The 144,179-nt window shown below is 40.8% G+C and overlaps 1 protein-coding gene across 1 annotated transcript; it reads left to right on the forward strand.

The window, feature by feature from the left end:
* The first annotated feature begins 61,561 nt into the window (after positions 1-61,561).
* BTC (betacellulin) lies at positions 61,562-113,837 on the forward strand. Its single transcript, XM_045997178.1, has 6 exons — positions 61,562-61,903; positions 87,634-87,732; positions 102,654-102,771; positions 107,591-107,737; positions 110,383-110,493; positions 111,905-113,837. Exons 1-5 carry the CDS (start codon positions 61,840-61,842, stop codon positions 110,489-110,491), a joined length of 537 nt encoding a protein of 178 aa, XP_045853134.1. The 5' UTR covers positions 61,562-61,839; the 3' UTR covers positions 110,492-110,493; positions 111,905-113,837.
* Positions 113,838-144,179: the final 30,342 nt, after the last annotated feature.

Genomic DNA, 144,179 nt, shown 5'->3' on the forward strand with positions numbered 1-144,179 from the left:
TTTCATTTATTCTTCTCCTATCCCCCTAACCCCCCATGTTGCATCTCCATGTCCTCATATCAGGGAGATCATATGATAGTTGTCTTTCTCCGATTGACTTATTTCAATAAGCATGATACTCTCAATAGATGCTGAAAAAGCATTTGACAAAGTACAGCATCCCTTCTTGATCAAAACTCTTCAAAGTGTAGGGATAGAGGGCACATACCTCAATATTATCAAAGCCATCTATGTAGTTGTATTTAATTTTAATCAGTTTCAACTTAGATAGCCACATGTGGCTCGTGGTTACTGTAACTGATAGCACAGCTCTAGTCCACTAACTGGTTTTTATTATTTTCATAGTACTTAGCATGAACTGCACTTACCTGTCTAATTTATTTGTTTCCTTGTTAATTGTCTATGTTCTCTTCACTAGGTTGTAAGCTCCTGGAGACTCTCTATCTTCTTCTCAGCTGTATCTTTACGACCTAGAACAGAGTCTGGTATACAGTAAGAACTCCACGTATTTATTGAAAATCTACACAGTGTTATTGTTACACAATGGTGTTGTTACTCATGATTTACAGAAGATCCAGAGCAAAGAGGGAACGTACTTGTGGAAGCTGGCAGGGCTTTGAACTCTAGACTCTCCGATTCAAGCTCAGAATCCTTCCTCTCTACCAACTGGTCACAACTACATTCATGGCCTCACTTCAGACCCCTGACAGCTGAGCCCCAAGGATAAAAGCTGTTTGGCTTGGATTAACACTAAAAGCTAAGTAGTCCCTGATCTGCTTTGGTTGCTAGCATTCTGACCAGAAATCTTTCAGGCCATTGGGTTAAGGCACTGCCCCAGAAATTTAAATGTATATATTATCATTAAGGGATAATATTCTAACCTAGAATTTCCAAGAGTGTTCTTACTAGTTCTGAGATATTATGAATTTCTCTGCTCGAGGGGAGGAAGTGGTTCTAGAAATGTGTTTTTTCTGAAATGTATTTACAACGTTTATGTTAGATAGAAATAAAATGTATATCTGGCCATTCTCATTATTTTGAGATAATATGCTTAGGAAAAAAAATGGGTTAAAGTCCTAAGAAGCAACAGGTAGGAACCCCTGAGGTTTGCCTGTACCCTGATGCAAGCTAAGGGCTTACAAATGAATCTTCATGGTACCACAGATCATCAGTTTATGATTGCTTGCCTGTGTTGTCTGATGCGATAAACTTACAACACATTTGTACTATTATCACGTTTAATTTTGTTAAACACTCATACTATAGAAATGTTTTTTTGGTGTATATCTGTGAGAGAAGCTTTAAACAAAGAACATTGAAACTGGTATAAATACACAAGCTAAATCTTTCAAAGAGAAAGTAAACCATTGGAGCCTCTGCTTTCTTTTAAAAAATATTTTATAACTATATTTATTACTGAAATATAGTTGACATACAAGGTTACATTAGTTTTGGTTGTGCAACATAGTGATTGAACAATTCTAGACATTACTCAGTGCTCACCACCTTAAGTGTAGTCTCTATCTGTCACGATACATAATTACAATGTCATTGACCATATTCTTTATGCTGTACTTTTCATCTCCGTGACTTATTTATTTTATAACTGGAGGTGTCTCAATCACCTTTATCTGTTTCACCCATCCTCCCACACACCTTCCCTCCCCTCTGGCAACTACCAGTTTGTTCTCTATAGTTAAGAGTCTGTTTTGGGGACACCTGGGTGGTTCAGTCAGTTAAGCCTCTGCCTGCAGCTCAGGTCATGATCTCAGGGTCCCTGCTCAGCGGGAAATCTGCTTCTCCCTCTCCTCCCTGCTTATGTTCTCTCTCAAATAAATAAATAAATAAATAAATAAAATCTTAAAAATTTAAAGTCTGTTTTTTTCTTTGTTTGTTTCTTAGGTTCCACATGTGTGTGAAATCATATATTTGTCTGTGTCTGGCGTATTTTACTCAGCAGTATACTCTCTAGCTCCATCCATGCTGTTGCAAATGGCAAGATTTCATTCTTTTTTATGGCTGAGTAGTATTCCATTGTATATATACCTCTACTTTCTTAAAAAAAAAAAAGAGAGAGAGAGAGAAATGTGTTTTACAAGAGAAATGAAGATTTTTTCAATGGCCAAATGCAAGACCAACTGCATATCAAAAAGCCTTAGTTTGATGAACTTATCTTTGATACAATATTTTGATTTACATAGGATGTTCTTGTGAAAACAGAAGAGTTAAGGCTAGGTCTGATACATGCTCAGACAAGGTAATAGCACTTCTAAAATTAAATAACATGTAGCTGTCACAAAATCCCATTTGTTTTAAAAAAATAACAAAACTATAAAACTAATGTTTTAATTTTATTTATATTGTCTTTTCTGTTAAGAACATCAATATTACTTAACATATTTATTATATTTAACATGTTAAATTGTTGATATAAGTTTAATATAAATATAGATAATTTGATATATTTTATTGGGCTTTTGTTCTGTTATAAAGAAATGCATATGAACTAATTTTCCTCATTTCTTAAGGTTTCAAAATAAAGAATACCTTTGACCATTTTTGCCATCCTTTGAATCCTAGTGTACATTCTATTTTACAAACTCCTATTGGTGTTCAGTCAATACATTAAGAGTTTTAAGTTTTGATAGGAAACTTTACTTTAGCACTATGGTGCCCAGTAATTCAGTGGTTCACCTTAGTATTGCTGCTTTCTCTTATTGGGAAACATGACTCTGCCAACCAGCATGAGTCTCTCTGACCGAGAATGGGAGGAAATTAACTAGCAAGCACTGATTATGGGAAACTGGCCTTGGTGGCATTTCCCAGGGGTGCCTAAGATGCTAAATGAGCACATGTGGACACCTGAGGGAGGGCTACAGAGAGAAGTCCGGATCTGGCTTCTGTCCTTAACCCCTTGTGAAGTAGGAAGGAGCACATCCAGGCTTGTGGTTTTGGGGTGCTAGAGTAGAATATATTGCACAAGGTCCTCAGGAGTGTTTTTACAGTTGGGGGCCATCAGTCAAAGTTTTTAGAGTGTGATGGGTGAAGTAAGAAAAACCAAATTCAATAAGGTCAAAGGTTGGGGTGCCCAGGTATCTCAGTCAGTTAAATGTCCAACTCTTGGCTTTGGCTTTTTGGCTCAAGTCATGATCTCAGGGTCCTAGAATGGAGCCCCATGTTGGGCGCTGCACTCAGGGAGGCATCTGTTTGAGATTCTCTCCTTCTCTTTCTCCCCCTCCTTCTGCTCCTCTCCCTGCTTGCTCTCTCTGCCACAAATAAATAAACAAAATCTTTTAAAAAAGGTCAAATGTAAGTTCCCCAAATTGGAGAGAGCCAAAAGTGTGAGGCAATTCAATGTAATGAGAGCAAGGTTAGAAATAAAATAGTTTGAAGCTTGTTGGATAAGTGCACAGGCTTGGGGTGTAATATTTTAACTTGAAATAAAGATGTGGAAGATGGCAGTATTGGAATTTGAACCAACCCCAGGACTTAAATTCTTTCTCTTCTTCTCACTGTAAGGTTCAAATTCTTTCTCTTTTTCCCACTAAAGGAACCTCATGGAGGCTTATTTTCTTTTTGTATTTAATGCTGATAATAGTAGTCTCTATCTTGTAGGACAACCGTGAGGATTAAATGACTATAAAGTCATAAATCTGGGGCACTTGTGTGGCTCAGTCAATTAACTATGTATGCCTTTGGCTCAGGTCATGATCCCAGGCTCCTGGGATCAAGGTCTGCATCGGGTACCTTGCTCAGCGGGGAGCCTGCTTCTCCCTCTCCCTAGGCCTACCACTTCCCTTCCTTGTGCTCTCTCTTTGTATATAAAAAAATAACCTTTCCAACACACGTTGTTTCCTGTCTTGCTAATTTTGGCCATTCTAACTGGTGTAAGGTGATATCTCAATGAGGTTTTAATTTGAATTTCCCTGATGGCTAGTGATGATGAACATTTTTTCATGTGTCTGATAGCCATTTGTATGTCTTCGTTGGAGAAGTGTCTGTTCATATCTTCTGCCCATTTTTTGATATGATTATCTGTTTTGTGTGTGTTGAGTTTGAGGAGTTCTTTATAGACCCTGGATATCAACCTTTTGTCTGTACTGTCATTTGCAAATATCTTCTCCCATTCCGTGGGTTGCCTTTTAGTTTTGTTGACTGTTTCCTTTGCTGTGCAGAAGCTTTTGATCTTGATGAAGTCCCAAAAGTTCATTTTTGCTTTTGTTTCCTTGGCCTTTGGAGACATATCTTGAAAGAAGTTGCTGTGGCTGATATCGAAGAGGTTACTGCCTATGTTCTCCTCTAGGATTCTGATGGATTCCTGTCTCACGTTGAGGTCTTTTATCCATTTCAAGTTTATCTTTGTGTACGGTGTAAGAGAATGGTCGAGTTTCATTCAACGTGTGTTGGAGAGGTTGTGGAGAAAGAGGAACCCTCTTACACTGTTGGTGGGAATGCAAGTTGGTGCAGCCACTCTGGAGAACAGTGTGGAGATTCCTCAAGAAATTAAAAATAGAGCTTCCCTATCACCCTGCAATTGCACTGCTGGGTATTTACCCCAAAGATACAGATGTAGTGAAAAGAAGAGCCATCTGTACCCCAATGTTTATAGCAGCAATGGCCACAGTCGCCAAACTGTGGAAAGAAACAAGATGCCCTTCAACGGATGAATGGATAAGGAAGATGTGGTCCATATACACTATGCAGTATTATGCCTCCATCAGAAAGGATGAATACCCAACTTCTGTAGCAACATGGATGGGACTGGAAGAGATTATGCTGAGCAAACTAAGTCAAGCAGAGAGAGTCAAGTATCATATGGTTTCACTTATTTGTGGAGCATAACAAAGAACATGGAGGACATGGGGAGATGGAGAGGAGAAGGGAGTTGTGGGAAATTGGAAGGGGAGATGAACCACGAGAGACTATGGACTCTGAAAAACAACCTGAGGGTTTTGAAGGGGTGGGGGGTGGGAGGTTGGGGAACCAGGTGGAGGGTAATAGAGAGGGCACATATTGCAAGGAGCACTGGGTGTGGTGCAAAAACAATGAGTACATGAGTACTGTTACGCTGAAAATAAATAAATAAATAAAATCCTTTGGAAAATTTTTAAAAGACACAAATCATTTAGACACACATCTGTATAGGTGGTTCTCCATAAATATGGGCTGTTATTACTTAAACAAGGGAGGTGCTGGGTTGTGAGTATGAACAGAATTGGAAGAACGTAGGATACTACAGTAGTACCCATGTGTTTTGGAATCAGGTTTTAGACAAGTTACTCAACCCTTCTCTTCATTACTAAAACAGAGATCATGCTTCCCATCTTGGTTTGCTGTGTAAGTAAGAGAAGGTCACTAATGCCCGGAAAGACTTAGCACACTGCTGCCGAGAGCATCCCTAAATGAGGGCCTATGGCCCGATTTCATTGGCTGTTGGCTACAGTGTGGGTGGGCTTAAATATAAAGGATTAAATCAACATTTCACAAGTATGGCACAGATCAACATTTGTCAACGCAAGCGTTGTGAATACAGAATACTGTGGCTTGGAAACCTTGATTTTCAAAGTACTTCCTGACAATAAGCCATACGAATGTATCAGATACTTCCGATTGCTAAGGATACTACAGCCTCTGACTATTGGACCTGTCGTCCTACTGCCCCACCTCAATGCCGTCCTCACATTCATTTGGACGGCATTAAAATAACAATAATCACATTATCAAGGTCACATTTAGGGAGGCCTTCCAGAAGTGTTAATAGTTTATTTCAAGTTCCACAAAAAGGCTGATTTTTATTAAAAAATGATCGGTGGAGACATATGGTCTCTTCCTTTTGATGAGTGCTATATTTTGTTTCTATTTATTTTTGGGAGTTCATGACTTAAAAGGACTGAGTTAGTTGGAAAGACATCATATGCAAAAGTGATAAACAGTTTGCTGGAGACAAAAGTCTTTGTGGTGAAGTAAGGGAAAAGAGATGTTACGTCAGACATTAAATTTTAGAACTTTTGCCTCTGTGGAAGGCGCACAGAACTCTACCTTCCTGTACATAAGAAAATAGAAAATTATAAAGGGTGTGCCATTATCATATCAACATTTGGTTGAGGAAATTGTTGATCCTTTGAATGTTTTCAAATATTCAGCTTACGCATCTTTTCTGTTTTTGATTGTTTCTCTAAATCATTGTCTTGACTATTGTCAGTGTCGTGACAGCCTTAGAAATAAATGATCAATTTCTTGTCCGTGTGCCATTGTTTAATGGTTCGGAATCGATTTCTTTAAGGATTAAAAACAAATCAGTTTTAATAAAATATATCTTTTTCCAAAAAACCCTCATGAACAATGTAAATTAAAGTCCTTTTGGGGCTTTGTAATGTGTCAACCTGACTAGAGGCACTATATTTCCCAGAATTTGCTTTCCTTTATGCCTCTGTTCAGGGCGCACAAGGCAGAGTCTTGCATGGACACGGAGGACTGAAGAAAACATCAGCCGTCTTGTAGCTCACAACGCTGAGGCTGATCCTAGGACCCATTAGTGGGGACAGTAGGTGGGCTTGAATTGTCCCATGGCCCTCCAGATCCTCAGATGGCTTCCTAGGCTCCTGAGCTAGTATGTGTGTTTAAACTTGTGGCAAAGGGCTCGGGTTTCCATAGGACACCTTTGCACAAAGATCAGGTGCAAAGGGGTGTGGTCAGTCCAGGATTCCAGCCTGCCCCCGCTCTTTCCCAACTGACATCCATCTTCCATTCTGACTGCCAAGTTAAAGTCTCATAACAAATCTGTGTTGTGTGTGTGTGTGTGTGTGTGTTGTGTAACATTTATATTTATATGGTGAATATATATTTTATATATATATTTTTTCTAGTAAATCGTTACTCTGAAGCCTCACTGAGGCAGTCCTCCCTGACCCACCCCAGGCCCTTCTCCAGAGATGCCCACGCTTACTAATGTGCCGTGCTAGAGTTTTTCCTGTGTGCATAACGAAACATCACAGAGCACACACATAACATGTATCTCACTGTGCCAGGTGCTTCCATATAGTTTAGAAAAAACAATGGCTGTTCAACCGCCTCTCTTCAAATGTCCTTTTATTGGCATCAAGCTATGCTTATGATTTCTCAGTTTTGTTTGCCAAGCTGACAGTGAGGTTAGCAGGTGGTCTAACACAGGTTTTCTATTAGTAACTTAGTTAAAATTTCTCTTCCATTTTTATTCAATGATTTTTGCAACCACGGAACACCAGAGGTCATCTGGATTCATAATGAGCCTTCAAAACTCTCGTGCATCCGTCCTCCTGCTCCTCTCACTTAGTGATGTATAGTACTACTGTTCACCTTCGAGTCTTACATTTCCCAGTCCACATTGTTAGGTCCAGGGTGAACATTCCTAAGTTTAGACCAGGAAAAAGCAGTCATTCTTATGTTTCTCACTTTCTTGGATTTATATTGCTCCCAATTCGGTCAGCCTCAGTGGAAGTCCATGGTTTGGGGGCAAAATAAAGTTACATTAGTGAACATCTAAATTACGTAAAGCATGGTAGTATTGTGGGGGAACTCTTTTCCAGTTTATGATCTAGTTAGGAAGATAGGTACTCCTAAGTAAAGACCTAACTCATAACAGGAGACTTAAGTTGCAGTTCAAAAAATTGGTGAGATGCCACAAGATAGTATGTAACAAATTGCCACATTAGAGCAGAAGATTTGGAGAAGTTGTCTTCAACCGGCTTTGGGCTGGGGGCTGGCAAAGGGAAAGTGACAGAGAATTAGGTGAGACGCTTCTTTCAATCTCTTCAGCTGCTGTTCCTTTCCTCAGACTAACCAAGAGGCACCTGTTGAAAGAGAAGTACATCAAATATTTTTTCCCGTTTCCTATTATTATTATTATTGTTTAGCAAATCAAATTTCTCCTTTTGAATTACGTCTCACCACTGCTCTGTATCCCTCCATAGACTCCTCCTGTCTCCTGGGTCTTTTCTCCATTGTTGAAACTCCAAAAAGCACAAGTTTTAAAATCACTTTTCCTTATATTCAGCAATAGGATATCAATCTGCTTGCTTTCTTCTTATTGTGTTTCCTTCTTTATGATCATTTTTGAGCTTACTATTTATGTCAAAAATAAGTAGATGTATAAAATATGTATTTATGCAAAATACATATATATACATTTTGATTTAATTATTTCTGGATGGTGGCCGTGACAATATTTTTATGTCCTAGGTGACTTTTATGTGCAGGCAGGATTGAGAACCAGTGTCCTAAGCATTCCTTGAGAAAGGTGGACCTGACTAGAATTGGCTGTTTACATACATCTTATCTTATTTCTGCAATTAGAATGTAACGTTGTCAAGGGAAGATCCCAGTCTTGTTCGTCTTTGTGATTAATGTCTGTACTTAGGGAAAAGGGAGCTGCTTGATTAACTCAGGTCGACCATCTATTACCCATGATTCCAAAATCTCAAAGCTCTGAAAATGAAAAAATGTTTCTTAGCTCATTTACGAACAAAATCTGATCTCAACTAAGTTATAGACTATTTATCTCATTTTGTATGGATGTCTGTTTGTCTCACTATAAGGTATTAATGTGTTTGATTATGGGCTGCTACCCCAGACTTTTCTGGGGGGGGGTGTTACATATTTTAATACACACACACACACACACACACACACACACACACACACACTGGGTCTCCAGAAAAATTCTGAATACTGAAATACATCTGACCCCAGGGTTTCAGAGAAGACATTGCAGAACAGTATTTATTGCTGCTCTGTCTGGGGATTGAGATCTTGGGAGGTAGGGTAAAATTTAAAATTGAGGCCAGTGATTATCAGAATTGATAGGCTAACCTGTCCAGCTTTTATTTTTAAAAAAAAATTTTAAAGATTTAATTTATTTATTTGACAGAGAGAGATCACAAGCAGGCAGAGAGACAGGCAGAGAGAGAGAGGGAGAAGCAGACTCCCTGCTGAGCAGAGAGCCCAATGCGGGGCTTGATTCCAGGACCCTGAGATCATGACCCAAGCTGAAGACATACCACCCAGGTGCCCCTGTCCAGCTTTTAAAACCTGGCAGTGCCCTGGTCCTACCCCCAGAGAGTCTGAGACAACTGATCTGGGGTCGGATCTGGGCATCATCTTTTGTAAACTTTCCAGGTTATTCTGTTGTGTAGCCAGAGTTGAGAACCAATGATAGACTAGTAATGCTCAGCTGGGATCTTGCACACCCCTTCCCTTAATCTGAGGTACTTTTCAAATGGCATATAGTTCTTTGGAGATAGGCCTCTGCCTCTTCACACTGCTAACACGAGCCATTGTCCTCCGTGGAGTGTGCTGAAGCCCTTAGATGTATCTGTCTGGATACAACTAATAACTTATACCTGCCTGGATATCTGATTGAGATATCAAAATAGGGGAAGGGAAGTTCTAGATACTGAGGCTGGTTTGGGGAAAGAGGCAAGGACGGGAAAACAGAAAGGACAGACTAGAAAGTAGTTCGGATTGACTGAAGAATAAACCTGGAGGAAGATTTAGGTCTTCAATGTTAGGACTTTGTACGCTTTTTATACGGTCATTAGTATACTTAGATACCTTAAGCTGGCCTTTGCCATATTCATTCTTCACATCTTTTCATTCATTTGGTAGAATTCTGGCAGGAAACGGAGTCCCCTTTTCAGAATGCCTGTAGCAATGCTTTCTGCTTCCATGGTGGTCTCACTGCAAGCGTCACCATTACCAGGTGTGGGATCATGATGAAATGCTGGGAGAATTAACCACAGATGAGGGGCAATTATGGCCTGGAGAGGGTGGGGGAGGTGTCTGTGTTGTGATATAAGGTGCCTCATGCCAAGGAACACAAGAAGCTATCACACATAAGGTTCTCCACGGCATGCTGGCTGCTTTCCACCTTTGCGAGTCTGTGCTCCATGGGGGGAATGTCATTCCTGTGAGCTATATTGGACACCCACCCTGTTTTAATTCATCGTGGCATGTCAGGCCATAAATCATAAGCTTTAAAAACCAGCCTCAATCATGACAAATGAATTGGGTTATGTCATGTACATTAGGAACACAGTCAAGTTATATATATCTTCTGATGGGGTGAAAGAAAAAAAAAAAAAAAAAGAAGACCTGCAAAGATGATACCTCCCTTTTTGGAATCTTCAAACAGTGAATGAATGCTTATCAAAGTGAACAAAAGTGCTTGGCTCAGGGTAAATGTTCAAACATGTTAATTGTTGTCATTGTTCCTGGTATTGCTGTTGCCATTAATAGAGGTGTTGGGGAGGTGGGTAGCCTGGGCTGTAGCCCTTGATGTCTTGGGGATACGACAAAGTGCATTTCTCAAGTGGGATGACAACCTCCCCATAGCTGTCATGTTTCTTCGCTCCAGTTTGCCACGGCATCTCCATCAATTTTCAAATTGGGACCAGCTGCATGGCCAGGCCTCGATTTTGCAGGGATGCCTGTGTATTTAAACTTGAGTTTGGTATTGGTGATTTGAGAAGAATGGATCTGGAAGAGGCACCTCAGTATAGAGGAAAAGGTCCGGGATCAAGAGTAAAAAGAACTGTGTTCTTGTTTGGGTTCTGCTGCAAACTAGAGCTGAAGGCATGAGCAGGTGGCTTTAGGGCCCTAGGCTATTTCCTTATGGTAAATGGAAAAATCAACTAGATGACTGTTGTTATCCTATCTCTAAAGCTATTCGATTATGAGTCCAAAGAAAGCCAAGACTAAACCTAAATGGGAGGCTTAGAGGGTTTGCTACCCGAAGGTCTACCCCAGGGGTTGGCAAGCTGTGGCTTGAGGTACAAATTCAGATTGTCAACTGTTTTTGTAGGAACCAAGAGCTAAGAAAGTTTAATATTTATTTTGTTTTGTTATTTTCTTATTGCTTTAAATGATTATATCTTACATGGTTTATGTAAGTACTTACAATATATCCTCAATTTTTGCCTTTTAGTTGCAAGGCCTAAAATATTAGTGTTTGGCCCAGTACATTTTTCTAACTCCTGCACTATTCACACCCTACATAAGAAGTTAAAATAGAAATTCTTGTAATGACCATTAGGTCCAAAGAGAGGTTCCACTCCATCCTTCTCTTCAGGATGGATGACTATATTGGGTCCTCTGATGAATTAAATCAATTGTTCTCTTTGCTTTTTTTATTAGTGCTTTAAGAGATATTATATTATTTTATTAGAGAAAGGAAATCATTTTTATATGTAGATACCAACCATTCTAAGTCACATGCTTTCTGTTTGACTCTTTAGATTGGCTATGGTCTCAACCTTTTCGTTTCTTTTTTGGCCATCTAAGGAGGATATATATTTTTCTGTTTTCATGATTTACATAACACACTGTCTTTTTCTGGAGAAAGCCAACGCAATCTGTTCTGCCCTGGGATCTTTCAGGCTGGAGATGGGCACCATGTTACTTTCTATTCAGACGAAGGTGAAGGTGAAGGTGAGCATGTGGTGTCCATGGCCCTTTCTCCAGCCTGGCAGGGCTATGTCACCCTAAAGGTGTAGAGGATGACGAGGACTCAGGAAAAAACCAGGATGAGTGGCCAACAGAGCAGGAGAGACAAGCTGGCAGTACTGGGTCCCTGCTTCTTACTATAGTCCTTTCCAGGTACATGAGTCCCAATTTGCCCTTTCATCCAGCTTGGCTCAACATGAGTCTGTCACTTGTGGCTAGAGTTGTTCTTGCCTGGGAAGACCATTCCTTTTTCTCAGAATGTGAACCTTAAAGTCCCAGAATGTGATCTTGTTTGGAAATAGGGTCTTTGCAAATGTGATTATCAAGGATCTCCAGAAGAAATTACCTGGATTTAGGGTGGGCCCTAAATCAATGACTGATGTCCTTATGAGAAGTCCTCTTCTTAGAGGACAGACAGATGCGGGAGAGAAGGAGACCATGTGAAGATGGAGGCTAAGATTAGACTGATGCTGTCACAAACCAACGGACTCTGGAAGCCACCAGAAATTGGGAGAAAGGAGGGATCTGCTGTTAGAGTTCCTGGAGGCTCTGCTAACACCCTGATTTCAGATTTCTGGCTTCCTCAACTACGAGAATAAATTTCTGTTGCTCCAGGTCCCCCAGTTTGTAGTCATTTTACATTGGACCTCCTTGGAAATGAATGCACTCTTCTGGTATCTGGTCAGAGAGAACAAAACATCTCTTGCTTTCCCTAGTATGTGATGCAGGGTCCAGAACTTCCTCTGTGTTACAGCAGCCGTTGAGCTGTCCTGCAATGACAAGCTCGCATCTCTCCCTTTTCCGCCAGATTGTGTCTTCCTAACGATGGAGAGCTTGCATTGTTCTTTGGATCTTCCTGCTCTGCTAGCACAGGGCTTGGTCCATCATTGCTGGCCAATAGAAACGTGTTGCCTAAGTGAATGAAGGAACCAATGAAGATGGCTGTCACTGTGCTAAGCATCAAGGGAGAGACGTATGAATACGAGACTTCTCTGGCAGTTGAAAAGCCAGGATAGAGAGGAAAGACAAACTGGAAGCAGATATTCTGTAGCAGAATTCATGAAAACCACTCTAAGGGTGACAAGAGGAGAGGCCAAGGATGTATTCAATTCATAAAGCTCTCTATGTCTTCTCCTCCCTCTGGACTTGATAGTTCAGTGTCCACTCTGGAACCAGACTGGCTGCCTCCATCAGCCCCACTCTGCCACTCGTGACGCTGTTTGACTCTATCAGCCAGTTTCCTCAAGTGGAACCTGGTTTTAAGGGGTCTTATGTAGGTCAAATGAGATAATACGTGTAAAGTGCTTAGACAGTGCCAAGCACGAAGTAAGTGCTCAGAAACCGTTAGCTGGTGATTACTGCTATTATTCCAGGCCTTTCTCTCTAGGCACTAGTGCTCGTTTCTGCAGAAAGCGTGGCTGTCACCTTAAACATGACACTTCTAAAAGCCTGCATTACCTCCCTCCGCAGACTGGCCTCGCTCACTCTTTACCTTAGAGTGGTTCTCTTCCCAGCCAGCCTTGCTTAAAACTTTAAAGCCATGCGTAACTTCTTGTCAGGTGAATATACCAGCAAATTCTGAGGAAAGTCTTTCCACTTGTCCTCTCCTGCTGGGTCGTCAACATCCTAATTCAACGTAGAGAGTCACCAACAACTCACACAGGACTCAGAGTATCTATACTCCTTAAGGCAGCTATAAATCATGGTTAAAATGTGTGTGTGTGGGGGGGTTGAATACAGGTAGAAACCTGTGAACATTCTATCTATATGAATAGTGCTATTTTCTCTGTAACATGTTCCTGAAAATCCTCAATATTTATTATAAGACTTCATTTAAAATTTTTTTTTGTTTTAGGCAAAGACTATTTTAATTTAAAATTCATGTATTATTTTGCAAGGTGTCAATATATGAGGACCATGTTTTATGTTTCTCTTGCCTCCCCTAAAGTAAATAGTAGTGCTGGGAATATTCTAGAGGATTATTCAGTTATTCTAGGACCAAAACTCTAGGGAATGCCTCTCCATGTCTCTTCACCTTCACCTCCAACACACCAACAAGTCTTGCCCGTTCAGCCTACAAATATGTCACATGGAGTCACACTTTTCCTCCCCACTGCTCCCCTATGGTCCCATCACTGTCATGCCTTGCCTAGACTACTGGAAACATCTGTTAATGGTAGCCCTCCCCACCCATGTCTCTAATGCTCTTCTTCACACAGCATCCAGCAGACTCCTTTTTATGAGTTTTTAATTTTTTAAAATTTACTTTTTTAAAAGATTTTATTTATTTATTTGACAGAGAGAGATCACAAGTAGGCAGAGAGGCAGGCAGAGACAAAGAGAAGGAAGCAGGTTCCCTGCCAAGCAGAGAGCCTGATGCGGGACTTGATCCCAGGATTCTGAGATCATGACCTGAGCCGAAGGCAAGGCTTAACTCATTGAGCCACCCAGCTGCCCCTTAAAATTTATTTTATTTTATTATTTTGTTCAATTAGCCAACATAGAGTACAACATTAATTTTTGATGTAGTGTTCAATGATTCTTTAGTTGTGAGCAGGATTTTTTAAAGCACAAACCTTACAATCCTCCCTATCCCACTTAAAAGACATTTCAACGTGAACTCCCCACAGGGTCTAATGTAATTTCTCTCTGACCTTGTGTCTAAGTATTCTACCGCTGTGTATTCTGCTTTAGTTATTTCACTTAACCTTTTTTTTTGACTCCACAAACATTCAAGCTTGTTTCTGTTGTGTTAGTCACGTTTCTGCTGCAGGAATGCTGTGTCATTCCCCCAACTCCCCAAATCTTGGTGGCTTAAAATGAAAACTTTTTTCTTGCCTTTGGTCTCGTGGATTGGTTGGATAGCCATCCTTCAGGATTTGGGTCAGATTCAGGTATGTTCCATGAGTTTCTCATTCTGAGAGTGGTGGCCACCCAGAGCTGCCACTTTCTGATGACAGATGGCAGGAACACTGAAGACCAAGCCAAACCATACAAGAATGTGCAAAACTTCTGGACAGATGTGATTTTATGACAACCTCTCCCATACCCTTGGGCAAAAAGCAAAATGCATATCCAAACCTACAGTTGGTTGAGGGGAGTAAAGAGCCCAGAGTGTGTGGAGAAGGAAGAAAAACGGCAACAAGTACTACTCTCTAGCTGTCGGCCTCAGGAACTTTGCTGCTGCTACTACTCCTGTCTGGGCTGCTTTTCGACCAGATTTCATATCTTCACTTTATCTAGGTCTTTGTTCAAATATGACCTCAGCCGAGAAACCTTCCTTGATCTCCCCTGAGATAGAGTCTCAGAAACCCAGTCATTCTCTAATACTTCTCCTGCTTTATTTTTTCTTCTTGGCCCTCATCTCCCCCTGAAATGTTATCCTATATTCCTACATCTACCCTTCTCTTCGGTGCACCTGCCGTTCTCCATGAGGGCAGAAGCCTGGTTGATCCCTGTATCTGTATCCCCAGCAGGTGCAATAGTTCATAATAAGTGTTGGTGAAATTAAGCAAATTAAACAATACTAATGATTGCTTTTCTTTTCTTGAAGCAAGATTAATTGAATGAGTAAAATTAAAATCAGAACTTATCATGCCAGGAAGATTATATAATTTTTTCCTTTATGTTTAAAGTGTGTGTATGTGTGCATCATGCACATTTGTGTTTATTTTCTGCTTTTATTGGAAGTTTACTTTAATGAGTTTAAATTTCCATACAGACTTAGATGTCCTAGTTTTAGATATGCCTAATTAATAGAAAATTTGCAATTCTGTAAGTCTTAAAGATATTTCACAGTATTTGTCCTCCTAATCAGCCTTTTCTTCTGATCTCCTCATTTTCCTCAAGTGAGACTTACATGCTTCTAGACAGAGCTTGAGAATTACACTTGACATTTAATTTTCTCTTTTCTTCCTCATTTAATGAATTCCTGGGCATGTAGACTCAACGCGTCAACATCTCTCACACACTGTTCCTTTCTTTTCTATTTGTATTTCTGTCTCTGAGTTTCAGACTTCTCTCCTACTCCAAACAGCAATATCTCAACTGATTTCGCTTATCTCTATCTGTTTTATATGTTATGTGCTAGAACTCGCATGCTAAGGGGAAGTTTTGGTTATATGACTAGTTTATTTAAAAACACTAGTTCCTTCTAGTTGCAGACCATATTAAGAAGAAAAAAAACCTATGTAGAGAATGCAGGTTTGCTGCTAGCTTAACACATGTCTTTCTTCTCTCCCCCTCCAAAAAAAAAAACCAACCAAACAAACAAAAAAACAAAAAAACCTAGAGAATTATTTGCTTTAGATTAAAAGAAAAATCAGTGATCAACTCTTCACAAAAGGCTTTAAGAATTATTTGGTGTTTATCTGATATTCAAATTTAATTGTGTGGCCTGTGTTTTTAGCTCTTAAATCTGGCAACTCTACCTTGGAGGCAAGAGCAAGACATACTTCAAGAAATCTTTAAGGATTAAAAAAAAAAGTGTCCATCATCCACTAGGACTCCAAGTTTGGCTTTCTGAAGTTCTCTGTGGAGTCCTCTGAAATGGGATGTGTCACCCACCATTCTCAGAGGGGGCTGAAGAGGCATCTAATTTGCCTTAACGTCCTGCAAAAATAAATCAGAATGGAAAGAAAAAAAACAAAAAAGAATGCTTTAGGGATGTCTGGGTGGCTCAGTCAGATAAGCACCTGCTTTCAGCTCAGGTCATGATCTCTGGGTCCTGGGATCAAGCCCTGCATCAGATTCCCTGCTCAGTGGGGAGCCCGCTTCTTCCTTTCTCTCTCTGCCACTCCCCCTGCTTGTGGTCTCACTTTCTCTCTGTCAAATAAATAAGTAAGATCTTAGAAAAAAAAGTTTTTAAAAAACAGAATAAAAAGCAAAGGGACAGACATACAAAAAATATACAAATCTATCATAAAATTCTCACCTCAAGGGACCATGATTATTTGATTTCAGAATTATCCATCATGGCCTTAATATTTATCCCACTGAATTATACACATGACAAGTTTTTGTTAATGGACCTCTGAGTAACACGCTGTGGAAATGCTGGTGGGGGCATAGTCGGGTTGGTCTTTTGCCTTATATAGTCAATGCAGATTTAGTAATGCCTCCTGGAAATTCCAAGTTTCCCCTAGAACAAGTAAAATAAGTAAATAAGTAAAAATGGTCTTATGCCGCCACACAGGGTCTTTCTTATCAAATCCTTCCAGAACCGTGGAAATGGAACATTCACATATATCGTTCCCGTTTTGTGCATGGCAGAAGCCCAAGGAGTCAGAGGGGAGCATGGATGTCTGGCTTAATCTAGGCTTCAGAGGGTTTCAGGCACCTGCTTCATGGGCTGTGCAGTGGGTATTCAAAGCATGAGGTGTGTTCTCTGAAGGGAATGGACAGCAGTGACGACGACAACAAAGCCTTCCGTTTACCTGCTGCTGACAAACATGAGCTCATTTGATCCTCATAAAACGCGTGTGAGGTAGGTATTACTTCCTTTTTGCAGAGGAGGGAATTGAATTCAAAATGGGAGAAATACAGTTAAAAAGTCACTGGAATAAAAGCCTATATTATTTTGTAAGGCAAAGCAATTAAGTGACGAACACTAATTTCCTTGAGGCTGACGTAACCTACCCCTATATAATAATGCCAGTGACGCAGCTTCAGGGCCTAGATGGAAGATGTCCAACTTTTTAATTTGCCAATGAGGAGTAACTGAGAAAATTACACTGACCTAATTTTTTTTTTCCGTATGGAGGTTGACATTCAACTCTTGTTTTGGGGGATGCTTTACTCCTTGTCTAATAATGATACTAGTACCCGTTTTTGAGGACCTCCCTGTGCCAGACACTGGCAGGTACTTCATAACAAGTTACCAGAGTAAGTATGAAAGGTAAGTAATACTCATCACTGCTGCATTAAGTGCTTACCCCTTGAGCCAGTATGTTCCATTCCTTCAGCTTCATAGAAATAATTGGTCAAATCTCTTGTTTTCCAAAGTAATCACTATAACACCCAAGTATCAGGAAGCTCGCTTTTGATCATTTGGCCCTCCATTCTCATGGCCCTGCTCCCCTTTCCCACTATCCTTATCTGGTTAAAAGGTCAGTCCAATATTCATAGGCCAGGCAGAGGGAGAAAATTGCCAAGCCTTGTTGATGCACAAGGACCAATGTTTCTGTTCCAAACCCACGGTGCCGACATTGTTCAACTCTGGTCCTGACTGGTCCCATGTGCAGACATCCATTCTGTGGCCAAGCTCTTGTTCACCCAGATGCATGTAGAGCTTGTGTTTTGCCTACGCTTGGTCTAGAGAGCTCTGTTCACACTTTCATAGTTGGCCAGTGTTCCTCATGTTACTGTACCACGTCAAGATGGCTAGATAGCTGATTTGTGGAGGTTTCCAGACCCAACCGTGTACTGTGATTGAATCAGCTTCTCCTATAAAGCCTATGGCCTATGTTCATTCAACCAGGATGGACTCACCTCTCCTTCTTGGTAAGTTGTCCTCACCTCTCTTTGGGGTCTCCACCTGCCAGTAGACCTTGGTCAGAGACACCCTGTGCTATCTGACAGATTGTCCCAACTCAGATTCTTGGGGAGTGTGGTTGTTAATTCCATCTATTCATCTATCACTTACCCATGGAACAAATATCTATCACATACTTATTTGTACATGCCAGACACTGTTCTTATCAATGAACCAAATAAAGTCTGCCTTCATTGACATATTTTGAGGAAGAGTGGAAAATAAATAAAAATTGAATACATAGAATGTTATATACGCTAGGGAGGGTAATAAAGCAAGTGCTGGAGGAAGAGACAGGTACTGGTGGTAGTTGCTATTTTAAATAGAGAGGCCAGTGCAGGACTCAATGAGATGTTTTTTGAAATGCTTAAAAGGGCAGAGTGAGTCAGGAATATAGCTATTCCGGGTGGAGAAGACAGAAAGAACAGAAGCCCTGTAGTATGAATGTGCTCTGTGTGTTCTGGGAGGAGCAAGGAGGCCAGGTGGCTGGAGCAGAGTTGGTTGGAGAGAAATAGAGATGAGATTAAAGGCGTAGTGGGAAGGGAGGAGGGAGCCAGACGGCAGGGCAGCGCAAGAGTTTTAAGGATTTTGGATATTACTCAGGATGAACTGGGAAGCCACTGTGGGGGATCTGGGCATAGAAAGAATATAATCTGACTTAAGTTTTAACAGGGTCACGCTGGATTCTGGTGGGAAATAAACTGCAAGGGAGTATAAATAATTAAAGAAAAAAGACCAGACTTCTTATTAAACCCAGAGGCTGAGTAGGTGCATTTATCTTGGATCTCTCCTGAAATATCACCAAATGAAAGCACATAAGAAAGGAATTATACACTTGTAAGGGGAGAGAGCGAGAGAGTGAGAGACAAAGAGAGAGAAACTTCCTCGGGGGTCATGATCTCCTCTATCTAGTCATCTGTCTATGACGCAGATGGAAGAGAGCTATCAGGCACTCTTCTTTGCAGTGAATGAAGCAGTCCTTCTGCTTTCACCAACTTACATCTTGAGAAAGGGTGGAAAGTAGATTTTTTTAAAAAGTAAATATCGTTCGGACCTTGCAACTTAGCTTCTTGCGGAGGATGCTGGAGACCAGGAAGCCTGTTCCCACCAGAGTACTCCAGAGGGCCTCATGATTTGGGGGAGAGAGTTACCAAAGAAAATCATGGCACCGAGGAGGGAGCAAAGAGGGAGCATTGACTGAATGACTCCATATGGAACAGATGGATCCTGGCACTCCTTTCTTCCTCCCCAAAGGAAAGTATGTGTTTACTCTTCAGAAAAACTGAGACACCAGGGACATGGGTACATGAGAAGGCCGGAGTGAAAACTGGAAATTGACTAAATGTCTCCATGTTACTCCCACAACCCCTTTCCCCCTTGCCCAAAAGCTGCATCCAGAGGCAGGCCTGCAGCTGGTAGTGTGAAGGATTGGTATCGGGAAGAAGCTTCCCTGCAAGCCCAATGGGCCACCCAAAGAATTTATACTGGTGCAATTGAGCATTTGATGAGCACCTCATGAACAGCCAATGTTCCTGAGTGGATGTTGGAGAGAAAAAATTGAGTCAGGCATGTTCCCTGCCCTAGGTTCAATTCTCGTGAGGGAAAAAGGCCCAAACGGCTGAAGAAGATTCTGGGCAATATAAGTGTGGTGAGAGGTACCATGGGGACTCAGAGCAGGGCCTCCCCCAAGCTAGGAGTTCATAGAGGGCATCCTGGCCATGAGAGATAAAGCCTGCGCTTGGCTCTGACTGCTGTTGCAGTGGAAGGTTGGGATACAGAGAATTCCTGGCCTAGGGAGCAGTGTGAACTCAGTGCCAGAAACACAAAGGAGTTTGAAGACCTATTATACGTTCAATATTGGTGTCTTGGCTAGTGTGTATGGGGGGAGGGAAGGAGAAGAGGGAGAACAGGACATGAGATGAGACTCCAGAGGCTGTGCAGGTAAGATGAAGGGAGGCAGTCATGCTGTTTCAGGAGTGAATGGAAAAGCCCGGGAAGGGTTTTCAGAAGAATGACGTGGTCAGATTTTAAGAAGATGGCTCTAGTCTATGCAAATCCTGGGGAGTGGATTTCAACTGGGCAGGATGAGGAGCCAGGATGGATTGGGAGAAACTGCAATTATCTAGATGGAAGCCTGAACCAGGAGAGGTCATACCATCGGGTGAACTTACTGAGTGAGTGGCCATAAGCAGCGGTGTGGTGGCAAGGCCGTGTAGACCTGGCTTCAGACCCAGGCTTTGCCACTTACTACCTGTGTCTATGTGGCCTCGGGCAAGTAGCTAAACCTTTATATAACTCAGTAGACCACTCTTTCTTACTCACTGTCTTGATCACTACCAGCTTCATCCTGCCTTCCTGCTATATTGGTGAAAGTTCTTGCTGTTATTTCATGTTTCCTCCAGATCCTGAACACTGCTCACACCTGTTCTCCAGGCTCACTGACATTCTGTCAGAGTCACATATCTTTCTAACCAAGCCTTCCTTTTCTTTCCTCATAACGATCCTCTGTAATTCAATCCTTAGGACTTCATATTTTAGAGTTGTTTTTTTTTTTTAATGTTACCCTGTAGAATATCTAGTCTCTGTTCTTTAAGTTTTTTTGAAATTGTTGATATGTACTTTTGAGAGCTTCAGCAAGCTGCAACCCTGGACGCACGTACATGGACTCACTCTCTAAATGACTCCCTAGACACCAGCTGTTTTCACATTTCTTCTTCACCACTGGCCAGAAGACTAGACCAGGGTGGGATAGTGTTGGGTTGGAAATGAAAACTCTGAGTGTAGTGAGAAAGATGGGCAAAAGATGTGATTTCAGGGAACACCCAGCCCATCCTCATGATGGGACATGTTGTGCACATGTGTGTGTGTGCTAATGAGTATGTACATGCATTCTCTTCCAAGTGTGTGCATGACCATCTGTGTCAATGTGGGTTAATGTAGAGGTCAATCTCTACGTTGGTCCACATGCTCTCAAATATTAGTACCTGTACATGATATGAATGCTACCTCCTTAGACGTGTCATACTTGTGCAGTGCACAACCTGAACATATGCCTGGAAGGGATGGCTGGTTTTTCAACATACCTAGGTAAGAGTCTTAACAAATAAGCTTTGGGGTATGCTAAGTTTGATACTTAGAAGATCATACCTTAGAAATGAAAACTTACCTAATATGTCTTCTTAGGGATGGCAGATCATGTGGTAGATTAGATCTGGCAGCCTGTAAAAAGAACATAGGGCTCTTTCCCCCTACTTATGTATCTTTGTGGTGTGTATGTTCCCAGTTGTGTTTAGACATTTTCAGAACTGGATAATCCCAGAGACATTTACCCAGAAATAGCTCGCACTTCTGACTTTAAGTCACAGCAATCAGAAAGGGCCTTTCACCCCTACCAAAAAGTATGGCTGATACCCTGAAACCACGGCACTTTGCCCAGCCTCCTTGGCTGAGATCACTCAGTCCTGGGCATAATTGCTCAGTGCATTTCCCTCTGGGCCACTCGCAGGGGCCACACCTCTCAGGTGTAGTCAGTTGCTTCTGAAATGACTGTCACCCTGGAACCATAAAATAGTTAATAACATATACTACCCCATATGCTATTCAAGTCAGTGTGACTTTAATTATTTCTCCCGGGATGAGCTCAAGGGTTCAGAGATTCTCAGAAATTGTGGACTAAGACTGTGACTTAATATGCAGCCAGACAGGGCGTGCTGGATCCCAGTAGGGCTTAGCAGCTGTGGCCCATCCACATCGAAGCAGTGGTGTACACAGACGTCACCATGGCGACCTCCATAACTCAGAGGGTGTGGGAATTTAGGGATTCCCAGGAGAACACTGCAGTTTTTCTTATAAGGCCCCTGTAACGTGGCACTCATAGACTTTCAAATATAAGCTGTACCAATTAAGATTTCTAAAAATCTGGTTCTCTTGTATCCACACACCACAACTATGTGAACTTTAACGGAGAACTTTTGTGCACGAGTGCACGTATGTGTACTTGTTATGGAAATGGATGGGAATTTTACAGGGTTTGTGTTAATGTCTCACAAGTCATAACATAACCCATGTGTTCCAGCTTATTGACATTTCCTAGGATTTTACCAGTTTCTGTGATATTCAATTCATTTCCAAAAGCTCAAAAAATTTTTTTCTCTTTATGTTCTATTACTTCTTTGTAATACTAATCTTGATTTTAGTGTCTAAATTTTAATAATAATTTAATTGATTTATTTAACAAGAATTATCGAATACCCACTCTGTGTAGCATTATGCTTTATGGTTAGACCTCATTTATGAAAAAATGATATGGGAAGAGAATTAATTTCAATTGAAGCTATGATATTTAGGGTTTCTTATGCAGTTTCGTCACTTAAAATCTCTATCTTGAAAAATCAGAGGGTCTGGCTTAGTAACACAGATATGCAGGAACGATGTAAGTCAGTTGGTAAAGTGTTTAAATGGAGAAAATTCTTTTTCCAGTTGACAATAAATTGGTCCTCAGACCCAGATAATCAATTAATTAAAAAACTCATTCATTCATTCAACAGATATTTATTGAATATGCATTCTGGGCAAGTTGGTTCCTGGGCATACAATGATGAATGAAACAATTGGAGACCCGGTTTTCATCAGCTGAAGGTCTAGTGGAGGAGGGAACAATGAATGCATAAAGTAATGTGAATATATAATTGCAACTTGAAAAATACATGCAGGACTTAAATAGGACAATGTGATAAAGAAGAGCTGAATGTCACTGAAATGTACATGCAATATGGAATGCAGTCGCATGTATGATTACGAATATAGTCCACACAGAGACTTCTCTCTGAGGTGGAGAAAAGGGGAAATTTTATATTTGTTATTAGTGCCTGGCTAAGATGATGTTCATCTGTCTTCAGGGCCTGAGGACTTAGTATTTGAATGACATAGGAAGGCGATAAAAGAGGAGGGAATCAATCCGTGGCTTCTTCTAAGACCAAAATGAATTTTATTTTCTCCTCCTGGAAGTGAGAGAAAACCATGGGGATGGAGGGGTTGGTGTTGAAAATGAGTCTAGCTTTATCAAAGATACTGGAGAACCACAGAGTTCGTGTTTTTGCAGGACTGATTCCTAGGTCAAAACAAAACAAGAGAAGTTTTTTTTTTTAAGTTTTTAATTAATTATTTAAAAATTGTTTTCACTTTTTATTTTTTATTTTTTAAATTTAATTTTATATTTTTCAGTGTTCTGAGATTCATTTTTTATGCACCACACCCAGTGCTCCATGCAATACGTGCCCTCCATAATACCCACCACCAGGCTCACTCATCCCGACCCTTCTCCCCTGCAAAACCCTCAGTGTATTTCTTGGGGTTCAGGGTCTCTCATGGTTCGTGTCCCCTTTGATTTCTCTCAACCTTCTACTCTCCATCTCCCAATGTCCTCCGTGTTATTCCTTATGCTCCACAAGTAAGTGAAACCATATGATAATTGACTCTCTCTGCTTGACTTGTTTCACTCAGCATAATCTCTTCCAGTCCTGTCCATGTTGATACAAAAGTTGGGTGTTCATCCTTTCTGATGGAGAAGATGACATTTATCAAATACCCATCATATACCAGGCACTTTTCACGTTAAGTCATTTATGCATGGGTATTGTTTTTATTTGGGAGATTAGGACGCGAGGCATGGGGGATTAAGTAATTTACTCAAATTCTTACAGCCAGTGAGTAAAGAATCTGGAATCCAACTCTTGGACTGCCTGACTTCATAACTTTTTAGTCTACATTATATCTTTTTTTCCTTAACCACCTCTGTGCTTTCTAAGTCACAAATAAGCACAATCCCATTTATAACTTATAAGACCAATTTATATTTATGTCTCTTACATGAAACATTTTATTTACAATTATATTTCTCTATAGTGTAGTAGTAGGTACTATAACAGTTCAACATAACTATTTTAGAGTATCCTTAGAAAACTTAGGCTATACAAGGTAGAGAAAGACTGTGCTCACAGATTAGTCAATCTATATTGTAAATATATCAATTTTCCCAAAATGAACCTATAAATTCAGTATAATTCCAAACATAATACTAGTAGCAGATTTTAAAGGAACTTGAGTAATTCTAAAATTCATGTGGTTGAATAAAGGTTTACAAATAACTAAGAAAAATTAAAGAGCACAGATTCCTCTTCCTAGTTGTATTTTATAACTAGTGTGACGCTTATGCAGGAATAGAGTCCAAAAACAGATCCATCTTTATGTGGATATTTATTATGTGTCGGGGATGGAATCACAAGTCAGGACAAATTGGCTGCCTATACGGAGAGAAATAAACTTGGCTTCCTCACACAGCATTAAAGAAATTGATTCAAGATTTAATTATGAAAGAGAAAGCTACAGGGGCACCTGGCTAGCTCACTCCATAAAGCATGTGACTGTTGATATCGGGGTTGGGAGTTATAGCCCCGCATTGAGTATAATAACTTAAAAAAAAAAGAAGAGAGAAAGCTACAAAATTCTTGTTGCTCTTATGCCAAGTTAAGTGTCCTTAAGTAAGACCTTAGAAGTTCAAACACTACATGTAGTCAAAACAAAACAAAGCAAAGCAAAATAAACAACTACCCCCCAACAAACCCCCAAAAGCAATGAAAAAAAAATAAGCCAGAGGATTTGACTATGTAAAGCAATTTTAAATATTTTTGTGTAACGTAGAACCCCATAGACAACATCTGGGCAACAGATTGGAAGGGAATATTTCCAATATTGATACATATTTAGTATATATAAGAATCTTATGCAGGTGTAAGATGGTATCTCATGACGATTTTGATTTGCAAATCAACCAAAAGGAAGAAACTTTAAAAACAAAAATGGCACAAGTTATGAACAGGTGACCCATTCAGCAGATAAATACATCAGGAAGTGCTCCATCTCACTATTAGTAAGGAAAATGCTAATTGAAAAGCAAAGAAATAACACCTTCCACCTCATAATTTCCTCAAGAATTAGAAAGTTAGATAATATGAAGTGCTGGCAAAGATGTGGAGAAAACACAACTCTCATGCACTGCAGTGGGAACCGACAGCTTGTGGAGAGCAATCTAGCTGTGCTTTGTAAAACTTAATGTGAAAATACCCTCTAACCTGGCAATCTCACATCTGGGCATATACCCCAAAGAAATCACTCCCACAGATCTACAGTTCTACTCCTAGTTACATAGAAAACCAAAACATGTACATGTTTCACCAAAAGATTTACACAAGAATGTTTTTATTGGAATGCCTGGGTGGCTCACTTGGTTAAGCGTCTGCCTTCAGCTCAGGTCATGATCCCAGGGTCCTGGGATCAAGCCCCACGTCCGACTCCCTGCTCAGCAGGAAGTTTGCCTCACCCTCTCCCTGTCCCTCCACTTGCACTCTTTCTTTCTCTCAAATAAATAAATAAAATCTTCAAAAAGTTTTTTAAAAATTAAAAAAGAATATTTGTATAGACAGTATACATAATAACCTAAATAATAAATATACCTGCTGACAGTGAGGATAAATACTACAGTAAGATAAATCATGATACAGTCATACAACAGAATACTGTATAACAATGAGAATAAACTACAACAACAAGGGGGACCTCATCCTTAAACAATATGTTGAGGAAAAGAAGGAAGAATCACAGGAGTATATACAATGTGGTTTGATTTGAAAAGATCCCAAAACAAACAAAATCAATCTATGGTGTTAAAAATCAGGATAGTGGTTACTCTTGCTGGTGGAGAGCAGTGCCTGGAAGGAGGTGGGGCTTTTGGGGGTGCTGGGAAAGTCCCATTTCTTGACGTGGATGCTGGACGTAGGTGTGCTCAGTTTGGAGAATTCATGAGATGTCAGTCTATGATGTGTGTACTTTTCAGTAAGGATGCTGCATGTGAATAAAATTTGTATTAGAAAATAAATATGTGCACAAAGCAACATTATATAATTTTCAAGTATACATATCAGTCTATGTAACCATTGCGTAAAGAATTCGTTTAAAATTCATTTAAAAATACTGAGCTGACAAACTGAGGGTTTTGGAGGGGAAGGGGGTGGGGGGTTGGGTGAGCCTGGTGGTGGGTATTATGGAGGGCACGTATTGCATGGAGCACTGGGTGTGGCGCATAAACAATGAGTTCTGGAACACTGAAAAGAAATAAAGTAAAATAAAATGAAAAAATAAAATAAATAAAAATAATGAGTTGAAATCGTATTATATACAAAATAAACTAATGTTAACATATCATAGGTGGTGAGAGAAATGGACATAGGGGTAAACCTCCTAGTCTCGGACCCCAGAACACAGCAGGAAACAAGAAAAACAGACACCCCCCCCACCCTCAAAGATCCCAGAATCTTGTCAGGAGACAGGCATTTAACAAAAATGTCTAACTAATAATGAGTTAAAATTCTAGTAAATGTTACAGAAAAAGAGAAAGGAATAATTGGGGAGGAGACAAACTATAAAACAGGGCTCCCTTCTTCAGTAGACATGAAGGAGCTAAGTCTACAGAATGGGAGAATAAGATGACTGGGAAATGCGGCCACGCCGTCCCTTATTAATACGGTAAAAGTACCTGATTTGTATGTGAGAGTGGGAGTGAGTTAGGAATCCTGTTCTCAGTAGTCAAACAAGGACAAGATCATCTCCATTTAAATGAGATGGCATTTCTACTCCCATTCTCTCCCAACTCCCGAGAGTGTTACAGACACAGCAGGGCAAGTTATGTGATCACAGGATACCGAAACTTGAGACATCCTTCCACAACTGGGATTTCCATGCCCCTTATTTCATACAATATTTAGATGTCTGCCTGTTGGTTTTACCAATAGGGAAAAATTACCTGATTTGTATTTGAGAGTGGGAGCGAGTTAGGAGAGAATGAGAATAGAAATGCCATCTCATTTAAATGGAGATGATCTCTCCCTTGTTTGACTGCTGAGTCTAATAAACAGAGAAATCTATTTAAATATTGTTGAAGGGACAAATCGGTAAGAAATTAACAGCATTTTCTATTTTCAAACTATGCAATAAGATACAGATTACTAGTCTAAAAGCAGCTGAAAGAGTTAGAAGTTTCCAGGAAATATTAGACATAAGGACTGATTTCAAAGTTAAATTTTTTTTTATCTCCTCTGTGTATGCCTTATGGACTTATGTTATAAAATATACATGGCCTGTGGCTATGATCTCAAAATTGAGCCAGACATGAAGACATGCATGACAACAACTGTTCACCTAGGAATACAGATTTTTTTTAAACTAACTTTTAAAAACATAGAGACTTCATTAAAATAGAGCCCTTGGAAGAATTTTATCTCGGCATCGATGGGTCTAGTTTAGCTGCAACATTAATGGACTGAAAATCCAAAGCCATTACAAATGACTGGTATTACACAAAGTGTGATCTGTGTGAGTAATACTTAATGGACTGTTTCTGGAGAGATCTCATGGGTTGTTAAGCACTGATACAATTAACAGCATTGAAAACAGGTACTTAGCTTTTCCTGTTTAGAAACAGAATTTCTGCCTAGTTTTGCAGGAGTGATCAGTTTAATGTGTACTGAAGCTTCGTAAGGAGAGTGAGTGCGTCGAATGGACCTGGCTTCTACTTAGTTCTATCATTTTGGGCTTGTAGGCAAGTGCATTAAGGTCTCCTCGCGTTGGGGGTGGGGGTATGCTGTTCGGATGGTCTGCTCATTTCAACAGGCACCCTCTTTCCCTAGTGGCTATTATACTTTGAGTTGGCTTCCTCAGTTACTTCTTTTCCAGGGGTGGGTAGCTACCAAATTGAATGAGCCATGCGAATGCTGCTTGATGAACGTGAACCCAGGACAAAGAAGGGACTGTCCTTGGAGGTATTTCATCTTGCCCGCAGCAGAACTTGAGGAAGACATCCTACTCTTAATAGAATGCACCCCCTGATAGAGCCACGGAGAAGGGCCCCCCAGATCTCTCTCTTCAAGAAGGAGTTTGCCTTCCAGCTAAAGGGAGGGTAGGTAGCTGACAGCCTCCAGCTGCAGCCCCTTCAGAATCTACCAAAGCCTTGGAGTTGAGGCCACACTCTTTCCGGGCAGCCCCCGGTCAGTGAGAACCAGAGTGGGGTTCCTTGGACCTTGCCATCTCTGCCCAGTGGGATCAGAATGACTCGTTGGATTGGTGGAGACCTGCATTGCGGTCTGAGGCTCTCCCTGTCCCAATCTGCTTCTTCCTACATTTCCTTTTCCAGGGGACAGGTCAACCTGTGGGTGAAAGGCTTTTCCTGCCCATCCCTGCTTCTTCCTCCCTCTTTTGCCTTTTGCGATGGGTAGTTGGAAAGGGGGGAGGGGGCGGTCCAGGGAGAATAACCTTGCTTTCACCTCAGCTGTGAGAAATAAATTGTCGTTTTTTCTAAGCGAGGTGGCTGATGGCATTTTGTTACTGCAGTCCGAACAGACTGAAACACCTTTTTGAGGGCATTCTCGCCTCTCTGACCTTTCAAATAAGCCTCTTGCATTTCTAAATTTGTCTTAGTGTCTACTGTCTGGAGAACCTAAACTGACATTCCTTTCTAGTGACTAAACAGTATGTCTACTAGATTTCATGGTTTCCTCCATGGGGATCTGCGTCACCACCACACACACACACAGACACACACACACACACACACACACACCAAACAAACAAAACCCCAAATAAAATGCTTTTCCCATCAGGTTCCGTCTTGTTCATCACCTTATTTTTGCAGTTGTCTTGATAATACCCATCTTTGTTTTAATATATTCTCATTACAAGTGACAATTCCCCCAAACTAGAAGTTTTTTTACTTATAATTATTGACTGTTCCTGGTTGGCTTCGGTCTCATGCTAGTGTCATTAAAGACAGTGGCTCTGGGAAGGAGCAGAGAGAAGAGGAGCTGTGGTCCAGGCGGTTGTGCAATCTTGAGGATTTTTGTTTTTGTTTGTTTGTTTTTTTTTTTTTAAGCTCCACCCTGCATGGAGCCCAATGCGGGGCTTGAACTCATGACTCTGAGATCAAGACCTGAGCGGAGGTCAAGAGTCGGACTACTGAGCCACCCAGGCGCCCCCAGTCTTGAGTTCTGATTCCAGCTTTATCACCCACTGTGTGTGAGGCCTTGAAAGAGTTACTGGACATCTTTGAGGCTCAGATTGTATCTTCTGTAAAAGAAGCGTCATATAATTTATAATGTTGTTGGTGAGATCTAAGAGCTCTACACAGTGATGGTCATACTACGAATACAATGACTCTGGGAGGATTTCAGTGCCATGCTGATGTCATCTGGGATGAGCTGTTTTTGATAACATTCAATCATGGCCTTTGTTATAGTTTAACTTGTACTAGAAATTTTTCGAATTTTTCCTATTATATTTCCTCCCTAAATCTTGGGGCCTCTCTCATTTTGGATCTATAACCAAAGAACTTCATTAAGACAAGAAAATGAAAAAGCCCTGATTTGTTTCTTTGTGTGATATTATTATTCTCATTTATTTTTGCAACCTTAACCTGAACAAGTGGAGTCATCAAATAGAGATTTCTTTGCAAAAGTTAAACATTCGCCTGAATAAATATAGGGATTTCGTTAATGGTCAATGAAAAATAGATAAATGTCCCACAGGGGGATAGGCTGATAGAAGACATATTTTTTTGACTTTTTTTTTAAAATTTATTTTCAGCGTAACAGTACTCATTGTTTTTGCACCTCACCCAGTGCTCCATGCAATACGTGCCCTCCCTATTACCCACCACCTGGTTCCCCAACCTCCCACCCCCCGCCCCTTCAAAACCCTCAGGTTGTTTTTCAGAGTCCACAGTCTCTCATGGTTCATCTCCCCTTCCAATTTCCCACAACTCCCTTTTCCTCTTCATCTCCCCATGTCCTCTGTGTTATTCCTTATGCTCCACAAATAAGTGAAACCATATGATAATTGGCTTAGAGACATATTTTCAAGAGTTAAATCTTGTTAGACTTGCTGAATCACTATGTTGTACACCTGAAACCACGGTCACATTGTGTGTCAGCTAAACTTCTATAAGAAAAAATAATAACAATTAAATCTTCCAGAGTGAGAGAAAGAAACACCACCCCAGCATTGAGAACAGGCCTGGCATCCAGCACTAGGTTTGGCTGCTCTCCTGTGAATGATTTCATAGAACACCAGCCTCAGACAAGGCCACTGAGACTGTTATGCATCAAGATAATAAGACCACTTCCTAATCACGGTTGAACACTACAAAATCATAAATATTGTCCAAACCACAAAAACAACCCAACATCCCCCCATCTTGCCTAAGACGAGCGGCTGCTGGATCTTTACCAAACACGATATCAGCTTCGCTCTACTCTCCTCTCAACATAAAATTTATTAAGAGATCCAATCCCAGACACATACCCACTTCCTGACAGAACTCAATCTAAAGCAGAGCCCCATTTCCTTAAGGCCTCCCCAAAAGTACCTCCATATAAACTCTGACTCCTATAATAAGTCCTTCTCGACACTTAGTGAGATGTCTGTGGGGTCCAGTCTTCTGGCTGTGGAGATAATAAACCCAACTTGTTCCAGCACAGATGTGTTCTTGCTGGTCTTCAGCTGGAGGACATCGATCATAGTGCTCTAGGGGGTAAGTTACCAACGAGATTACTGTGTCCCTTGCATCCATTCATTTGTATTCCTTCTATGAACATTTTTAGAGCACCTACTTTGTGCTGGAGCTTCTGGACATTGAGGAATTTGGGATGGATAACGTGCTGCTGGTTGTGAACCCTGTCTCAGCAAGCTGAGAACTACCGTGTACGACAAACCAGCAATATGTCAGCCACTGCACCAGCTGCTGCACACAGACCCCCGGTCCGTCCCCGTGGCCCTCCGAGGTAAGAGCCATTTCAGTCCTATGGATGAGAAAACTCAGGCTTAGAGAGGCTAAGTGAACACTACTAGAAGGAGGCAGAAGCAGGATTTGCATAGCTCTAAAGTCCATGTGCTCTTTCTTTCTAACAGGCTACAGAAAGAGAGGGTTTGCCCGGTGCAATGAGAATAAAGTTACCAGTTAGTAACTATTAGTTTGAGAAAGGGATTCCCAGAACAAAATATCTGGAATGGCGTTTACTTGTATTTTATTTTTTTTTTTAAAGATTTTATTTATTTATTTGACAGAGAGAGATCACAAGTAGGCAGAGAGGCAGGCAGAGAGAGAGAGGGGGAAGCAGACTCCCTGCTGAGCAGAGAGCCTGATGTGGGGCTCGATCCCAGGACCCTGAGATCGAGCCTGATATGGGGCTCGATCCCAGGACCCTGAGATCATGACCTGAGCCAAAGGCAGAAGCTTTATCCCACTGTGCCACCCAGGCGCCCCTACTTGTATTTTAAAATGATAAAGTCATTATCATGACCTCATAGGAAGGTCACTTATAGGTCCTAACACAAAACCTGGTATTCCCTTTGTAAATTAACTTGTGGTCTTTTCAATATGCATAATTATTATGTATAGCTCTGATCGATATATATGCTTGTGTCTTATCAGCCTAACTGTGAAGACAGAGCAGTGGCCAGGCCAGCTACGGAGGTGGTTGTGAGAGTGGTGGACGAACAGGAAAGATGGGCTTGCGGATAGAGAGAAGGACGGGTGCAAGGGCATGCAGAGATGCTCCAAGTTAGGACGCAATCAACTTGAGCCTCGTCAACAACACGGTACATTCTTAAAGCACACCAGACTATGAAAACCTGTTGAATACAGAAAGAGGTGTAATAAAAGCAAAGAGAAGGGACTTGGCCAACAAGGAGATCAGGACAAGAAACGAAGGTGATGTTAATTCTACATCCCTCGGGTAGAGACACTTTTCCCAGGTGAGCTTCACACTATGCTTGAAAAGGGGACAGCTCATCCTACCGTTGTTCTCTCATGGCTTGGATCCAAAGATCCCTTAGGACTGACCCGTCCCCTTGCACTGATCCCAGCTCAGTAAGTCACCTCCCAACTTGTTCTCTGATTGTAAGGAAGCTGAGGGATGGCTATGCATTTCTAGTACTTTGGGTCTGACATCCTGTGTAGATTCAGTCCCTAATCCACTCTCTGTGACACTCATTCCTACATCCAGGGCAATAGTATTTGCCCTGCTTCCCTCGAGGAGCTGCTGTGAGAATCAGATTAGAAACCTGGAACAGCTTCATCAGAGTCCAGGTCATCCCTCTGAAAACATTACAGGGCTTTTTGTTATTCCTTTAGAATGACCCAATTAAAAATGCCCGTTTCCAGAAGTCCCTTAAAGAGTGACCCTAGGGGTGGGAATTTCAGGCACCATGGCAGGGATGATAGAGAGGTTGAGCTCCCAGAAAACGTGCTGTGCACATAACTGCCTCATTTCACTCAAATAAGATTGGGCACATGTAGAATGTAACAAAAATGCTGCCCCGAAACTATCTTTTTTTTTTTTTTTTTGATTGGGAGAGGATTTATGTGTGTTCAGGACTATGAAGTCTTGTATACGACTTGCTGTTGCCACACATCCTCTTTCTGTGTGGCTAATGATAATGATTTCATAACATATTAGTCAGCTCAGGCTGGCATAACGGAACACCGCAGACTGGGTGGCTTAAATGACAGGCACTTATTTTCTCCCAGTTCTGGCAGCAGGGAAGTCCAAGAGCCAGACCCAGCTGACCGGATTTCTAGTAAGGGCCCTCTTTGTGGGCATGTCCTCACATGGAGAGAGGCAGAGAGTGGGGGGAGAGAGAGCACACACGACAGAGCATGAGCTCTTGGGTCTCTTCTCAGAAGAGCGTGAATCCCATCATGCGGGTCCACCCTCATGATCTCATCTGACCCTAATGACCTCCCAAAGGCTGCATCTCCAAATAACACACTGGAGGTTAGGGCTTCAACACGGAAATTTTGCGGGGACACAAACACTCAATCCATAACGCAGAGTCCCACCTCTGATGAAACATCTGAAATTGTAGGCTCTGTTTTACCCAGGCAGAGTGCGGCGTGGTGGGTGTTTTCACAAGTCTGCAGACGTGAATGCACTCTGAGCTTTCTTGTTTCTTATTCTTACATCCAAAGCAAAGCACAGCTTCACAGACTCTGCGGCTGGGCCAGCTTTAGTGTGGGCCTTCTGTGAATATTTCATAAGCCGTCATCCTGCCGTGGATGGTGATAAGACTGTAGGGCGGGAGGTAATAGCATTACTGTCTAACTCAATTCCTGCTTTATTCATGGAATCAGGGCAGGCTTTACCAGCCAGAGAGAAGGCAAAAGGTGAAGAAAAGGCAGGAGAAAACTGAGCCTCTCAAATATCTCCTAGAAATAAAATGGTTATTCTGGCCAAAATACATTCTCTTTAAACGCTGTAACTCTGAGTCAAAAGTCTTAAACTTAGTTTGGATTTTCTTTGTTTGTTTGTTTGTTTTTTATTTTTGAAATTAAAAAAAATTAAAGTACCCAGGACCATTCTGCTCTCTTTTTACTTTTGTTTTTTTAGATTCCACATATAAGTTATATCATATAGGACTTGTCTTTCTCTGTCTGACTTATTTCACTTAGCCTAATGTTTTCAAGGTTTATCTATGTTGTTGCAAATGGCAGGATGTCCTTTCTCATGACTGAATAATATTCCATTGTATGTATATACCACAGCTTCTATAACCATGCATCTGTTGATGAGCGCTTAGATTGTTTCCATATGTTGACTATCATGAATAGTGCTGTAATAGACCTGGGAAAGCACGTCTCCTTTGAGATCTTGTTTTCATTTCCTTTGGGTATAGATTCAGAAGTGGAATTGCTGGTAGATCAATTTTTAATTTTTTGAGGAAACTCCATGTTGTTTACCATTAAATTATGTGGCTAATCTTGATTATAGTAAAGATAACTAGTGATTTTGCTAAAATAAAGGTAAACAAAGAAAAATAATCTTAAAAAATGGACATTAATTATTTACAATGATAAAGTATAGAACTCATGTTCATATATAGTACTAAATATATAAAAATACATAACATTAATTATTTATAAATCAGGTATGTCTATTTTATTACTCAACCATGCACCACTAGGCCACCTGTACTGGGCCACTCTTAACAGAACCCCTGGACTTGTGCAAGTAGCAATTAAACTCAGTTATCCTCAGTCAGATCCAGGGAGGAGCTTCACGTGACTGCTCATTCTCTTGTTAATGAATGCATATTTGTTAAAACGGGAGAATAGAAGGTATTTTTTGAACCGTCTTTTAGCTCAAGTTGTAATTTTACAATATTTAGATATATGGTATGGGGGCTTCCACTTTTATTCTTTCCCTGCACGTAACTATTGTCTGGGGCAGACTAGCAGGACCCTGTTTCTGTCTCTAGAGAACTCCTAGCTCCAATCCTTAATTTTTCTCCAATTACATGCCAGTTCTTCTTCCATCACCATCTATTCCTGTTAGCATCCCTGGTTTTCAGCCAGCCGAAGCCATTCTAACAAGGCTACCACTGGGTTTACTCCTACCACCTCTGGAAGCTTCCACACTCTTCGGTCAGGCAATGCTGGCCCTCTGACCACTGCTGCCTCCTGCAGAGTTGTGAGGTTTCATCTTGGAGGGCCAAGCCAAAGAGAATCATGTTGGGGCTGTGTATGTGTGTGTTCCCGTGCATGCATGTGTGTGGGATGGGGATGGGCATGGGATAAAGGTGTGGATAAAGAAAGGACAATGAAGAGGAAAAGTGGAAATATGATGTACAAGTGTACAAAATGATAATTATGGGTATTTGTAATAAACTTTCAAAAAGAAAACCAGTGATGAGCCCAAGGTTCTGAGGCTAATCACAAGGGTGATCGTGACAAGCATCTATTCATTTGTAGTCATGGGAAGATCACTTTGAGAACTATAGATGGTCAGAATTAGATTTTTTTTAACTTATGTAAAAGAATTAGCTTTAATGAATAAATCAGAATTTTATTTTATTTTTTTTTGGCCAAAGCCTAAATAGATTCATTCAGAGGATATAATATGGCTTTCTGAAAACTTGACCCCTCTTGGCTCTCCTCTGATTACCTCAGGCTAAGCTACTTAATGAGTGAAACACTCTTGATCAATTGGCCAAGCAAATTATGGCCTCATGTGTCCGAATGTTCTTTGATAACAAAAAGATAATAAAAAGAGTTCCAGCACTGGCTCAAGTCTTCAGAAAGGTATCAGTGGGAATAAAGGCAGTTAAAGATGAGAGGAAATTCCAACACCCTCTCCTTAGTAATTGTGGTCCTAGGAGTATGCTTGGGTGACTCAGTTAGTTAAGCCTCTGACTCTTGAGGTTGCCTCAGGTCATGATCTCATGGGTCGTGAGATCCAGCCCCATACTGGGCTCCACAGGGAGTCTGCTTGAAGATTCTCTCCCTCTAGCCCCACCCCATGTACATGCATGTGCTCTCTCGCTCTCTCTCTCTCTTTCTAAAATAAATAAATAGATCTTCAAAAAAATAATAGTAGTCCCAGAATCAGCAGTCTACTTCACAAACAAAGATAGGGAGAAAAAAGATGAGAAAAGAGTTCCCGGGAACAACAGAATCGAGAGACAAGATATAAAGCAAGGGGTTGGGGAAGCTTCGTATGTTGTCACTCTAATGGTTGTGACTCCGTGAAGGGCCAATTAGAATACCAGGGGACACCCTTCCGGATCCTGAGAAAATGCAATAGGATGATTTTGCTGCAAACCATAATTAATTCATCATTTTCGATTCCTGCCTAGGAAGGAGACGTTGTGAGAGTGAATCAAGATCTCTCCTAGTGCATCCTGAGAACCAGAACCGAACACCTGCATCAGAATCATCTGGGCAATTGTAAGGTGGTTGAGTCCTGGGCCTCTCAGGAGACATACTGGAGCAGAAGCTCTGAGATCAGGGCCTGGGGGAATGACATTGAAACAAACGCCACTGCAGGTTCATACGCACAATGAAGTTTGAGAATTACTGGCTTAGAAGATAATAAAGAGTACAGATTTCCTTTTATCCATTGCCCCAGCTTGTGTTTTGACAGGTGAGAAATGAAGTAACATTGAAAGTTTCCAGGGAGAACTCAGAGAATCTTTGTAAAACAAACCCTTACTTTCTTAGCGTGTCACTAATTGAGCCAACTGTTAGTGTGGCAGGAAGGTTGAACGTCCTCACTGACATGACCACATGACCTTACCTGGTAGGGAATTTGAAGAATTACAAATCACAGAACTCTGTTGAGCTCAGAAGAGTGGAAGAGGAGTGAATGTAAATAAAATATGATAAAGTAGTTAGTTAAAATGACATAACGTGCTCTGAATCTATAATGTTTGGATAAGGTAAGGTCAGCTCTTCTCAACAATTCATTGAAGCTGGACCGGGTTGAGCAATGGTTACATAACAGGATATTAAAATAGAAGCATCAGCTAACTATGTGACTTGTGAGAGAGAACATTGATTTGAAATTGAAAAATATAGGTGTCCAAGAATTGACTGACTTTGAACAAAGAGAAAAGAGGATTTGGGGAAGAAGAGGACATTTTGGAGAAAGCTTTTGATGTGCTGTGTCCTACCTTCCTCTAAAGGGAAAGAATGGATGGGGATTCTCCATGCCAGCTGAAAAGCAGGTACCCTGAGGAGGTCATCGAGAGCTCCTTTAGATCGTTGTGAGTTGCTGGCCGTTTGAAGGGTTCACTATGACTATGTGGGAATCCTGCCTGAAGACACAAAGGGCAAAATTGTAGCTGCTGATGAATAGGCTGATGGATCAGTGTCCTGGCATTGGCCTGCCCCCTCGGGGTGGCAGTGCAAGGACACCTGTATGTTTCCTTTTTGTCAGCTGTGGACTGCAGACAGTGTATTCCACACAGTGGAAGTATTGGACTATAATTGTCTCAGTCCCAGAAAAACCCTTGGATGGAGAAACAGGCTCAGCACAGAGAATATAAGGATATAGTCAAAAACCATAGGATCCAGGCAACTAGGTGGGATAAGGACATACTCACAAGAATCAAAGGAACTTCAGAAAGACCACGTGGTAATGTTCCCGAACAACATGTGAATGTGCTCGTCAACGAAGAGGCCAGCTCTAATCATCTGCTGGGTTCTGAAAGTTCTAGGCTAGCTTAGGATAGTGTCAGTCCAATAAGACCTGCTCTACTTCGCTTCCCTTTCTCCCCTCCCACTCTCCTGCACCCCAGCTGCCAACCTCAGAGGCATCAGAGACAGCAGCTGTCTGACTAGGGAGAATACAAGAGAAAGGAAGAAGAAGCCAACCACACTCTCCTTCCCACCTTCAGCCTTGTTCCTGGCAGCAGGATCTGGCTGGGGAGGAGAGCGAATTCTCACCTTTGAATGAGGATCAGATGTCCTGATTCTGAGTTGAGAACTTTCAATTTCAAGTAATCCCATTTTAAAATCTTCGAAGGTGTTTGAAGATATATGTGTGTGTGTGTGTGTGTGTGTGTGTGTGTGTATACACACATATATATATTTTATATATATACACACACCTTATAAATACTTTTATATATATATAAATACATATATAAAAGAATCGTCTGAGTTTTCATCCAGGAACAAGGGAAAATAACAATAATAAAACAGCAACAAATATATAAGGACTGGAAGAGACAAAAAATAAAATTGCTTCATAATTGTATCCCATGAGGTAGTCTTCATCAATGTACCAGTTACACTTGGTGAGTATAGCTCTAGAAGTCACGTGCCTTGGGTGTAATTTGAACTTTTTTTCATTTTTTAAAAAATATTTTATTTATTTATTTGACAGAAAGAGAGGTCACAAGTAGGCAGAGAGGCAGGCAGAGAGAGAGGGAGAATCAGGCTCCTCACTGAGCAGAGAGCCCAATGCGGGGCTCGATCCCAGGACTCTGAGATCATGAACTGATCTGAAGGCAGAGGCTTAAACCACTGAGCCACCCAGGCGCCCTTTTCATTTTTTTAATGGTGTCCTTTTTGCTTGGTTACTCAGGCTAAAAACCTGGAACTAAGGAAGACTCAGGCTCTATGGACCCTGAAGTCTTAGGTGTCCTGTTGAAGGCAAGGACTATAAAATCACAAGGATGAAATTTCCAGGGCCTGTTTCAAATGCCTGGAAAATGTCCTTTCAGGTGAGTGGCCTAGAAGCTTGAATGTCTTTAGCTTCATGGGGTATCAACCTCTTCATAAAAGTCAGCTTTTCTCTCTCCTGTCCCATCATCCGAATTATTAACAAGTCATGTCAGCTCTACTTTTTAAAAAATACATCCCAAATCCCATTCTATCATGATATGTCTCTAACCCTAGGACCCCATACCATCATTTCTCACCTGGACCAGCTTTTTCCTCCTAACTTGTCTTTGGGAGTCCCTTACACATTCAAAAGTCCAAGTGAACTTGTGAAAAGACAAATTAGATTTTCATATCATTTCTCTTCTGCAATGGAATCCTAACAAAATTTGAAGGAAACCCTAAGTCCCATATGGTTCCCATGTCTTATGGGACACTCTGTGATCTGGCCCATGACTGTTTTCTGACTTCATCTTCTATCATTCTCCTGATTACTTATGTTGCTCCTGCCATAGTGGTATGCTTTAATTGTCAGCTTATGGCAGGGCTTGAACTCATGACTCTGAGATTAAGATCTGAGCTGAGATCGAGAGTCAGATGCTCAACTGACTGAGCCACCCATGTGCCATCTGCCATAGTGGCATTCTTTTTTTAAATTATTTTTATTAACAATAATGTATTATTTGCCCCAGGGGTACAGGTTTGTGAATCGTCAGACTTATACACTTCACAGCACTCACCATATCATATACCCTCCCGAATGTCCATATCCCAACCACCCTCTCCATACACCCCCCCCCCAGCAACTATCAGTCTGTTTTGTGAAATTAAGAGTCTCTTATGGTTTGTCTCCCTCCCAATCCCATCTGGTTTCATTTTTTCCTTCCTTACCCCCCAACCTCCCTCCCGACTCTCAAATTTATCATATCAGGGAGATCATATAATAATTGTCTTTCTCTGATTGACTTATTTTGCTCAGCATAATACCTTTTAGTTCAATCCATGTCATTGCAAATGGCAAGATTGCATTTCTTTTGATGGCTGCATAGTATTTCATTGTATCTATATATACCTCATCTTCTTTAGCCACTCATCTGTTGATGGACATCTAGGTTCTTTCCATAGCTTAGCTATCGTGGACATTGCTGCTATAAACATTCTGGTGCATGTGCCCCTTCGGATCACTATATTTATATCTTTGGGTAAATACCCAGTAGTGCAATTGCTGGGTCATAGGGTAGCTCTATCTTCAACTTTCTGAGGAAACTCCATGCTGTTTTCCAGAGTGGTTGCACCAGCTTACACTCCCACCAACAGTGTAGGAGGGTTCCCCTTTCTCTGCATCCTCTCCAACATCTATCGTTTCCTGCCTTGTTAATTTTAGCCATTCTGATTGGTGTGAGGTGGTATCTCATTGTGGTTTTGATTTGTATTTCTCTGATGCCAAGTAATATTGAGCACTTTTTCACATGTCTGTTGGCCATCTGGATGTCTTCATTGCAGAATGTCTGTTCATGTCCTCTGCCCATTTCTTGATTAGATTATTTGTTCTTTGGGTGTTGAGTTTGATAAGTTCTTTATAGATTTTGGATACTAGCCCTTTATCTAGTCATTTGCAAATATCTTCTACCATGCTGTCAGTTGTCTTTCAGCTTTGTTAACTGTTTCCTTTGTTGTCCAAAAGCTTTTGATCTTGATGAAGTCCCAATAGTTCATTTTTGCCCGTGCTTCCCTTGCCTTTGGTGATGTTTCTAGGAAGAAGTTGCTGCAGCTGACATTGAAGACATTGCTGCCTGTGTTCTCCTCAAGGATTTTGATGATTCCCATTTCACATTGAGGTCCTTCATCCATTTGGAGCCTATTTTAATGTGTGGTGCAAGGAAATGGTCCAGTTTCATTCTTCTGCGTGTGGCTGTCCAATTTTCCCAACACCATTTGTTGAAGAGATTGTCTTTTTTCCATTGGACATTCTTTCCTGTTTTGTCGAAGATTAGTTGACCATAGAGTTGAGGGTTCATTTCTGGGCTCTCTATTCTGTTCCACTGATCTATGTGTTTGTTTTTGGCCAGTACCGTATTGTCTTGATGATTGCAGCTTTGTAGTAGAGCCTGAAGTCTGGAATTGTGATGCTACCAACTTTGGTTTTCTTTTTCAACATTGCTCTGGCTAACCAGGGTCTTTTCTTGTTCCATATAATTTTTAGGATTATTTGTTCCATTTCTTTGAAAAAAGTTGATTGTATTTTGATAGATATTGCATTAAATGTGTAGATTGCTTTAGGTAGCACAGACATTTTCACAACATTTGTTCTTCTAATCCATGAGCATGGAACATTTTTCTATTTCTTTGTGTCTTCCTCAATTTTTTTCATAAATACTTTATAGTTTTCTGAATACAGATTCTTTGCCACTTTGGTTAGTTTTATTCTTGATATGTTATGGGTTTGGGTGCAATTGTAAATGGGATAGACTCCTTAATTTCTCTTTCTTCTGTCTTGCTGTCGGTGTATAGAGATGTAATTGATTTTATATCCTGACACTTTGCTGAAGTTCTGTATGAGTTCTACCTGTTTTGGAGTGGAGTCTTTTGGGTTTTCCATATAAAGTATCATATCATCTGCAAAGCACGAGAGTTTGACTTCTTTGCTGATCTGACTCCTTTTTATTTCTTTTTGTTTTCTGATTGCTGAGGGTAGGACTTCTAGTATTATGTTGAATAGCAGTGATGATAGTGGACATCCCTGCCATGTTCCTGAACTTAGGGGAAAGTTATCAGCTTTTCTCCAGTAAAAATGATATTTGCTGTGGGTTTTTCATAGATGGCTTTGGTGATAATGAGGTACATACTCTCTATCCCTACAGTTTGAAGAGTTTTGATCAAGAAAGGCTGCTGTACTTTGTCAAATGCTTTTTTGTGCATCTATTGAGAGTATCATATGGTTCTTGTTCTTTCTTTTATTAATGTATTGTATCACATTGGTTGACTTGTGGATGTTGAACCAAGCTTGTAGCCCAGGAATAAATCCCACTTGGTCATGGTGAATAATCCTTTTAATGTACTGTTGAATCCCATTGGCTGGTATTTTTTTTTTTTTTTTAGATTTTATTTATTTATTTGACAGACAGAGAGCACAGGTAGGCAGAGAGGCAGGCAGAGAGAGAGGAAGGAAAGCAGGCTCCCTGCTGAGCAGAGAGCCCGATGCGGGGCTCGATCCCAGGACCCTGGGACCATGACCTGAGCCGAAGGCAGAGGCTTTAACCCACTGAGCCACCCAGGCGCCCCCATTGGCTGGTATTTTGGTGAGAATTTTCACATGTATTCATCAAGGATATTGGTCTGTAATTCTCCTTTTTAGTGGGGTCTTTGTCTGGTTTTGGGATCAAGGTAATGTTGGCCTCAGAAAATGGGTTTGGAAGTTTTCCTTCCATTTCTGTTTTTTGGAACAGTTTGAGGAGAATAAGTATTAATTATTCTTTAACTGTTTGGTCAAATTCCCCTGAGAAGCAATCTGGCCCTAGGCTCTTGTTTGTTAAGAGATTTTTGATGACTGCTTCAATCTCCTTACTGGCTATGGGTCTGTTCATGTTTTCTATTTCGTCCTGGTTCAGTTTTGGTAGTTTATATGTCTTTAGAAATGCATCCATTTCTTCCGGATTGTCACATTTGCTGGTGTATATTTGCTCATAATATGTGCTTATAATTGTTTGTATTTCTTTCGTGTTTTTTGTGCATAGTGGCATTCTCATTCCTCATCACACCAAGCCATTCCCACTCCAGGGCCTTTGCATTTGCTGTTCCCTCTGTCTGAAATATCCTTCTCTTATTTTGTCTTCTAGTTTGTATTTCAGATTTCACCTCCTTAAAGATGTCTACCCTGAGCACCTTATCTAAAAAAAGCCCAAACACACACCCGCACACATATGCATGCACACACTACATGTACATGCTACAACCTAATTTCAATCTCTACTTCCTAATCCTGCTTTAATTTCTTTGCAGCATACAACATGGTTTATGAGTGCATTAATTGCTTCAGGTTCACTGTGAATCTCCCTTACTCCCCTATGAGGCAAATACTTCATCTCACTTAATGCTGCATTTACACTTGACTAGAATTATGTTTCTGCACATAGAGAATGCTCAGACATATATGGGAAATTAATGAATACAAGTATTAAATATATTCTGAGATGGAGACTTTCTATGAATGCAGAAGACGTCTTTTCCAGATATATGTTCTGGGGAAATTCCACTGCAACAAGAGCGTCCTCTAATTCTTCCCTCTTAAATTAGAGGCATCAAGAGGTTAATGTGGAGAGAGAATGGATCTTAGGGTTCCACCCACAAAGATTCAAAAATGAGTGAAACTCAGCCCCCCCTTTTTTAAACAGAGCCCCCCCCCCTTTTAAATATTCTAAATAGGTATAGATTCTTCTTCCAAAAAGTCCAAGTCCTCTGGAGCCTTCTCAGGCCCATGATAGAATTTGTCTCGAGCCTCTGGTCAGAGTATAACTTATTGTTCCTCCAGATCTAAAGGATGCCCTAAATCGAAGACTGCTTTGCCTACATCTTCCTGAACCCACCTTATGACAACTGGTCATGCACAAAGTTGCTAGAAAGATCATGTGACCACAGAAGGATGAGCCTCTGTCCTGCTGCTGTTAGGGGCTGAGACATCCAAGTGCAGTCAGCAAGGGAGCCACATTTATTGAGTGAGTACTGGGTGTAGCAAAGGGGAAGAATGTTGAATTCTGTGATTTTTCCCTGTGACGATTCACCATGTTCACATAGAGACACTCCCATATCACAGCATCTACATTCTTGATGAACTAGCCAAAGACCTATGCATGCCAAGGAAATACATGAAAAAGGGGACCAGAATAAGATTGTACTAGCCTGGGTTCTTCAGAGAAACAGAACCAGTGGTATTTATTTTAAGGACTTGGCTGGCACATGCAATTGTGGAAGCCAAGAAATCTCATCGTCTGATGTCTGCAAGCTAGAGAACCAGGAGAGCCAGTGGTGTGGTTCCAGTTTGAGTGCAGGAGAAGAATGATGTCCTGGCTCAAAAACAGTCAAGCGGAGAGCAAATTCTCCCCTAGTCCTCCATTTAGGCCTCCAGTGGGTTGGATGAGGTCCACCCACAGTAGGGAGGGCAATCTGCTTTACTCAGTCTACCAATTCCAATGTTAATCCTATGCAGAAATACCCATACAGACACACCCAGAAAAACATTTGACCAAGTTTCTGAGGACCCTGTGGTGCAGTAAAGTTGACACATGAAATTCACCATCACAAAAAATTGAGGTGGAGATTTCTGGAGGAAAATTTCGAAAGGGGTTTTGAAAGAGGAGAGACTTTTCCGAAGAGAAGTGATGGGAGGATTCTCTCTGTCTTTAATGTTGTGTGTGAATTCCTTCCATGGGAAGTCTTCCCTAATCCTTATCATGGCTAATAGGCCCACTTCCTGCCCAGTGCTTCTTCTGTAACTTATTTATAGCTTTTCTGTATACTGCTAAGTGCACCATTTTGCTGTTGCACCCTTATATGGCTCCACGCACCATTTAAACTGGGAGGGTTTTGCAGTCTTTCTAGATAATACACAGTGTATGGCACATAGCAAGTACTCAGTGTATACCACAGAAGTGCTGGTCAACAAGTCAGGACCAGAGATTACAGGTGTAGATGTGTAGCCAGGGTAGAGATAAGGAATGGCATCCTAGCCACTCCATCTGCTTTATGTGCCTCAGGATGTATGTCTGGGTTTGAATCAGGGCTTGGGCCTTTATCAGTGGGTTAGACGAATTACTTAACTCTCTGTGCTTCACTTTCCTCACCTGAAAGATAGAGAAGAATCATGGTATCTGCCTTTATAGGGCTGTGTGACTTCATACATGAATGAGTTAATAATACGTGAAAAGTAATGTGTGGCTGGAAGATAGTAAAAATTTAATTGATTTCAGCCACCATGGTTATTCTTGTTATTGTCACTTTTATTCTATTCATCTACTTGACCAAAAAACCATTGACTTACTTTTCTGTTCTTTAATCACAGTCTACATTTGGAGAGCAGAGTCTTATTTAATATGCTATTCCAAAGCCTTGCAATGTACCAGGCACATAGTGGGTACTTTCCTCCTGACTGTTGAATGAATTAATTAAATGGATGTGAATATGAAGAAGTACCGGGGAAGAGGGCAGAGGATTCTCCTGGTCTGTTTATGCTGCAAATGTGTGTTTTGCTGGAAAGCGTGGGCTGGAGGAAGCCGAGCTGGGCCTAGAGTGGGTTATAATATGCTCAGCAAGATAAATTGAGAGCGTGGACCACATTTTGGAGAGAACTTTTGGTGGCAGCCCTGTGGGTTTTCCTTATTCCCTGTCTCTTCGCCTGCAATTTGAAGTTTAACCGACCTTCATGCACAAAATCCTAGTAATGAATTCAACTCATCTTTGAACAGAAGGTGATAAAAGTAATACTGCGCTTCGGGAAAGTAGGGGAATTAATGAAGTAATTAACCTTAGTCAGCATGTTATGTGACCCTGACCCAAGGAACAGATAACAAAACAGGGAAAAATGCCTGAGCCGTAAGACGGTTTATGATCAGTGAGAAAAGGGAAGGATATTTGAAAGCCACAGTGAAAGGGCAGCAGCAGAAAAATTTTATGGGGCTAGGGCTCAGGGATTGCCTCCACTGAAAGGTTGTGGGTTGAAATTTAGGCTAATGGTGTATGGAGCATTGCAAGGGCGATTTTGATGGAGGGAAAGTAGTGCTTTTTCTTTTCTTTTCTTCTTTCTTTCTCCTTTACTCTCTCTCTTTGGTTTCTTGGTTTGAGGTTCCTGCCTCAGCATTTTCTTTAGCTTCCACTATTGGAAGATTCTTGGAGTCATCCCCTCCTATGTGATTGCCCATCTCTGGCCCCCACACTTTAAGAGAAACACCCTGGGGTTGACGCAATTCAGGAAAACTCTAGAGATCCAGGGTCCTATGGAACGCTTCCTTACCCTCATGCTTCCATCAGAGCTATGAAGGCTGTAGCCTAGGTCTCTGTGTGCTCCTGGTTGAACCCCTGCCTTCCATCCATGTTCAGTACTCTTTGCCTCACCTCCCTTATCTTCCTTAGAAGCATCAGCTCTAGTCTGGAGTTCAAAGCACAGAGGCAGAACAAGCTGACCTGGAGGTGCTTTACTTTCTAACCCGCCCTCCACTATTAGATGGATTAGAACAAGCAGAATCCAATGGACATTTTCCCCTCCTTCCTATGAACATACAACCATCCATGTTGAGTATCTGTGACCTGCATGACTTGGTTAGCACTGTGCAAAACGTTGGGTAAATGAATAGTTTCCCTGCCCTCATGTCGCCTGTAATGTGGTAAAGGATGAGAGCTATGGAAACAAATGAAGCCAATATGTGACTGCTGCTGAGATAAAACTCTCAGGATAGACTAGATGCACAAAGGGGAGGAAGGAATATGTTTGGCCAGGAATTGGAAAGTCAAGAGAAGCTTCACAGTTGAGGGGCCCATCATGAAAGGTGGGAGATATTTTCTGGGAGAAAAGGGAGCACAGGCATTCGGGGCAGCCGCAGGTGTTCAGTTGGGAAGCCACAGGTGTTCAGCTGGGCAGCCACAGGTGTTCAGTCGGGGAGCCGCAGATGTTCAGTCGGGCAGCCACAGGTGTTCAGCCGGGCAGCCACAGGTGTTCAGCTGTACGACCGGGACACTGTAGATAGGGCAAGTACTGCAATCTGTCAGAGAGCCAGAGAGCAGGGCTGGAGGAATGGGGATGGGCTGGATGGTCAGAGCCTTTTGTGTTGGCTAAGAAGTCTGGACTGACCTCTGGCAACAGGGAAATCCTGAAGGGTATTCAGCAGGGTCGTAATGTGCCTACTCATTCTTCAGTCACAGTTTCATAAGATGCATGTGTTTTGAATGTGTCACACGCCAGGCACTTTTCCAGGCATTCGTGGCACATCAATAAACTGTGTGGTCCAAGATTTGCAGGAACTGGAGGAAATGAGGCAGATTGGAGGCGGGAGTTGGGGAAATGGGGAGAAGGTGTCAAGGGCAGAAGGAACTCTAGTTCACCGGCCCCACTCAAGTTGGGAGGAGGCCAGGCATGTGTCAAGAATCTGGGAGGCCTGAGGGGCTGGAGTTAAGGAAACTAGGAGTAGAGTAGGTGGAGGGAAGGTCATGGGCTCTGCAGGACCTTATTGACACTCTAAGGAGTTAGGTTTCTGTTGTAGTGAGATGAGCAGCCATTAGGGAGAGAATGAGAGAGAGGGTTGGAGGAGAGAGAGAGAGGGAAGAAGAGTGAGCTCACACAAGCATGAGCAAGAGTGAGCAGAGGGTGACATGATCCAACTCAAAATTCAAAGGGATCATTCAGCCCCTGAGTAAGCACAGACTGTGGTGTAGGGTCCAGAGAGGAGCAGGAAGAACAGCAAAGAGGCTGTTGGGATAATCTAGACAAGCAATGGCAGTGGGTTGGACCAGAAGGGTAACAGTGAAAGAGATGACAAGTGCTAGATTCTGGATAGATCCAGATTTTTATCATAGGATTACCAGTTTTATAGTGTAGAGGATAAAATTTTACATGGGCTTAACATGTTTTGAATGCTTATTATGTGCCAGATACCAGTCTGAACCCTTCCCATGTATTGACTCATTTATTTTCCACAGCCAACCCAATGAAAGAGGAGTCATTATTATTCTCCACTTTCCATGTGAGGGAACCGCAGCTGAGAAATAATAGTGGGGTTGAGAAAATCAGATTATTCCAGGCACAGATGATAAGGGTTGGAGTTAATGTTGTAGAGTTGGAAATGAAGCAGGAAATCAGGCTATGAAGTGGTGGGGGAGAGAAGATACTATTTCCCATCTTTTTATTTTATTTCTTTCTTCCTGAGCAGGACATCGCATAAGTGACCATCAAGATGGTACTGACAGCTTGAATCTCTTCTCTGGACAAAAGACTTTTGGAAATGTTTTCTCTGTAAAGCCGTGAGAGACGCTTATTGTTTGCAGAACTATCACATTGATTCATGGGAAACGTACTTTCGATGGCAATAAAGCAGACAGTGGAAAGTAACTGCAGAGTGTAAATATATCTTTACACCGGGAGAGATGATGGAAATGATAAAATTGAGAAGGTTGAGGGAAGGTTTTTGTAGTAAGTGTTTCAATTTCTTTCCCATGATGTTTTCTGCTAAGCGAATTTCTAAGGAAGGGGTCTAATTTCTTTCTTGTGCCTGAGATGATAGGCAATGACAATTTGCAAGTCTGGATTGACTTGAAATGGGTCTTATTAATGAACTTGTCAGCATGAAGCTGGCAGAAGGAGAGAGTCTGCCAGATTATGTTTTGGATTCAGTAGAAAAAGACCTTGATTCTAGCTCTAATGCTGAGGTTTGCTTTATAAAACTTCCTCATGCCTTATTTATAAAACAAAGACCACAAGGGACAACAGTAGGAATGGATGCTTCCAAGGCTTTTTTAGGGTGAAAAAGATGCTAAATAAATGAAAAGTACATAATGAAAAACAAAAATCTCCTCCTAGGAACTTTTGAAGGGAGAGAGTTAAAGTTATTTACTCACTCGAGGGGATTTTTCTGCTGCATTTACCATCTTGACAGTTTGCCCAAAGAAAGGGATATGGCAGTTAGAAGTTATTAAGATTTACAAACGTCATTTGTCATCACAGCTGGAGACTCAGTAACAGCTTTTCAGTCTAGACTGCATTTCAAGTCTTGCCCTTCGTCTTCTCTGGGCATCGGCTGTAGTAACAAAGCCTCCTTCCTTTAGATTTCTTTGACTGTGTTTTAGTGCAATCCACGTTCCTACTGCTGCATTAAATCTCCATACTTATACTCCAGATAGCTTAAAGATGGTGATTTGGGCTGTATCGAAATGTAAGCTATGTAACTCACATTAAAATGCTTGGGTAATTGACATTATCTTGGACTTGTTGATAGGCTAAGAAAGCAGAAATTGTTTGGTTGTTGTCACTGCTGAGACCAAATAGACCATGATTTGTAAGAAATATATCTTAGTATTTATTTTGGTATTTCTATGGGATCAAGTAAGCATATAAATATTATGGGTCATAAACCCAAAGTACTCGTTTTAAATTAAATCACAATTTGAAGATAGTCTAGAATATGGGGAAGTCTTAGCCATTTATATGCTAATTTGCTTTTTAAAATTATTTTTTTTAATGTCTAGTTTCATGGCAGATATAAGCAGAAATGGTTTCTTAATGACCATCTGGTCATTTTAAGCCGTGTTTAAAATGACATATTGTGGGGCGCCTGGGTGGCTCAGTGGTTTAAGCCTCTGCCTTCAGCTCAGGTCATGATCTCAGGGTCCTGGGATCGAGTCCCGCATCGGGCTCTCTGCTCAGCGGGGAACCTGCTTCCCTCTCACTCTCTCTGCCTGCCTCTCTGCCTACTTGTGATCTCTCTCTGTCAAATAAATAAACAAAATCTTTAAAAAAAAAAAAATGACATATTGTATTTGCGTTTCATGGCTAAAAAAGGCTGTTTAAGGTCATCTCGTCTTGGAATCTCAGCACCTCCAGGTTAGGAGTGAGATGAGATTATTTGAATTTCCTTTTCAATACACAGCATGAGCATTTCCAGTGCCAAGAAACTCATTATTTCCCAGAGGAATCTATTCTCTCATTAGAACTTTCGACAGACCTTCTTTCCATTGAATCCAAATTCATCTGACTCTAACCCTTGGGTCCTTGTTGCAACCACTGGGACTGAGCAGTATGAATATAATTTATTTTCTATGTGACAACTCTTCAAATATCTATCACACAGGCTACCTTCCCCACCTCCCTCCTTGCCTCTGTCCTCTCTGCTTAAGGCTAAACAGCCCGGAAAAAAACTATTATTTATGAAACCGGGGCAAGAATCCTCACAAGTCTGGTTATGTTTAGCAACTTATCATCGAGGTGATATACATTCTTCCCTTTTGGGATCACTAAAATATATTTCCTTATCTTTGGCCTTATGGAACTGATTTCACATAAATGGCTAATAGCTTGTCCTCTCCTCTCCCCGACTCCTGTTTCTTGGAATATAATTCTTATGAATCAAAACTCTTGAATTCATCAAAGGATTGGGGAACTCTTTTAAAATCTCTATATTGGCTATGGTGTTTGTTCCTTTTTGCATTTTATTTTATTGTGGTAAGGACACAACATGATATTTACCCTCTCAACAAAATTTCAAGCGTACAGTTTGCTATTGTTGGCTGTAGGTACAATGTAGTACAACCGGTGCCTAGAGCTTATTGATCACGATAACTGAAGTTTTATGCTGGTTGATTAGTAACTCCTCATTTTCCCCTCAGCCTGGCCCCTGGAAATCACCACTCCCCCCAACTCAGTTCTGTGTACTTGGCTATTTTAGATACTTCCTATAAATGGAATCGTGCGGTATTTGTCTTTCTGTGACTGGCTTAGTTCCCTTAGCATTATGTCCTCAAGGTGTATACATGTTGTTACATACTACAGAAACTCACACCTGTCAGGATGGCTATTACTTGAAAAACAAAAGACAATTATTGTTACTGAGGATATGGAAACATTGAAACCCTTGCACACTGTCGGTGGAATGTAAAATGTAGCAAGTATAGAAAATGATATGGGAGTTCCTCAGAAAACTAAGAATAAAACTACTATATGATCCTGCAATACCACTTCTGAGTATTGATCCAAAAAAATTGAGATCAGGACCTCGAAGAGATGTAGCACTCATATCTATCTTCACTGAATTTCAATTCACAATAGCCAGGATGTGGGAAGAAACTAGATGTCCATCAACTGAAGAATGGGCAAAGAAAATGTGGTGTATACACATACCTTTAAAAAGAAGGAAATTCTGCACTGATCTCAGACTTTGATACTTCTTCAAATACCCTCTCTACCTCTTTTGTTCTCCTTGGCAGAAAAATTAAATCACAAAGAAAGTACAAACTGTTAAAAATGTGCATGTGTTTATGGTGAGCATAGCATAATGTGTGGACCTGCCGAATCACTACTTTGTACACCTGAACTAATGTAGCATTGATACACAATCTTTTAAAAGCTTTACAAAATGTGAGTGTGTATGTGTCCGTGTGTGTGTGTGTGTGTGCGTGTGTAATGTGTGGTGTACCATTGGCACAGAGCAACCGGTCACGCTCCCATTCGCTATTTTCATTATTAACATAATTAGGGGAAATTTTCCATGGTTGGTCCCGAGTCTTTTGTCTTTTTTTTTTTTTAAAGATTTTAAAAATGTATTTGACAGAGAGTGAGAGAGCACAAGCAGGCAGATAGAGGGAGAGGGAGAAGCAGACTCCCTGCTAATCAGGGAGCCCGATGTGGGACTCGATCCCAGAACCCTGGGATGCTTAACCAACTGAGCCACCCAGGTGCCCCCCAAGTCATTTTCATATATTTCAGCCTCTTCAGATTCTGTTGTCACAGGTCTTAACTGGACTTGGCTATGTGACTTTCCTTCCAGTTTTTACAGACTTCTTAATTGAAATTATTAATAATTACATAATTGGTGCCATGTTTTTTGAGAGCTTTTAACTCTTTTAAAGGGTTCACTCTTTTAGCTTCTCAAGCCTTATAAATATGACTGTTTGTCCGTGATATGCCTTTGAAAGCCTGTCTTCTTTCAATTGGGGCTACATAGATGATGCTCGTCTTTCTCTGTGTGGCCATAGCAAATGTTAGGTTTGCACAGTTGATTTCTCCCATGTTTTATTTTGTTTCAACTTTACAACCGATTTCACCTTGTGAGTTAGAATTACATACAAAGCAGCAATTCCCCCTGTCTCTTCCTCTGTATTTTGAAGACATACAATTTTTCGGGAAGTCAAGTGGAGAACTCATTAGATACGCTGTTGTTTCCACATGAGACCTCCAGCAGGTAGCTGGAGGACCGAGCTCACCCACCACTACTATTTGAGCTGTTAAGGTCATAGTCAATGATTTACTCTTCTGGGTCATTGGAGCTGAAGAGTGTGCTCAGGGTTCAAAATCTGAACATACCATAGCATTGCTCCGCCGCAAATCAGCTATGTGACTTGAGGAAACTTACTTCTGTGTTTTCATTTCCTTATCAGAAATGAGAATGAAAATAATGTATAATACACAGTATATTTGGTGAGCACTTAGAAAATTAGTGCCCCCGTGTACCCGAATGTTTATAGCAGCAATGTCTACAATAGTCAAACTATGGAAAGAACCTAGATGTCCATCAACAGATGAATGGATAAAGAAGAGGTGGTATATATACACAATGGAATACTATGCAGCCATCAAAAGAAATGAAATCTTGCCATTTGCGACGACGTGGATGGAACTAGAGGGTATCATGCTTAGTGAAATAAGTCAATTGGAGAAAGACAACTATCATATGATCTCCCTGATATGAGGACGTGGAGATGCAACATGGGGGGTTAGGGGGATAGGAGAAGAATAAATGAAACAAGATGGGATTGGGAGGGAGACAAACCATAAATGACTCTTAATCTCACAAAACAAATTGGGGGTTGCTGGGGGGAGGTGGGATTGGGAGAGGGGGAGGGGGTTATGGACATTGGGGAGGGTATGTGTTATCGTGAGTGCTGTGAAGTGTGTAAACCTGGTGATTCACAGACCTGTACCCCTGGGGATAAAAATACATTATATGTTTATATAAAAAAAAAGAAAGGATAAATACCCAACTTTTGTAGCAACATGGACGAGACTGGAAGTGATTATGCTGAGTGAAATAAGTCAAGCAGAGAGAGTCAAGTATCATATGGTCTCACTTATTTGTGGAGCATAACAAATGACATGGAGGACATTGGGAGATGGAGAGGAGAAGGAAGTTGAGGGAAACTGGAAGGGGAGGCGAACCATAAGAGACTATGGACTCTGAAAAACAACCTGAGGGTTTTGAAGGGGCGGGGGTGGGAGGTTGGGGGAAACAGGTGGAGGGTAATAGGGAGGGCACGTATTGCATGGAGCACTGGGTGTTGTGCAAAAACAATGAATACTGTTACGCTGAAAAAAAAAAAAGACAAGAGAAAAAAAAGAAAAACAAGAAAGTAAGTGCCCCTAAAATGTTTAGAATAGTCCTGGTGCACAATAAGCATCACTGAGTGTTCACTGTTCCTATTATTCCAGCCGAGGGATGAGGCATTTCTGTACCTTTAACTGAAAAAAAAAAAAAATTTTTTTTTTTCCTCTCCTACCTATGAAGGGGAACTATGGAATGACCAGGGATGACAGGAACATTTGTCTTGTCCAGAATGAGTGTACCATAGCTGGGTAAAAAGAGATGCTCCATGCGGCAGAATACCCTCATATCAGATGTGTTTATCTGGGTAATCCCAGCACTTCCTCACATCCTGTCTGGTACAAGGTAAGCTTTCAGTATCTATTTGAGGAACTGGATGAGAGGAGTGAAAAGGTTTTTGGGGACAATTTTGCCATTACATGGATTAGGAAAATTTTCTCAATCTGTCCAATTGTTTGCAAGATATTCTCACAGTAATGTTAACTTGTATTCCTCCATCTCTCCTTTCCTTACTGTTAATGCTTTCCACCATGTTTCAGAAGCTCAGCTTTTTTTTTTAAGATTTTATTTATTTATTTGACAGAGAGAGATCACAAGTAGGCAGAGAGGCAGGCAGAGAGAGAGAGAGGAGGAAGCAGGCTCCCTGCCAAGCAGAGAACCTGATGCGGGACTCGATCCCAAGACCCTGAGATCATGACATGAGCCGAAGGCAGAGGCTTAACACACTGAGCCACCAAAGTGCCCAGAAGCTCAGCTTTTAGGACCTGAGATTCCCACAGAGGCATATATCTTGATCTTTTCTTCTAAAAAAACCTACTTCCTTTTAATATCCCATACCAGTAATTGCACCAAATCTTGGGATAACGTAGAAGCAATCTGGAGTATCATCATCTTAGTTAATATTAAGTATTTAACAATGTGACAACCACCATGCCGTATGCCTTCTATGAAATCTCCCATCTAAGCCTCATAGGAACTTTATGAATAGGTTCTGCTATAATTTTCAACTTAAAGATGGAAAACTTCGGGTTTGGAAAAGTTAAATTATTAGCCCAAAGTCACATGGTTGATAAGGCACTGTGCTAAGATTTGAACCAAAGTTGTATCCTTTTTTAAGATTTAAATTTCAAGACTGCAGTATTCCTCACTTTAACTTTATAAACTACTTTTTTTTTTTTTTTGCTAATAACATCAGCACATATAAGACATTGTGGTCTAAAAACTCTTCTAAATTATTTTCTTCACAGAATTTATAGTGGTGGGTTAAGGGTTGGTCTCTTACATTCATCTCTAGGGGCTGCTCTGTACATCCCTCTGTACTACGTTCTGAAGAAGGAACGTTGAGGTGAGTCAAATATATGGGGTCCCTCAACATTCACAAGGGAGCCGCCATGCTAAGAGGTGAAGATTTGAGATTGAGGAGCAAGGGGTCAGTGGTGTTGTTTCCTTCATGGTACTATGTACTAGTTTGGAGAAGACTTGGACTTATAAGACCAAGATATGGTACAGAGTAAAGGAGATGGAGAGCTGAGGGCAACTTTGCCCTATTTCTGGGGGAAATGGCTTTCTTGGTCCTGGGCTTGGTCTCCTTACTTCCTCTTAAAAACTGTCTGGTAAGATTCAAAGACAGGATCAGGATGTGACCTAGAGAAAATGTATGAAAGAGACAGTTACATCTATCATCCTTTAGTTTCACTATGCTCGGTTCTTAGTAAGCTCCCCAGGACAATCTGCTAACAGAGTAACCAAATGATGAATCAATTATTGTACCAATTCAGTTGGCCAGGAATTTGCTGACATTTGATATATTTTCCTTTGTTTCCACATTTAAATTTTTATAGTACCTGTCTTTTTCTTGAGAACTAATCTAGAAGTTGGAAGGCATAATAAATTTTCTAGACTTTTTTTTACAGCTTTTTCAGAAACTTTGCTTCCCCATTAGTCATTGAGATTATTCCTGGAAGGTCCTCTGAATTTTAGTTACCTGGATTTGGAAGATCTCAAACCCAGATTCATTGAGCTTTACAGAGCCCTACCTTTTTTTTTGCTGTAGTCTATAAAGTTGGTCTAAGATTTCTAAGAAATTTAAATACTTTTCCACTGGGGCTGCAGTGGTAGGATGTCATACCTTCAGTGCAGACCTCCCACATTCAGGCTCAGGTGAAGAAGGAAAGTTGATCAAGGGCCTACAAGATTCCATTGTCTGGAAGTAGGGCACCACCCTCAGAATACAAGGATGTAGTTACCAGTATTATGTCCCCTCTGACTTTATTTTACCTCCACAGCTTGCGAACGAAAAGGGAGGCCTGATCTTATGTTGAAAAAAGTCTGGAGTTCTGAACCATAGCCCCTGAGAGGCCTATTTATGTCACATGCCATCCCCGTGTCCAGAAGCAAGTCATTTAACTTACTTTAGCCTTAGTGTTGTTGTTTTTTTTTTTTTTTTAATCTTTAAGGTGGGAGAGGTAACACCTTGTAGGGTTATGATGAAAATTAAATGAGAAAATATAACAATAGATACTTTGCATATCATCCACGCAGAGGAGGCTTTATAACATCAGTCGCAGATACTCACACTGTTATCTTAATCAGGCTCATCTTAATCAGGTTTTACCTGAGTGAATAGTGGGCAGAGGTGAAAGGCCTGTTCTCCCCAGGTTCATCTCTACCCCAGCTAGAGTGTGGAGTTACTTGGGTTTGCATTTTCAGTGAAATCCTGTAGATCTTTCTGCTAATGGAGGACTGGAAGAAAGTGTACCATACACTTTCTTTTTTGACCCTACAGGTCAAAGTGCGCCATAAACAAAATGAAGAAGGGTGAGCAAAGATTGTCTCGACTCTCCCTCCCTTGAGCTTTTACTGGGATCTTTCTCCCTTCTCTCCTTCCTTTGTCACAGAGAGCTGACCTAATTTTTGAGACTAACATCCCAACTAGTAGTCTTTAATGATGCTTTATGTAGCAATCAGAAATTACTTGTCCCATCTCACCTTTTGTACGGAATTAGTTCATTGAAACTAAGGTGGTGATAAATGGTATTAATGCCTCAATGCGTTAGCTTTATCAGGGAACAACTTTGAACATTTTATCAGCCTCTCCAGCAATTTTATTCACTGGAGAACATAATTTTAGTGAAGGCGAATTTTAGCAAACCATTTGAGTGCTCAGTTGGGGAGCCCTGAAATCACAAAGCTGAGTCACCAGAGGATCTCTTGAAGGAGTGCTGCCCAGACTAGAGGGTAAACTGAGTTTATGATTTTGAGTCCGGGGTGCCTGGGTGGCACCCTCTGTCCAACTCTTGGTTTCCTGTGATCTCAGGGTACAGAGATCAAGCCCCGCATCAGGCTCTATGCTCAGCGGGGAGTCTGCTTCAGATTCTCTCTCTCCCTCTGCTCTCTCTCTTTCAAACACATAAATGAATCTTTAAGTAAAATAAAATAAAATAAAAACCTCCTTAAAAATAATTTTGAGTCCAAAAATGCCATGTTTTATCTAAAGTATATTGTCATTGATAAGATGCACCATTATTTTAGGACAATTAAGGAGAATTCTTTTAACTAAAAAAATTTAAACTATGACCAATGCTTTCTTATTACTTAGAATTTTAATTTTACCCTAGTTTAAAGAGATATGTTAGTTTTATTTAGACATGGATTCTTAGTATACGTGATATATATATATATATATATATATACATAGTTGTTACTATATATATTAGATTATGTATACATAAAAGGGAACAAGTAATAAGTGAAATAAATTGTTTAATATATTTCTGAGACTTTGTTTTGAAAATTATATTTATTTATTTCACAGAGATCACAAGTAGGCAGAGAGGCAGGCAGAGAGAGAGAGGAGGAAGCAGGATCCCTGCTGAGCAGAGAGCCTGATGTGGGGCTCGATCCCAGCACCCTGAAATATGACCTGGGCTGAAGGCAGAGGCTTTAACCCACTGAGCCACCCAGGCACGCCCCTGAGACTCTTTTAGTTCCAAGTCCTACTGTTCCTAATCACTCTCAACTTTGAAATCATTGGTATTTTTGTCTTTCCACACCTTATTTTCCTTTCTGCCTTTAAAAGGGTTGGGGATGTCGTATTACTTAAAAGGATGTTCCCTTTGGTCTACAGGATTTTCTTCCAAGACTTTGAGACTATGCACAAGCCATGGCAACTTCCCCATAGCCGTGGCCTGACAGCAGCCCAGATCCAGCCCGATGTCAATGATGGGAAGACATTAAAAAACTATGCCGCTTAGGACTGATAAATTCTAAATTCATAATGATTTTTAGGGGTAAATGTTTACATTTTAAATATGCATTTTTTTCAGTCCATGAAGTTAAATGAGAAATAATCACAGTATTTCATGCTTGTGTCTAACTTTATTTTGTCAAAGAAGGGACACCTGGGTGGCTCAGTGGGTTAAAGCCTCTGCCTTCGGCTCAGGTCCTGATCCCAGGGTCCTGGGATCGAGCCCCACATCAGGCTCTCTGCTCAGCGGGGAGCCTGCTTCCCCCTCTCTCTGCCTGCCTCTCTGACTACTTGTGATCTCTATCTACCAAATAAATAAATAAAATCTTTAAAAAAATAAAAAATACATTGTCAAAGCATTTTCATACATGTTATCTGATTAAAATTTCAGCCTAGAACCAAGGTTAACAAGAGTATCATTTTCTCTGATGGTAAATAATGTCTTACAAAACAACAAATCAATGTGATATGGATTCACACATGTATTCTCTCATTAGAAGAGATAATAAAAACTTTCAATATACCAGGAACAGAAGACAAAAATTGCAGAATATTTTGTATGCATGAAATATTTCCTAAGTCACTTGTGAACATTTTATATGAGTTTTAACAGTTTATTCTTCTAAAGACTTTTTTATTTATTTGGGAAAGAGTGAGAGGGAGACCATGGGTGGGGGAAAGGGTAGAGGGGGGAAAGGGTAGAGGGAAAGAGAGAAGCTGGCTCCCCACTGAGCACGGAGTTAGACTTAACATGGGGCTCCATCCTGGGACTATGAGAAATATAAAAGCAATTTAAAGCCATCATTAAAAGAACACACATGGTTATATCTGAAAAAACTTAAACTCCAAGGATTATTATGAAGTTAGGACATAACTGAATTGTTTGTGGGAATCAGAAGAGCCACTAAATTATATTGAGATTAAAAACAAATACCCTGATATTTTACCTTAAAATGAAGGATAGATGAGAAACTTTCATGGCACAAGGATAGATATCACCTTCTATACTAATCCACCCCTTGAAAATACCATTCCGCTTCCATGAAAGATCTTTTTAAAAAATTATTTCAGACTTAATTCTCCTCTCCTTCCCAGTTTCGCTGCTTCTGACTTCGTACTCTCTCCTTTTGCTTTCCTAAGGGGTTGGAGGAAGAGAAGGGAATGAGCATCTAAAGCCTGGAAGATCCATATTCTACTTACTTTTTTATACGCTCATTGAACATTAATTTGTTCGACTTAAAAGATTAATTTATTTTTCTGGACTTTGGAAAACTAGAGAGTTCATTTACTTAAACCTTCAAAACAGTACTTTCTGTTTACTGTTTAACAAATTATCACACCCTGGGTCATCTTGGTCTCTAAATAGAGTTGAAAGAGAGAGGAGGGATGAAAAGGAGGGAGAAGAAGGTCAGAAGAGTCTAAGGGAATATGAAGAGGCAGATAGTGCCCAAATCTCCTGAACTTTAGGCTCAGTGTTTCTTTCCCATCAGGGCTTTTCTGGGTGCTGTTTCCTTCCATCCACTACAACTCTTAGTACGAGAGGGGTAGTGAAGGAAACCAGTTCCTACTTTCTATGTACCTATAAATGGGTTTTAATAGCAATAGGACAGCTGTTTGCACTGAACAATTTCTAATATGTGAGATTTTTGCCTTAGAGAGATATATCTTTGGGAGCCGTAAACACTGCAAATCATTACCATCACATTTTATCGATGAGGACACTGGGCTCAGACAGATGAGTCATTGTGATCCATGCGTTTGGTGGCCCAGCCACAATCTGAACAGAATGAACAGACTCCCAAACCAGTTGTACGTAATATTCCACTTCTGTTGTCTTACCTGGAGGAGTGTCTGGGACCATGGAGGAGGGGGTGAAGCCATGATGGTAGGTTTATAGGGTTGGGATATCTAGGGCCTTGCCATATTAGAGCATTAAAATTGTGCCACTTAGGTGTTTGCCTACTTAGCCTACACTAGGCCAACATAAAAGCCCAGATTTTTTAAAAAATCAGAAGTTATCTTTTTGGCGTATATATGAATATATGGCATATATATGGGTAAAGGAAACAATCACTATGATGAGCTAAAACTAATAGGTGTAACATCGTAGAGAAGATTATAGCTTAGATTCATTGGATTTGTATTAAGCTGCCACTGAAAAAATACAGCAAGTCAAACACATTGAGGCATACATATTAAACAACAAAAAAGGATCCTTCGGAAAGGTGGGTGGGGGACGGATGAAATAAGTGATAGGGTTTAAGCGTACACTCGTCATGATGGGCACAGGGTGATGTATGGAAGTGTCCAATCACTCTACGGTACGCCTGAAACTAATAGAAGCCTGTATGTTATCTACACTGGAATAAAAATAATAAACTTAATTTTAAAAAGGATCCCTGAAAGACTGAAGAAGAAGGTTTAATAAAAAAGATAAGGGGGAAAAAACAAAAACAAAAACAATAATCCCCTCCTCCCAGAAAAACTAGATTGTAAAACGAAATCATCCGAACACAGCTTTCAGGAAGAGATTTTTCACTGGTTTTCCTTAGAGACCAGTTCAGGGATTTCAAGTGGAATATTTGAAAGCTCTCTACATACATCGTGCTTTTAATTTTTAATAATCTACAATGCAAAATATTATCATCATTCCAAAATATTATTTTTTAAAATTTCTTTAAAAAGATTTTATTTATTTATTTGAGAAAGAGAAAGCACAAATGACGGGGGCGGGGGGAGAAGTAGAGGGAGAAGGGGAAGCAGGCTCCCTGCTAAGCAGGAAGCCCCATGTGGGACTTGATCCCAGGATGCTGGGATCATGACCTGAGTGGAAGGCAGGTGCTTAACCCCCTGAGCCACCCAGGCACCCCTAAATATTATGTTTTAAAGAGCTTTTCACCCTTCCTGTCTCTTTTCCTTCACTCACTCTTAGGGAATTAAAGAATATTAATGACTACTAGGAAGCCTTCCTGTGCTACTGAGTGCCTTAAAGCAACAGGTTGGAGAACGCAGGCTGACCTTGAGTGAATACATTCCGAAATTTTCCCTTCTACCACATGTGTGTCTGCTTATGTGTTGTGTCCCAGAAATAACCACAGACTTATATTGTCCTGTCCAGAGGCGGGGAGGCGTGTTCCAGCTGGAGGCCGCTCTGTGTGGGAGGAGATGCATGTTGCAAAGACCTTCCAAAGGAATCCACTCACGCTTCATACCAGATTTGGGAGGGCTGGTTTTACCTGCCTAAAGCTGGCACATGCAAGACGCCTTCAAGCAATCCCTTGTCTGGGGAGAGTGGGGATACCAGTCCTCCCTTGTGACTTTGGTGCAGTTTCGACCCACTCTTTCCTTAGTAACAGCTCAGCTTAAAATCTAAAACCTTGAGACACACCCCAGTTCCCCGAATGAGGCCACAGAAAGGTCAGACTCTCCCAAAGTTTGTAGTTGGATCACAGATTTACCTTCCTCCGTGAGTGAATGAATTGAGAGAGAGAAAGAGAGATGAGGAAGAGGAGGAGGAAGAAGAAAGGAAAAAAGGGAGAGGGGGTAGGTAGAAAGGAAGGGAGGATAAAGGAAGTGGCTTGACCTCGAGACTCCAATGCCAGGAAATTGGGAAGCCATATTCTCCAGAATACATATTTTATTTCTGGCATTCAATAAAGCCCCTAGGAAAGGCTATTAATTTATCTCTATATTAAATTACACTCGTTCATACTCTAGTGGCCTAAAAAAGTTAATTTGCTATTTGAATGGCGTGAATGATGAACATTTACATCAAGTCCGGGCACTTTACAATATACCCAACAAACATTTAGACTTACTTACTTATTCATTTATTGTCTAGGTGTGCTTTATTTTTTATTAGTATCCGTGGGAAAAGAAGATAGTTATGTTCTGCTGCGGAGAGCAAGACAGCTCCTTGATAGGGTACCATCTCAGAGAGAAAGATGCTTTAGCATAGGGCACCAGAGGGAGGAAAGAATATCAGAAAAGAAAAGGGAGAGAAGGGGGGATGATGTCAAATCTCTTGCCTTCTCTGCACTTGCCCTTTTTATTTGGAATGTAGTAACCCTCTATCCCACAACCTTAGATTTCTCTAAACCCCATGCCTACCATATCGATGTTTTATGAGCTGTCATGTGAGGGCTAGAGCGGGACTCGGGAAATTAACAGCTGATTTTTATTCTCCTGGATGTATCAGTTGCCTGGGGCACTAAAATAATATGAATTGGTTTTGAAATGAAATGTCACTTGTGGAAGAAAAGTGCATCATAATTTGTTTAATTTAAACAATGGGGAGGAAGGGACAGACATTTGAACTGCATTTCATATATTAATGAATGTTTATTGGACTTTTGGATACTATAGAAATACAAGTCTGGACTGGGGGACGGGGGCGCGATCACATAGTGATCTTGCAAGAGGAATATGGACCAGCATGAAAACAGCTGTGCCCTTTAGTTATTTTAGAGGCAGATTATATTAATCACATAAGGTAACATTGGATGTTGCTTCTCATCTTTGAAAGCTGTGAGGGTGCCCTTGTGTTCCAGAAAATGCTTGGTGCAGAACCCTTGGATCCCACCTCTCCATAAAGAGGAGGTGCTATGAAGGAGAGAGAGTGCTTGGCAAGCCACAGGCCAAACACATTCTCCTTATTTTTATAGATCCAATGTAGTACAAGAATTTATGAAATAAAGGAGAAGGCAATGAATCAAGGAGTAAATGGGTACATAAGAAAACAAATGAAATTGCTAACGTAGCTCTTGGGGAGCTCAACTCCCAGATATGCAACAAATGATGTAGATAAAGGAAAGACTTGTAGGTTGTCAAAGCCCTAAGGTTAATCACACTGAATGTTGGCTCCGGTCCCTCGCAGACACCAACAGTTGGTTGAAATAATGGAAGCTAGAGTTCAAGGCACGCGTGGGACTTGAGGCTCCCCCAGCGCCTTGCAGGAGCTTGGAGGAGCTTAGAGCCCAAAGCACCGCTCGCAGGCCCGGCCCCTAACCACCCTCGGGGGTATTCCCTCCGCTACCTAAGTACCTGGCTCAGTCCCCAAAGGGGAGGGAAGCGGAGAGGCAGGTGGGACCCAGCAGGGGGAGCGGGTGAGCTGGCCCGAGGGCAGCTCGAGCACGTCCTCGAGTGTGGGTGTGGGTGTGGGGCAACTTGGGTGGGAGCAGCGTGGAGGCTACCCCGACCGAGTCCCGCGCCTCGAGGCTGGGGTGTGTGCAGGAAGAGCGAGGATAAATAGGAGGCTCCCTCCGCCCGGGCTGCACTCCCGGAGCCGCCCGCGCCCCGGGTGTTGCCTGCCCAGGCCCGGGTGCCGGGCAGAGAAGTAGTTTCGTTTCCGGCTGGCCCGAGAGAGTAGTTTCCAGGCCCGCCCTCGGGGCGCCCGTGGCCGGGGAAGGGGCGCAGGAGGAGGCAGGGGACTCGTCCAGGGGCAGCCCGGCCCCGCAGCGTGGGGTTGATGGACCGGGCCGCCCCGGGCAGCGGCGCCGGCCCCCTGCCACTGCTCCTGGCCCTCGCCCTGGGTAAGTGGCGCGCCGCACGTCGGAGCCCCCGCAGGACAGTCGGCCGCGGAGTGGCAGGGAGCGCGGACCTGGGAGCGCGGACCTGCTCCGCGCGCACGTCTGGGCCCCCGGGGCGCGCTGGGGGCTGTCAGGGCCCAGGCGGAGCTTTCTGACCCCCTGGGCGAGCGCGAGGTGCAGGTGTCGGCTCTTGGCACCTATAGGGCTGCACCTGTTGGGGCTGCCCGAGGGCGGGCGGGATCCCGCGGCCCCGCTGCTGGCTCAGGTGCCCGCGAGTGAGGGGGTGGCAGCCGAGCCCGCCGACGGAGGAGGGGCAGGGGAGCCCGGACGGAGAAGGACAGCGGGGGGAGGCAGAAGGGAGGGAACCCGGTGGCTGAAGATGGGGCCCGGGAGTGCGGAGGACGGTGGAGAGCAGTTGGCGGGTGTGTGTGGGCCTTGGGTGTGCGAGAGATGGGGGGGAGGCAGGAATGGATTAAGACCCCCCCCGCCCTTATGAGGACAGTGGGGAGGAGCCGGAGGAGAGTGGAAGGCAACTCCTGAGACCTTCGTCCCGGGCTGCTGAGAGGGCAAGGGAAATGGCCTATTTTACGGGGCGCAAGATCTAAGCAATGCGGAGATGTTTTACTTGGAACTTCTTCCTTCCTGTTTTAGGATGACGTAGGGAGAGAAAACTTTCCTTGACTGAGAAAAAGTACACTTGGGCTGTTCGGTTCGGGAGCTCTGGGTGCGGCCCGGCCCGAGGGCGGAGTGGGGGGCTGGAGGAGCAGGACGCCTGGACCCGCTAGAGGCTCGCCTGCTTCCTCGGGAGGCGGTGTTGGCAGAGCGCACGGGACCGCAGGTGCTGGGGACAGGTCCTGCAGCTGGATGTGGGGAGGGACCAAGGAAGGCATGCAGGTGGGCAAATCCTACCACGTCAAGACATGCCTTCTACATCATGATCATTTTGAGGCAGGGAGGGGAAGGGAGAAGCAATATTTTGTAGTTTTAGCTGGGCTGAGGGTAGGGGCCCCTGGGCTTGAGGCGTTGATGTGGGAGCAGGGGAGTCTCCACAGCTTTAAGTGTCTCCATGATACCACCTCTACCTTCAAGCCTGGGAACGACTGGATTTCTCCCGTGTTTGGGAACGAGCTGACACCTGTGTGGACACTTTCATCTGGCTTTGGGCCTTGGAGTAGAAGCGGTGGCTAAATGTGTCATGACCTTGGTTGGAAGTGGATCTGACTTAGGGCCCTGATTACAGAGAAGGGACTGATTGAAGGAACCCAGCAGAGAAAGAAGTGAGTGACAACTAGTAGGGGCATCACGTGGAGTCCAAAAAAGAGTCATACGTATACGGAGAGAGCCTTAGGTCCAGAGACAGTGCTGATGTTCTGGGCTACATTACTGGGAGGAAGCAGCCGTTTTCTTCCTCCACCTTGTCTGGATTTTCCAACAAAGTATTGATTGAAAATCTCTAGTCAGCAAGATGTTAGAGTATATGGGGATAGGGCTGGGAAGAGGGCTCAAGAGGTTCCTAGACGTGAGGCCTGCCTGAAGGATGTTATGCTGAAGTCCCCCTGGGTGGCTCAGTAGGTTAAGCGTTTTCCCTTGGCTCAGGTCATGATCTGGGTGGGGGGAGGGAAGTCCTGAGGTGGAGCCCTGTGTCAGGCTCCCTGCTCAGCGGGGAGTCTGCTTCTGCAGTTCCCCTCCACTCCTGCTCTATCTCTCTCACCCAAATGAATTAAATCTTAAAAAAAAAAAAAGATGTTATTCTGAATTTGGGAATGCAAGACTAACCAATATGAAACGGTAAGAGAAACATTCATTAAAACCAGACAGAGAAGGGCCAGCTCACCAGGGAGGATGGAGCAGCAGGAAAGTTGCATGAAAGACACGAGGGGTGCCTTGACACTTGGGTAGGATTTGAAATAGGCAGGAGAGGCCAAGGATACAGGGTGCGGTGTGGGGCAAGGGGATGGAGCTGGGGGCCAGAGGACCTGATTGTCTCAGATATAATCCATGGACTAAGAATAATTAAGGCCTAGATAAGAGCACTGTGGCAGCAGAAATGTCACAGTAGATGTGATGATTCCAGGTTGATAGATCTTTCCCCTTTACTATCACGTACTGCTTTATGTTTTTCTCTAACCGTGTCACAAGGCAGAAAGGAAAAGACAAAAAAAACTCCAACCCAATTTTATTGCACACTCAGGGTAACCTGATTGGGCAACTGCCCTGTTGAATGTTTGGCTTAGAGAACTGAATTCAGTCTCCAGATGCCCTAAGAGCCCCACTGCAGGCAAAATCCCGAAGGATGTAATCCGTTGGCATCCGTGGTACCATAAAGTGTTTCTATTTCTCTCACACATGCTTGACTTTTCAGTCTCATTCCTGAGTTAAATCACAGGTTAAATGTTATTTACTTTTTGAAGAAAATGTGAGCAACATACAGTGTGATACACTAATGTGTGTGTGCGTGTGTGTATGTTTGTGTGTGTGACAGGGGAGGGGTGCAGTGGGAGAGGGGAGGGCCTTGAGATCAGGCATGCAACAGACAGGAGACCTGGTTCCAGCTCTGCCATTCTGTGACTGAGATGTCCATAAATGACAACTTTCTGGACATTGTTTTTCTCCTTTGTAAAATGAAGGAGCTTCTTTAGATGAGCCTAAGGCCCTTAGCAACTTGACATTGTACTCATCTTTAAATAACATTTCCACTGGGAAGTTCAACAGAAATTTTTGAACACTACATAACTTTCATTTACTTTGTAATGGGATCTTTGTTTCATGCAGAATTTATCATAATAGAGAGAACCACGGATGCCTATTTCTTTGAGAAATATGGTAATCACACAATAACTTTGGGGCCCCTGGGTGGCTCAGCTGGTTAGGCACCCAACTTTTGATTTCAGCTCAGGTCATGATCTCACTGTTGTGGGATCTAGCCCAGCTTCCTGTTCCAGGTTCAGCAGGGAATCTGCTTGAGATTTTCTCTCCCTTGCCCTCTGCCCCTCCCCCAGGTCCTGTCCACTTGCCTGTTTTTTTTTCTCTCTCTCTCTTTAGGGGCACCTGGGTGGCTCAGTCAGCTAAGCATCTGCATTCTGCTCAGGCTATGATCCTGGGGTCCTGGATCCAGCCCAGCGTCAGGCTCTCTGCTCAGCAGGGAGTCTGCTTCTCTCTCCGCCTCTGCCTCTCCCCTCTGCTCCTGCTCTATCTAATGAATAAATAAAATCTTAAACAAATAAAATAAGCAAATAAATCTCTGAAAAAGGCAATAATTTTGCTTAGAGTATCTTTTTTTTCTATCTCAAAGAAATCAGATTATCTTTTTGGATTGTGTATTAAATTTCTCCCTCTCACCCAGTGGGAGTATAAACTAAAATGGAAATCATAACCAGTGAAAAGGGTAAAAAAAGTGCTACCTTTTAAAAAATGAGTGAGTTTTAAGACTAAAAATCTATTCCCCTCCTCATTAAAATGGAAAACATTAATATTTGTGGGTTGGTTTAAGTTCTGCCTGAGAATATGAGTGTGATCATACTATGGATCTAGCTTCCAAGTCACCAAGCAGGTTGGTGATGGCAAGTAAAATTCCCACCGTACAAATGAAGTAACTGAACCCCCAAAAGCTGAACAATTTTAGGCTTTGCCTCTCCGGTTATACTTCTGGCTTAGAAGAACGTTAGGAGTGTTTTTTCCCTCTTCAAAAATCCCAGGTTTTGCACTTAAGCAGCTGTTACAAATTGATTTTCGCTTTTGCTCCGTTCTCAGTTGTTGTGTGGAAATTCCCAAATAATCCTGGAAGATCCCACCATTTGCAAGCATGCCTTGTTACACCCAGTTGAAGGTGCCCCTGCATGCTTTGGTCTGCCCATATCTGTGCTGAAGTCAAAGGCCCTGAGGACAGACAGTCCCCATGTCTGTCCCAGGGTCTCTGCAGACGCTGCTCACTCTAGTGCCTGGGTGCTCGTGAGTCCTTAGAGAGCCCAGTGCAAGAAACTTATCTTGTTTTTTTCTCACCCTTTTATTGTAGTCGGCTTATGCTGGGACACAGACATGACGGTCACGAGGAGGACAGTCGGGGGACAGTCAGAGGGACAGAAAACACGCTCTACCTTTAATCAGCTCTCTGAACCATGGAGCATGCTTGTAAACTCTCCATTAGGATTAGCAACTTCCAGGAGGATCCAGACAAGCCAGGGTCCAGGCTGCATGCAGTTAAGCCTAAGCCATGATCTTGAAACCCTTCCAAAATTACCATGACAGATCCCTGGATCCACAAAGAATTTGTGGGTGGGTTGGGGGAGTAGCTGGGGTCAGGAGGGCACCAAAGTAAAATGTAAGAAGAAAGCAATCTGATTAAAATGGGTATGCATTGTAATGCTATTATTAGCTAGCCTTCCCAGACATATTTTTATCTTAAGGAAGGAAATTTGGTAGCTTAAATGAATCTCTAATTGTTAAATTTAAAGAAATGAGAGGGATTTTTTTTTTAGAAGGTTGGAGAGAGAAGGTGTATTTAATCTTAATTCAGATCACTTAGGGAATAACCTACTTTAATTATCAGCGAGGTAAATTCCAATAGCCATGGAGTACTTTTCTTCATTCTTTACTTTTTTTCGAGGATATGTGGTATGATATTTACTTGACTGAGAGAGTAAAGGCACGGATTCTAAAATGGTGACAAAAGTGTAACCAAACTATAGCAATGTTTGTGTTCAGCCTTTTTTAGTTTAAAAGTGCCTGAGTTGATAGTATAACAGGATGAGTTATTAATTTAATATTTCCCTCACTGCAAAGTCTTGGATTTATTCATTCATTTAGCCTTATTTAGTATTTTGGCTGGGGGATGCACAAAGAGTGCCTGGCACATAGTAGGACCTTAAAACCCATTAGTTAATTGACTGAATGAATGTAAATTTTTGACAGTATCCAGTCATTAAAAAAACAGCAGATTGGGTAAAGAAAACAGTTCTATTTCTTGCTGGCAAAACATGCACACAATTCAGAGATGTAGAGAGACCTGTTTTTTCATCTTTTTTCACTTGGGACTTGCTTCCAGCAATGCTGGAGATCCTTTCACCAAAGGACTTTCGTTTTCCAAGTAGTAAGTTTACTTCTGTTTCTTATGTCCTGTATGGGGGATTCTGAGTGCTCCTAGTCTCTCAGTGTTTGCTTCAAGGGCACATCTCGTCAGTCAGAATAGGGGCTTTTAAAATAAATGTCTAATGGGTGCAGGAAGGGCATTCTCCAACAGGTCATTAAAAAATGACCTTTGAATTCTGTAAGGTATGAGGTAATTTGCTGACTTATTTGGTTATAAGTTTTTCTCTCTCTCTCTTTTTTAAGCCATTCTTCTTTCTTTTTTTAAAATTTAAATGCAATTAAAAAAAATTTAAATGCAATTAATTAACATATAAATGTATTATTAGTTTCAGAGATAGAGGCCAGTGATTCATCAGTCTTATATAATACTCAGTGCTCATTACCTCACATGCCCTTCTTAATGATGATTATAACTTTTTCTGATACACACGTTTCAGTATTAAGTGGAATAAAACCTATGGTGGATCCTATAGAAGTTGAGACAGATTTGGCTGTCGAGGCTGACTGCAGTCTGACATGTTAGTGTTGAGGAATCCCTAACTAATCTAACATTATATGTAAATACTTCATAGTCATCAATGGTCTGGGTTTTTTGATGGTTAGACTGAAGCACGTGATGCTTTGACCCATGTCCCCCTGCCCTGGGGTGAGTCACATGGTCTAGGTCTTTCCAGAGTAGGAGAGGACAGCTTCCTTCTGCCTCCTACTCCTGAAGCCTAGTATGACTGTCAAGAAATTGTCATCAGGGCTGAATGAGGCACCTGTAGGAGATGGAGACTTGACTTTTTCATGACCACCTCCCCACTGGGATGTCATTCTAAGTCTCTGAAACTTGACTGCTCCCATCTCCTGGGGTGACTGACACAAGATGTTGCTAATGACACAAGCAGATGCCTGCTTGACCTTTTCTATGGAATCTCAACATAACCTTTACATTTGGGGGACATTTACAGTTGAAAAAAACATTTTCATATCATCATTTCATTGATCTTTACACACAAAATCATAAGAGAGCAGTTCTGTCGTGTGCATGCCAGGTACTGTTCTAAGAACCTGATAACTCATTGTATCCATATAACACTATCTATAGAACACGCAGGTTATACATTATTATCATTCCCACTTATACAGGAGGATATGAAGCACAAAGGCATTAAATAACTCATCTAAGGTTCTGGTTTTATGAGCATGAGCTCTGAGGATGAGGCCATAAAGCCTGGAACGTAGTAGATAAATAAGTGTTGTAGAATGAGGTAGACAAGAGGAGACGGGTCACTGCAGTGCAGTGCAATGACATATCATGGCATCGAAGAGTGACCCACTTCTTCTGACTTATTGAAAAAGCACTGAAGTTCTTCCTAGCTATTCCCACCAGCGTTGCTTTCCCTGGGGATGGCCTATATATCTGTGGCATCCCCAGCTCTGGATATGCCTTAGGTTCCTGGATTCCTGGTTCTTCATCCCAGCCAGGAAACCTGCTTTCTTATATCCTAAGCACAGGCTATCCCAACCAATAGTGAACAGTGGGTGGGATGATGTTCCTGACGGACAATGGCTAAACAGCATATCCTGAGGCGGTATGATGCTGTGGTCAAGAGTGTAGACTCTGAGCTAGGCTATGTCTATTCATGACCCTCTTGGTGCTGTGACTTACTAACTCCTTGATCGTGGGCAAATCTCTTAAACCCCTTTGGCCTCAGTCTCTTCATCTGTAAAAGCCCGTAGAAATAGAACCAAGGCTATTGTATGGACTAGATTAGTTATAGCACAAAGCACTTAAAATGTTCCTGGAACATGGTAAGTTCTGGATAAACATGAGCTATTATAGTAGATAACAGGAAAGTACAGAAGAAATCACTAATTGTAATCAGTATATTTTTAAAACTGTGGATATTTTGATTCTGGGTACTTTCTTAATATAATTAGGGTCTATCAATTGATAGAAAAACTTTCTCTTGCCTTTATTTCTCAAATTCCTGCTCCCACTAGTTATAAAAGAGGAAATAGATAAAAATTCTCAAAAGAGTTCTATTTGACTGGTTTTGTTAGAAAGGAACAAATGTAAAAAATAATTCTGCAAAAGCAAAATGCATATCTGCTTTCTAAAAATGTCTCTATAGATTCTTCCTCATCTTCCAATTTTGATCCTAGTTTTATGCAGTGAAAAGCTCTGTAGCATTTGCCTGGCATTGACACCCAAGACCAACATCTTAAGGTTGGACCAGACACAAAAGTCAGCCTGCACTAGCAGAGAAAAATAAAATATTTAGGAGATAATTTTAATGTTTTAGGCAATCTCATCAAAATGGGGTTTATCTCATTTATTTGAGTTAAATAAATAATTATCTTAATTAAAAAGAAATAAATCTTTCACTGTGGAAGAATGAATGATGACACACTGTCAAAATTTGTTTCTAAAAATCAGAAAAATGGAAAAATAAACTGAAATTGTTTTTAGAGAGTTTTCTTATGACAAAATAATGGTTTTTTTTTTCAGATTGTAAAGAGCAGACAGCCATGCATAAAGGTTGTTGTTCCATAATATTGTTTTGTAACATCAAGAAAGTTATTTCATCTCGTTGTGCTGCACTGTCTCATCTAGAGAATGGTATCAATGATAATATTGCCTATCTTTGGTGACACAGGATTGTTTTGAGGATAAAATGAGATAATTCAGGAAAAGATTTTAGCAGAATAATTGGCTAATAAATGTTCAATATATTATTAATATTCTCAACTTTGTAACTATGTAGATAATTAAAATTATTTCATAGGCATTGACTAAATGGAGAAACAGAATGATTGCATTCCTTACACCAGTTAGAGTGTTGGTGTTTGTGCTTTGAGCAAAGGAAGTTGCTGTAATATTCACCACTGGAAGCAAAGGGATAAAAGCAGGAACTTGCTCCCTCATAACCATGCTTTCAGTAATGCCTTTAACTGCTTCATTAGAATATAAGTTCCACGATGGCAGAGATTTTTGTCTGATTTATTTACAGCTGTATTCCCAGGGCCTAGAACAGTGCTCCTACATGATAAGTGCTCACTAAATATTTGTCCAATAAATGAATCTGAGTGTACGTAGCATTGGCGTCCTCCTAGACCAGTAGCTTCTCATAGTCAGTCAGAAAGATCATGATGTAAACTTTGCATACAGGCGCACACACACACTAGCTTCCATAATCAAATGAAAGAACACTCGTGTTTCCCAGTAACTCTTTATACTCCATCTTTAATGTCTGAATTTGCAAAAAATGACTATTTTAGGCAGTTCTTCACTTTGATGTTAGCTATACCTGGTTTTACTGAGTAGGTTGACTTGATAGAATGAAATTTGTTCCTGAAATTTAGGTATTGACTGCCACCACCAGCAAACCATGCACTTATCCAAACACAAGCCTCCTTCACTCATGGTATAGTCTTGGGGGTGGGCTGTTGGTAAGTAGTCTTTGTTTTTAAACATGTAATAATAAGGAAGACATATCTAAAATTGTTTGCTATTTTAAAGTTTGTCTAATACTATTATAAAGTGTGTCTAATACTGTTTTAGCATTAAGGAGAATTGTCTAAGTATGTCATTGTCTTTCCAAAAAGAATTTGCATTATATTGGACATAATGTTTATCAGAAATGAAACATTGTATAGTAGTTGAATACCTAACAGTTTAAATTACATAGTAAAAACTAAATATGACCTCAGAAGGAGAAGTTATGGGCTGGAGTGATTGGAGGGAAAAAACCATCAAGGAAATGGGGATTTGAGTTAGTTTTTCCATGAGGGTGGTGAAAACAATGAGAGAAAGATTAGAAGGTGGACAAGTTAATGATGACCTTTCCTTGGTGTGTGTGGCAGAGAGTGAGCAGACTCACATGCCTAGAACAAAGAGTTATTTTTGTGTGGTATTGAGAGGAATATTAACTGGGTCAGGACCTTGTTTCCAGAATGAGAACATTAGTCAGGATCCTGAATTCTTGATGCAATGCCATCTTCTCAGGATTTCCTAGGAATTAGAGCCAGGACATTTTCTAATTTAGACAAATCCATGCATTTAGTTATAGGTAAAGACTTTACTTTAAAATGTTGTATGGTCTTCTACCTGTGGAGTTTTTCGATTACTGGGGAATTATCCAGATTCCATTTTACTGTGTGCCCTGTAGCTTGGTGAAGAGCTGGCCTCACCTTTGTTTAGGGGTGACCTTGCTTAAGGCTGACCCCAGTGGTTTCCTTCATGGCTTCTAACCATGTCCTGCTAGGCTTCCCAAGGCTGGGGGTGGCTCATAATCACGAGGTAGCTCCAGGCCTGTTTAGAGTACCAGTTGCAGTTGGAGAAAGAGACTAATCCAAGAGGACTAATTCAAGAGAATTAACTCCTGACCACAGAGAAAAACAGAAGGGAACGAATTTAATGAACTTTATTCTTCTCAGGGACTTCCCCTCCTCCCCGACCAGTCCCTTCCAATGACAGCTCCATTCGTTAACCTTGAAGACGTCATTTTATCCCTAACTCATGTCAGAAAGCCTCCATCTTGGGAGTGTAATCATAATGGATAATGGGGGGCGCCTGGGTGGCTCAGTGGGTTAAGCTGCTGCCTTCGGCTCAGGTCATGATCTCGGGGTCCTGGGATCGAGTCCCTCATCGGGCTCTCTGCTCAGCAGGGAACCTGCTTCCCTCTCTCTCTCTCTCTCTCTGCCTGCCTCTCTGTCTATTGTGATCTCTCTCTGTCAAATAAATAAATAAAATCTTGAAAAAAAATAATGGATAATGGGTAGCTATTGTAGTATTTTCAATAGGGGATGAATACAGGGAATGCAGTGGCTTGTTTTGTTTTGTTTTCTTTAGAGAGAGCAAGGGGTGGGAGAGTGAAGGCATAGAGGAAGGAGAGAAAATCTTAAGCAGGCTCCACACCCAGCACAGAACCTGACAGGAGGCTCCATCTCACAACCCTGAGGTCATGACCTGAGCCAAAATCAAGAGTCCAACATTTAACTAACTGAGCCATCCTGGTGCCCCAAAGAAAGCAGTGGTTTTTAAGATAGGTTTTTATGTGCAAATGAGGACAGACCAATGAGAGCAAGTAAAAAGAAAGCTGCTGTCCTAGGCTAGGAAGTAGCCGAGAAGTTCTGGACCAAGCCATAAAGAGAAAAGAATAAATCCAATAAATGCTTCTAAGTGAGATTTTTTTGGGATCTAAAAACAAGTCATGTGTAGGTAAGAAAGGGGAAAGAGGAATTAAAGCTGTCTCCAAGAGGGCATGTATTGCATGGAGCACTGGGTGTTGTGCAAAAACAATGAATACTGTTACGCTGAAAAAATAAATAAATTAAAGGAAAAAGTTTAAAAAAAAAAAGAGAGAGAAAAAAAAAAGCTGTCTCCAAGACTGTTAACCTGAGAGAGAAAAAGAATTTATAGTGCCGTATGTAAAAGTAGGCTGCTTTTTTTTTTCTCTTTTGGCTGGAATATAAAATGCTTTTGAGATATCCAAATGTCTTTTGAGCACTTGGAAATATGGAGGTTGACTTCAACTAGGACAGTGGACCCCAAATCTGATTGCTTTCCTAAGAAATGTAAAAAGTACAAATTATCAGGCCTCTCCCCACACCTACTAAAGTCTGGTTGAGATGTCCCCATCAATCTAAAATTTTAAAGGCCTTCCAAGAGAAAAAATTAATTTTCCTTTCAGAGTAATTGCAAATAATATATGTTGATATTCTCCCATATAGGAGGTCCTTTTGTGTGTAGGCTGGTTTCCAAAGGAAAAAGAAAATGGTAACATTACAGTTTAAAATCTGGCACACACTACCTTAACTAAGTGGCCAAGGTCAAAGTCACCAATGACGTCATGTGGATGTCATGCATCCCCCCTGTAGTGTGATGAGGGGAACACTTCCCTTCTGTAAAGTTTGCTCCTAAAACCCATAAACCCAGTACAAACATTATAAAAATATCAGACAAACCCCAAAATTGAAGGACATTCTATAAGACACCTGACCAGAACACTTCAAATTTGTCAATGATATCATTAAAAAAACAAACAAACAACAACAACAACAAAACCCCAACACAGAAAGACTGAGAACCCATCACAGACCAGAGGAGACGAGAAATCCTGACCCAGAGGAAGCACTTTAATGGAAATTGGTGGAGTTAGAATAAAGTCTTGAGTTTAAGTCAACAGTAATGTGCCAATATTGGTTCTTTGTTTTGATAACTGTGCCACGGTAATGTAAAATGGTGACATTAAAGAAAAGAGGGTGAGGAGGGTACAGGAATGCTCTGTATTTTGCAGCTATTCTATAAATCTAAAATTACCACAAAATAAAAAATTTAGTACAAAAAAAACCCTACAGGAGGTCCTAATGGCTAGCCTGTTTGGACAATCACCTGGTTAGAAAATAGGGCTGAAAATAGAAAGCAGTCATTTAGCTGATTGTAATTTCAGAATCTACCACAGTGCCTAGTGATAAATTCTAAGTAAATATTTATTTAAATGCTCAGACCATGGGTGTTTTGTGACATAGAATGGCATTATGGAAAAGAATACAAAGGCAAAATCATAGGGATAGAAAGGAGAACGGTGGTTGCCAGGGGCTGGGAGAGGAGAGAATGGGGAATTACTGTTTAGTGGGTATAGTGTTTCCATTTTTCAGGATGAAAAGTTCTAGAGTTGGATGGTGGTGATGATTGTACAATGGTATGAATGTGCTTAATACTACTGAACGGAGTATTTAAAGATGGTGAAGACAGGAAATTTTGTGTCATGAGTGTTTTACCGCAATAAAAACATTTGGAAAAAAAACAAAGAAATCTGAGAGTAGAGTATCGGTGGCACCCAAGTATGTGGTGTGGGAGTTGGAAGAAGAGCTGGAAGAGTTGAGTAAAGAGGGAAGGACGAGTCAGGAAGCGGAGAATGGGGGTGGATTTTAGATGGAAGATTTGGGAAGGGCAACCATATCAAATACTGCTGAAGGAGGGGGCTGAGGCTCAGGAAGAGGCCACTGGTGGGTGAATTATATGGAAATCACTGGTGTTCTTAAAAAGCCAGTGATAAGACATTGGTGGTAACTGAAGAAGACGCGCACACACACACGGCACACACACACACACGCGCGCGACTGAGAGGATAGAAGTTGGAGTGGTGGGTAGAAAAGAAAAAATTTTGGTTTATGAGAGTCAACTTCAAATCATTGAAAACCTTTTTTGTGTCAGAAAGGTTTCCTCTGTGTAGTTCAGAGGGCACAACTTGGATTAATGAACTAAAATTCCAGGAAGGTCTCTCTCACCTTAATTTTCTTCCAGGTGAACTTTGAAAAAAAATGGCATAAGCGGCTTGGGATGTGGTGAGCTTTCCATGCCTGGACAAGTTTATGGTCTGGTGGCACTTAGGAAAGCTGTGTAAGGTGATTCTTGAGTTAGATAGGAGGTATGCCAAATGACCATCAAGGTTTCTCATGTCTCTACAAACAGAGCATGATGTTACTGCCATTTGGGAATGCTTTGGAGTTTGGAAGAGCAGGGTTTCAAAACAAGCCACTGTCAACTGACTTCTCTGGAAAAAAAAATAGGCAGGACACTTGAGAACTTGTCCACCAATGGTAAAGAATTTTGAAAAGTAATTTGAAGTTTTTCCTTCTTAAACTGTATTCAGTGACCTTGTCTTCTCATGAATGAGATATCAAGGTTAACATCACCAATGATGTCGTGTGGATATTACATATTCCTCACATGATGTGATAAGAGGATATCTCGGGATTTAGTACTAATCCCATGACCCAGGCTCAGGTTTGACCTTGTATTTTACCATTTATTAGGATAATAACTTATCAGTGAGGATTCAATTATGAATTGGAAAAAAAACTCTGGCATAACTATAATTGATAAATGATATTGACAAAGGCTTCAAATGGGATTTTTTGTTATTTTAGGAGACATATTTTCAACATTGCCATCTTTTGATAGAAAGCTTCTATGAGAAAATTCTCTGATCACTTTTAGATACATGACAATTGTCCCGAAATGGAGGGCAAGAAGAGTGACTGAATATGTGATTTAGATGCGAGACAAAACTACACCCAAGAATAAGCTACACTTCCCGTTTGCCTTTGCAGGAGCCTGACAAAGGAAATGCGTCCTGTTCTCTCTTAGCGATTTCTACCCAACAGTATTCACCACTGTTAAATACTTCTTAAGTGGTTTTCTAGACTAGTCAGATTCTTTATTGGGAATTTGTCTTTCGGATGTGGCAAACAGACACTTCAGATCTTCAGCTGGAAATATCTGGTGTGACCATGTCTCCATGTGTCTTACTTTCATAGGTCACACAGGAAAATCAACTGAATCATTTCACAGTCACACCAGACACTTCAAGAAGGCCCTTGTTCTTAACACTCTGCATAATTCTTCCCTGCAGCTGGGCAGCTTTACTCAGTATCTTCAAAACACATTAGGCTCATTTCTGTGTCAATGCCTTTGACTCAGTTTTGTTCCCAACCTCTGTGAAACTTTTCCCTATGGTTTTTCCAGCTCAACACATTGCTTCTTTTTGGGATTCCAATAGTCTCCATTTTCTATTTACCTGACATTTAAAATATACTACCTTGTCTGTCTGTCTTTCTTTCTTTCTTTCTTTCTTTCTTTCTTTCTTTCTTTCTTTCTTTCTTTCTTCTTTTTCTCTCTCTCTCCTTCCTTCCTTCTTTTCTTTTCTTTCTTTCTTTCTTCTCTCTCTCTCTCTCTTTCTTTCTTTCTACTTCTGCTCTCTGCAAATCATTTTGTTGATAAAGATAATAATGGATTAATGTTAAGTTGGATTGGCTTTCCTTAGCTCATTTTAAGAGCCTTAATTCTGGGGCTTTTTCAGGTTGGGTAAGCATCTACTCTTAAATTCTATGTTCTTTCCCTTACCATTATTAAAGTTTGATGACTGTTACCTCATGGGTCAGAGACTGTGTTATCACTAAATCTGGAGACCAACTCCACATTCTCTCCTCATTTTGCAATCGGATAATCCTCCCTGATAACAAATTGTTCTTTTGGTTGGTTCCTTTCTCCTCCTGTCTATGAACTATTATGGAAATTCAGTGAGCCCAGAGCTTTTCATTTAAAGTATTGTAATGTCTGATTGTCTGGAATGGTCTTATCATAAAGGAATGGGAATCAGAAAGTCAAGTTTTGACAACTGATGATTTCTAAGAAAATAGCTCTAGGTTATTATGGGATTCCCATTCAATTTAGTCATTGTTGTTACAGATTTAATAATGGTCATGGTGAGAAAAAAAAGAGGTTGATTTACTGGCAAAGACATTATTGTAGTGTTGACAATTTTCAGATATATGAAGTAGTTTATGTATGACAGGTGATTAAATTACCTCTCTGGGCTTTAAAAATTTAAGATTTTGGAGTACTTTTTTTTTAAGATTTTTTTTAATTTGTCAGAGAAAGAGAGAGACAAAGAGCACAAGCAGGCTGAGTGGCAGGCAGAGGCAGAGGGAGAAGCAGGCACTGAGCAAGGAGCCCTAAGCGGGAGGATCCCAGGACCCTGGAATCATGACCTGAGCCGAAGACAGAGGCTTACTCGACTAAGCTACCCAGGTGTCCCTGGAGTTCTTTTTTTTTTAAAAAGATTTTATTTATTGATTTGACAGACAGAGATCACAAGTAGGAAGAGAGGCAGGCAGAGAGAGAGAGGAGGAAGCAGGCTCCCCACGGAGCAGAGAGCCCGATGCGGGGCTCGATCCCAGGACCCTGGGATCATGACCTGAACCAAAGGCAGAGGCTTTAACCCACTGAGCCACCCAGGCAGCCCCCTAGAGTACTTTTATAAGTTAAAAAATTGTTATCCATCATTCTTAGCTTTTCTTAAACACCAAGATACTGTTTCTACCTTTTGGGATAAAATTTTACATGTGGAGAGGAAAGAGTTCATATGTTACTTTCCTGATTTTGAATGAAATAAACTATGAAGACTCCCTTGTTTTTTTCTGACCTGTCTCTACTTCCTTTCCTAGTCCTGAAAATCCAGAAGCTTATCTTTGAGTTTGATAGTATGGGCAGTTTTTCAGGTGATATGATTTGAGGGACTTTTGAAGAGTCCCTCCTTCTCTTAGAACATAAGATGTCCTGTGCCATCAACAGGGCACAAACAATATACCCCTCTGAAGAGCCCTTTGACTATTTCCTTTGTCTCTGCCCAACTCCCTACCTATAGTGAATTGCCCCTTGTTTTGGACTTGGAAAACACCATGTCCAGGGTATGAGTTCTGGTCTCTCTTTCAGCAAGGGCCAGAGTTTGAGGCAATTAGCACCCCTTACTTGGAATTTTGTCTAGGAAATGGGTGATGAAAGTGATTGGGGCAGACGTATTTCTCCTTCATTCTTTCTTCCATGAACTACTTTCAGTTGAAGGTTTTTTTTTTAAATGCTTTATATAGCTTCTGTATGAGGGGACATGTGGTCTGATCAAAGTTTGGCATCTCTTTGTGGCGTACTTTGGAGCTGCATCTGCGTGATGGGTACACACATTCCATTGCTTCGCCTTCTTCTTTGCTTCATTTCTTTTTTTTCCTCATTCTTGTGATTCCTAAATAAAGTGATAATCCCTTCATATATATCTCAGGTTCTGCTTTCTAGAAGACCCAGGTTGAAGCACTTGAGTTTAGCGTATTTGAGTTACTTAATTTCTCTCCTTGCACATCTGCTTTGAAAGCAAACGCATTTGGAAAGGAAATTATATTTAAAAGTTATCTTCTATTTGGGGGAATGTCAAGGAAGTACAAAGATACTGGTTTATAGGAGGGCAAAACGGCAATGAAAAAAGATGGAAAAGGAGTTAACAAGAATAGACGGAAGAGAATGCTAATGTCAAACTTCACCTCTTTTAGTTTTTGTCTCAGTCAATCACAAGCCCACAATGATAAACATCATTCCAATCCCCAATATTTTTTTCAACTGCATGTTCTTTCTTTCTTTCTTTCTTTCTTTCTTTCTTTCTTTGAGAGAGAGAGTATGAGGGGAACAGAGAGTGAACACAAACAGTGGGGGAGTGGCAGAAGGCGCCGGAGAGAATCTTAAGCACCCTCTGAGCTGACTGGAGGCTTGATCTCATGACCCTGAGATGATGACCTGAGCTGAAATCAAGAGCCAGATGCTTAACGGACTGAGCCACCCAGGAGCCCCTCCAACTGCATGTTAGATGTAATCTCTTTTCAGACTTAAGAAATTCTCTTTGTATAGTATGTATACTCAGGGTTCTGTTTCTCTTCTTGACAATGGAGATACAATGAAAAAAATCCCCCAGATCTTTATCATTTTTATACTCCGAATGTTGATTAAAATTTTTAAAACTTTATGAACTTTATTTTTCTAAAATTAGAGCTATGATTTACAATTCCCTTGGTTGTCAGACAGCACCATCCAAGATCTGACTTGGTCTACTGTGTTTGTACCACTGAATCACTTAACCAACCCACTGAATCAGTAGCTCTGGTAGACATACTCAGTATCTGAGTCACTGGCAGAACTGTCCTAGAATACAAAGAACCATGCAAGATGCCATATTTCTCTTCATCAGCTGAGGCGCATTCACTTCCAATGTCTTTTAAAAACTCTGGAGAGAAACAGCCCATAGAAAGGCCAACATGTTGTTTTGCCTCACTAAGTACATACATATAAGCACACTGTAGGAATGTGGTACGTATATGTATATGTATACGTATTTATCTTTCATTTTTTGTTTCATAGTCATATTTTACACATGGATCAAATCACAGCATAAATGCAGAAATTTGTCAATATCCACTTAGGGGAATGATAATCTATCGTTTTACCAGAGAAATTAGAATCCATTTTTACTTCAGCTTCCTCATAGCTGCTATTGGTTTGAGGACCTACCCTGTGCCAGGCATTACCAAGGTCAATAATTCATACCTTATTTTTTCTCTTTTTTAAAGCACATAGCTAGATCTACCATGTTGCTTACTTACTATGGGTCTCAGTTTACAGATGGGGACCCTGAAGTTCAATGTTGAATGAGTTAATCATAATCACAAAACTAGTGATTAGAAGGTACAACCAGGATTCAAATCTGGTGCCATTTGACTCCCAGTTTATCCTTTTCCCATTAATCTACACTGCTTTCTTCTATATAAACAGAATTTTAGGGATTTGACTATGAGATATTTTTCCAATTCCTGCTTATATTCGTAGATTAATAAATTCTCCTTTGATTTACAGTTGGATTTTTTAACAGGGCATGGGGTGTGGTTCAAATCCTAAAATGAGATTGGTACAATATCATAAGAAATCCCTGTATTTGGTAGATACAAATAGAAGCTAAGATACCGAAGATTCCTAAGTCATCAGAATATAGATGAATGGCTATTTTTGACAATGTTATATTTATTTTTAAAATAAAAAATGCCCTTGGCTATAAAAATGGAAAATTCAGCTCAGAGATGAGGCAAATACAACATACATAACTGTTTAAGTTGGTCACATTTGATCTTTTTAAATAGTTGACTCAGCTGGTGTACAACTTACCTCAGCATTTAGTAGTTAACTATGAGACAGTGGGTCATGCTCCTTTTCAGACTGGGTCTCTTTCAAAACTCATATTGTTCCCAATGACTTCATTCTCCATGCTGACTGACAGGGATAATACTTTTAATAAATTCTGTAATTTTTAATTTGAACATCTCATAAATGGAACTTTGACTCGTGAAAGTAGATTTGGATTTCTTTTTCATTTTTGTCTTTAGTTTTATGAGTACAGTAGATATTTAAAAACTAACACCAGAAATATAGACCCAATTTCTCATCACTTAGCAGACACAACTAATGTAACATTATTTTGCTTTATTTTGTTTTTATTGCTTTAAGCATCTTTCAGAAATTCTACAGGTCACATGAAATAGGCTGAATGAAAGAATAAGAAAACAAAAAGATTATGAAATATTTTACTGATAGGTGAAACCTAATACAATTTTTAAAGGGAACTCTAAAAAGTCTAAAATCATTTTTTAAAGTAAAAAACAAAAGTGAAGCAAAGCAGAGCCACAATAAACAAGAACAAATAATCCCATTATTACACTGCTTCCCAGTAGCACAAGAGATATAAGAGTTTCTTTTTATTAAAAACAGACTGAAACCTCAGTATCTAATCAGACAGCCAAAAATGGCTGATGTGCTATGGGGCTGTATTACCAGAAATACAGTGCCTGCAGTGTGGGGGACGAGAGCCCCATTCTATTCTATCTTTGCCGAACCATGTGAAATGGCACGTTGGTTTGATCTTACATGTAGGGGACCATGGCAAGGATTATGAGGGTCTTGATGATGACAGGTAAAATGTGGTTGAAGGAACCAGGATGCTCAGCCCGAAGAAGAGGAATCCTTTCAGAAAGACTTGATATTTGGCTTCAAATAATGAAAATCTGTCATGGGAAAGAAAGATTAGACTTGTTCCAGGTGATTCCAGTGAGCAGAGTAAAGTTAGGGGAAGGCAAAAAACCAGCTTAATGTAAAGCAGCACTTATAGAGCTTTAGAAATAAATGCTCAATAATATTTTTGAATGAAATGGCTGCAATTGAAAGAATGGATGGAAGGTCTCTCTGAAATGGAACGCCTTAGAGGAGAGAGAAGACTCTGTACTGAAATTATAAGGCAAGGTTGAGGAACTTTTCCAGAGGGTGATTTTAGGAAGTTGAGAATTGGTTGGTAGGATATTTTAATTCCTTGAAGGTTTTTACTAATTCTGAAATTTAATAAAATTTGTGACTCTTCTGAATAAAATTTATTGTTTTCTACATCTAAGTACAATATTTTCTTTCATTTTCTCTAAAGTATAATCTATACATTCTCTGATAAAGATAATGATCATTTCAATAAAATAAAATGAAATATTATTTCACTTGATTTTCATGAACCAGATTATGGAATAAGCAGGAAACCTGTGATTCTAATTTTTCTTAAGGAAAAAGCTCAAGATAGATTGTTAATTAACTCAAGGTAACTCAGTTAATTAATGACTGAGTTCAGTGATCTTTCCACAAGATAATGAAACTTTCCCAAAGAAATTTTTTAAGAAGTCAAAATTTGAGCCTTTGAAGCTGCTTAATTGATTTATATTAAGCAACACATTCAAAATGAAAGCTATATTTTGGACAAAAAATATGAAAACAAGTTGGAGAGAATTGCAGTGGTTCTCAACCAGGTCAGTTTTCCTCTCAGGGATATTTAGCAATGGTGGGAGATATTTTCGATTGTGACAACTCAGAAGTAGGGGTAGAGGTGAGGGTAGGATGTTACCAGCATTTGGAGGGTAAAAGCCAGGGCTAATCATTATTCTATGATGCACAGCTTCCCTTAACATGGAATTATCCAGTCCCTAATGTCAATAGTGTAAAAGTTGAGAAACCTTTGGGTTTTTGCATTCAGTTTAAGCCAGATTCCTTTGAATAATGAGATGAGATGTATAGAATGTAAAATACCTTTAAGCCCTTATTTTCTAAAGACCTTTCATTTATTGAAAATGAAGTGATATTTGCAAAGTTACTAACTTTGACTATAAAGGATCAAAAGTTGCAGAAGAGGCCCTGCTTTTCAGGCTATGCTTTGTAACCTTTTCTGCCTCTACTGGTAGGCCATCCTTCGCCTCTTTCCTATACCTTTGGCTTCTATCAATTTTCTCTCATATTAAAAACAAAAACAAGTCCCCTCCTTTTTAAAAAAAAATTTATTCACTAATATTTCCCCTCCCTTTTCAGTTGGACATCTTTGAAAAGTAATCTGAGATCATTTGCATACTTCTCATGCCACTAATATTTCTCCCTAATGTTTATCTTCTGGTGTCCCATATATCTGTGATTGGTACCACAGTCCACTCAGCCACTCAAGCTCCAAATTCTGGAGTCATTCTAGACTTCTTTTTTCTCACTTCGCACTCTGTCCCACCAGCCACCAAGTCTTTTACATTTTACTTTGTGACTATCTCGTTCATTTCTTCTTCCCCATTCCCAGTGCCGCCACCTTGGTTTAGGTGTGTCTGAATCACCTATACTGGTATTCAAGTAACCTTTTCAAACAAACACACGCACAACAAACCAAATAAAAAGATTATGTTGTTTCTCACTTAAAGCTTTTCAATGACCCCAGATTGGGTGCCTAACAGAATCCAAAGTAATTAAGATGGTCATATTTATTTTTGCCCCAGCCTCCTCTCCATCACAATCCCTACTCACCCTCCAGACAAACTAGACACGTTGTATTATGTACACTGTGTCCTTTTACAAGCTGTCCCCTTTGTTTAGAATGCCTTGGCTAGTTACAATTTTATTTACCATTTTCTTAAAAATTAATTTTATTTTTGATAAAGTGATAAATATACATAGATTTTTAAAAATCCAATAGTACTAAAAGGTTTATAACAACAACTAGAGGATCTTGGCACTGTGGCTTCTCTCTTCTCCACCTCTTAGAAGCAACCACTTCTGAGTATTTTAAGTGTTTCTTCTGTATTTATGTATTTACCTCCATCTTGCTAAATACCTTGCTTGTAATGCTATTTGTTGACTTGTCAAGTTTAGATTTTACCTACTGAGTTCCTCTACCCTCATAATTTCAGTATATTGCTATAGGGGTGACAGTCTAAACATTTAAGAACTGGCACAGCATAGATACTGATTCATCACCGCAGATTCCCCGCATGGTGTATGTGGGCTAATTACTGGCCCTGATTTTTTGATAATTTTTGATATAATTTCAATTATCAGTATTTACATTATTATCATCATCATATAAATACGGTCTACTGCAGAAACAAATAGCATCAATGATTATGTTACCTTGCTTACACAATTTTTACTTTCTAGAAGTTACTAATTGATGTGTTAAAAACTCATTTCTTCCTCATTAAAAACTCCCCACAATCCTCATCTGCTCTCTCAAGTGTTTGCAGCCAGGTAGAGTTGAGTCTCCATCCTGCGTCACCTGCTGTTGTCTTTACTACACTACACCTTAAAGACCTGTGTGTCTTCCTTCCTTACCAGAATGTGAGCTCCTTCATGGCAGTGATAGTATCTGTTATCTTTGAGCCTTCAGTGTCTTGTGTTACAGTACCCGATAATATTTGTTGAATTATGGATGGAACAGGAATGCCTTTCGTCTTTGAAGCAGCCTTCAGTATTGAGTAAATGGTTTTGTGAGCATTTCTGGGATTCCCGAGTTGCTCCGTACAGATCACAAATTGAAATTCCTGTCAGGGTCTAGGCAGGTCAAGTAAATGAGCGCAGCAAGCCTGATGGTCCAGAGCATTAAAGGGGTCGCCTGCTGCTTAGCTGTGCCTCGTTGTTGCCAGGAAGCTGGTTCACACCGTGTTGCCAGAATTTCTGCTTTTTCAGTGGAAGCAGAAAAATCCAGGTCTAATATGAGCTGTCATGATTCAATTTTTAAAACCATGCAGATCAAGAAAATGGTTCTTCAGGCTGGATTTGGTTCACGGCTACCAGGTTGTGACTATAACCTGAAGTTTATGGGTGGGGAGAATAGTGCATGCTACCCCAGTGCCTTGGTTTGCCTGAGAGCCTCCTCCCTAGGGTTCCTGTCCAGGGTGCTCCCCAGGGGCATCCCTTCATCAGCTAATGCCAGCATGTGGAGTGATTCATAGCGGAACAGAGTCTGGGTGCAGGCACCAGCCAGCCAGCGTGCTTGAAGGCCCTGGGCAGGGGTTCAGGGCAATCAGAACTCCCTCTGTTAGGTGGAAGTGGAGAATGATGGGTTAAATGATAAGTGATAGAAAGGAGTGTGTGTGGACTTAAAATTGTATACTAGGTGTCAAGCCACATGCCTTTTCGTGTTACCTAATTTTATTTTCACAATATCCTCTTGAAGGATATATTGTCATCCCCAGTTTGTGGATATGGAATCTCTATGAGATTTAGTGTTTTGTAAAATTCCCACTGTTAGAACAGAGTAACTCCAGAATTAAGTCCTCCTGATTCTGCCCATGGAGAAAGCTCATGTATGGGAATTTAAAAATGAATTAAACCTATTTTATAATAATAAGGAAATTGATTGAGATTTTCCACTAGAAACAGATACTGGGATTTTTTTTAATCTGAAAGTTGTTTTGTTCTTTTATAGACTGATTTGTTCATTCTTTCAACATTTGTGTTCTGTGTTAGTTACCAGGATTACAAAGATGAGTAAATATATAATCAGAGTGCTTGGAAAGCCCAAAATGATTATATGTTTCTCGTTTATTATAAGTGTGAAAGGAGAGTGGCAGGTGTTGGGATAAAAGATATGAAAAATCTAGAAATTTGGTGGCCAAATTGTATGTGTGTGTGTGTGTGTGTGTGTGTGTGTGTGTGTTTGAACCAAAATACTGATATTTGTTTTTTTTAAGATTATATTTATTTATTTGACAGAGATCACAAATAGGCAGAATAGGCAGAGAGGCAGGCAGAGAGAGAGGGGGAAGCAGGCTCCCTGTTGAACAGAGATCCTGATGTGGGGCTCGATCCCAGGACCCTGACATCATGACCCAAGCTGAGGGCAGAGGCTTAACCCACTGAGCTACCCAAGTGCCCCTGATTTTATTTTAATTTTTATTTATTCTTTATATTTCTTTCCAGTGTTCCAGAATTCATTGTTTTTGCACCACACCCAATGCTCCATGCAATACGTGCCCTCCTTAACACTCACCACCAGGTTCAACATCTTTCCAGTGTTCCAGAATTCATTGTTTTTGCACCACACCCAATGCTCCATGCAATACGTGCCCTCCTTAACACTCACCACCAGGTTCAACACCCCCACAAAACCCTCAGTTTGTTTCTCAGTGTCCATAGTCTCTCATGGTTCGTCTCCCCATCCAATTTCCCCCAATTCCCTTCTCCTCTCCATCTCCCCATGTCCTCTGTGTTATTCCTTATGCTCCACAAATAAGTGAAACCGTATGATAATTGGCTCTCTCTGCTTGACTTATTTCACTCAGCATAATCTCTTCCAGTCCCGTCCATGTTGATACAAAAGTTGGGGATTCATCCTTTCTGATGGAGGCATAATACTCCATGGTATATATGGATCATATCTTCTTTATTCATCCCTCTGTTGAAGAACCAAGAATCAAGCATCTTGGTTCTTTCCACAGTTTGGCAACTGTGGCCATTGCTGCTATGAACATTGGGGTACAGATGGCCCTTCTTTTCACTACCTCTGTATCTTTGGGGTAAATTTCAATTGGGAAGACATTCCTTTTTTTGTTGTTGCAACAAATAAAATACGCTACTAGAAAATTAGAAAGTGCAAATAAGGAAAATTAAGATAAAATTCTCCTAACCAATGTGAACAACTCTCTATCTACTTACTTATCCAAATTTTTGATTATCTATCTATATGGGCCTATTTTATACCATTATCACACACTGATGCAGACAAACACACAAATCCCACTGCGTTATTATTCTGTAGTCTATCTCTCTTAGGAATATATCAAAATGTTCTATTACTGTTTGAATTATGCCTGAAAAGAATTTTATTGCATGAAAATAGTTCCATGTATTTAGTCAACTCTATCTTTATACATACTTAGGGAATTTCCAATTTTTTTATAACCTGTGTCATGTAGAGAATTTTTCAGTTACATCTTTTTATGTATCTTGGATTATTTCCTTCTGAATAATTACTAGAAATGAAATAACTGCATTTTTTTTGGTATTTCTGATTTTAGCACGTACAGTACTAATTCGTCCTCCAGTAAAGTAGTGCTAATTTCCCCAACATCAGTGGATTTGAGTTTCTATTTCTATTCACTGTTTCCAATGTTAGCTACCACCTTTTTTTTTTTTTTTGAACCTTTTCTAATTACATAGCTAGCGAAGAGTCTCCATATTGAAAGATTCTTTTTGAAAACTCTTGGCCTTTGAACTTGCTGGATACTATTGTCTTCTGGCGCAACAGTCTCACTTTGTGTTAGGGCGGATTGGTTAGCTGATTGCCTGTCTTACTAGCTTCGGAGTGCTTTGAGGGTAGAGTCTGTCCTATCCACCTGTGTTTTTCTGGATGCTCATGGATGTTTGTTGAACTGAACTGAATTAGAGAACATGCATAGTTTGGAAACCATTGGCTAGATGGATAAATGTCAATATACCCAGTGGGCAAGTTATCCGATTCCTGCCAGTTACATAATAATGAGTAATTTAAATGAGCATTGATTACATGCCATCAATGTGTTGTTTTGTATACTCACCTGATTGAATCCTCACAGTAGTGCTCTGAAGAGGAGATAATAATTATCTCCATTTTGCCAATGAGGAAATTGAGAGGTTATGAAATTGGCCCAAGGTACATGACTGTAAAACAGCAAAAACTGGTCATGAACTCAGGTCTAGCTAACTCCCAAGGCATCTCATTTCTCCCCATCTGCCTTTCCTTACCTTCTCCTGCCCTCTCCAACTTCTTACTATAGACATTTATTATAGACATTTAAATGGAGAGAAGAACATAATAAACCTCAATATGGCCTCTGCCCCGCTTCAACAATTACCTATATGTGGCCAATCTTGTCACATCTGTAAGTGTTTCTCAGCATCTTGCACCCACCTCCCCTTGTTGGGTTATTTTATTTTTTTATTTTTTAAAATATTTTATTTATTTATTTGACAGAGAGAGAGCGGTCACAAGTAGGCAGAGAGGCAGGCAGAGAGAGAGGGAGAAACAGGCTCCCCACTGAGCAGAGAGCCCGATGCGGGGCTCGATCCCAGGACCCTGAGATCATGACCTGAGCCGACGGCAGAGGCTTAAACCACTGAGCCACCCAGGCGCCCCTGTTGGGTTATTTTAAAGTAAATCTTGGATACATTAATTTCATTAATAAGTATTTAAATTTATATCTTTAAGACATATGGACTCTGTTTTTTATCCTGAACCGCAATATGATTATCACCCTTAAAACTATCTGTAGTAATTCCTTAATATTATCCAACGTCTAGTCAGGGTCAAATTTCTCAGATTAGCTCATTAGTGACTTTTTACAGTTGATTTTCTTGAATCAGGTCCACACAAGAACTACCCATTGTATTTTAAACTGTTCTAACCACCACACGGTATTCCTCTCTCCACCATCCTTTCCATGAGGTCCTTCTCAGCAACAGGAGTACCTAGCTGAGGGAAGGTGCAATTTTCAAATAGTTTCCACAGATTGAATATCTAGTTCATGTATCTCAAGAAGGAAGTACAAACAATGGTTAATACCTGAGAAACATCGAATCTTTATGGAGTGGAGAGAGTCCATGTCCTCCATTCTCCCTGGAGATTCATCCGTGTATGTGCAGCTGCGAACCCTTTCTATTCCTCTGCTCCTGTGGTGTCTCCGTCATAAACTATGGCCAAGTCCCTTCACTCAAGATGCATAGTTACATGCAAGTGATGTTGGCCTGAAAATTCTGTCCTTGTCCTGGAGGGTAAAAAAAATTAGATGTGCTGGTCTGTGCACCCGTGCTCCCACCCCAGGCCCCTTGCTGTGGGAGAATGCCTTGGAAATGAAAGTCACAGGCTTGTTATTTTCATAAATGGGTCATGACTTTGGTAGAGTACTTTGCATTAAGGAAATTTTCAAGTTTTCATGCTTGTTTTGGTTCTGTTTTGAACTTGAAGGTCTAGTGATCCTCCACTGTGTTGTGGCAGATGGGAATTCAACGAGGAGTCCTGGAAAGGATGGCCTTCTCTGTCGAGATCCTGGGGAAAACTGTGCAGGTAATGCTTAACAAATGATGCATTTGTATTTTATCAGCCTCTTGTTCAATCTTGGAAAGCTGATTTCCCTAATTTTAATTTTTAATACTCATGTAATCATAAAACTAGGTAGTTTTTTGAGCACATACGAATATTCCAGGCTCTCTGCCAAGTGCTGTATGTATAGTAATGCCTTCATTCCTCATGAGGGTCCTCTGAGCTGGACAGTATTTTTGACTTTATTTCAAAGTGAAGCCTAGAAAGATTAAGTAACTTGCCAAAAGTTACAGAGCAGGTAAATTGTGAATCTGGGATTCACACTCAGGTCTTTCTGATTCCAGGGCTCCCATTTTTAATAATTATACTATTTTAGGTGTCGCAGGTATGTCCTCCAGACTCTAGCATGCAATATCTTGGAATAGATTCATAAAAAGTTGGCATACTCTATTCAAATTATTTTTTTTATATTCCGCAACTTAAAAGAAGGGAAGAAGGCAACGACTTTTACATATTTTTTACCTTCGAGATGCTTGATTCAGTATTCTCAAAGCTATAGTCCAAAGAAAGGATGAGTCTTGGTAAGAGATCAAATAATAAGTATTTTAGGTCTTGTGGGTCATGCAGCCTTTTTACAGCTACTCAGCTTGGCCATTGTATTGTGAAAGCAGCCATGGACAAATTGCAAATGAGCAACTTTAGATCTATTTTAATAAAATTTTATTTAGAGAAATAAGCTGTGGGCCAGAGTTGGCCATTGGACCATAGTTTGATGACCCTACTCTGTCCTTTTTATAAATTGAACGGTCTGGTCTTCTGGGGTTGTTTCTGTTTTAAAATAAAACATAGGCCAATTCTAAAAGTAGGTTGGAGAGAGCCTCCTGTATTCCCTAGAAACTTTTTGGAGCTGGGAGGGTAGTGACTTGGTGTTAAGTGCTCCTTTCCTAGCACCCTGGAGAAGTCATAACTGAGCCAGGAACATACTGAGCAAGTTGTCCTGTTGTGAGTCATCAGTTCCAGCCCAATTTTCCTCTTTCTTTCCTCATACTAGTAGGTGGTCTGGAAAGTGCCCACATGCTGTGAAATCCATTGGTGTCTTAGGTCATGCTTGTGTGGGTCTTGTCATTCATGTAGAGAGAAGAACAAGGCCAATTTTATCTTCAGTTGAGTTTTAAATATCTTCAATGATGGCATTTTCACATTTCTTTTGGGAGATTATTCTGTCATCCAGTGATTGAGAGTATTAAAAAACCTTCCTCATCATTATCTTAAATGTGTTACCCATTTTTAAAAATTTTAATAAGAATATTTGTTTGTTAACTATAGGCAGGATGTTGTACAGTATATCTCTTGAAGTTATTCGTCTTGCTTAACCCAAACTTTGTACCCATTAAACAGCGACTCCTCATTCCCCTCACACCTCCACACCCTCAGCCTCTGGAAACCACCATTCTGCTCTCAGCTTCTGTAGATTTGGTTATTTAAATACCTTTTATAAGTAGAATCATGTGTTTGTTTTTCTATAACTGGCTTACTTATCTTAGCATAACGCTCCCAAGGTCCATCTTTATTGTTGCAGAAGGCAAGAATTTTTGCTTTTTTAAGGCTGAATAATATTCCACTGTTTGCATAAACCACATTCGTTCATATTTTGATGGATATTTAGGTTGTTTCCACATCTTGACTATTGTGCATAGTGCTGCAATAAACATGGGAGTATGAGTATATCTTTGAGATTCTAATTTCAATATTTTTGGTTAAATACCCAGAGGTTGGAATGCTGGATCGTATGGTAGTTTTGTTTATCAGTATTTTTTTTTCCCTCAGAAAACTCCGTAGTATTTGCCATAGCAGCTGTAGGTTGCCTTTTTGGTCTATTAATTGTTTCTTTGCTGTGCAGAAGATTGTTGGCTTGTTTAAAGTCACACAGTAAGTGGGGTAGCCTACCACAAATTTGGAGAGAGCAGGTCTAGAAAGTATAATTATTAATCACCATGCTAAACTGCTGGAATCATGTGGGAAGATCACAATGCTGAATATGCAAAGAAAATTCTGGAAAATAATCCTTGAAAGTAAAACCCAAAAGGGAAAAACTGTTCTTGAAAAGTAGTTAATGTGGAGCAGGAGCATAGTGTCTTTATTGACTCTGTGACCTTGGGCAAGTCACTTAAGCTTTGAGATATCCGTTTGCAACCTGGAAAATTAAGAAATGAATCAGATGATCTTTAGGAGTTGTTATCGTTTCTAAATGATTTTATAATTTTATTTTCAAATAGCCCCCATCTCTAAGCATTTCATTTTTATTTTGTCCTTTTCTGTCTTGAGGAAGGAAAGTATTCATTCCTACCAATGCTTCTGTGTACCAGCAATGCAACAGGCCCTTTTCTAGGTACCCCAGATGCAATAAGGAACAACATGGTCAAGGATGAGGTCGTAGAGGTAATGGGGAAAGAGAGGTAAAGGGTAATGTCATGGAGAGCCTTGCTGGGGATTATAAAACCTTCAGCTCTGAGTTTTAATAACATCACTTGGTGTCTGTGTGCAAATGAGACAGTTAAACAGGGACAGACAGAAGCAGGGAGACTAGTTAGAAATTGTTGCCATGGAGACTACTTCTGGTCTAGAGATAAATGTCATGCTTAGACCAAGGGAGTAGAGATGGAAGGAAAAGTCTGAATATATTTTGAGTACAGCCAATGGAATTTTCTGACAAATTGGTTGTAGAGTAAAAGAGAAAGACATCGAAGTGACTCTAAGATATCTGGCCTGAATCATAGAAAAAAAGTAGGTTTCATTTACTGAGATGAGGAAAGACCAGATACAAGGGGGGATCTCAGGTGTTCCATTTGGGTAGTGTCAATTTCCAATGTCAGTTAGACAACCAAGTGGAGATGTTCGTTGTGCTGTTGGACACTGAAGGAAGACATCTGGGATGGAAACATAAATTTGGGATTGTTACCATAAAAGCGTTCAAAGCCAGGAAATGCTCAGAAAGGGAGTGTGGAGAGAAGAGATGAGAAAGCACTGAGTCCCAAAGTATTGTAAAATTTAGATTCTGGGGGATATAGGAAAGAACCCGCAGAGAAGACCAAGCAAAGGAGGCTTTATATACACCAGAATCGCATGGCATGCACCCTCAAAAAGCAAAAGAAATACAAGTTTTCTTCCTGTCCAGTTTTCTTTATGTGCCCCCAGCTGAATGATTTTAAATGTGCAAATACACTCACACACCAACACTAAGTTATTTTTTTCTTCCTTTAAAAGGATAGAATGAGAAATGGCAGCTCTAAGTGATGTCCCTCCCCCGTAAGCTGAGAAATCCTTGGCCTAGCCCTCCTGGTTAAAAGATATGCCGATCTGTTCTGATTAACCCCCTTCATAAGCATATTCTAGTAACACTGGAGGGTTAACAAATACATCTGTGAGACCTTTTTTTCTTTACCTGGAGTCACCAACTCTTGCATTTCTATGGAAAATGGCATTGGATGTAACACAAATACGAGTCTTCAGATAAGAGAGATTTTCAAATTTTGCACTTCTTCAAGGGCAGTATGAATTTATATTCCCCTGTCTCCAGGAGATAGTTGGCAAGATAAGAAGGAAAATTAACTTAGAAAATATAAAACTTTCTTCTTCATCTCCCGGCTTAAGAAGGTTGTAAAGGGAGGAAACCCCTATTGGGAAGTTGCCAGGAAGTCAAGGACTAGAAGATTAAAGGCTTAGCCTTTCCTTCAAAGACTAGGATAGTCTCTGCAAACTTAAACTTTTCTGTCCACTAGCTGCTCCTTTCTTAAGGTTGAATATCTATGAGGAGGGGGAGAAAAAATATATAGGTATTTTTTTCACTCCCTCTCTCTCATTGTTAACACTGATGGGAACTTTATCTCAAAATTTAGGCCCTCCTTTTAAATGTCTTGAACAGAGATTTAACTGCGTATTTACCTGGGGGTTAGAGATACTATGCGGTTATCACACTGTAATGATAATTACATAAAATATATTACCCTTGAAGCTGATTTTAGAAAAGCTGATGATATGGATATAATTTATAAAATCATTAAATAGATTTATAATGAGCAGACCTGGAAGAACTAAGTGAACGTTTTATGAAAAGTAAAGCTAATGTATCAGCTCTGAGGAGGTTTAGACATAAAGCATCGCAAGGCCTGATTTGGTTTGAGAATAAGAATTGTCTCCAAGAAAGATCAGGGAATTGTGTTGTTTAACCAAAGCATCCATCAAAATGAGAAAAATTCCATACCTAAACTACATCATTTGATTGTGTGCGCTATTCCTCCACTGAAGTTTGACCCAAAACGAATCTATCACATCTCCTCTAAATGCTCATATGACCCAAGGAAGGTGACCAGTTCTTGTCTATCTGCCCATAGGATGGAAAAAAGATGTTCTTGCATAGAATTAGATATTGTCATACACCTTCCTGCAGGAACCCTCATAGTTTCTTACCTAATTGGCTTTAGAGTCTTTGGAATTGGGCATCCCAAGAAGAGACCAAGGTATGTTACCTGCAGTGCCCAGCCGCTTAAGAGTTTGTGCTGACATTTTTCAGTATGTGGGACCGACTTACTCCCATAGAATGTTTTGGTTTTGGAAATGTGGGTTGGAAAAGAGTAAGGTGGGAGGGAAGAAAGATCAGTTAGTTTCCACCACCTCCAGCATGAGGGGAGTTTTCACATTAGGTTTTCAAGACCAGGTCATTTGCTTCTCAACAAAGAAACAGAATACATGGGACGAATCATTCTTTTGTCATAGGATTAACTTCTTGATAAACATCTCTGCAATGGAAGGGTAGGCCTTGCCATCCCTTGCTCAATGTCATCAGGTCTCACGATAGGCAGAAACCGTTAGATTTCACAGTTGTTCAATTTTCAGGTAATGTGACCTTGATGAGTAACAGATGAAGGCAACTGGAATTGAGGGGGCCTTTTGAAAGGGGTATGCTGATAAGCCTTCTCATTTCCATCAGAGAGAAACGATGATCCCATCTGTTTGGGGAGGTGGGGGCAGGGCTGCACCCTATGTGCGATGTAGTTTTCTCCAGTTTTTAAAGTCCCATAGAGAAATCACTGGACGTTTTTTGCTTGGTGGCATGGAGGGGTTTTTAAATCTGAATAATGCTGGGGATATTTAAGATCGTGTTTATTTGGCAAAGGAGAGAGCTCTGTGAATGATTCAGACAGGGCCTGGCAACCATTTCCCTGGCCTGGGTCTGTGCTGCTTGGATGGGCTGAGGTCGGTCAGGTCACTGCACCCAGCAGCTGCTGGTCAAGGCACTTTTTGTGTATCTTGCTGTGTATGGGCTTTATTAAAAGGCTGGCTGCATTTAAAGGAGCATAACAACTAGACGAAGTAGTAAAGCTCAGGGTACAGAGCCACGTAGCTTAAGCTTAATGTCAGATATGTGTTGCAAAGTAGGAAGGACCTTTCTGGACCACAGCAGATCTATCACTAAGTCTTACTGCTTCTTCTTCTTCTTCTTTTTTTTTTTTTAAAGATTTTATTTATTTATTTGACAGAGAGAGATCACAAGTAGACAGAGAGGCAGCAGAGAGAGAGAGGGAAGCAGGCTCCCTGCAGTGCAGAGAGCCCAATGTGGGGCTCAATCCCAGGACTCTGGGATCATGACTTGACCCGAAGGCAGAGGCTTTAACCCACTGAGCCACCCAGGTGCCCAGTCTTACTGCTTCTTAAATTCATCTCCTAGACCTCCATGCCCTTGCTGCAGGCCCATGTCACATGTTTGCATGGCTCAGGCAGTGGTTTTCTCCTTGCTCTCAGCCTCTTCCTACTCTAATCCAATCTTCAGCTTCCCACTAATATGCTGATACAATGCTAAATTCAAAAAGCATAGTTCTGGGAGGAGTCAAGATGGCGGAGAAGTAGCAGCCTGAGACTACATCAGGTAGCAGGAGATCAGCTCGATAGCTTATCTAAACATTGCAAACACCTACAAATCCAACGGGAGAGTGAAGAGAAGAAGAACAGCAACTCTAGAAACAGAAAATCAACCACTTTCTGAAAGGTAGGACTGGCGGAGAAGTGAATCTAAAACGACGGGAAGATAGACCGCGGGGGGAGGGGCCGGCTCCCGGCAAGCGGCGGAGGAACGGAGCACAAAATCAGGACTTTTAAAAGTCTGTTCCACTGAGGGACATTGCTCCAGAGGCTAAACCAGGGTGAAGCCCACGCGGGGCCAGCGTGGCCCCAGGCCCCGCAGGGTCACAGAAGGATCGGGGGTGTCAGAGTTTTGGAGAGCTCGCAGGTATTAGAACGGAGAAGCCGGCTGCAGAGACAGAGCCGAGGACTGAACTCTCAGCTCGGGGTTACCTTGAACAGGTCGCGGGCTGGGTGAGCTCGGAGCGCGGCTAGAGGCTGGGGATACGGGAGTGATTGGGTGCTGTCCTCTGGGGACGCACTGAGGAGTGGGGCCCCAGGCTCTCGGCTCCTCTGGGCCGGAGACTGGGAGGCCGCCATTTTCATTCCCGTCCTCCGGAACTCTACGGAAAGCGTTCAGGGAACAGAAGCTCCCAAAAGCGAACCCGAGCCGATACTTAGTCCGGCCGCCGGTAAGGGCGGTGCAATCCCGCCTCGGGCAAAGACACTTGAGAGTCACTACAACAGGCCCCTCCCCCAGAAGATCAACAAAATATCCAGCCAGGACGAAGTTCATCTATCAAGGAGAAAGCAGGTTCAAATCCTAAGACAGCAGAGCAATTCCAGAGGAGGAGAAAGCAAAGCACGGAACTCATGGCTTTCTCCCCATGATTCTTTAGTCTTGCGGCTACTTCAATCTTTTTTTTTTTTCTTTTTTCAATTTTTTTTCTTTTTTCTTTTTTCTTCTTCTGCTAAATTTTTTTAAAACTTTTACCCTTTTCTTTTTTAACGTTTTATGATTAGTTCATCTAAATATATATATTTTTTCTTTCTTTTTTATATTTTTTTATTTGTTTTATTTTTTAAATTTTTTTCTTTTTTTTTTCTTTTTTTTTCAGAACCTGTTTTTATCCCCTTTCTCCCCCCCACAATCAGGGGTCTCTTCTGATTTGGTTACAGCGCATTTTTCTGGGGTCTTTGCCACCCTTTTAGTAGTTTATTTGCTCCTTCATATCCTCTTATCTGGACAAAATGACAAGGCGGAAAAAATCACCACAAACAAAAGAACAAGAGACAGTACCGAAGGCTAGGGACCTAATCAACACAGACATTGGTAATATGTCAGATCAAGAGTTCAGAATGACGATTCTGAACATTCTAGCCGGGCTCGAAAAAGGCATGGAAGATATTAGAGAAACCCTCTCTGGAGATATTAAAGCCCTTTCTGGAGAAATTGAAGAACTAAAATCTAACCAAGTTGAAATCAAAAAAGCTATTAATGAGGTGCAATCAAAAATGGAGGCTCTCACTGCTAGGATCAATGAGGCAGAAGAAAGAATTAGTGATATAGAAGACCAAATGACAGAGAATAAGGAAGCCGAGCAAAAGAGGGACAAACAGCTACTGGACCATGAGGGGAGAATTCGAGAGATAAGTGACACCATAAGACGAAACAACATTAGAATAATTGGGATTCCAGAAGAAGAAGAAACAGAGAGGGGAGCAGCAGAAGGTCTATTGGAGAGAATCATTGGAGAGAATTTCCCTAATATGGCAAAGGGAACAAGCATCAAAATCCAGGAGATGCAGAGAACCCCCCTCAAAGTCAACAAGAATAGGTCCACACCCCGTCACCTAATAGTAAAATTTACAAGTCTTAGTGACAAAGAGAAAATCCTGAAAGCAGCCCGAGAAAAGAAGTCTGTAACATACAATGGTAAAAATATTAGATTGGCGGCAGACTTATCCACAGAGACCTGGCAGGCCAGAAAGAGCTGGCATGATATATTCAGAGCACTCAACGAGAAAAACATGCAGCCAAGAATACTCTATCCAGCTAGGCTATCATTGAAAATAGAAGGAGAGATCAAAAGCTTCCAGGACAAACAAAAACTGAAAGAATTTGCAAACACCAAACCAGCTCTACAGGAAATATTGAAAGGGGTCCTCTAAGCAAAGAGAGAGCCTAAAAGTAGTAGATCAGAAAGGTACAGAGACAATATACAGTAACAGTCACCTTACAGGCTACTAATGGCACTAAATTCATATCTCTCAATAGTTACCCTGAATGTTAATGGGCTAAATGCCCCAATCAAAAGACACAGGGTATCAGAATGGATAAAAAAACAAAACCCATCATTATGTTGCCTACAAGAAACTCATTTTAGACGCGAAGACACCTCCAGATTTAAAGTGAGGGGGTGGAAAACAATTTACCATGCTAATGGGCATCAGAAGCAAGCTGGGGTGGCAATCCTTATATCAGATCAATTAGATATTAAGCCAAAGACTATAATAAGAGATGAGGAAGGACACTATATCCTACTCAAAGGGTCTGTCCAACAAGAAGATCTAACAATTTTAAATATCTATGCCCCTAACGTGGGAGCAGCCAACGATATCAACCAATTAATAACAAAATCAAAGAAACACATCAATAATAATACAATAATAGTAGGGGACTTGAACACTCCCCTCACTGAAATGGACAGATCATCCAAGCAAAAGATCAACAAGGAAATAAAGGCCTTAAATGACACACTGGACCAGATGGACATCACAGATATATTCAGAACATTTCATCCCAAAGCAACGGAATACACATTCTTCTCTAGTGCACATGGAACCGTCTCCAGAATAGATCACATCCTGGGTCACAAATCAGGTCTCAACCGGTATCAAAAGATTAGGATCATTCCCTGCATATTTTCAGACCACAATGCTCTGAAGCTAGAACTCAATCACAAGAGGAAAGCTGGAAAGAACCCAAATACATGGAGACTAAACAGCATCCTTCTAAAGAATGAATGGGTCAACCAGGAAATTAAAGAAGAATTGAAAAAATTCATGGAAACAAATGATAATGAAAACACAACAGTTCAAAATCTGTGGGACACAGCAAAGGCAGTCCTGAGAGGAAAATATATAGCGGTACAAGCCTTTCTCAAGAAACAAGAAAGGTCTCAAGTACACAACCTAACCCTACACGTAAAGGAGCTGGAGAAAGAACAAGAAAGAAACCCTAAACCCAGCAGGAGAAGAGAAATCATAAAGATCAGAGCAGAAATCAATGAAATAGAAACCAAAAAAACAATAGAAAAAAATCAATGAAACTAGGAGCTGGTTCTTTGAAAGAATCAATAAGATTGATAAACCCCTGGCCAGACTCATCAAAAAGAAAAGAGAAAGGACCCAAATCAATAAAATCATGAATGAAAGAGGAGAGATCACAACTAACACCAAGGAAATACAGACAATTATAAGAACATACTATGAGCAACTCTACGCCAACAAATTTGACAATCTGGAAGAAATGGATGCATTCCTAGAGACATATAAACTACCACAACTGAACCAGGAAGAAATAGAAAACCTGAACAGGGCCATAACCAGTAAGGAGATTGAAACAGTCATCAAAAATCTCCAAACAAACAAAAGCCCAGGGCCAGACGGCTTCCCAGGGGAATTCTACCAAACGTTTAAAGAAGAACTAATTCCTATTCTCCTGAAACTGTTCCAAAAAATAGAAATGGAAGGAAAACTTCCAAACTCATTCTATGAGGCCAGCATCACCTTGATCCCAAAACCAGACAAGGATCCCACCAAAAAGGAGAACTACAGACCAATATCCTTGATGAACACAGACACAAAAATTCTCGGCAAAATACTAGGCCAATAGGATTCAACAGTACATTAAAAGGATTATTCACCACGATCAAGTGGGATTTATTCCAGGGCTGCAGGGTTGGTTCAACATCCGCAAATCAATCAATGTGATACAACACATTAATAAAAGAAAGAACAAGAACCATATGATACTCTCAATAGATGCTGAAAAAGCATTTGACAAAGTACAGCATCCCTTCCTGATCAAAACTCTTCAAAGTGTGGGGATAGAGGGCACATACCTCAATATTATCAAAGCCATCTATGAAAAACCCACTGCAAATATCATTCTCAATGGAGAAAAACTGAAAGCTTTTCCATTAAGGTCAGGAACACGGCAGGGATGTCCATTATCACCACTGCTATTCAACATCGTACTAGAAGTCCTAGCCTCAGCAATCAGACAACAAAAAGAAATTAAAGGCATCCAAATTGGTAAAGAAGAAGTCAAACTATCACTCTTCGCAGATGATATGATACTATATGTGGAAAACCCAAAAGACTCCACTCCAAAACTGCTAGAACTTGTCCAAGAATTCAGTAAAGTGTCAGGATATAAAATCAATGCACAGAAATCAGTTGCATTTCTGTACACCAACAACAAGACTGAAGAAAGAGAAATTAAGGAGTCAGTACCATTTACAATTGTACCCAAAACTGTAAGATACCTAGGAATAAACCTAACCAAAGAGACTAAGAATCTATACACAGAAAATTATAAAGTACTCATGAAAGAAATTGAGGAAGACACAAAAAAATGGAAAAATGTTCCATGCTCCTGGATTGGAAGAATAAATATTGTGACAATGTCTATGCTACCTAAAGCAATCTACACATTTAATGCAATCCCTATCAAAATACCATCCATTTTTTTCAAAGAAATGGAACAAATAATCCTAAAATTTATATGGAACCAGAAAAGACCTCGAATAGCCAAAGGAATATTGAAGAACAAAGCCAAAGTTGGTGGCATCACAATTCCGGACTTCAAGCTCTATTACAAAGCTGTCATCATCAAGACAGCATGGTACTGGCACAAAAGCAGACACATAGATCAGTGGAACAGAATAGAGCGCCCAGAAATCGACCCTCAACTCTATGGTCAACTCATCTTCGACAAAGCAGGAAAGAATGTCCAATGGAAAAAAGACAGCCTCTTCAATAAATGGTGCTGGGAAAATTGGACAGCCACATGCAGAAAAATGAAATTGGACCACTTCCTTACACCACACATGAAAATAGACTCCAAATGGATGAAGGACCTCAATGTGAGAAAGGAATCCATCAAAATCCTTGAGGAGAATGCAGGCAGCAACCTCTTCGACCTCAGCCGTAGCAACATCTTCCTAGGAACAACGGCAAAGGCAAGGGAAGCAAGGGCAAAAATGAACTATTGGGATTTCATCAAGATCAAAAGCTTTTGCACAGCAAAGGAAACAGTTAACAAAACCAAAAGACAACTGACAGAACGGGAGAAGATATTTGCAAACGACATATCAGTTAAGGGGCTAGTATCCAAAATCTATAAGGAACTTAGCAAACTCAACACCCAAAGAACAAACAATCCAATCAAGAAATGGGCAGAGGACATGAACAGACATTTCTGCAAAGAAGACATCCAGATGGCCAACAGACACATGAAAAAGTGCTCCACGTCACTCGGCATCAGGGAAATACAAATCAAAACCACAATGAGATATCACCTCACACCAGTCAGGATGGCTAAAATTAACAAGTCAGGAAATGACAGATGCTGGAGAGGATGTGGAGAAAGGGGAACCCTCCTCCACTGTTGGTGGGAATGCAAGCTGGTGCAACCACTCTGGGAAACAGCATGGAGGTTCCTCAAAATGTTGAAAATAGAACTACCCTATGACCCAGCAATTGCACTACTGGGTATTTACCCTAAAGATACAAACATAGTGATCCGAAGGGGCATGTGTACCCGAATGTTTATAGCAGCAATATCTACAATAGCCAAACTATGGAAAGAACCTAGATGTCCATCAACAGATGAATGGATAAAGAAGACGTGGTATATATACACAATGGAATACTATGCAGCCATCAAAAGAAATGAAATCATGCCATTTGCGACGACGTGGATGGAACTAGAGGTTATCATGCTTAGTGAAATAAATCAATCGGAGAAAGACAACTATCATATGATCTCCCTGATATGAGGACATGGAGAAGCAACATGGGGGGGTAGGGGGATAGGAGAAGAATAAATGAAACAAGATGGGATTGGGAGGGAGACAAACCATAAATGACTCTTAATCTCACAAAACAAACTGGGGGTTGCTGGGGGGAGGTGGGATTGGGAGAGGGGGAGGGGGCTATGGACATTGGGGAGGGTATGTGCTATGGTGAGTGCTGTGAAGTGTGTAAACCTGGCGATTCACAGACCTGTACCCCTGGGGATAAAAATACATTATATGTTTATTAAAAAAAAAAGATTTGGAAGGGGAGGTGAACCATAAGAGACTATGGACTCTGAAAAACAACCTGAGGGTTTTGAAGGGTCAGGGGTGGGAGGCTGGGGGAACAGGTGGTGGGTAATGGGGAGGGCACGTTTTGCATGGAGCACTGGGTGTTGTGCAAAAAGAATGAATACTGTTACGCTGAAAAAATAAAAAAAAAAGCATAGTTCTTACATATACCATTTAATTTAATCCATAAGAACCTTCTTCAGCTCTCCCCTGTCTTGTATTTGAAGTGTAAACACCTCAGCCTACTGACGTTTGAGGTCTCTAACTTCCATTCACAGCTGTCCTCAGCTGTTCCCCACCAGGTCCCCTACATCTCCATTAAATCTGCCTCCTCCCTGCTGCAGGATCAGGCTTGGGCATTCCTGACTCTGAGCTTTTGTTTCCAACATTCTCCACAAGTGCATAGCTTGCTTACCTCCTCTTAAAAAAGCAACCCATATTTTCCAGAACTTTTTTTTTATTAGATAAACACTCTTTCTAATGATACAAATTCTCTTAGAATTACCAAGATTTTCAAGATTCTAGAATCAACTCAGTTACAGAGGACTTGATTGTCTGGGGTCCTCTGCTAGGAAATTCTGCATGAGTTCTTATTTGAGCTCCACAACAGCCCTCCACGGTAGATGGTATCATCTTCAGTGTCCAGGTGGGGAAACTGAGGCTCAGACAGCTTCGTAAGCTTGCCCAGACCCATGCAGCCAAGGAAAAGACAGAGCTGAAAATAAAACACTGATTTCCTTCCTCCTAATCTGGTCTTCTCTCTTTCCACTGTTTCCAGCATGCCACATCTGCTTATGTGGGAACTATGACTGTTCTTACTGATGGGTTGCTTAGTATCGTCTTTAATGTTTTCCATTGTACCAATTTAGATAGACGAGATAGATTTTACTTTTTTGATGTTTTCCAGGGCTTACTACAGGGCTCTGGAAATAGAAAGTACAAATGAAAGTTGACTGATAAATTTATTTGCCAAAACATACAGATCTTTGTTTTTGAGACACTTTGCAGTTATTTCTGGAAGAAATTGCAGTAAGAGTCCCATTGACTGGCATGCGTGGGAGCAAACGTCTGGCATGCACAAGCTGTCAGCATAGCTGGTAACCAAGTCACCCGCCAAAACCAGGTCAGCCAGTTCCTCAGCAACATTCTGCCACCCCCTGAAACTTTGTGACCTGGCATCACAGGAATTTGCTGGTTATAGATCATCCAAAGTTCTTGGCAATTCCTCTTCCTGGTGGGCCTGGGCAATGATATGTACTCATTTTATCATATTAATTAAGAAGTTTTAGGAGTTGTTACTATGAATGTCATTGGGATGCCAGGTGCCATAGCAAACCTTGTGTGAAATGACCTTCTAAAGTGAACATCGTGGTCTTTCTGGCTCCACAGTTGTCAGTCCTGTATGCTGCTGGTCACACCATGACCATGGAAAAGTCCAACCCTGGGTCAGAGCAGGCTTGCTGGCTGTAGTCTCTGGGTGTGGGCACATGTCTGGTGTGGATCAGCTCATGGGCCACAAGTCACTATCTCTGTACCATTTCTCTTGTCAATCCTTATCTATTAAAACCTTATGCATGTAAGCAAGGGGGAAACTGTTACATATTACTGTCCCAGTTTAAAAAATTAGGCAAGGAAAACTCTAAAAGGTAAGACAAGGAATTTGGAGCAGGATCAAATCCTGCATATGAAGCTTCCAGTATTTTCCTCTTTCTTCAGAGCAAGAGAAACCATTCAGGGGTTAAATGAGGGAGAATCTCTCATTCAGGCAAGCGTGACTTCTGGGTGCGTCAGGCTGAGAGCAGATGACAGTTACCTGCTGAACAGCTGGCTTGGCTGAGCTCCAGAGTGGGGCGGTCATGGACTCTGGGGCAAGACCCCATTGCATCTAGGTCTCGCTTCCGCCACTTAACTTGCGTGTGATCTTGGAAGGTGACTTAGCCTTCATGTGTTGTTCTTTGTTCATCCGTTACTGCGAGATTAGAATGATGCTTACCTCACAAGGCTGTTCCAAGCATTAAGTTAACATATATATATTATTATATAATTTATATTGTTATATGCATTAACATATATATTATTATATTATACTTAACAAGCTGGATACTGGTTATATATATATATATATATATACACACACATACTGGTTATATATGTTATATATATATATATAGATATATACTGGTTATATATGTTATATATACTGGTTTTATATATATATAACCAGTATCCAGCTTGATAAGTGCTATGTACATGTTTAAGGAAAAAAAGGAAAGGGAAGGGAAGGGTGGGGAGGGGAGAGGAGATTTAAAAAAAAAAAAAGGTTATTTTTTTAATGAAAAAAAAAAATGTCTCTGGTACCCTTCACAGAAAGAGTAGCCTTCTCTCATCACGACTATGCTTTACCCCTTAAGCAACGCCAAGGTTTCTGAGAGGTAGGCTGGACATAAATCTTAATTAAAAGATGCAATATTCCCACCAAGATCCCCAAGACCCTATCTCTAGAGCTATTCGGGGACCACAAAAGTCTGGCTTGTATCCCAGTGTGGAGAGAAGGAGAACCAAGAAGTAGGAGTCCGTTCAACAGAAAAATCTCCGCAGAGAGGGGAATGGGATTCTCGGTCCGGATGGGTCTGGGAAGCCAGTTGACTGACGCGGCCTTTTCTCACTTGGCAGCTACCACCACGCAGTCGAAGCGGAGAGGCCACTTCGCGCGGTGCCCCAAGCAGTACAAGCACTACTGCATCAAAGGGCGATGTCGCTTCGTGGTGGCCGAGCAGACGCCGTCGTGCGTGTAAGTGGAGCGCACCTGCCGGCGGGCAGAGGCTGCGCAACGGTGCGGGCCGGGGCGCGCGAGGACAGGGAAGGCTGAGCCCGCAAGCCCTCGGTCAGGACCCCGTTCCCCTGGTCCTGGCCGCCCGCTCCACAACCCTCGCCACGTGCTTTGGGGCCCTTTGGGCAGCTTCTCAGGGAGAAACTGGCGGGCACTTTCCTCCGAAACAGAGCCCGGATCGGCTCCCAGTCTGCGTCCAAGCAGAGCCCTCTGCCCAGTGTGAACGTGCTTTTAGCCTCCATCACTCTCCCAGGTGGTCGGGACGGAAGCGAATTCTTCTGGCCTGTGTGAGGTAGTTCGTAGTTAATATGAAGGATTTTCTGCCAGATGAAAAGCTGCTTTTGTAGGTGTCGAGTAAGTGCCAGGAAATGAGCCTGTTAGTAAGCAGAGATTTGCAAAGCCTGATCCTTAGGAAGGGGACTGGGAGGAAAGTGCTCTCTCCACCTCCTAGGAGATTGAGGCTAAGTTTAATTTTATTTAGGCACAAACAACTTTTTTTAAAAAAAATTTACTTTCTTCTAAAGAGATGCCCCTCTAAGTGTTCTCTGAGACCTCTTCTGATGGATGAGCAAGGTGATTTTTTTAAGTATAATATTGACATAAGTTCATAGAATGTTTATGTTTTTATGTGGATTTCCTACAGTATACATTTTTTTCCCATAAGTGTCTCAGAACAGAGATTCCAAACCCTAATTTAGTGAAACATTGAAGGGTAATGGACTCCATCAAAACTTAATTAAAATTAAATTTAATTAAAAATAAATACACTGGTTGATACTTACAGGGGGATAAGAATTGCTAGTGTAAGGAAATTTTAAAAAATGTGTGTGTTTGTGTGTGTGTTGGGAAAGAAGAGAGCTGCTTTCTTTTCTTTTCTTTTTTTTAATTTCCTCTAATTGCTTACTGTCTTAAGAGACTATATTGAGTTTTAAAAATATTTATTTTTATTTTTTATTTTATTTCTTTTAGAGAGAGAGGGTATGCATGCTCACACAAGCATGGCACTTGATGGGGGGAAGGGTAGAGTTGAGAATCCTACGCAGGTTCCACACCCAGTGCAGAACCCCACCCGGGGCTCGATCTCAAAACCCTGAGATCGTGACCTAAGCCATCATCAAGAGTTGGACACTTAAACGACTGAGCCACCCAGGTGTCCTGAGTTTTAAAAATACTAATGCTCTTTAACCCAGTACATTTTTCCAACTTATCCCTAGGTCTGCAGATTTATTGTTCTTTAATATTCTTACATTCTAAAATGAAAACCACAATGTGTAATCTACCTGCCCAAGATAAAAACACAACTCAGATCCTTCAGTGTGAGGTTAAAACTCATTTCCATGGCTTCTGCAAGCTCCTCTGATCCTGGCTCACCTTCCTAGCCATATCTCTCACAGTATGCCCAAATGTTTCTCTGAAATCCTGCATTCCTTTTCATGCTTTATCACATAAGCTCCCATGGCCCAGAAAGCTTATCATTACTGATGTTTTAGGTGTAACTTGGACATCAGTTCCTCCTGGACTCCTGCTTTGGCATTGACTTTCCTTTCTCAGACACATACTCCTGTGTGTTAGATGTCCTTTCTCTGAGATCAGTCACCCTCCTATGAAAACTCTTTTCCTCTGGAGCATGGCTGTTGGTTTCCTTGAGGGTCCCTTCTGAGTCTGTGAGCACCTAAAAGTGGGTCTTGTGGCTTATTCATTGTGTTCCAGGGCCACGCGCAGGGCCAGAGTTTAATAGGTGTTCAGGAAATGACCAGTGAATAAGTAAGTCCCTCTAGCATGGTCCATCTAAAGTTATGCCGTCAAAACTATGAACAACTTCCTCTGGGCCAAGAACAGCTTCTTTGTGGTAAAAAGCTACAGAATCAATGGGAAGCTGAAGAGCATAGGAGTCAGAACATGGCTTTTTGGAGTCAGGTAGACCTAAGTTAAGATTTTGTCTGCACCAATTATAAGCACTGTTAATAGTGGGTCTATTACCTTTCCTGGGCCTCAGTTTATCTACTACAAAAGGAGGTAGTAGTATTTCCCTCTCAAGTGTTGAAAATAAAGCAATCTGTTAAAAAAAATCCTTAGTATAGTACCCAGCACAGAGTAGATGTTCAATAAATTGTATCACTGAGATGAGTGGGACATATTGGACGTGACTTGACCTTTTGAGTGACTTGGCATAGCAGAGATTTAGACAAAACCCTCTTGCCATGGGGGACTCTGCTATCCTGAAAAACCAGAGGTACCCCCTTTTGCTTAGAATTACAGGAATTGTGGACTCCTGTTTTTACATTAAAAAAATGGTGTGTTTCCAATAACTCAAATCCCTTGAGTCTTCTCAGTATTTTCTTAGAATGGGGATGATTTGTTTCCAGACACATACTTTTTATTTATTTATGTAGCACAGTTCATTTAAGCAGGGTTGCATGTGCTTGGGGCAGAAACTCGAAAGTCAAACTTCCTGAGTTTGAATCCCAACCCCACTCATGTAATTTCTCTATACCTCCGTTTTTCCATCTGTAGAATGCATTAATAAATGGCAGCTATCTCGAAAATGTTATAAGGATCAACTGAGGTAATAGTTACAAATCTCTTACAACAGTGTCTGCTGATTATTTCAGAACAGTGATCCTAAATCTGGTTTGCCAGAGTCCTAAAGGGTCATGGGCATCTTTAAAAATTATTTTACATTTTATAAGATGCTTGTTAAATAAAAACTCATGTATTCATTTATTCAGCATTTAATAAACATCAACTAGGATCTGGCCCTCTTGATCTCTTTCTCTTCCACTGAGATGACCATTAGCTGATATGTTACTGGTTTTCTGAAAGGGAACTAGCATTAGAGTCACTATGTAACTTGGCTATGGGCATGTTTGACCTTCTTGCATGACCTTATCAGGTTATAGCTTGCAGGAAGTACTGCTAACTGAGAAATTCAATTAAAGCTTGATTAAGCCACTGAACCCAGAACTTATCATTAGGAAAACATTCTGAAAGAGCAGCAAGCAATTGCTCTGTATTTTATGGGCAAGTTATTGTTTAAAAAAGCCATATTCAGTAAATCTGTTAGAGAAACAAGCTAATTGGAAGAGATTATATTTGTAAGATCTTAATTATGACCTTAAAAAAAACTCTTTAAAAAATATCCCTTTCACATATGCAATTAAATGTGATTTTCCCTTCCAGTTCCAATCCTATGTGTAAGACACTTGTGATATTTTAAGATATTTCTAAGCTCTCTTCCCATGATTTTGACCTTGTGACAAAGATGCTTAGCTGTCTTGCAGGAAGCAATTTCCCTTCATACATCCTTGGGGTCCTTTTGCAATAGATGCCATTAGATATCTTTTCTCTTTTGCTTGCATTGAGCCTCACCTTTCAATTGATGGTTGTGGCTGAGCTAGTTTTTGTTGTAGTTGTTTCAAGCATTATATCAGTTATAATGTTGGCGTTAAAGGATCTCCTTACTTGTGCAAGATAGGCTTTGTGGGAATTAGCTACCTTGCTCCTGTCAAACATAACCTATAGAATGGCCTGGCAAATAAATCCTTTGTTTAAAAAAGATAAAAACAGAACGAAATAAACAACGCCAAGAAAACCAATCAAGGTTACAGAGAAATCTGTTTAAGAAGCAGAATTTCATCTTTTTGAGATTTATATAATTATACAGGCCACCACTATCTCTTTTGTTTTGAATGAGTCTGAAGAGTTGAATTTGCATTGTTAATGCGAAGGGACTAAAGTCACAACATATATTTTCAGTTTGGAAGTGTCCTCCAACAAACTTCTTATGCACCTTTGAAGCATCTGACGTGATTCAGAGAATACTTTGGATATTCCCCAAATCACTGAGCTTTTAGCTTGTTGAGCCTTGCTCAGACAAGTCTTGGCTTGGTCAAAGGGAACCTGCTGTGTTGGGGTAAATCCTAAGTCTATGTTGATAAAGAGTTGACAGACTGAGGAAAGTGAACATCCCCCTTGGAGGTTTGTTGCTGTCTGTTCACTGCACTTTATGACGGCCACTGAGAAAGGGGCCACTTACAGAACAGTGGAGGACATGGTGTCCCTCGAGCATCAGATGAAGGGGCTGGAGAGGATAAGACTCTTTTGTTTTGGAAGGATGTGGTGTTTTGGAAGGATGTGGTTGGAGAGGTGATGAATAAAGGAGTATCACTTCAACTGTGGCCACGTTGAGTAGCAGGATCAGAACTGGTGGGTGGAAGTTAAGAGAGAGAGAGAGAGAGAGGAATCCTGTTGAATCACGTTTATGGAGACTTCTACGTGTTAGGCATTGGTGTATGAACTTTCACACCCATTACGATGTTGGATCATATTAAATAGTGTAATTTTTAAATAATTTGTAGCAAGAGAACTGGAGCATGTTGAGGGCCCTACAATGGAATGGGAAGTCCTGGGGATTTTGAATTTCTTATCATAGTGTTATTTAAGTGCTTAGGAAGGCTGTGAAGGGAATTTTGCCATCCCCTATCTTTCAAGCTCGGAATCTAAAACTTTAAACTAAGTTTTGGTAACTGCTGTCATCTCTGTTTATTTATATTAGCCGTATTGTTAATGTTCAAGTGATGACAGGTTTTCAACCAAGCAAAGAATGTGAAATTACTTGTGAACACAGTGGGATACAGCTTAATTTGCAAAGAAAATTTTTTAAAGGAACTGCGCCCTTATTAATTCCTGTCAATGACAACAGTGTTAGTTTCTTCAAACAAGAAATGGCAGAGATTCTTCAAAGTCTTGCACTGTTTACCTTGTTGTTTTGTTTTTCCAGCTGTGACGAAGGCTACACTGGGGCGAGATGTGAGAGAGTTGACTTGTTTTACCTCAGAGGAGATAGAGGGCAGATTTTGGTGATTTGTTTGATAGCAGTTATGGTCATTTTTATCATTTTGGTGGTCGGTGTCTGCGCATGCTGTCAGTAAGTATTTTTAAAATTTACTTTTAAGTAAATCTGAGAAATTGTATGTTGCTGTGTCTTCTTCTTTCCTTCCTCTTTCTTCTTTCCATTTTGTTATGATTTAAATAAATCACATTTTGAGGTTTGCCATTATTTTTATTGAAGTATCTACTTATAATAAAACACACAATGCATAGTTTTTGTCATTTTACTGAGCGTAAGTATTATAATTAAAAATAAAATGTGTTTAAATTATAATTAAAAATAAAATGTGTTTAAATAAATGTGTTTAAAATTGATTGAAAAAAAAGAAGGTGGGCAAAAAATGTGAAGGTAATCAGAGGTATTACACTTCCAGTTGTGAGATAAATAAGTCCCTGGGATGTCAGGTATGGTATGGCAATTGTAGTTAACAATACTCCATTGTATATTTGCAAGTTAAGAGAGAAGATCTTAAAAGTTCTCATCACGAGGAAGAAAAATTTTGTAACTATGTATGCTGACTGATGTTAATTAACCTTACTTTGGTGCCCATTTTGCAGTATATGCATATATCAAATCATTATAACACATCCCTGAAACTGATACCATGTTCTATGTTAATTATATCTTAATTAAAAAGCCAATTATGGAGTCTTAAAGTCAGTCATATTTTATGTGGGTCTGTTAGTAGGCTTAACAAGACTTTTACTATCTTAAATGTCACCATGACACAGTGACTTAGGAAGGTAGAAACAAACGCACAAAAACATTTTTTCCCCTAGACCACAATAAAATAATGCATTTATTCACAAGAGAGGATTACAATTTTTCCTTTTCATTATGTACCACAACTTTGAGAATCAAAAAACACCTTGATTTTTTTTTTTCCTCCAAGACAGTGTTTTGGCATAATTTTCAAGTTAGTTTCTTTTGTAAAGCTATCAAAATTTGTATCAGAACAGGACTCCAACAGAATATGGTAAACGGCCATTTTTTAAAGTGCTATATTTTGGGGATGTCTGGGTGGCTCAATCTGTTAAGTGTCTCCCTTCCGCTCAGGTCATGATCCCAGGGTCCTGGGATTGAGCCTGGCATTGGGCTCCCTGTTTGGCGATGAGCCTGCTTCTTCCTCTCCCTCAGCCTGCTGCCCCCCTTACTTGTGCACAGTCTCTCGCACTCTCTCTCTGTCAAACAAAAAAATAAAATCCTTTAAAAAAATATAAAGTGCTATAGTGTTGCCTTGAGAAACTAGTCTGGCCCCCTAAACTGCTGCATTCAATTTTGGGCTACTGTACACACCCAAACAGAATGTCTCATGACTCTTTTCTTCACACACACACACACAAAACAAACAAAACAAAAACAAAAAACAAAACAACCCCCCCCCCAAAAAAAACCATTTTGGTGTAGCTACCAGAAGTCTACAATCTTTTATTTTTATCCCAGTTCTGCTATTAAATAACTTTGAAAGTTTGGATGAACTTCTTAACGTCTTTATTTTTTTAAAGATGTGTTTATTTATTTATTTGAGAGAAAGAAAAAAAAACACAAGAGTTGGGTGAGGGGCAGAGGGAGAAGCAGACTCTCCGCTGAGCAAGGTCCCCAGACCCACAGCTTGATCCCAGGACCCCAGGATCATGACCTGAGCTGAAGGCAGACATTCAACAGACTGAGCTACCCAGGAACCCCTTCTTAACATATTTAAACTGGCATTTTTTTTTTTCTGTAAAAGAGGATGATTAAACCAGATAATCTGTATGATTCCTTTTAGCTATAAAATGGAAAGTTATTTAAAAAAATTTTTTTTAACCTGCCTAATGGCAAAAAGGAGTTTTTATAACACCAATTTTGGGGCAGAGCTGAGAAACGGCCTATTTTAGCACACCAATTTTGAATTATGCTTTAAGAAACTGGACTGCAGTCCAGAGTACCTAACACTTTTTTTAAAAAAATGTATCAGTAAGTGTAATTAACATACCCAGAGGCCACTCTCACTCCCTTGGTTTTCTTTTTATGTCTGTTTCCAATTTGTACTATTTTTTTACTCATGCACTAAATAGTGCTTATTAGTAAAATAACGGTCCTGGAAATTTTGCTTGTGCTAATAACTAAGCTTCATCAACAACTAGGTACCATAGTATTTCTATTTAGGTAACTCTATTCTATTCACATGTTGGCCTACTGTGGCTATCATTTGGGCCTGGAGAGAGATAGGTTGAGAGAGAACCTAACATATTTTTGTTTTGTTTTGTTTTTTTCATATTTAATTTAATTTATTTATTTTTTCAGCGTAACAGTATTCATTGTTTTTGCACAACACCCAGTGCTCCATGCAAAACGTGCCCTCCCTATTACCCACCACCTGTTCCCCCAACCTCCCACCCCTGGCCCTTCAAAACCCTCAGGTTGTTTTTCAGAGTCCATAGTCTCTTATGGTTAGCCTCTCCTTCCAATTTTTTTTTTTTTATAAACATATAATGTATTTTTATCCCCAGGGGTACAGGTCTGTGAATCGCCAGGTTTACACACTTCACAGCACTCATGAACCTAACATATTTAAGATAAAAAGGAATCTACAAATTTTTAGTCATCTAGAAATAAGATCATAGGCCCTCTTGATGGTTGATTATATGTTCCCATGAACTAACGGGCTTGTGCTAATGTCTGACACTTTGTTTTCCAAGTCCTCTTTGGAAGCGTCGTAAAAGAAGGAAGAAGGAAGAAGAAATGGAAACTCTGGGTAAAGATATAACTCCAATAAATGAAGATATTCAAGAGACTAGTATTGCTTAATGGTAAGTGTAATGAATTTGGTAGATGGGATACTCTTCAGGTAACCGTTACCTGGTGAAATGGGGCTTAACTTTGTCTAGTAAATCAATGATTGGAATTTGATTGTGCTTAGAAACAGCTAAAATTAAATTGATTTTTTTTTCATAGAATCTGAAGCTGAATAAAAGACTTTCTCATTTCTTTCTTTTGCGTGTTACCGCATTGAAAGGCATATGGAATGAGGACTTTCCTATACTTTTTCTGGTGTTCTGAGATCATCCTCTTTTCTAATTCTGCATGGTTGTGGTAGTTAGTTTATACTTTTTCTTCATTTTTGGGTGTGAGGAAGAGGTGTTTTAGTTTAATAATCTCACATTAAAAACTAATAACCATGTTTTAATAATAACCATGTTTACTGAGCATTTATGTTATGCTGAACACTGTTCTAAGCTCTTTAAATGTTACATCAATTAGGATCCCAGCTGGATCAAAGAAGGAGATTTTGATGAGGGACTGAGAGAGCAGGATTGAGGAAACCACAGGAACTTCAAGGCTCCTGGAATTTAACACTGGCAGGAGGCTGCTCCCTCCCGTGCCTGGAAGGGCTGGGGAAGGTTACTGTAGCACTCAGAGGCTGGCCCCAGAGGGCCTATACTCCATAGGACCTATATCTGAGGATGGAAGTAGCCACTGCTGGAACCAAAACAAGGAAGAGGAGGAAAGGCAGAAAAAACACCCCCAACTTTCTCACCTCCTGCGTTTAGGTCTCCCTAAAGTGCCTCCCATTAGCCAAACCCAAGCAGCACCCAGGAGGCAAGGGAGCCCTTGTGATGTGTCAGGCCCCTCCCCTTGGAGTGCAGAGTTGGGGAGGGAGGTGGGCAGAGAAAGGCTCCAAGGGTACAAAAGGAGGAGGGCTAATACCATCAGTGAGCTAGGGTAGTTTGGCTGTGATAGAGGCAAATCCAATCTGACTGATTTAAAATGAAGGACATATTTTGGCTCACATGAACTGGCAGTCCAGAGGGAAGACAGTCTGCACACTCGGGTGAACCAGAGGCTCTCACACCGGGAAACATTATTTCTCTTTTTCTGCTCACATATCAAAGAGTTGGCTTCATCCTTGGCTAGTTCCTCTTAAGTCATCGGGGTAGCAATGAGCCACAGGCTTCCTTGTTCAGCTCCGGCAAGAGAGAGCAGTGACTCTCCATAGCTCAGGCAGCAGTAGAAAGAATCTCTTTTCCCAGAAACACCCAGCAGATTCATGGAGTACAGCAACTGCTTGTCGAGAAATCATAATGTTCTCCTAGCTTATTACAGGATGACACTAATCGTTAATGAACTGAAGACAAAAATACTGGGTCTAGATTTTTTCTTTTTTAATTTCCATAGTACATTTCTCTTATCGGCTTGCTGTCTTTTCCCTTATTCCTGCAGGCTATGAAGTTACCTCCAGGCTGGTGGCAAGCTTCAAGATGCCTTGCTCAGTAGAAAATGGACTGACTGTGTCTCAGGAAAAGAGCCAGGAGAAATGAATTTTAAGTGATGTATTTACTTTTTGTCTGTAATGTTAGTCTGTGTTTTTTACTATTTTTATAATAATAAGTAATTTTATTATTGTTCAGTAATTGGGAAAAAGCACTCAGTTAAGAAATCTTAATAAACATCCACTTAAAGTTTTGTTACCAGTATTACCAGTCAAACAAAAAAGGAGAGTGAGAAGGAGTTTAGATTTTAAAAACTGCATTAAAAATAAAGCTGCCATTTATCTAGCACATACCATGGACCAAGAGTTTAAAGTATATCATTTCCTTTAATCCTTTTAAGAACCTATGAATATCTCCTATGAACCTCATTTCCCATATATGGGAACAGACACAAAGAAGTTAAATAACACAACCCAGATTTACAGAGGTAGGAATTGGTGGAGCTGAAATTGGAACCAATATTTACCCAACTTCAGTTTGGGTTCTTAACTACGATTTTTGTTGATCAGAGTGGGTACAACCCAACTCACTAATATAACCCAAGACCTTATACTACATTATGTTTTGCCATGGCTCTGAGATGCTGGGGCTATTTTCCTGCAGAAAGTCAGGTTGGAGAGTCCTGGCCGTATAGGTTACTATTACCATCATGTTTTCTGCAGCACTGACTTCTTTTATGTTCCTTTGCTCCTTTATAAATTCTCTGCAGCGTGAATAAATTCTTACATTAGTAAAGCAAACAGATTTGCCCCCATAGCTAGGGTCATGAATAAAGGTGGAAAGTAAATGCTTGAGCATCTTTAAGCCCAGGTAAGTGTTCACGCTAACTAAGGGATAAATGATAGCACTGGAAGAAGAGGTTGTTCATTCCTGGGCAATAGTCAGTGACACGACAGCAGAGCCCAGGCACACACTGTCTGTGACCATAGCCTCATTTTTGTTCTTCCAAAAAACAGTACCTGGGATTGCTCTCAAGTGGCTGTTGATGCAATGAAATCATGACCGTGAGCATCTGTTACTTTTGACCGTCTTGCCAAATGTTCCTCCAACTCCATAGTATATTAATAAAGACTCTTAAAACTGAAAAACCTAAATCTATATTTAGCCAGTATTCCATAGAATATGAAAATGTCTACACTGACTGGGTGGGTGATTTGTGAAAACTGATGGAAGGTGTCCCCCACTTGCTGTACTTAACGCTGTTGTGATGTTAGCCAAGCAGGTTTCATTCCAGAATCCTAGCAGATTTTACTCTGCCGTATAGACTTCATACACAAAGTGAAGAGGAGAATTCAGACCGAAGATGAAGTTGGATGTCACTTTCTATCGTGTATCGTGTTTTGAGTGAGAATGAGGTTGTCTTCACAGAAATAGCTCAAATATATTAAGAGCTAAGCCAAACAACTAGTTTTCTTCTAAATCTGTTTTTCCTTCTGACTTAGTAACCGTCCTTGAAACAGGACTATATCCATTGGATTCCTGCTGCTTTATCTTCAAAAGTCTTCTTCTGGGCTAATCTATGCCCCTGCTTTTTCTCGGAGTACTTGTATACCAAAGTGCTTGAAACAAACGGTTGTTACAGCATTTAAAACCAAAACAAAATGCTGAAAATGTTTCTTTTTCCCTGAACTGATGTTGGTTGACCAGTGGAATCTCTCAAGCCAAGTCAGGCTTGGGAATTTTGTTTTGATCCTAAAATGTAAATGGCGTCTCTTAAAATTTAGTAGGTCTGATATCAAGAAAGAACTTCAAAGATTTTCATATCTTTTAAAAATTTATTTTATAATTGTTTTGTATATTCTAAATGATGTTGTTTATGTAAACTGTCAATTATCATATAATAAAGTAAATTTATTTTTAAAACAAAGTGAGCATATTTATTTGGAAATTTTTTTGTCAGTACCATGAATTACTAAGAGAAAGAAATTTGCAGATTATTGTTTTAAAAAATTTTATATTTTATAGAGATTACAATTCATGCATTTGAAAATAATCTATTTTGGTTATAGGTATTGCTTAGAAACTAATAAACTTGGAAGTGTGGTGGACACCTGTAAGATTGTCTGTCCAGCTGGGGAGGGTATGTGCTATGGTGAGTGCTGTGAAGTGTGTAAGCCTGACAACTCACAGACCTGTGTATGCCTGCAGCAAATAATACATTTTATGTTAATAAAAATTTTTTTAAAAAAAGACTGTCCAACAGCATGGCCATATTTTTGAACCCCCACCTATAGCTGCATTTGGTTGGTCTAACATTCATGAAGTTTGGGTGAATTGGAATCATTCCCAAGGGGACTGTGAACCCAAACAGAAGTTAATCTTTCTGGGTTCTTAGGACATAAAAATGTGGAGTTTGAAGCTATTGTGTCCGTGTTTGGCTTCATGTGTCCCAGAAAAGCAAAAGAAGCTGGTCAGAGGAGAACAGAGACAAGACTCAAGTTTTCTGACAGTCTGAGTCCTCGTTATGTGTAATTCTAAAATTATCCTCATTCTATTCCTGTCTGTGGGCTCTATGAGACATATTATCATTATAATAAATACTTCACCTGCCTTAAGCTAGTTCTATTGGGATTTTCTGGAACCTGGAACAAAGGTCCTGACCAACTCTGGTGCATCATGAGATTGTGGAGAAGTTTCTTCTCTCTCTCTTTTTAAGATTTTATTTATTTATTTGAGAGAGAGAGAGCACATAATCAGGGAGCAGGGAGGGGGATGGTCAGAGGGATAGGCAGAGGCAGTCTCCGCACTAAGGAGGGAGCCTGATGTGGAGCTCGATCCCAGGACTGTAGAATCATGAGCTGAGCTGAAGGCAGATGCTCAACAGACTGAGCCACCCAGGTATCCTTGGAGTTTTTAAAATCAGAAATGACATCCTTTATGAAACAGAATGTCAAGTTATGTTTTTCAAATAGTGTCTTCCATTGTAGGAGAGGAACACTTCTACCAACAGTATTCCATCTTCACCATATGGCCATTCCAAAGGATGGTTGCAGGGAACATGGAATTCAGCAAGCATCGTCTGCTTACCTACTGTTCTAGGCACTGTGCCACCCACCAGGACAAATGCAGGAATGAGACATGGTGCCTTAGGAAACTTGCAGTGTGGTGGGAAAAGCAGCTACTCACTGATCATTTCAGTACAATTTGTTGCTCTGGGAGAGGTTGCAGGTAAATGAGATCCGAGAAGAGGATGACTAAACCAGCTTAGAAGACATTGCAGAAGGCTCCTGAACTGATGACTGTTCCTGAGAAATAAAGGTCTCTGCCCCCTGGGAAGGCTGGATAGTTCTTGGATCCTTGTTAAATTCTATAGAATGTCTTGGGAAGCTCTAGCAGTGAAGGAACAGGGACTGAGAGAAAAGAACAAATCAAGGCTCTCTGCTTCGTTCCAGAATGCTCCGGGCACGATACGATCAAGTACATGAACGTACGAGCTGACAGGTGAGATGTTCCTGATTCCAATGATATTATATTATTAAGTGAATGGATTTCCTTCCTGAAGTGGATTATGTGGGTCTTTCACATTTCCCACGTCATATCATTGCCAGTGGAGTAGGCGAGTTGCACAGAGAATGGGGTAAAATGCTCTGGGTCACATATATCTTGCTATTTGGAGAAGGCTCTGATTAGTGCAAAATTTTGTGAAGGAAGTCCAGGACACATTTCAGTGTCATGGATTTAAAACCAAGCTGATGCCTCAATGAGACCTTCATTTGAGTGTATTCTGCATATATTTTGTTATGAGAGCCTAAACACATTGGGGCACTGCTATCATTCATTCAAAAATATTTAGTAAGTGGCTACTAAGTGCCAAGTGTCTTAGTGCTGGGCTTATATCAGTGAAGAATATGGTTAAAAACAATCTGTGACCTCATGGAGCTTATTCCAGTGTGTATAATCTTTCACAGCATGGGCATACCCAAGAAGTTATGATATCCAGAGGACGTTACCATTAATTAGAATTTTAATGTATGTCACAGGCTTGGAGCATGAAGCTCAAGAGGAGGACTCACAGAAGAACTCATTCTTTGGAAGGATTAGCAGATTTCCCTTGATCTCCAAGTAATTTACCTATTTTAGTAGTGACTATTAAGAGCAAAAAAAGTATAACCATGTTTCTTTGGCATAAAAATCTTGGTTTGTGCTTTATTTTTTTGTCATGGTTAATGAATAGGGTGCTATATCTGGGCATCTGTTCTTCCTCAAAGAATCATCTATGCTTCAAATAATCTTCCTGGAAAAGAACCTGTTCCCCTGTGATCATCTTTGGCAAGCTGAGCATTAATGCTGAACATAACGTGCAAGTACTTTATTCCTGCCTGTTTGCTAACGTTACTAAGTCCTGGGAATGTGTATCTTATAATAACATCTAGTTGGCACTTCTGTAAACCAATTCTTCCCCAGGGCCTTTTAGCTATTGGTGTTTGAAGTCGTCTGAAATTCTGTATTAGGAAACTAAATAAACTGTATAACTTCAAAAACTATGTCAGCAATTATTTTGGGGAGCTAAATTAGGAGGAATGTTTCTGCTATTGGAAATTTCAGTGTGGATCTCCAGGTATGTTTAGTCAACAGTTCCAGTCAGAACTTGTATTATAAAAACAATGGTAACCAGACATGTTTTTAAGACTTTCTCCATGTTTTACTTCGCTTTCTCAACTTTAAGTTACACAAAACTAAATGTGCAACAGGGGTACCTCAAGAGCAGTCTTCTTTTTTCTTCTCCTTTGGTCTATTTAAAAGAAGTCAAACAAACAAAATTCTTCACAAACACAGAGCTCCTTAATATCACTCACTGCGGCAAGTGTAATTATTTTTGTAAGATGTGTGCAGAATAATAAAATATTCCAAAACTCTATGAGCCAAGCTGGAGCTGATGATTTTTCATGTGCTGGGTTTTAGTAATAAGTGAGAAAGAACCTTTCTTTGACTTACCCTGTAAAATGATTTTTGAAATACTGCAATGTGTAAACTAATTTTGATAAAACTGTTTCTAGCATTATTCTTTTTTAACACCTAAAAACATTTGTTTACTTAATGAACCAGAACTATCAATTCTTAAAAAAAAAATCATGTACACAGTGTTTTTTTGTTTGTTGGTTGGTTTTGTTTGTTTTACTCTTCAAGAGAATCTAGTCTTGGGTACTGGATCTCTACCCCTCTGCTTCCTAACTCTGAACTTCAAAATATCTGAACTCTTAACCAAACCAGTGCTCCTGATCATTCTCTCAACAGCGCAGAGATGGGGGAATCTTGCTTCCAAACTGTTAAAATGCACAGGTTTCGAGCACTAGGTCTTCGTTCAGACAAACCTGGGCCTCACTCTTAGGTATCTCACTTATAGTGAGGCCCTTGCCAGTTGCTTCACCCTACGAATGTTCTCATCAGTACGAAGAAAATAAACAATAAATAGAGTGGACTGTGAGGATTCGATGAGACAACACATGCAAAATACTTAGCTCAGCACCTAGAATATTTTAAACACTCTCTGGGTCTGGGCCCACTTAATGTTAGTTATTATTAGTATGATCAATAATACTATGGTGACTAAGTGACTATGGTGATGATGTTCTCAAAATACTGTTAAGGAAGGCTTTTTCTGAAGTTAAGTCACTGCCTTGATACACTGAAGGCTTCTATATTTTTCAGGATTCATAATCCCTCTGGAAAGGTGTATCTTTTTACTCTTGTCTGAATGAGCCATGAGTCGTTAGGGTGAAGAATTCCAATTCATGGACTGGCCCTATGAAACTGCCTTGTTTCTCTCCCTAGATTCTTTCTCTCTCCCTCCTTGAAAGTACCCAATGAGAAAAATTAAAGAAGAATTATTACAATGCTGGTGAAAATACTTCAAGGCCTAATACTTTTAAATGGTGCTGAGATAAGTTCGTTATTTTTGGAGATGGAGTTGGACTTCATTCCTTGCACACTGCCATCACTGGAAGTTTTAAAAATAGCTTGGGTCGGGGACTGGGTGTGGCCTCTCAGGACTTCTGTTCAAGTGTGTTTGCACAGTAATAATTATTATACCCATTTCCTTGATCATAAACCTAAGGCTCAGGAAGCTAGAGTGCCCTGCCAAATCATACTACTGGTAAATCCTTGTCACCTGCCTCTTAACCTTGGTATCTCAGATCTTGAAAGAAGAGTACACTGAAATTATCTATTTCAAATGGAAAGAGACAGAAACGTGTTGTTCTAGACTCTGCCCACTGGCTAAATAAATGATTACTAAGACTATGGTTGACAAATCTTTGAAACATTTTAAAAAGTAAACAACCGAACCGGAAGACAAATGAGAGGATTCTGTAACAACTAGCTGATTTGTTTTTTGTTTGTTTGTTTTTAAAATTCAGAATTTCAGCCAAGTTTACCAGCCCTAGTTATTTTTCCTTAAGTTAAAATATCTGAAAATGGAGAAAAGGACTTTGAGTAAAACACATGTAGATTGAGCGATATGGCACGCACACAAACTTAACATAGGCATATTGTGATCTTAGTGGAGAATATTTAATTTGGTGGGGCCAAAATAATCTTTCAAACCACAAAAGATATGAAGAGGTAAATAGCCTGGGAAGTATTTGGCTGTTTCTAAAGCTTTTATAATTAGTAAAGTTTGTACAAACTGATGTAAATTTAAGATTTTTTTTGATAACTAAAATTAATTCCACATTGCCTAAGTCTCTTGAATTCAATGGAACTTCATCAGTTTAAACCTCACCAATCCAAAATTTGGGACCATTCAGGCATGGGTTAGGCAGATGTTTACCTTCATGAGAACTAAGAAATAGCATTTTGTAGAAACCATAGAGGAGGTTTCAGTGTTATAAGCTTTTCCAGTACGTTGAACTTTATACTTATAGAGCAGCATCTTGTATTTTTTTCATGGTAATATTATCACCTCCTGTGACATCAGTTATGTGTTTAAAAATCAAACTCATCATTTTTGTAAACTAGCCTTCAGATCCTAATTAAATTGATTAAATATTACCAAAAGCTCACGATGGGCACACACAACATTGAGGTATAACTGAAAGACACCCAGTCAAATTTGAATTTCAGGTAACCAAAAAAATAACATTTTTGTGTAAGTACTTCCAAACATGCTATCAATGTGGGAAATTTGTATTTACTTGCTAAGTCTGACAACCCTAGGGTGGGAGAGTGGAGCATGGGGTGTTGAGGGGAGTACACCTAAAGAGGAGGCTGTCGGGTAGGGACAGGACAAGATAATACTGCACCTTCCATGTTATGCTAAGAATTCGTGGACTTTACTGGATAGGAAGGACAACACATTCTGGGCAAGCAAGTGACAAGGTAAGATATATCATTTAGGAAGATGATTCTGCAGGTATTGTGAAGGGTAAACTGGAAAGTTGAGAACTGAAGGACAGGAGAAATGACAGGAGCTGGATTGGGGAGGTATAAATATTAAGGCCGTGTTATACTGAGGGCATTTTGGTAAGAGAATCAACATGATCTCGTGAGCTGTTGAATTGGGGGATGTGAGAGTAGGAAGAGGCAGAGAGGACTGAGAGCTCCACAACAATGATGGGGTGGATCTTAATGTGATTAGTTGAAATCTGGATCGAGGAGGAGGTGCAGGCAGGGATGGAGGCTTGGGGGTAAGCAGTTGAGATGGCAGCTTCCGTTTAAAAAAAAAATAGATTGAGGACTCTGGGCACATCTTTGTAGACGAGCTAGCAAATAAAGCAGACGCGAAGTTCAAAGCAAGTCCAGGTCAAGAAAAAGATGAGCCTGAAGCAGGAGAAAACCATCATGAAATAATAGGTTCAGGAAGCATCGTCCAAGAGTGCTGGAGATGGACCAAAGAGGACAGATGCTGGGGTCATGAAGAGAAGCCTGCGTGTTGATGTACAGTAGCTTGGGGTGCAGTGATAATGTAAACAAGGGAATGGAGAGATCTACTTGGCATTAGATCTGGCCTTAGAAGCAGTTGGGGTCCGATGAGAAAGGGAGGAGACAGAGATGCCTTTATTCTGTGAGCAAGGGAGATTGGGCTGTGGAAATGCCTTGCTCATGATGGCAAGGGCAAAGTGAGACTGGCGCTGAGTTAGGGAGAGAAGACAGGCTCCGCCATGCATTCACTGAGTTTCAGATCGCTTACCGGACATCTCCGCTAAGGTGTCCTGCTAGTGGGTGCAATATATAAATTATACACAGGGGTTGAGCTTACAGATTTTGTCAAGATGTAGAATCACAAGTGATTGGTATTTCTGAAGCTATGAATGTGGAGTGGCAGTCTTAGCTCTCCGAGGTGCTATGAAATCCTTGAAAAGAAATGCAAATTTGAGTGTTTTAGTAGAAAAAAATGCCACTCACGCTCCAGATTAGTTGTGCAGGAAAAAAAAAAAATCCAATAAATTAATTTGGTTCATTACTAATTAGTTTTTCTCTCCTGAATGCTTATATGCTAGTAAGTGAGAAAACAAACTAATTAAATGTCTAATCTGGTTTAAATTTAGCCCAGATGAGTAAGGTAAAGAGCTCCATCCAGAAATTTCCTGGGCTCCTTGGAATACAAAGCTCAGGCTCTCAGAGACCCTCTATCTCCTCCTGTTTCTCTCACTAAGGTGGTGGGCAGGGGGTGAGGAACGGGACTTCGGCCTCATATGGTTCCTTGGGTTGTTCTGGAAGGTGGCCCATGTTGTCTGGTGGACATCCTCCTGTCCTGTGTGTTCTGCTGGTCTCAGAGGCTGAACTCTGAGGCAGGTGACCAGAGACTGGGGAGAACAAAGAAAGTGCATCGTAAAGAAACCCAAGGGGAAAGAGAAAGGGAATAATCAGCAGTGGGTGACCGGTGGCAGCATATGCCACTGGGATAAAGCTAAGAAAAAGCCAGGTTTCAAGCAGTCAGAGCAATGATCTCTACTCTACATGATATAGGAAGTTGCCTTTCCAACCCACAAGCAGGGAACCCATTCAGAGTAACGTTTGTAAGAGTCAGCTCTTAGTAGATGACTGAAGGTCTTCACCCAACCATGTACTCAAAACAGCGATTGAACTCAAATAAAGGATCTGGGAAGAAGAGCTGGGTTCAGGCATTAGTGGTCATGAGGCCATTGTGGGGTAAGGTGGTGAACATGATTGCTGATTCCAGAAGAGGCTTTGTAAAGGCTAAGATGTTTTATCAATACTTGGCTGAAAGCCCAGCTTGGGGCATCAGATAAGTCAAGGCAATGGGGTATGTAAGTTTAGTACAGGCTTCTTGTTGCAGAAGCCTCTGATTTAACTGGTTGACCTGTCACCTCTCTGCATGATTAGATGATATCAAATGATATGAGATGTGGTGATCCTCGTGGAGTCTGGAAGAGAAGAAAATGAATAGCAAGAATCGGTCAACGTTTATCTGGCCCTGCCCGAGGTCAGGCTTGTGGGGCATTCTACCTGTGCGTGCTGGATTTTCTGCTGTAATCTCAGGTTTCCCACCTCCTTTTCTACACTCCCCTCTGCATTGCAGGCCGGAGACCTGGGATCCTGTTTTCCAGGAGCCCTCTCACCTTACAGTCCCAACTGAGATTCGTCCAACTCGCACAAAATTTGCAAGGTGAAAGAAAAGGAAAGCTGCCTTTCTCTGGTGGCGGTTGTAAGCCAATGTCTGGCTAGATGACAGATATGAGCTTTGCAGAGTTTTTCAGGTGTATTCTTGGGAATCACATGCTTCTAGTCATAGCTTTCCTGACCTCTGACTCCCCAGCTCTTCCGATGGCTGTGTAAGCCTCTAATTCCCTACAGTGAAACTCTCTGTGTGGAAACCCTGGGGGAGGTTCTATTTCTCTGATGGAACCAGAGAAAGACAGCTTCAACTTCCTTTTGCTTTAATTATGAATACTAATAATAATTCAAATTATTACTATTACTTCCCAGGTACATTGATGCCGAGAAGGGGATAACTGAGCACCTTAGGTCCAGCTCATCTAAAAGCAGACTTTGACAGGAGTTCTTGGGAGCACCTGTCTGATTGGGAACTAGCTTCAGGAGACACAAGTGCTGAAGTAGGGCAGCTGAGGCAGGAATTGAGAGAAGCTCCAGAAGGGCATGTCAGTGAGGGAGTTATTGCTGTAGACAGCTGAGCTTAATCCTACTTGTGTCCATTTGAGGAACGCCATAGAATGCCCCTCAGAAGGGTTCCACCAGAATTTGGGTCAAGATGGAATCTCTTATCCACAGCCAGTGGCCCTTCACTGACAGAGGGTCCCCTCTGGAAATGGCATTACATCCTCTGTACTTTTGGGCTGTCCTGCTCACAGGTAGAGAAACCCTCCCTTAGGATAGAGAAAGCCCTCAGGCCAAGAAGCAAAGATTTGGAAGCCCCAGAAAGGGGAAGGTAGTGTTTCTAAATCCGTGGCCCTGCTGTCCAGTGGCCGTGGCCGAGTCAGCACCTGGCTTCCCTGTTAAGTCATCCAGCCTCTCTCTTCTGCTTTGCTGCAGCGGCAGGAGCAGAAATCCGAACACAGAAAGATGAGAGAGGTGTGGATGTTGGCAAAATGCCCAGGGAGTATGAAGGTCCATTCTGGCCAGAATGGACCTGGTGTTGGGGCACCTCTTTGGCTCAGTCAGGTTAAGCATTTGCCTTCGGCTCAGGTCATGATTTCAGGATCCTGGGATCGAGTCCCACATGGGTCTTTCTGCTCAGCAGGGAGCCTGCCTCTCTCCCTGCCACTCCCCGTTTCTCCCCCTGCCCATGCTTTCTCTCTCTCTCTCAAATAAATAAATAAAATCATAAAAAAAAAGAATTGAGCTGGTGTTATTAGAGGAAATCCACACACCATGCTTGCGTTTATTCCCTTCCTCCCTCCCTTCCCCACCCCTCTCATCTCTCTCCCTCCTCTTCCTCCTCCTCCTCTTCTTATAACTGATTTGATTTTAGTTTAATTCATCTTTCAGATAATGTCTACCACAAAGTTTTAAGAAATTAATTCAAGTCATTTTTAAAGAATTTAGCCTGAGAGTTCCCACAAAATAAAACAAGATACATTCTCCTAAAAGACCTCTCTCCAGATTGCCTTCCCCAACCCCTGGGCTGAGCAAAAGCAATCACCTGCCTTCAGCGAATACACACAGAATTGCCCAATAAATATGAGTTGTCATGGAAACCGAGCCAAAAGAGAATAGAAAGATGAGGCTGAATATTAAGGATTTGTTTGGCCTCAGTGACTTTTTCTCCCCCAGATCTGAAATTGTTTGATCTATGAAAACATAAACCACACTGTCCGAGATAGACTAAATGAATACTAAAGGCATCCCTAATAAGTTCCCAAGATTTTAGTGTCTTACACCAGCTACTCCTACAGCTCTGTGCCCCCTTTCCAGGGGCTCCTCAAAGAGCAATGGCAGATGACCTCTGGTGGCCCATGTTTTGGCGGGAGCGGCGTGACTGACAGACCAGGGGATCTGGAATCAGACAGACCTGGTGTGTGCGCGTCCCCTCTGGGCACTGGTGTTTTCCCAGCAGCATTTCGACCCTGGAGACTCATATTCCATAGGGCGATCGTGACAACTTATTTTGTGACTAGAAAAGCTCTCGTCTGTCTTTAAGAGGTGAAGAGGGAGTCAAAGTGTTTTTCCTCAGTGCATCTTACTGCTCAGATTCAAATCTGAGACTATGTCCTGTTAATAAGGATACTTTCCTTAGCGCCATAGTTAAAATATTCCGACACAAGTCATTCAGAGGGACAAGAATTCCCATCTATTTCTTCACAGCTCTGGCACTTGTCAGAAAATGCATCTTTATGGATTTGGAAAGAACCAAGGGACATTATTACCAATAGTCATATTATTATGTCAAGGGTTCTGCCTTGAGATTCCAAGAAGGCAATTTTTGCTCAGACTTGAGGCCTCATAGAGTGAGGTTAAAATCAGAAATTGTGTGCTTGAGTTTGCTTGTGGAATTGGTTAGCTAAGTAAACCTCGGCCTGTATTTACCTTTTCTTGAGTCTCAATCTCTCTAAAAGCCATAAAATAATTTCTCAAATGCCTCATTGTACTGTTGTGAGATTTCTTTATTCCTAATAGAAGCTAACATTCGTGTAGCTTAGTACATGTACCGTATTATGTACCAAGAATTGTGTCGTGCTTCACATAAGAACTCCTGGGATCCTCCAACAACCCTACAGGCAGGTACGTGGTAGTGTCATGATAAGCAAACGGAAGGACAGGAAGGGAAGGTCTTGTCCAAGGTCACACAGCTAGTTAAGTGGCCAAGCCAGGATTCAAACTTGGGAAGTGTGGCTCCGGGCTGTTAACGGTCACCAGAAAATATTTATTAAGTACTTACTAATGGCCTAGATGCGGGGCTAAGCACTTTATAAATTAAGTGCTCATTGCTCATTCGAAGTCTATGACACAGGCACTACTACTGTCCCCATTGGGCAGAGAAGGAAATAGATACAGAGCTTAGCCCAACGGACTTGCCCAAAGCCGTACCATTCGCAGGCAGAAACGTTCCTTCCCCTCCTATTATTCTCCTTCCACCACTTACCTTCTCCCTTCTCTAGGTCTCAATATCAGTGTTGCTTCTTCTGGTCGTCTTCCCTGAGGTCCCCCGTAGGCTGAGCTTTCTTGTATATGGCCTAGTAATAAGCTGTGTGTTAACCTTTGTGGTGGTGACCATAATCTTGTTCAGGTGTCTTTATGTTGCTATTTGACACAAAGTTTCTGTCTCTCCCACCAGAAAGGACAGGAACTGCATCTACGTCTGGCTGGAGTGGCATTCCTAGCACCTGGTACACACTTGCTGTGCACCAAATACTTAATAAATTCATCCATCCCTGACTTCCTTGGGTCGATGTTGATAAGCATCAGTGCATGAAACGGACAAAGAGAAGAATGAAATTGCCAAATGAAATGATGAAAGCAATTCGTCCATCCAGTCTTTCACCAGGAGCCTACTGTGCGCCATATCTGAGCGAAGGAAAATGATATGTGATTCCATTAGGGGATTGTAATCGCAACTTAAAAATCGGCTTTCTGAGGCATTTGCTATACTTGAGAGCTCTAACTAAAAGGCTCAGTGATTAAGAAGGAACTCAATAAAATCGGAATAAAGTATTATCTGGGCAGTAATTTCACAGTAAATTTGGTTTAATAAAAATTTCACATGAATTATTTTTTAATTGACACTCAAACACTGTGAACTCTTTGGAAGACAAATGTCAAGGGAATAAACGTTATGCATTGCTAATTTTAAATGCACTTGCAATATGGTGTCTAATATAAAGGACGTACTTTTATCTGATTTTTTTCAATTTATTATCCTTCCCTGCTTTTTTAGGTTGAGGAGGCATTATCGTTGTTCAGAAGCTTCTTTCTTGCCTTCTAATATAAAATCCTTACTTTGTTCCTACTGAAGGAGCTCTTTAAGAATAATGCAAAAATTAATTAATCAAACTATTCTTAAAATGTCTTCACATTTAGAGTCTGATTCATTTAAATCACTTCTTTAAATAAACTTTATTTCTTAGAACAAAACAGATTCATGGGCAAATTGCAAAGATAGTCCAGAGAATTCTCATGCACTCACACTCAGTTTCTTTTAGTATTAACGTCTTATGTTATCGTGGTACAGTTGTTTCAATTAATGAACCAATATTAAAATGTTCTTATTAACTGAAGACCATACTTTATTCATATTTCCTTAGTTTTTGCCAAGTTCCCATCCAGGATACCACACTATATTTTGTCCTCACGGTTTCTTAGGCTCCTCTTGTTTGGGACAGTTTTTCAGCCTTTCCTTGTTGTTAACTTGGAATACTTCAAGGAGTATTTTGTGAAATGTCTCTCTGTTGGGATATGTCTATTGTTTTTCTCATGATTAGACTGTGATTGTGGGTTATTAGGAGGACAACCACGGAAGTACACTGACATTTTTATTATATCATGTCAAGGATACATACTATCAACCTGAATTATCAGTCTTGAAGTTGACCTTGCTCATCTGGCCAAGGTAATGTTTGTCAGCTTTCTCCACAGTAAAGGGACTCTTTTTTTTTTCCTACCTTTTTCATAATGTATTTTGTAGAAGGAAGTTACTATGTGTATTCCACACATAAAGACTGGGAAATTATGCTCCATCAACTGGAGGGTAGAATGTCTGCACAAATTGTTTGAAATTCTGCATGGGAGATTTTTTTCTCCTTTCTTTCTTTTCTTCCTTCCTTCCTTCCTTCCTTCCTCCCTTCCTTCCTTTTACCATTTATTTATGTTAGTATGGATTCATGAATATTTATTTTATGCTTTGTGTTCTAGTCCAATGCTAATTATTTATTGCTTATATTGTCTCCACTCTGGCCATGGGAGCTCTTTCAGTTGACACCTGTGTCCCTTTAACATATTTCCATCATTGTGGGGTCTTTTGTCTGTTCTTAATTCAAATTTTGGTACATTGTGTTTCTGTCCCCATCCCTATATTTGCCTCCTTCCCTCTCTTTTTCTCTCCCTTCTCTTTTTTATTTCTTTATTCATTATGATCTGAAAACAGGAAAGAATATATGACCTCAAATTTTGCTATTTGAAGGTAAATTAATCTCCCTGGAGCCTAGCAAGCCAGTGGTTCTCAAATGTTAGTGTGCAAAAGAATAAACTGGAGAGCTTGTTAAAATGGTCAGCCAACAATTTGATTTTTTAGGTAAGGGAAGGTGTAGGTTAGGATTCTGCGTGTTAACAGGTACCCCCAGGAAATAATAATGGATTTCTTTGAGGGCTTTGCTTTGAAAAGCAGTGAGCCTGAGGGCAGATAGCTATTCTCATACATGCTTTTTTTTTTTTTTCCTGGTGGCTTGTCATACTATTTGGACATGTATACCCACTGTTTGTGAGAAAAGGGATATAGATTTGAGGATTTTCCAACACAAAAACTACTTGGCTGTACGAAAGAACCCTAGAATAGTCAAGATCTATGTTCAGTTAGCTTTACATTTTAGCATTGGAGTTCATATAAGGCCCTACTTCTTTTCCTGCTCAGTAGAGAGTGTTTAGGAACCCACAGCAGCATTTTTGGCCTGGGAGGGGAGCTGATGAATCATCAGCTCTGGTCCTCCCTTCTCCTAGGGTACAGAAAAGAAACTGCAAGTCCTGGAGGATTGGATTGTCCAAGTTCACATGCTTTTTGGTGGTGGAGCTGGGTCTGAAATAGTCTTCTAGAGATTGTTTCCATCGAGACAGACATAATTGAACATAATCTGTTTAGGTAGGTTTTTGTGAAATAGACAATTTTGGATTACTCTTTCTGTTGTTCTATTTTTGTATCAATGTACAACTGCATCTCGGTTTCAGGATTATAGCTTTTGTTAGTTATAAAAGTAAATGATGTAAAATATCGGTGTTGCCCTTTTGAAGTTCTCTGTTTAACTATTTTTTAAAAATATTTTATTTATTTATTTGACAGAGAGATCACAAGTAGATAGAGAGGAAGGCAGAGAGAGAGAGAGGGAAGCAGGCCCTCTGCTGAGCAGAGAGCCCGATGCGGGACTCGATCCCAGGACCCTGAGATCATGACCCGAGCCGAAGGCAGCGGCTGAACCCACTAAGCCACCCAGGTGCCCCACTATTTTTGAATCGAGTTTTAAAAATATAAAAATTGGCACTTAGTTTTGGCGTGGCCAAACTTAATTTGCGTCAGGTCATCTTCTACAATCATATAAGCAACTAGATAGAGAAGGATTAACAGTTGGAAAGTGAAGGGGTGGGCAAGGTCTCATGGCAGAAGTGTTTCTGGGGAAAACCCTTGTTGACCTAATTAGTCAGGCAGTATTGTGATGACATATATGTAGATACAACTCCTATCCCCTTTAGGATGCTTCATAAAATGGAGCTAGCCCGCAGAAGACCACCGTGGTTGAATATTTCACTGAGTGAAAATGACACTAATTCTAGATGAGCCCGAAGCTGTGAGGTAACATTTTCATGGTTGTTGAAAGACCTCTGGGCTAGAATTGAATCTTGGCTTTGCCCCTGACCACCTGCATGATGTTACGCAGGAAAATTCTTTCTCTCGTCTTCTCAGCTTCTTTATCTGTAAGTTGAGGGGATCGGTTTCTGTACCATTCATTAACCCTTCATATTTAAAGGTGCTACAGTTATGGATTTTTCATTTCTGGACCGTCACTAATAAATACCAGAAAAAGTGAATTCTTTTCTTCCTCTCTCTCTCTCTCTCTCTTTTTTTTTTTTTGGTATTTTTCCATTCTGGAACTTTGATTTGGCTTGCAGAATACGTAGTTATTTTTTGAACGATTTTATTTATTTATTTGAGAGAGGGAGTGAATAAAAGAGAGAGAGAGCACAAATCAAGGAAGAGGCAGGGGGAGAGGAAGAAGTAGACTTCACTGAGCGGGGAGCTAGACGTTGGACTTGATCCCAGGACCCTGGAATCATGTCCTGACTGGAAAGGAAGAAGCCACCCAGACGTCCCACAGAATACTTAGTTATTTGAACTAGGAAAGAATGTCAGGTCATTTCCTATTCACACTTGTGACTTACTTGATGATCGACTGAAGGCCATTTCATAAATGGAGTGCTCAGGACGGCAGGGCTGGCTTGCTCCTGTAAGCTGGAAAAGAGATGGCATCTCAAGAAGTGTTATTTCCTGTCATGGCCACACACGAGGGCCGTGTGTGTGTGTGTGTGTGTGTGTGTGTGTGTGTGTGTGAGAGAGAGAGAGAGAGAGAGAGAGAGAGAAAAGAGGTTGTTAAATACAATTAGGAAGCAGATCTTCTCAGTATCTGTATTTATAGGCCTATGTATGTATACATACCTATTTCTATCTATTCTATGTATCTCCATCTCTACAGAGAGATCTATATAAAGATATAGGGGAGAGGTACAGAAATATTTATTTTGTATGTTTAAATATAATTATGCACTTATGTTTGTAGATAATAATTATATTACCATTAATATATTTAATAGTAAGTATATTAAATATCAACATATATTTCTCCTCCTGGGATCGACCCAAATCAGTAGATCTATCTATCCCTCTATCATCTATCTAGCTAGATGGCTATATCTCAGGAAGAGAAAAATATAAATCAAACGGATGGGAATGTCCTTCTTCAGAATGTGTCATACAAGAAGGTGGGTAAAAATCTGTATTTTCATGATGTGGTGATGCGATGAACTCATAGATGTTTTCTACAGTGAGAGGTGGACCAGCGGCCAATGGTCAAGAAAGAATTCTTGAGACGTTTTCCATGCAGAAGGTGTTTTTATTAAAGCACAGGGACAGGACCCCTGGGCAGGAAAACCTGCATGCCCTGGGACTGGGAAGAGCATTGGTTATAAACTTTTAAGTTGGTTGGGGTGGGAGAGGCTATAGATAAAGGAAGTTTCCAAAAGGATTTTTGTATGCTAAGAAGACTAATAGGATCCTGGAGGTCTGGCTATTGTCAAGGAAGGTTGCTAGCAAAGCATTAACGTTAAGCCAGCTGTGAGCTCTTTAAGGAATGTCCTACTCTGCCTGTCTCTAATTTTTGTCTATGGGCTGTGAGCTGTTAGGAATGTAATTTTGTCTACATTTCTTTTGCCTTTGTTCTCCTCTTCACCTGGGTCTTCTCTCCCTCCTGGCATCTCTGGGTTGTTTGGTCTTTGTGGTGAAGAACAGAGAGAATGTGAGGCAGGAGAAGGAGGGTGGGATGGGATCAAACCATGGAAGGAATTTTCCAGGGAGCTTGGGTAAGAGAGGCAGAGCAGAGAGAACAGCAGACAGATGCGGCTCTGAAAAAAGGTACACTAAGAAACATGGTTGGGGTACCTGGGTGGCTCAGTGGGTTAAGCCTCTGCCTTTGGCTCAGATCATGATCCCAGGGTCCTGAGATCGAGCCCCTGATCAGGGAGCCTGCTTCCCCCCCTCCCTGTCTACTTGCGATCTCTGTCTATCAAATAAATAAAATCTTTTAAAAAGAAAGAAGGAAACAGGGGCGCCTGGGTGGCTCAGTGGGTTAAAGCCTCTGCCTTCGGCTCCGGTCATGGTCCCGGAGTCCTGGGATCGAGCCCCGCGTCGGGCTCTCTGCTTGGCAGGGAGCCTGCTTCCCTTCCTCTCTCTCTGCCTGCCTCTCTGCCTACTTGTAATCTGTCTGTCAAATAAATAAATAAAATCTTAAAAAAAAAAAAAAAAGAAAGAAGGAAACAAACAAAGAAACAAAGGAAGAAAGAAACATGGTTCAGTATTCCCTCCCTATGATTTGTGAAATCCAATTACTTCCAAACTCCTTTTTGCTTCTGGACGCTGTTTTGGACGGCAATGCTGCTTGGTGACTGACTTACAAGATCAATAGCTCAATAAGCGTCTCACTAGTTTAACTCAAAGGGGAGAACCCAAGGGCCTGCTGGGGAGGTATGAAGGGCAGCTCTGGACTTGATTGCTCGGCTGCTGGAAGTCAGCATTAAGGCTCCTGACATGATCAGAAGACTGGCAGCATTCCGGGGGCACAGATGAGAAGCCTGTGGGGGTGGGGCCCACCACGGAGAAGCCTCAACAGACATCTTTTTGGACTGAATGGGCGTTGAACAAACAGAAGAATTTGTGCACGTAGGGTCTGGTTTAGGTCACTGATTCCTATTTAGTGAAGGGCATTAAACTAGGGAATGGTTTCCTGAATAAGTCCTGGGAGAATGTGTCCTAAGTTACTTGAGAAGGAGAAAGTAGTAAAATATGGAAGGGGTTTGGAATTGAGAAAAAAAATACTAAGTTATGCGGGAAAACAGAGGTGTCAATCATGGGAACGGGTTTCTTGCAATTCACCTTTTATAACTTGTATATTCTGAACAGAAAAAAAAGCGGGAAGGGACGGCATGTGCGTGAGGTCATTGATTTCATCTGTGAAAAGGAAATAATACTGCTTGTCCTGCAATGGACTGGACTGTGGAGGACTGGAAGTGATGGATGTTGATGTAAAGAATTGATAGGCCCAGGCATCGTAAAATATAAAAACAACACATTTTATTGTTATAGCTACCATTAGAGCTGCAATCAGCCAGTCCCATTTTTCAATTCTTCAGCAGATAATACCACCCCTGATCTTACTTCTTTCTAGCAAAGTTTTATCTGGGTTGGTGTACCCATTAGATAAATTTTGTAGGATGGAGACCCCAGGCTGCCCTGAAGGCACATGCTCAGAGCCCTCCAGACTCCTCGGAGTACAGCCTAGAAAACACAGAGCTGCTCCAAGGCCACGTTCACGGCTGTGGGAAACGAGTGCCGGAGGCAGTCATGATTTACTGGCTCACAAACCCAGTTCTTTCCTCAAGCATCTGAGTCAGGGAATTGGTTTTCTCAGAGCAGGGTGAAAAACATTGTTATATGATCGGGATTTCTCTGATCCCCAGAAAAATGCTTAACCTTTTTTTTTTTTCTTTTTTCCTCACTCTGCTTGGCTGTTTCCCTTCTCACCCTGCCCTACTTCCTTTGGCAATTAGTTCTGGAAAGAAATCACTCACATGATGAAAATGATCTAGAAACTCAGATTAAAAAAAAAAAAATTCTAGCCAACCTGGATATGTGTGATTCACAGTTGCTTTAAACCTACAGAAATTTGTTTGCACAAATTAATACCAACTTTTAATAAACAGACTTTACTGCTCACTGCTAAAAATATCCTAGTCAGGCTTTAGTTGAAAAGAAAGACATGATAGGAATCTATCCCCATGGCAACAGGGCTTTTAAGAGTAGTTTATGCTACAACAGTGATCTGTGACAGCTTCTGAAGATGTTTGAGGTTTGTTTTTCATGACTACCTTGGTGAGAGGGAAAGGAATAGAAAGCAGGAGAAGCTGAATATGTGGATTTTGAATTATCAGCTGGGGGAGTCTTAACTTCATTCTCTCGGAGGTGAACTTAAAAAGTGCTCATGATGATAAAACTGAAAACCTTTAGAAAGGTAAATTACCTCTTCCATAGGTAAGCCGCCGAACCTTGTGGACTCGTCTCTGCTGAACCACATGCAAGGGCTCGATAAGAGTAAGAAGGGTTTGTAGTTATTTAGAATTCACCTTGTGTCTAAACAAGTTTCCTGGAGCCATCTCACCAGTCAAATGGAGAGTGAGAATTGGTCTCGGGTAAAAAGACGTTGCTGTATAAATGGCAGGCTTTATTAGAAAGTGTGTTTCAGTGCTGGCTCACTCCATTTCACCATGATGGAGACCTCCATAAGCCATCCTGTAAGGTGTGTGCTGTGGCCCCAGTGAGTCTCTCGAGGAGACATGCAGAGTCATCTCGTGTGGCCAGCTTCATCTTCAAATGACCTTTGGACCAGGTCTGGGACTCAGACCATTCCATACTTTGATGGCAAGTAAACCTCAAGGCAAGGAAACCGGAGCTCAGTCTTCTGTTTTAGAGTAGAGACACAAATTGAATGCAACTCAAGGCACCCCTTTATTCCTATTATTTTCTGATTTTGAAGGGGGACTATCTCTAATTGTTGAAAAGTCCAAGATGTACAAAAACATATAAGGGAAACATCATCCATTATCACCAGCCAGAGGTGATGTCAAGCTGATCTGGACATTTTCCGGGATGCACCAGAGACAGACTTTTAGAAGGGAAATGTATCTTTAAAAGTTGGGTTGCCAGCGCCTGGGTTTATAGATGAGGACCGTATTCAAGGGGTTAGTCAGGGCTGAGCTCACCCAGCCGAGTGCACCCACACACACAGACTGCTCATCCAGGATGTTCTGCCCAGCACCACGCTGCCTCTCATGTTCAATTATTTTATCTTCTAAGTGTTTCGGTGAGAACATTAAACCTTTCAATCCTCAAGATTTCCCATCCATTAAAACTTCCAATCCTCGAGAAAACAGCAGCTTTGTGGAAAGCAAACTTCTATTCGGAGTTATGGTCAAAGCCTGAGCTGTCTAACCAGGATTACCTAAATGCATTTTATAGCTAGGACAGAGTCTTTATAAAAAAATTAATGGTGAAGCCAGACCCCCCCCAAAAAATTTTTTTTCACCTACAAAGTACAGGTATTTTTTCTCCAGCTGTGTACCTGATCTCCCGAATTTGGTATTCGAGAGGGAGGGCTATGGATCTGCAGTTAAATAATAAAATAGCCTTTGATCCCCATTACTTGGGGAGATGCCACAGAGCGGTCCTGAGGAATTAGGGACCCACAAATCCAGTAATTTCTTTTTTATCCCAAAGGCTCCATTCTTCACTATATCATATATATTAAAAAACACTCACTGTGTTTATTATAAATTATTTGGGGCTGTAGCATTCATCAAAGGTCTTTTATAAAGTTGAGTGTTGTTAAGGATGCACGGTCTCTAGACGTAAACTTTGCCATTATTCACATGAATTGAGCTGTAGATGATAAGCTGGCATGTACATTCATTTCCTACAGCTGCCACGAGACACCGGACAGCTTAAAACAACAGAAATGCATTCTTTCATAATTGTTGAGGACTGATGTCCAAAATCTGTTTCACTGGGTTAAGATCTAGTTGTTGGCAGGGTCAAGCTCCCTTTGGAGATTCTAGAGAAGAATCCTTTCCTTGCCTCTTTCTGTTACTGTAGGCCGCCAGCACTCTATGGCTTGTAGCCACGTCACCATTTTCACTCTCTTCTCGGGTGTGTAATCTCCTTCTGTCTCTCTCTAATAAGGACAGTAGTGATGGCATTTAAGTCCCGCCCAGATAAGCCAGGATTACCTCATCTCCAAATCCTTAACTGAATTCTATCTGCCAAGATTCTTTCTCTAGATAAGGTAAAATTTAAAGGCTTTCAGAGATTCTGATGTCTTTGTGGCCACCATTCACCCCACTCCAGCACAAATTCTATTTTGTAGCTCTTTAGCTAAGCTTTTTAGCAATTTTGACGTAGTAAGATATTTATGTTTGTGTGTTGGTATCGTTGTAAATTTTCTAGTCTCAAACTTTTTGGGGTCTCTCCAGAGGCTTCTAGCTTTGGGCACCTTGCTCAGACTGGATAAAAGTCCAGGAGAGAGACTTTATCCCTGTCTACAGCCAAGTCGGTTGATAGAAATCCTCTCTTTGTCACTGTAACTGGAGCACATATTTTTCGAAGAGACATTTTGTTAGGAAGCAAGGGCAAAAGAAGAGACAGCATTCTACAGGGTCCTTGGGTGTTACATTTCTGTAGCAGCAAATAAGAGAAATACAGAGAGTAGTAAAGCACCTGATGTCCGCTAAAATCCAGGCAGAGAAGCACTGTGCTTTAAATTCCAAACTGGGAACAACTGGCCTGCATTTGTTAACTCTCGAGAACTTATGTGCTCTTAGGTACCCTGATGGCCCCTTTTCCAGAATTAGTTCTAGTATTTACAGAACTTCTTCAAATGAGATATATGCCTTGCTTTACAGAAGAGGGAAACCAGGTGTAGAGAGGCTAAGTAATTTGCCCAAAGTTACTGAGGAAGTAGGTAGCAGAGTGAGAATTTGAACCCCAATCTTTGTAGCTACAGAGTTCCATTTCTTTTCTGTGCATTGTGCAGCAGTGCTTCTGAAACTAGAAAGAGAATACCTAAAATCTATGACCAAAAAGTAAAAAAATGTAGCCCAAAGGACAACGGACTAGAGCTAGGACATAGACTCAACCTCTGTCACTCCAAATCAGTCTTCGTTTCTCTCCTGGATGGTGAAAACAATAGCTGACATTATTACTTGTACTAGCGGGGTGTGTGTGTGTGTCTGTGTGTGTGTGTGTGTGTGTGTGTGTGTTTGCCATTTGGTAAACTGTGTATAACTGATTCCATCGCATGGGTTCTAGTCTTTGCAAATAAACTTTTTGTGTGTTCTTTTTTCCTTAAGTGTCTTGAATTAAATAAAACAAAACAAAAAAATTCCCAAACTTCCTCAGATAGTGTTAATATCCAAACGTCATGGAGTCAGTTAATATTAAGAGTCATTGGGGCACCTGGGTGGCTTAGTGGGTTAAATCCTCTGCCTTCGGCTCAGGTCATGGTCTCAGGGTCCTGGGATCGAGCCCCGCATCAGGCTCTCTGCTCCGCGGGGAGCCTGCTTCCTCCTCTCTCTCTGCCTGCCTCTCTGCCTACTTGTGATCTCTGTCTGTCAAACAAATAAATTAAAAAAAAAAAAAAAGAGTCATTAGCACGGTGCCCAGAGCAGATGGAACCAGGAAATTCATGTCCCTCACAGAATCTTTCCCACATGTTGTGGCTCTGTTTAATAATTCTACTTCTGTGTCTATTATCGTCAACTGGTATCATATATTCAGTATTCCTTTAATACTTGCAACATAAATTTATATTTACTTTAAAAGACAACTCTATCCCATAATTGGAAAATCAGTATCACCCACTAGAAATATGAACGCAATGAGAAGGAAACTATTTCTGAATTTTAGCTGTAGAGTTGCCTAAGAAGCAGGTACCTGGCTTGCTGTGTTACTGTTAGAAGGGAAGATTAGAAAATACTACATTATGTAGTATTGTGTGTGAAATTTAAGAAACAAAACAAATGAACAAAAGAAAAAGAGAGTGAGACAAACCAAGTAACAGACTCTTCACTATAGAGAACAAACTGATGGTCACCAGAGGGGAGGTGGCTGGGGGGGATGGGAGAAGGAGGTGATGAGATTAAGGTGAAAAAAAAACATGGTGAAAAAAAATTTTTTTTAAAGAAAAGAAAAAAAAAAGGAAGATTAGAAAGGGTTAGAGAGCTGGAAAGTCACACTGGCCTTAATCTCAGGCATCCTCCTTGACAAAACTGGAGGACCGAATGAGACCTGAGAAGGAGGTAATTTTCTCACCTCCTGGAGCAGTGTGATTATGGGCATGTATGTGAGTTGCCTGAACACCTCTTACTACCCCCAGGTCTCCGCTCCCTTCTTGTGGTCTCAGGCCTGAAGCTGAGGTTTTATGTTACCTGCTGCTTTGACATCTGAAACTGGAGGATCTTGAATGGCCTACCCACAAGCTTCCCTCCTTTGCTCTACCTTGTGGATAAAGTCCCCTGCCCAAACAACACTCCTTATCACTGTGACCAGGCACAGTGTCTGCTCATCCCTCAATCTCAGATTCTACATCCTTATAGATATAACCAGCCAATTGCATCTTCCATAGGAACCCAGGGTCACCGCACACTCTTGCTACTGCAAAGCCTGCCTTTCACAATCTCCACTTGGTCATTTTGTTCCAGAGTGAAACCCACCAGAGTGGCATGCAGTGTCCTCCTCCCCCAGGCTGTGGGTATAGGCCTGAAAAACTTCTGGGCACTCATCAATCCAGCGTCTGGTTTCTTGTGTTTGACCAGCCTGATAATCCCCGGGAGGGACTCCTTTCCTCACCGGTGGAGTAAAGAGCTGACCAAAACACCCTTCACTTTGGGAAGTATTATCACCCTATAGAATGGTATCTAAGTGTATTATCTTCTTATTTATAGGAACCCGTTCTTTCTTTAAAGAATCATCAGACCGGGGCTCCTGGGTGTCTCAGTGGGTTAAAGCCTCTGCCTTTCGCTCAGGTCATGATCCCAGGGTCCTGGGATCGAGCCCCGCATCGGGCTCTCTGCTGGGCAGGGAGCCTGCTTCCTCCTCTCTCTCTCTCTCTCTGCCTGCCTCTCTCCCTACTTGTAATCTCTATCTGTCAAATAAATAAATAAAATCTTAAAAAAAAAAAGAATCATCAGACCATCATAGAACAAACCTGCTGCAGGTGTCTTTCACATAGTAAGTCCTTGAAATGAGGGACATAGTCTCTCGTCTCCTTTAGAGCCTTCCTTTAACCTTATGAAGAGGACAGTGGGCGTGGTTGACAGATAATTGGTAAGTTCTTATGTACAAGGGCAGATATGGGGATATTTTTACATCAGATTCTCTTTCCTGATGGTCCTTCCAAGGCAGCTTTCATTTCTATTATTATACTGCTTAGCATTCAAAGATGCTTATTTTCCTAAGATGACAGAGGAAGGGGCACCTGGGTGGCTCCGTGGGTTAAAGCCTCTGCCTTCGGCTCAGGTCATGATCCCAGGGTCCTGGGATCGAGCCCCACATTGGGCTCTCTGCTCCGCAGGGAGCCTGCTTCCTCCTCTCTCTCTGCCTGCCTCTCTGCCTAGTTGTGATTTCTCTCTGTCAAATAAATAAAAATATTAAAAAAAAAAGATGACAGATGAAATGCTAAAAGTTGTATAATGTGGTGGTTAAGAACACAGAGTCTAGAAGCTCAGGAAACAGACTACCTGGGCTCAAATACTTCCCACTTACTGCTGTGTAAATTTAGGTAAGTGGCTGACATTCTCTGAGCCCCGGTTTCCTTACTAAAAGAATTTTCTTCAGGGGGTAGCGATGCATCTTAAGTGAGATACATATAAAGAATTTCAAGTAGTAACTGAAATACAGGAAGTATTTCAAAAAATGTTGGCTATTATTATTAGAGAAGAAGCAACCCTCTTTACCTTTAATATCTGGGCCCATAATGACTTTTTTTTTTTTTAAAGATTTTATTTATTTATTTGACAGAGATCACAAGTAGATAGAGAGGCAGGCAGAGAGAGAGAGAGGGAAGCAGGCTCCCTGCTGAGCAGAGAGCCCGATGCGGGACTCGATCCCAGGACCCCGAGATCATGACCTGAGCCGAAGGCAGCGGCTTAACCCACTGAGCCACCCAGGCGCCCCCATAATGACTTTTAAAGGAGTCATCCATGGGGTCCCTGTGTGGCTCAGTCAGTTAAGCATCTGACTCTTGATCTCAGCTCAGATCTCCATCTCTTGGTTGGTTGTTCAAGTCCCACGCTGGGCTCCACGCCGGGTGGGGAGCCTACTTAAAAGTCATCTGGGTAGTAAGACTCTAAGGAAAAAGGATACTGGACATACATGTTTAGTTGGAACTATGGACACAGGGTACCATCCAAAACTGAAGGACTCTTCAGGTGAGGCTTATATTAGCATGAGGCCTCTGGGTTCTCAGTGAGGGAAGAAAAAATATGAAACAGGCAGGAAAGAGGGGTGAGAATAAGCTTCACTGTTATTATTTTGGGGGAGGATGGCTTACCATTCCACATTTTCAGTGCTTAAGGGTTGTACCCAAACCAAAGAGTTTGTTGGCATTTGAGAGGTTGACAGGACACTGTGCTTCCTTCCTTCCTGAAGCACTACTGTGTCCTCTCTTGCTTTCTGGTTCCTTCTGTACATATCTTTTCCCACAGTTTTTATACTATTTGGGGGCAAGAATTAAACTTTTTAAAATCTTTTTTATTCCCTACTGAGCATAACACAGTGGCACAAAGAACGGAGATGATTGAATATAGGTCAAATTTATTGCTTTGGACATATGTAGGGTCACAAATTGAACTTAGGTCATGAAGAAACTCTAAAATACAGTGGCTCAAATAAAGTGAGGCTTATTTTTCTCTCCTATAACACCACAGAAGCAGGTGGCTTTGCTCCATGATGTCATCCAAGGCACCAAGATCCCTTATCTTGCAGCTTTACAACCCCCTCAGAATTTGTCTTCACCTGCTTGGTCAAAGTTATCTAATCCCAAAGAAGAAGAAAAGAGTAGTAGAGGGTATGCAGCTTCCTTTGAGGAATAATTTTCATTCATACTCCATTTGCCAACCCTTGGATGCATGACCCTACCTACATGGGAGAAGCAGACTGTAGATGGACAGTCATTTGCTCAGCTAATAGGAATGAAAAGGAAGAAGGAAATGATACTGGAAGATAATTAGTAGGCTCTGGATGTTTTGTTAGTTCTAGAATATTTACTCAACACCTGCTCTGTGTGCTTGAGTGCTTTTTAGGAATGGGGATTTAGATGGGGATGGAGAGGATAAGAATCTTCCCTCTAGCTCCTCTTGTCATGGGGGTGCTTGGCACACCTAGCCCACTAAACTAGGCCGTCTGTGACTGACACCTCATTTTCCTAGGAAATCACAGGACTTTGGGAGTTTTTTGGTCTGAGGCCAAGTAGCCTGTGTCAACTATAGTTGGAAGGCATTTTTTCCCCTGGGAGAAAATGTAAAGGGAATTGGGAGCTATGCTTACATATAAAGCATGGTATGTTCTTTTAAAATTAAATGTGCATATTTTAGTTTCTGATGTGGTTCTACCAAATATAGAAAACATTTCAGGATTCTTTGAGAGCAATCTTAGCTTGGAATGTGAATGTCAACTTGAGAAATCATTTACAGCACCAATAGACAGACACATAAATGCAAACGAGGGTTTCTAAATTGGTAGTTTTCCATTTTTGAGTCACAAAAACTTTTCAATTATACGATATTGAAGCATTAATCACATGATGAAGCTTTTCCTGGTGTGAATGGTCAAAATCAATGGCAATAACCAATAGTCTACATTTGTAGACAATCCATGACAGTTAGGATACACAGTTGGAGGTTTTAGGGTTGCAATAACTGCTCTTTTCTTTTCTTTCATGTTTCTTATGTGGGTCATGACAATTCAAATGTAATTCAGCCTACATGTTGCCATGAGGACTTTATTTTCTCTTAGTTTCTTCTTCTTTTTTTTTTAAGATTTTATTATTTGACAGAGAGAGATCACGAGTAGGCAGAGAGGCAGGCAGAGAGAGAGAGGAGGAAGCAGTCTCCCCACTGAGCAGAGAGCCCAATGTGGAGCTCGATCCCAGGACCCTGAGATCATGACCTGAGCCGAAGGCAGAGGCTCAACCCACTGAGCCACCCAGGAATCCCTTCTCGTAGCTTCTTAATCACACTTGGGAATAATTGCTCTAATATAATCTTCATGTGGAAGTGCAATTATTGGGTTAGGAGAATAGGAAAGAACTGATTTCAGAAGTAACATTCTCATAAAATGTTACCCTATTAAGAAAAAACCCGGTAATACATCACCCAGCCATCCACCCACCATAGCACTATAAACCAACTTTAAAAAAATACTCCCAAGAAGCCTAGGGATATGCTTCCACAGAATCTCTTCTGTTTGAGTTAGAGTGTGGGGTACTTAAACTGGAGTACTTTCGCTCACTCTGATATGGCTCCTCCATGAATGTGTGGCAAGTACGGCACTGAGGTATATGACGGCTACTTATGTGCTAACTTGAGTGGGCCGTGAGGTGCCTACATTCAGCATTGTTTCAGAATGTGTCTGTGAGGGTGTTTTCAGATGAGATTTAACATTTGAACTGGTGGATTCAGTCAAGTAGCTTGTCTTCTCTACTGTCTGTAGGTGGGCACCGTCCACTCGGCTGAGGGCCTGAACACAACACGACATGGAGGAAAGAAGAATTTTCCTCTTTTTTTCCTGACCAGCTACTTGAGCTGGGACATCTCATCTCATCTTCTCTTGTGCTTGGGCTGGGATTTGGATCATCAGTTCCCTTGGTTTTCAGGCCTTCGGATTCATACTGAAATAGCTCCTGGCTTTTCTGGGTCTTTAGTTTGCAGTTGGCAGATTGTGGGAATTCTTTACCTCCGTAACTGTGTGATCCATTTCCTTACAACAAGTCCCTATCATCCATCTAACAAGTCTCTATCATCCATCTATCTATCTATCTATCTATCTATCTATCATCTATCTATCCTGTTACTCTTGAGAACCCTGACCAATAGAAGCAGATTATGGTTCACAAACTCTGAAGTCTCTCACTGAGATCATGGGGTGCCGATAAGAAGCTGTTCCCCTTGGTAAGCACTCCTATACTTCCACGAAGCAATCTTTCCCCCCTGAGGGCAGCCTTTGATGGACAACAATGGAAGATCTGCTTGTCCAAATTTTAGGATGTATGCTTGACATTACTGAAGTTTTAACTCTTCTTGAAACCTCCTGAGATTACCTTTATGGAAAGTCACTCCAGGTTACGTTCAATTACTCACTGTCTTCACATTTAATTGTGCCCCCTCTCTCTGTTCCCACTAGACCATGAACTCCGTAATAACAACACCAAATCTATAGGTCACATCTATATTTCCTGTGCCTAGAACAGTTCCTGGCACTTATTAGGTATACTGTAACTGTCAGCTGAATAAATGAATGATCCTTGATTATGATTTTTACTTTGATTTAGACCTCATTACATCTTCAAAATAGAAAGCATAATTTTCATAAATAGTAAATCTATTCTTCAGGAGGTTCTGGTAATTAAGCAGAGGCTCAGAGAATTTAGTTAATATTCTCAAGTCACATAAGATTTGTGGAGGATTTGTGGAGCTGGAGTCAGCCACATCACCCCTAGCCAGGGGCCTGTTCTCTCTCAGTTCCTCCAAGTGGCCTCCCAATCTGATGAGAACCCAGTGGTGGAAGGTACGTGAAATTGCCTTGTAAAATACAGAGGATTATGAGGTAGTAATATTCATAATTTTTTGAGTATGCTTTATTTTCATTGGTGAGAATAGTTACTAAATAACAGTGTTTTCAGCCTCTGAGTAGAATTCAGATGGTGTCAAGGTGCTCATTAGAGAGAATTGTATTGACAGAATGTCTTTCCACAGCAATGCAACTCAGAGGAAAGCACAAGAGTAAAGAATGAAATTTAAGCTATTTCCCTGATAATCATTTGAAAATATATATTTTTTGTATTTTGAAATAATCACAAACCTATAGAAAAGTTGCAAGGAAAATGCTTGTAGGAAAAAAAGAGACGTTTTCCCCTTGAACCATTTAGAGGGAGTTTCCAAACTGATTTCCCAGCACCCCCAAATATGTTAGTGTGTAGTTCCGACAAACAAGGATATTTCCCATATAACCACAATACGACTGTTGAAGTGAGGCACTGATATCCATACATTGTTTCCAACTAATTCTCAGATCCCATTCCACTTTGTAAAGTCCCCCAGAGAAAAATGATTTGATAATCTATATTTGTATTTCTTTTTGTATTTGTCAAATGTCCTAGAAAAGCAACCGTTGTCCAATTAAGTTACAAATAATCACTACTTTTCATAAAAAATTAATTTTGACCTCCTTGCCACTTTATATAGTCCCTTAAATACATGGAGTCATATCTAGTCCTTTTAATATTCTTTAATTAATTTCTTTTTTTTTTTCCATTTTATTTATTTTTTCAGCGTAACAGTATTCATTCTTTTTGCACAACACCCAGTGCTCCATGCAAAACGTGCCCTCCCCATTACCCACCACCTGTTCCCCCAACCTCCCACCTCTGACCCTTCAAAACCCTCAGGTTGTTTTTCAGAGTCCATTGACTCACTGACTTTTAAAGTAAGTATTCTTTTTTTTTTTTTTTGACTCTTTTTTTTTATTTTTTATTTTTTTTTATTTTTATTTTTTTTTTAAATTTAATTAATTAATTTATTTTTATTTGCTTATTTACAGCATAACAGTGTTCATTGTTTTGGCATCACACCCAGTGCTCCATGCAGTACGTGCCCTCCCTATTACCCACCACCTGGTTCCTCAACCTCCCACCCCACCCCACCCCCTCCCACCGCCCCTTCATAACCCTCTGGTTGTTTTTCAGAGTCCATAGTCTCTCATGGTTCATCTCCCCTTCCAGTTTCCCTCAACTCCCTCTCCTCTCCATCTCCCCATGTCCTCCATGTTATTTGTTATGCTCCACAAATAAGTGAGACCATATGATACTTGACTCTCTCTGCTTGACTTATTTCGCTCAGCATAATTTCTTCCAGTCCTGTCCATGTTGCTACAAAAGTTGGGTATTCGTCCTTTCTGATGGAGGCATAATACTCCATTGTGTATATGGACCACATCTTCCTTATCCATTCATCCGTTGAAGGGCATCTTGTTTCTTTCCACAGTTTGGCGACCGTAGCCATTGCTGCAATAAACATTGGGGTACAAATGGCCCTTCTTTTCACTACATCTGTATCTTTGGGGTAAATACCCAGCAGTGCAATTGCAGGGTCATAGGGAAGCTCTATTTTTAATTTCTTCAGGAATCTCCACACTGTTCTCCAAAGTGGCTGCACTAACTTGCATTCCCACCAACAGTGTAAGAGGGTTCCCCTTTCTCCACATCCTCTCCAGCACACGTTGTTTCCTGTCTTGCTAATTTTGGCCATTCTAACTGGTGTTAGGTGGTATCTCAATGTTGTTTTAATTTGAATCTCCCTGATGGCTAGTGATGATGAACATTTTTTTATGTGTCTGATAGCCATTTGTATGTCTTCGTTGGAGAAGTGTCTGTTCATATCTTCTGCCCATTTTTTGATATGATTATCTGTTTTGTGTGTGTTGAGTTTGAGAAGTTCTTTGTAGATCCTGGATATCAAACTTTTGTCTGTACTGTCATTTACAAATATCTTCTCCCATTCCGTGGGTTGCCTCTTTGTTTTGTTGACTGTTTCCTTTGCTGTGCAGAAGCTTTTGATCTTGATGAAGTCCCAAAAGTTCATTTTTGCTTTTGTTTCCTTGGCCTTTGGAGACTTATCTTGAAAGAAGTTGCTGTGGCTGATATCGAAGAGGTTACTGCCTATGTTCTCCTCTAGGATTCTGATAGATTCCTGTCTCACGTTGAGGTCTTTTATCCATTTCGAGTTTATCTTTGTGAACGGTGTAAGAGAATGGTCGAGTTTCATTCTTCTACATATCGCTGTCCAGTTTTCCCAGCACCATTTATTGAAGAGACTGTCTTTTTTCCATTGAATATTTTTTCCTGTTTTGTCGAGGATTATTTGACCATAGAGTTGAGGGTCCATATCTGGGCTCTCCACTCTGTTCCACTGGTCTATGTGTCTGTTTTTATGCCAGTACCACGCTGTCTTGGTGATCACAGCTTTGTAGTAAAGCTTGAAATCGGGGTAACGTGATGCCGCCAGTTTTGTTTTTGTTTTTCAACATTTCCTTAGCAATTCGGGGTCTCTTCTGACTCCATACAAATTTTAGGATTATTTGCTCCAGCTCTTTGAAAAATATCGGTGGAATTTTGATCGGAATGGCATTAAAAGTATAGATTGCTCTAGGCAATATAGACATTTTAACAATGTTTATTCTTCCAATCCAAGAGCATGGAACAGTCTTCCATCTTTTTGTGTCTTCAATTTCTTTCATGAGTGTTCTGTAGTTCCTCGAGTACAGGTCCTTTACTTCTTTGGTTAGGTTTATGCCCAGGTATCTTATGGTTTTTGGTGCTATAGTAAATGGAATCGATTCTCGAATTTCCCTTTCTGTATTTTCATTGTTAGTGTATAAGAAAGCCACTGATTTCTGTACATTGACTTTGTATCCTGCCACGTTGCTGAATTGCTGTATGAGTTCTAGTAGTTTGGGGGTGGAGTCTTTGGGGTTTTCCATATAAAGAATCATGTCATCTGCGAAGAGAGAGAGT

The sequence above is a fragment of the Meles meles genome, chromosome 2 (assembly GCF_922984935.1).
Source record: "Meles meles chromosome 2, mMelMel3.1 paternal haplotype, whole genome shotgun sequence".
Taxonomy (NCBI): domain Eukaryota; kingdom Metazoa; phylum Chordata; class Mammalia; order Carnivora; family Mustelidae; genus Meles; species Meles meles.

Coding starts and splice junctions, on each gene's coding strand:
- BTC (XM_045997178.1), top strand. CDS start 61,840: ATGGACCGGGCCGCCCCGGGCAGCGGCGCCGGCCCCCTGCCACTGCTC. Junction 61,904..87,633: donor GCTCCTGGCCCTCGCCCTGG/GTAAGTGGCGCG, acceptor TTGAACTTGAAG/GTCTAGTGATCCTCCACTGT. Junction 87,733..102,653: donor TCCTGGGGAAAACTGTGCAG/GTAATGCTTAAC, acceptor CTCACTTGGCAG/CTACCACCACGCAGTCGAAG.